This window comes from Suncus etruscus, chromosome 15 (genome assembly GCF_024139225.1).
Source record: "Suncus etruscus isolate mSunEtr1 chromosome 15, mSunEtr1.pri.cur, whole genome shotgun sequence".
Lineage (NCBI taxonomy): Eukaryota > Metazoa > Chordata > Mammalia > Eulipotyphla > Soricidae > Suncus > Suncus etruscus.
In genome coordinates this window covers 1,778,630-1,922,808 of record NC_064862.1, presented here as the reverse complement: position 1 = coordinate 1,922,808, position 144,179 = coordinate 1,778,630, and the positions used below count along the sequence as shown (strand labels likewise).

Genomic DNA, 144,179 nt, shown 5'->3' with positions numbered 1-144,179 from the left:
CAGCTAGCAGGGCGAACACCCCTCCCCCCGCTAGCTCTAGCTCACTGCTGGAGCTCCTCCAGCCCTTCCGGCTGAGGGTGTCGCGGCAGCAGCCCCAAATCCAAAGCTCCCCAGAGCGCCTCATTCATAAATAGCTACCCTTTCAAAATGCTAATGATACCTGCAAATTAGTCTAAGAGGCAACCTCCAAAGAAAAACCTTTTGGTGTTTTAAAAATTTATACATATGGGGCTGGAGAGATAGCACGGAGGTAAGGCATTTGCCTTTCATGCAGGAGGTCATCGGTTCGAATCCCAGCGTCCCATATGGTCCCCCGTGCCTGCCAGGAGCTATTTCTGAGCAAACAGCCAGGAGTAACCCAAAAAAAAAAAAAAAGAAAGAAAGAAAGAAAGAAAGAAAGGAAGAAAGAAAGAAAGAAAAACTTTTTGGTGTATTAAAAATTTAATCATACACACAGGTATTAAAATCTGAGTCTTTTTATATTTCTATTAGAAAATTTATTTTGATTCTTAAGGTATTTAAAAAATAAGGTGAAAATGATGTGTTTAACCTTCTTAATTTGGTATATAATTTTTACAAATTATTCACTTAGTCTTCAAAGTAAAAACAGTTGTTTATCAAAAATTTTAACACTTTATTGCAGCTGCCTTACTGCTTTCCTGTTAAACTAAAGAAAACCTGTTTATTTACAACAAATGATATCATACTTCAGAGTGGAAACTCCTTCTACAGCACTCACTAACCATTTTACTTAAAATTTTTAACTGCTTACATTTTACTTCATGTTTTAAACTTCAAATTAAAATTGTTTTAAAAATGTTTTGTGTTAAATTTAAACCTTTAAATTTATTTTCAGCAAAGTTCCACTCCAGCTACATTAAAAGAATTTTTTTACAAACATGCCGGCTAAATATTTAAAAGCGCTTGTCAATTTTTCTAATGCAAGTTTTGAATGAATCCTCTTGTCTGTTCATGTGTGTGTTATGAATGAAAGTGGCCACAATGTTGTGTTTCGTGTTGTTTGTTCTGTCTGTTTATTTGTTATTTTTGCATTTCATGATAAATACAATTTTTAGAGCCTTATCCATTTTTGAAATTTCAATTAATTTTTTTTAACCTGGCTTAGTCTGGTCATCTAACAAACTGTGAAATCCTGCTAAAAAATCCTGTGCTAAGCTAGCTTTGTCCTATCAGCATGGCAGAAAGAGTAGGGGATGGTAAACCCCAAATTTCTCAAATGGCCATCAGGGATAATTTTTCCCTGGAGAATTTCTGGACTTTACAATCACCCAACTTTCTGCTATGTGTAAGTTAAGGCCAAAAGTATAAGGCCAAATGTGGCTAGAAAAAGAAGCATCTAGCTTTAATATAATAACTAAAAAGTTTAACAAAAATCATCTAGGTTCAGTTTCAAGTTTTTGAAAAATTGGCTATTGTTAATTATAACACTTTTTTTGAATGCTGAAGTCTGACAGAGGTCAGATAACATTCCCATGGTATTCTAAAATAATTTGTGTAATGTCATTTTTATATGAAAAATTAAATTCATAAAAATTTTATTGCCAAAAAAAAAGCCCCCAAGTAACCATTTTGCCTCCTGCCAAGCTGTTTTCTTATAGACAGACTTCCTGCAGCTTCCCACAGTCCTGTCCTCATTCACTTCAAAAGAGCCTGCCACCCCTCCTGCTAGCTGCCATTCCTGTGGACCTGTTTCTGACTTACTCCACCTTTGACAATGCTGAATTTGGTACTCTGCCTGGCTGCCACCAACCACCCCCTTCGAACCAAGGCTTTATTAATTTGTTTGCTCCACTTGACTCTCCCTTGCAAGACGATGACAACACCTCCAGTTCCTTCCCTTCCCCTTTTATGGTGCCAGAGACATAGCCAACTCCCCTGGCGATGTCAGCTCAACCTCTCCCATGCCCTGAGCTCTTCAGAACTCTGCCTGCTTCCTCACCCTTCCAGCCCACGCGGTCCTCCGGACACCCCTCCTCTTCTCAGCTCATCCTTGTCATGATCAACGCCTCCGCCCAGATGCCTTCGGTACCTGCTATTCACCCACCTCACCATCCTAAATTGCTGCCTTGAACTGCCTCACTTCACCAACAACACCAAACTTCTGCGATGCGGTATGAAGCTTCAACATGGCTTAACTTTAAAACTAGTGGTGGAACTTGAACTTTGCCCCTTGGTACCCAATATGATTCCCCCTATTGAAAATTGTAATCAAATTCTTGTCATTGATTACTCCTTTCAGTTCATAATTGTCCCCAATTTAACGTTTTTTGCCTGTTTCACTGGTTTATCTCCCCCATTGTTTTACATTTGTTTCTTTAGTCCTAGGACTACTGTGTTTTGGTTGTTTTAATGCCTAAATTGACTGTTAGATCAAAAATTGCCTTATTACCTCTTAAATATAACCTTGTGTCTCTCCCGCTGCAGTATAAAAACAAACATTGCCTCCACCCCAGCCTTATTGAGAGGCCTGGGTGTTACTGGTGTAAGCACAAAAATTTATTCATTGGTTCATACTCTAGAATCTGTTAATGCCTTATAACTGTTGTTAAAAATGTTTACAAACTTAGAAGAAGTTTACACTACTTAACTGTTGAATCCAGAGCAGTATTAGAGCAGAAAAACTGCCGTGGTTTAAATTTGACTTTTTTTTTTGAGGGAGGGGGAAATTTGTGTCATCCTTAGAGAAAAATGTTGCTTTTTAAAATAAACTTGGCTTAGCTAGAGATAGCATTAAACTTGTGGTAGAAAGTCTAGAGGATAGAAATAGACAGGGATTAAGATGAGTCCTAATAGAAAAATTGGTCCTCTACCTCATCCTGGCTGTCTAAGCTGCTGCCTAATTTGGTCCTTTCATTGGCTTTTTGCTACTTTTTCCTTTGGCCCCTAGGCATTCCGTCGCCTCATAAGTTTGTTAAAAATCCGGTTACTGAGATTGCCCTAATGTTCAGTATAGGTCCAATATCAGTGGCTCTCCTAAATGCAGCCCGAAGGACTTGAAGCCTTGGATATACCTCTGAGCTTTAAGGAGTTTTGAGTATCTGGCTAAACACCCCTGCTTGCTCTGCTCCTGGCTGTGGAGATGCCCATGACGGGGATAGCTTGGTGCCAGTGTCTGGGTGCAAACATGGCATTCCTAATATTTTGCGTGCAAAAACTTTTAATTTGGTCTTTTGTTGCCATGTCCAGTACTGGAAGCCCACCAAACGACCTAAGACAGGCTACTCCACCCATTTTGCTCTTCTTCTTTTATTATTACAGTAAAGGGGGAACTGTGGGGAGCCTAGCTGATAAACCTAGAACATAAAGACACATCAGTAATTCCTAATCTGGTCACCCACGTGACCAAAGGTGCCCATGCCTTGAGGACAAAGGAAATAGACAAATAAAGTAATTCAGAGCAGCCCAATATATCCAGCCAGAAAGAAAGATATAGAGTTTGCCTTTGTGTTAGCAAACATTAAGAACTCTGTTTGAATCTTATGCCTTTTAGTAAAACGTGCTCAGGTCTACCTCTTTGCCCCTCCCTATTACCTGCCCCAGTTTATGCTAATGAATGCTTGTAACTGTGATTGGTGTAAAACTTGTAACACCTCTGACATGTTTCAGCCCTTAAAAGCTGATCCCCCAACAATAAACTTCCCTTTTTGAACAGCATGCGTTGTCTTGAAGGCTTATCTTACTAATCTCTCTAGTTCTTCTTTACAGGTCGATTCTGCTCGAGTGAACCCACTAATAACTAGCAACTTTCATTTCCACACCCCCGCGGGTCGGGGGACTCCCACAAAAGTTACAATGATGAATGAGAAGTTGTGTCCCAAGACAATAACCTGTCTATGAATCGAAAGAGAAATGGAAGATTAAGAGATTCCTCTCTAGAAGAGGGATTCCCCTCCTTTTTCACTTTCTTCTTTCCTTCCGCCTTCCTCCTCCCTTTTTCACTCCCTTTCTCTCTCCCTCCCTTCCTTCCTACCTTCCTTCCTCCCTCTTTTCTTTCCTTCCTTCCTCGTTTTCTTTCTTTCTTACTTCCTTTTTTCCTTTCTTCATTCCTTCTTCCTCCCTCCCTTTTTTCTTTCTTCCTCCCTCCCTCCTTTCCTTCCTTCCTTCTGTCCTTCTTCCTTCTGTTTTCTTTTCTTCCTTTCTCTTCCCTCTCTCACTCCTTCCTCCATCCTACCTATCTTCCTACCTTCCTTCTTTCCTCCTTCCCTCTTTCCTTCCTTCCCTCCCTCCTTCCTTCTCTCCTTCCTTCCCTCCTCCCTTCCCCCCTTCCCTGCCTCCTCCCTTTCCCTCCTCCCTCTTCCCTTTCCCTCCTCCCATTCCCACCTTCCTTTCCCTCCTCCCTCTCCTTCCTCCCTTTTCCTTCTCCCTTTCCCTCCTCCTTTTCCCTTTTCTCTTTCCCTCCTTTCTCCTCCTTTTCCCTTTCTCTTTCCCTCCTCCCTCCTCCTTTTCCCTCCTCCTTTTCCCTCCTCCCTTTCCTTCCTCCCTTTCCTTCCTCCCTTTCCTTCTTCCCTTTCCTTCCCTCCCTCCTTCCTTCCTTGTTTCCTTGTTTTCTTCCTTCCTTGTTTCCTTCCTTTCTTGTTTCCTTGTTTCCTTCTTCCCTCTACCTTCTCCAGAGGAGAAGAAATAAGCATCTAAGGAATATGTTGAAATAAAGATCCACATTATCTTCCACATTATCTCCACTTCCCTTTGTTCAGTTCTATTCTTGATATTCCAAGTTATGCCCAGTAAAGGATTATGATTGCCCAGAGCATTCTTGTGGGGGAGCTCTCAAACCTGGTAGGCAAATCAATTTATCAGGAGGTTAGTTTTAGTAAACCCTTTGCAAGTCTTCTATTATCATCACATTACTAGCATGTAAAGTGGTATTTTCCTCTATTTACACTATTCATGTATCAATCTCACTCTTAGTTGACCCTGAACTCAAATTATGGGCGGAAGTAGAAGCTATTTTTTGACGATTTCCAACACAAATAATTAAGATTCGTGTTGCCTTGGACTTCAAGGTAGCAGGTTCATTCTCCTCTTACCTCTTTTAATCAACATTTAAGCATTTATTCACTCATTCATTCATTCATTCATTCAACAAACATGATTTTAATCTCCACAAAGTGCTTGGGAGAGTTCTTACAGTAAGAATATGAATATAGGTAGCAGTGATAGTGTAAAACTAGAAATATAATGTCTTTTGAAAGCCATGTATGTTTCTATGCGCTTAGTCACACTCCCCTAACTTAGAATAAATGTAGTTTTTGTTTGGTTTTCAGGTCACTTCCATTTATGCTCAAGGGTTACTCCTGGCTCTGCATTTAGAAATTATTACAGGTGATGCTCAGGGGAACTTATGGGATAGACCACAGGTAGACTACATGCACAGCAAGAGCCTTCCTTACCCACCGTACTATTACTCTAGTCCCTAATATAATCTTATTTTCATGTGTAGGTGAAAATAGGACTTACTATAGGTCAGGGTCATACTTCTAGTATTTTTTAAAGTCTATTTCCTAAATTGGTTTTATTAGAGAGAAAGACAGTTCCATAAATAGAGTGATGTTCTCTGCTTGTGATATCGCTGACACCAAAAGGTAGTATCTTTTTTGGGGGGTGGGGCACACCTGGAGACACAGAGGAGTTTCTCCTGGCTCTGCATTTAGAAGTCGCTCCTGGCAGACTCAGGGGACTATATGGGATGCCAGGAATTGAACCAGGGTTTGTCCTGTGTTGGCTACATGCAAGGCAAATGCCTTACCACTGTGCTATCTCTCTGGTCCCCCAAAATGTAGTATCTTAAAAGAGGAGGACCTCTTTTTATTTTGTGAAGCTTCCCAAGAGGTGTTCATAAGATCTGGTGATCCTACCGGTGATTGCATCAAGGGCCAGAGGATTTAATGCTTCTCTGGTCATGTGAAGCTGGGAATACCCAGGCCCATCTCAGCAGTGCTTGGGTCCTCCAGTGATGCATATGGGGATGCGTGGAGTGTGAGATTGGAATCAATCTCAGATTGCCAGCATGCTAGACAAGTCTTCTTACTATTCTTCCTTCTCTCAGGCCTTACATTATTTTTAAAGTTTAGCTAATATTGAAAAAAATTGCAGGAGAAATATCAAACAATAAATAAGATGTCCGATAGAGTTATTTGTTCTTCATATAAAATATTAAGTTATTGAAAATAACTATAATCAAACATGTTTATATCATGGTCAGCATGTTTCATATATAAATAGATGACTATATCTAAATTGATGTCAAAAATACTATATAATTGTGTAATAGACATGCTAATAACCAGGAGCACTATCTACCTTGAGAACTTTGACAAAAGCAGTCACTGTCCTTTGCTCATTTCAGGATCTCCACAAGGAAAATGTTGACAGTCTTAATATGTTAAAGTATATTCTCTTTTAATTGGTCATATCCTGGTCTTTGAATATGGCTAAATGCTAAAAGTATTTTAAAATATTCCGTTTTTTGCTCATTTGTCATATGCTTTGTAGAAGCAAAAGTTGAGTGCAAGAAATAACTTTAGTTACACTTTTCCTTAAGTATGTGGAAAAAGAAAAGGCATATCTCGGTGCCATTTTCTTGGAATGATCATGGAAGCTTTGCCTGCCTCAAAGCTTTCACAAAACATCTTCCTTGGCAAGGTTCTTTGACTCTACTAAAGCTAAAGTGGTCACATATATTTTAATAATTGCTTTATTTAAGTACCTTGGTTAAAAATTTTCATTGTTGGGTTTCAGTCATATAATGTACACTGTCCTTCACCAGTGCACTCATCCTGCCACCAATGTCTTTGGTTTCCCCCACAAACACACCCTCACCCCCCAACTATGCCCTTCTAAAGGGCAGGTAATTTGCCTCTGTCTCTCTCTGTCTCTGTTTCTGTCTGTCTCTATCGCAATAGGCTTCTCTCCCTCCCTATCTATCTCTCTAGAGCAGGCAAAGCAGGCAATTTGCTTCTCTCTCTCCCCCTTTTTTTATATGTATAAAATCTTTTTATTTATTTATTTTTGGGAGATTTTTGGGTCACACCTGGCAGTGATCAGGGGTTATTCAATTACTCCTGGCTCTATGCTCAGAAATCGCTTCTGGCAAGCCCTGCGGGGGACCACATGGGATGCTGGGATTCAAACCAACAATCTTCTGCATGCAAGGCAAACACCCTACCTCCATGCTATCTCTCCGCCCCCTATAAAATCTTTATTTAAGCACCATGATTACAAGCATGAGTGTAGTTGGGTTTCAGGCATAAACAGAACACCCCCTTCACCAGTGTAACATTCCCACCACCAATGCCCCCCTCCCTCCTTCCCAACCCTTGCCTGTATTTGAGACAGACATTCTACTTCTCTCACTCATTAACATTGTCACGATAGTTGTTCCTGTAGTTATTTCCCTAAATACACCACTACTCTTTGTGGTGAGCTTCACACTGTGAGCCAGTCCTTCCAGCCCTCATCTCTATTGTCTCTAAGCATTATTACAATAATGTCCTTAATTTTTCTTAAAACCCATAGATGAATGAGACTATTCTGTGTCTATCTCTCTCCCTCTGACATATTTCACTTAGCATAATAGATTCTATGTACATCCATGTATAGGAAATTTTCATAACTTCATCTCTTGTTGGCTGCTCCATTGTGTATATGTACCACAGTTTCTTTAGCCATTCATCTGTTGAAGGGCATCTTGGTAGTTTCCAGAGTCTGGCTATTGTAAATCGTGCTGCAATGAATATAGGTGTGAGGAAGGGATTTTTGTATTGTATTTTTGTGTTCCTAGGTTATATCCCTAGGAGTCATAGAGCTGGATCATATGGGAGTTCAATTTCCAGTTTTTGGAGGAATCTCCATATAGTTTTCCATAAAGGCTGGAACAGAAGGCATTCCCACCAGCAATGTATGAGAGTTTCTTTCTCTCCATATCTCTGCCAGCAGTGATTGCTCTTGTTCTTTGTGATGTGTGACAATATCTGTCACGTGAGATGGTACTTCATAATTGTTCTGACTTGCATCTCTGATGACTAGGGATGTGGAGCATTTTCATGTGCCTTTGGGCCATTTGTATTTCTTCTTTGAGGAAGTGCCTGTTCATTTCTTTTCCCCAATTTTTGATGGGGATAAATTTTTGTTGTTGTTGTTAAGTTCTGTCGTACACTGTATATCGTTGATATTAGACTGATGAGTATTGGATGAATAGTTTCTCCCATTTTCTGGTGGCTTTTGTATATCCTAGGCACTATTTTATTTGAGGTGCAGAAGATTCTCAGTTTATTATAGTCTCATCTGTCTCTCTCTGTTTCCACTTGTTTGGAGAGTGCTGTTTCCTCCTTGAAGATGCCTTTAGTCTCAAAGTCATGGTGTTTTTTACTTAAGTGTTGTTCTATAAACCTTATGGTTTCAGGCCTGATTTCAAGGTCTTTAATCCATTTGAATTTGACCTTTGTGCATGGTGTTAGATGGGGTCTGAGTTTGCTTTTTTGCAAGTGCTAACCAGTTGTGCCAACATCACTTGTTGAAGAGGCTTTCTTTGCTCCATTTTGGATTTCTTGCCTCTTTATTAAAGATACGTTGATTGTATGACTGGGGATCTCTTCCTTTTTTTATGATGCTTAATACATTTTGGATGTTTTTTCCAAACCAGTGTGATCATGAGTCATGATTCTGACTTCACAATGGTCTTAATGTGGTGAAAAATATTGATAGCAAAATTCTTGCTTCTTAAGTCATATTTCAGGGTTCTGAAGGCAGAAATGTCAATTTAGCCCACGACTGTGACATCATAACTCATGTTGCTGAATTCAGCATGGACATATTTTTTCGAACCTGTGTGATCGTTAAGTCATAATTCTGATATCACAATGGTCTTAATGTGGTGAAAAATTTTGATTTCACATTTTTTGCTTCTCAGATCACATTTCAGGGTTCTGAAGGCAGAAATGTCAATTTTATTTTTTATAGAATTTTAAAAATTATTTTGAAAAATTTACACTCTAGTTTTTATTTCTTTGTAAGCTTGAATACTTCTCACTTTAAAGTATTGTTAATTTTAAGTTTTTTTAAATATAATTTTTATTTTGATCATAGTGGTTTACATATTGTTGACAATAATATTATAGGTACATATTTACATAAAATCAGGGGGGTTTCCATCACTGATTTGTCCTCCCTACAGCTTCGTGTTCATCCTTCCTCCCATATCCTCCACCCTCACCCCCAGGGCTGCGATAATATGTGGTCCCCTCTGTACCTAGCTTACTACTTAGTAGTCTTGGTCTTGGTGCCTCCCTTATTTCCCCCTCTAACTGGGAGGAAGGACTACATTGTTCAAGTTATGTGGTTTTATTTGAAGAAGAGAAAAGTAATAAACTGGGTAAAAGTCTAATACACAAAAAATGGGCGGAATCCTTCTAGAGGCTCTCATCGTCGGTTTGAGAGCTGAAGGAGAAAAAGAAGGTGAAACACCCCAAAGGTACAAAAAGAAGTGTTTTTAAACTTTATTTCTAGGGACAAAGTTCAGTGATAATTTTGATCTTGTCAGAAAAGATGACAATCTTTCATAAAGATGCTTGGTACCTATGGTTACTATATTTTCTTTTTCTTTTTTAATGTTTATTTATTTATTTTTATAAAAGAGATAAAATCTTCACCAGTGCAACATCCCCATCACCAATGTCCCAAGTGTCCCTCCAAGCCACCCTACACTGGTCTGCGCTCTAGACAGGCTTTCTACTTCCCTCATTCAGTCACGTTTTGTTATGATGATTCTCACTGTAATTATTTCTCTAACTGCACCCATCACTCTCTATGGTGAGCTTCATGTTGTGAGCTGAACCTTCCAGTCCTCCTTTTTGTCTCTGAGAATCATTGCACAAATATCTTTTTTTCTCAAAACCCATAGATGACTGAGACCATTCTGTGTCTATCTCTCTCCCTCTGACTTATTTCACTCAGCACAATAGATTCCATATACATTCATGTATAGGAAAATTTCATGAGTTCATCTCTTCTGTCAGTTGCATAATATTCCATTGTATATATGTACCACAGTTTCTTTAGTCATTCGTCTATTGACGGGCATCTAGGCTGTTTCCAGAGTCTGGCTATTGTAAACAGCGCTGCAATGAATATAGGTGTGAGGAAGAGATTTTTGTATTGTATTTTTGTGTTCCTAGGGTATATCCCTAGGAGTGGTATAGCTGGAGAAATCTCCTTTTGGAGGAGTCTCCATATCGCTTTCCATAAAGATTGGACTAGACGGCATTCCCACCAGCAGTGAATAAATGTTCCTTTCTCTCCACATCCCTGCCAGCATTGTTTTTTTTTTGGGGGGGGGCACACCCAGCAGCACTCAGGGGTTACTCCTGGCTCTACACTCAGAAATCACTCCTGGCAGGCCTGGGGGACCATATGGGATGCCAGGACTCGAACCACCATTCTTCTGCATGCAAGGCAAATGCCTTACCTCCATGCTATTTCTCTGGTCCCTTATTCTCATTCTCTCACACCGATCTCTGTGGTGTGAGATGTTACCACATAGTTGTTTTGACACAGTAAAGTGGTGATCACTATTTTGGCGGGGTTTGGGATACACCCAGAAGCACACTCATGGTTACTCCTGACTCTACACTCAGAAATCACTCCTAGGGGGCTGGAGTGATAGCACAGCTATAGGACATTTGCCTTGCATGCGCCTGACCCAGAGTGGACCTGAGTTTTATCCCCTCAACTCTCATATGGTCCCCTGCGCCAGGAGCAATTTCTGAGTACATAGCCAGGAGTAACCCCTAAGTGTCACCAGTTGTCGCCGAAAAACAAAAAAAAAAAAAAAAAAAGGGAAATGAATCACTTCTGACAGGCTGGGGAGCATATGAGATGCTGGGGATGGAACCTGGGTGTGTGCAAGGCAAATGCTCTACCCGCTGTTGCTATCACTCTGACCCCCTAAAATGACCACTTGTTGAGGCCTTTCAGTTCACAAATCAACTTCCCTCACCCCCTTTCATTGTAGTCTCCCTATTTCTCTACTAGACAATTCCAAATTTGAGATTTATGGTTCTCTTCAAGTAAAATTTAATTTTAACTCTATGCAAATAAAATACAAAAAAGTAGAATAAAATATGAAAGGATTTTCTTATAATTCTATCAATGTCTAGAGGACAGAGTGATAGCCTGTACAGATTTCTGAGTAGGAGCACCCCCTGAACATTGCTGGGTGTGGCACTAAAACAAATATATATATATTTAAGGGGCTGGAGAGATAGCACAGTGGTAGGGTATTTGCCTTGCATGCAGCAAACCCAGGATTGACAGTGATTCGAATCCCAGCATCCCATAAGGTCCCTCAAGCCTGCCAGGAGCTATTTCTGAGTGAAGAGCCAGGAGTAACCCCTGAGCATCGCTGACAGATTGATGTTGGGGCATCATTGACTTAACAAAGATGCTAAAGGAACCTTCAAGGAAATTCTTGGAAAACCTGGTCAGCAGTTCATTGACAGCGTCCAAGAACATTGTACTGCATGGGTTCTGAGGAACTGGGAATTCCTGGGGCCAGGCTGTTACTGCACGGAGTTTCCAGGACTCTACCTTGCTGTACTCAAGGCCCCTATAGGAGGAGCTATACCTAATATTTCAGGACCATGTATGTAACGCCAGGGATTAAACAGGGATAGCGGCACACAATGTGTGTAACCTAATCCTTGTCTATGTCTCAGTCCCACATCTCATTCTTAGTTACATTTGTACCCTTTATGCTACTTCTGTTGGTACGGAACTTATTTTAGTCCAATTAATAAAATAATAAATTTTCACATTTAAAAACTTTTTAGCATTTGCACTATATTGATTCATCTCTACCTTTAATCTCAATGTTATTTTCCCTCCAAATGTACATTTGAAAACTAGCTCTCAGTGGAGATGTAAATTTCAAAGAATGACAATAATGTCATTCTTTCTCTCATTTGTCTTTGTTTATTTGGGGGCCACACCCAGCAATACTCAGGGGTTACTCCTAGCTCTGTGCTCAGAAATTGCTCCTGGCATGCTTCTGAGATGATATGGGATGTCAGGAACTGAACCCAGGTCAGCAGCGTGCAAGGCAAATGTCTTGACACTGTGCTATTGCTCCAATACCCTCTCATTGTTTTTCAAGCCTATGTTATAGGAGTATTTCTCCTCTTCTTGTTGGGTAAAATCTAAGGCAGGCTTTTTGAGAATCTAACATTGAATCACAGGGGAAAGAATCCAAATTTTAAATCTGCCAGTTATTTGTAGTCACATTGACAGCTTCATTTCAATAATTATATATGAATGTGATAGGAGAAACCACCAAATACTTAGAAATGAAACTTCCTCCAATGCAGTTCAGCACTTGAAGGAGATTAGAAAGAGCGCAAGGGACAGTCTTTTCTATTCCATGACTTTCCCTCCTCTCTTGTTCATTCTATAACTGAGGCTGAGATATAAAAAAAAAAAAAATAAGTCTTTTCTTTTTTCTGTTATTTTCAAATCATAACACAGAGCATAACCAATTTGTTCATAAATACAATTGTTTTAGGTCCGTGTGACCTTTTCTCCCTAATGGCCCTAGTGTCCCACCCACCACCGAAGACTATCTTCTTAGCAGAAATAAATTGACTTCATATTGTTTGTTACAGCACATAGGTAAATAGAATTATCAAAAATAAATCAACAAGTCAATTTGTGAAAATTGTTATTTCTCATAATGATGCTACTAGAGTCATTGTTGGAGTTGCTAGTTGGACCTTTCCTGTTACTGTTTTCACTTACTGAGGCTTTTTGGTCTTCTATGAAACTTTCCCATCCGATTTGCTGCGGTCCCTCTAGACTAAAAGTATTAAGAACGTTGTTGCACCAATGAGGTCATACCAGGAGCAGAGATTTTTTTTTTTAGTATTTGGCAACTTGATGAGGTTCAGTTGAAGAGCTGAACCATTTCTAGGCCAGAGATGTCAGGTATTGCTGGAGGTTGCTGTGCTTCGAAAGGGGGATCTTCCTGACCCATTCCAAAAAGAGTGTTCACAGGTGAAGAACGTGTACCATCCTGTTCTTTTCAAGTTAGTTGTTTAGCTGAGCTATTTCTATTTCAGAAGATGTCTGGTATGTGCGTGTGGTCTCCCCCAGTGATGTACCATGATGATCATCCAAACGCAGAACCAGGCTCAGTGTATTTCACTTGCTGTGATCGTCTGACTAACTTAACTCGGCCTTCTTGTAAGATGGCTTTCCTTCCTTCCTTCCTTCCTTCCTTCCTTCCTTCCTTCCTTCCTTCCTTCCTTCCTACCTTCTTTCTTTCCTTCCTTCCTTCTTTCTTTCCTTCCTTCCTTCCTTCCTTCCTTCCTTCCTTCCTTCCTTCCTTCCTTCCTTCCTTCTTTCCTTTTTTGTTTCTTCCTTCCTTCCTTTCTTTCTTTCTCTTTCTTTCTTCCTTCCTTCCTTCCTTTCTTCCTCCCTTCCTCCCTCTCTTTCTTTCTTTCTTTTCTTTCTTTTTCTTTCTCTTTCTCTTTCTCTTTCTCTCTTTCTTTTTCTTTCTTCTTTTTTCTATCTCTCTTTCTTCCTTCCTTCCTTTCTCTTTCTTTCTTTCTCTTTCTTTCTTCCTCTTCCTTTATTTCTTCCTTCCTTCCTTCCTCCTTCCCTTCCTTCCTTCCTTTCTTTCTTCCTTTCTTCCTCCCTTCCTCCCTCCCTTTCTTTCTCTTTTTCTTTCTTTCTCTTACTCTTTCTTTTTCTTTCTTTTTTCTATCTCTCTTCCTTCCTTCCTTCCTTCCTTTCTTTCTCTTTCTTTCTTTCTCTTTCTTTCTTTCTTTCTTTTTTCCTTTCTCTCTTTCTCTTTCTTTCTTTCTTTTTCTTTCTTTCTTCCTTCTTTTCTTTCTTTTTTCTTCCTTCCCTCCTTCCTTCCTTCCTTCCCTCCTTCCTTCCTTCCTTCCCTCCTTCCTTCCTTCCTTCCTTCCTTCCTTCCTTCCTTCCTTCCTTCCTTCCTTTCTTTCTTTCTTTCTTTCTTTCTTTCTTTCTTTCTTTCTTTCTTTCTTTCTTTCTTTCTTTCTTTCTTTCTTTCTTTCTTTCTTTCTTTCTTTCTCCCTTTCTCTCTTTCTCCCTTTCTCTCTCTCTTTCTTCCTTCCTTCCTTCCTTTCTTCTTTCTTTTTGTCTTTTTCTTTCTTCTATCTTTCTTCCTTTTTTCTTTCTTTCTCTCTTTCTCTCTTTCTTTCTTCTTTCTTTTTATTTCTTCCTTTCTTCCTTCCTTTCTTCTTTCTTTCTTTCTTTCTCTCTTTCTTTCTCTCTTTTTCTTTCTTTCTTTCTTTCTTTCATTCTTTCTTTCTTATTTCTTCCTTCCTTCCTTTTTTCTTTCTTTCTTTTGTCTTTCATCTTTTTCTTTTCTTTTTTCTTACTCTTTCTTTCTTTGGAGTAGCTGCATCTGGAATTGCTCAAGGGCTACTCATGGCTCTACATTCAGGAATTACTCCTTTCAGGCTTAGGGGATCATATGGGATTCTAGGGATCAAACTCAGGTCAGCCATAAACAAGGCAAGCATCTTACACAACGTACTATTGCTCCAACCCTTATAAGATCCCTTCCATTCAAAAGTTACATCCAGCTCCCATGTTCACTGCCTACGTGTTTATTCTATTCAAACATCTTTAATGCTCTTTTCTACTTTGGCCATGCATTCATCCTTTTCCTGCATTCACAAAGTGCTTCAGCTTGGCTTTTGACTTTGCCTTCATGGGTATAATTCAAGCACATACCCCAGTTTTATTCCTCGGCTCTCCTGATAGTTTTTGAAGTCTTTTCCCCAAGTTCTGAAGCAACAAAAGAGCAGTTCTCTACCTTTTTACAATGAATGAGGATGACAGAGGAAAGGGACACCCCCTCTTCAAGTTCCTTTCTTTCAACCGCCCCTTTAATCTCAGCTCAATCTCCTTATATCCCTTGGTGGGTGTTAGGATAGAGGCTCTGAGAAATAGTTTGGGGCCATATCTTTGTTAGCTGTGCTTGGAAGATGAGGAGCTCCATGTGCAAAATGTGGGAATTTATGACACCCATAATTGCCAACCTTTTGAGGCTGTAGTCAGAAAAAGAACAAATATGTTTTATTTTCAAATTTTAACCAAATCCAAAAGGCCAGATTTGTACATAGTAGCCTATTGTTTGAATCCTGGATGTGTATTTTTAATAAAGGGGTATGTTTCTGCTTCAAAATGCTGGAGGAGTGTTAAAAGTTAAAAATGCAAAGAAAAGATCTAGGGATATGATTCTGCGGTATAGCACATGCTTTGTTCACAAGAGACCCAGGTTTTCATCCTCTGGAACTTAAAAATAAAAGGTAGAGATAGCATGGAGGTAAGGCATTTGCCTTTCATGCAGGAGGTCATCGGTTCGAATCCCGGCGTCCCATATGCCTGCCAGGAGCAATTTCTGAGCCAGGATTAACCCCTGAGCACCGCTGGGTGTGACCCAAAAACCACACAAAAAATAAATAAATAAATAAATAAATAAATAAATAAATAAATAATAAATAAATAAAAGGTAAATAAATGCAGGGAGGAAAGCATAAAAATGTAGAGCACTTGATTCCTAGCTGAGAAAATATAATGGAGGAGTTTGATGATGAGCCATTTGAGGGCCATTAGGAAAATTTTGCATTAGAAGCAGTGGTTTTGCAAGTTTCATGAAAACCTAAAGTATGAAGCAGGGGCCTGAGCAATAGCACAGTGAGTATTGTCTTGCATACAGCTGACCTGGGTTCAAGCCCCAGCAACTCATATGGTCTCCTGAGTCTTTAGAAGGAGGAGAAGGAAGAGGAGGAATAGAAGGAGGAGGAGAAAAAGGAAGGAGGAGCAGGAGGAAGAGGAGGAGGAAGAGAAGAAGAAAAGAAGAAGAAAAAGAAGAAGAAGAAGAAGAAGAAGAAGAAGAAGAAGAAGAAGAAGAAGAAGAAGAAGAAGAAGAAGAAGAAGAAGAAGAAGAAGAAGAAAAGAGCAGGAGGAGGAAGATGAAGAAGAGGAGGTGGAGGAAGATGAAGAAGAGAAGAAGAGGAGGAAGAGGAGGAGGAAGAAGAAGAAGAAGAAGAGGAGGAGGAGGAGAAGGAGGAGTGCCATGGCATACATAAACTTAGGGGAACTCAAGAGACACACCAGATGTAACTCCAATTTTCTTGGTGTGGAGGACTGAAATAACCCCCACGAGGTTCCTCAAAAGGCCCGCTGTAGATGCCTATTCCCTTGTGTGGATAGCTGAGGAATTCCTGAAGAGATCAATCCATGCTTGATATTACATTTTCTGTCATTATTTGGCTATAAAATCTCAGGCAAAATTATGGCCTCAATCAAATAATTGCAGTACCAAAGATTACTAAGAGAAACCCTTTTCTGGATATTTAGCACCTAAAAGCAAAGACAATGTTTTTCCTCTTTTTCAAAGATGTCCTTGCAGCTTCAGTTTCTGGTAATCAAGGGCGTAGCCAGATACAGAGCATGGGCATCGACTCTTCTCAGAAAAAGGGAGCCACACCTTGGGATTTGGCTCCTTCCTTCACTTGACCTCTAAAACAATAGAGCCCAGCTCAGAGAAGACCATGTTTCTAATAATATTTCTAATAATCCCTGATTTTGCTTTTGAAGTAAGCTTGCAAAGAGCTGCCTTGAGTCATAACCTTCTCCTTTGTAACTCAGAATCCTTATGGCTCACACCCGTAGCTTAAGTATTGTTTATGTTAAACTTTGCTTTATGATTGTAAACATTCTTTTTTATACCTATGACCGGCTTTGCCCCATTAAAGCCCCTGCTTAAAGATTAAGCTTGTCTCACTCCTGCCAGAAGATGTGTTGATCCCACATAGTCTGTGTGGTTTCATTATTTCACATCTCATATGAAATATAAACAGACAATTGGCACTTTGAAGTAGCTTACACATACACAAACACACCACCTCCAATGGTACTCTTCAGGGAGTACCATTAACTTGTCTATTCCTTGATATGATCAAGGAAAGGAAAGTCAAAAGTCTCAAATACAGGCAGGGTTGGGGGAGGAGTGGAGGAAATGGTGATGGGAATGTTGCACTGGTGAAGGGGGGGGTGTTCTTTTTATGACTGAAACCCAAGTACAATCATGTTTGTAATTATGGTGCTTAAATAAAGATAGTATATTGAAAAGAAAAACTTACCAAACAATGCTGCAGGATCAGTGAAGAGACTGGTGTCTTCAATCTTTTACTGAGGTTTGTTTGAAAACTTGAACTGGGGATAACTGTGAACTGGGGATAACTGAACACACTGGGAGTTGGGCCCCAGCAGGATACCCTGTTTCCTGCTGCTCTTGCTTTGTTTGAAGTGCATAAGACAATGGTGATAAAATAGAATGTTTTGGTTTGGGGTATTTGCTAAGTCTGAGGAAAATTGCCAGTTACTTAGGAATCTCCTGGAAAACGTGAACATCTGGAGAATGTGAGGGTGCTTGCTATTGGGACAGGATGAATATAAACATCAGTTCTTTGCACTGTACACACACACACACACACACACACACACACACACACACACACACACTCTGCCCCATGGAATCAGGCAGAGCTTTTAACTAGATGGAAATTTTAGACTCTGCTCCAGAAAAGCATGAACCATGGATCTCAGCTAGCTTGTTGCCAGGTAACTAAGAGCGATTTCCCAAAATTAGTCATTAAAGGAGAAGGACCAAAAGAAAACCACAGAATGATTAATTCTAAAAAAAAATAACAGATTTCTTTTACTAAGGGAACTCAAGAAAATTTAAATAAAATATAAAGAGAATAAGAGATAAGGTCTGTGGCCCTCCATTCCAATAATAAAACCTGTCCACCTACCTACTATCAGACTTTAATTGTCAATAAAGATTCACATGAATCATAGATCTGTCCCAGTACACATTCGCCAATCATTCAAGAAATGAGGTACAGATATGGACTGACTTTGGGCAGAAAGCTAGATGTGTCAAACTCAGCTTTTAGAAACTTCCTATTTCTTCCTTATCACCTGAATTTTCTTTTCAGATACCAACCGAATTCTAAACGATATAAATCATGTAGTGTATGCTGACCATTCCCAACCAGTCTCACTGAATATGTATAAATGTTGGGCTATTACAAGCAATCTTGACCTGGCAAAGTTTTCTTTCTGTAATTCATGTTGTGTGCTGCTACTGTGTATTTTTTTGTTTTGTTTTGTTTTTGGGTCACACCAGCAAGTGCTCAGGGGTTACTCCTGGCTCTAAACTCAGAAATCGCTCCTGGGGACCATATGGGATGTCGGGATTCGAACCACTGTTCTTCTGCATGCAAGGCAAATGCCCCCACCTCCATGCTATCTCTCCGGCCCCCACTACTGTGTATTTTAAATTTTTTTTTTCAGAAGAGTAATTGGTAGACGTCTGAGATGCGCAAGTTTGAAGAGCCTTTATTTGCCTTCATGTTGGAGAACTGATCAAGTCGTTATGTAATTCTCTCTAAATGTTTTCTAGCTTTATGCTCAGGCGTGGTCCCTAGTAGTATTCAGGTATACCAGGTGGTGCCGGAATTGAAATAGGGTCAGCCCATGCAAGGTAAGCATCTTACTTCCTGTCTTTTCTGGCCCTTTAATCTTAAATGTTCAATGTATCTTAAAGGAGCACCTTCACTCCTGACAACTGTCTCTCTGAGTTTCTCTGTCTCTGACTCTCTGTCTCTTTGGCTCTACCTCTCTCTGCATCTCTATATCTCTCTCTTTTACACACATATACATACAGAATTGATACAAATAACATAGATACAAGAAGGTCTGATCAAGTTTGTCTACCCCCTGAGAGTGTGTCCTCATGGACCTTTGGCCGCGTTCCTGCTATTACTTTGCCTCTTCCCAAATACTATTGTACCTTCTATCATAAACTCTCTATGCTCCCACCTACATTTACTCCATTCCACTATTACATCAGATTCTAGTCCCACTTTTCTATTAAGGCTTTTTGCTCCATTTATTGTCTCTGCTTTTTGCATCACTTACATTTTCTGTATTACTTACTTTTCTTTCTTGAATCACTAGTGTAAACACAGACATGCAATAACACCTCTTGATCCTTAATCTTTATTCAACTCCTGTTCATGTCCTCTGTTTCTTTGTTTGTTTTTATTTTGTGCCTCACACAGAAGGGCTCAGGGATTACTCCTGGCTCTATGCTCTTGGATTGCTTCTGATGGACTCAGAGGAGGAAATGGTGCTGAATATTGAACACAGGTTAACCACATACAAGGCAAGTTCCCTACCCATTTTTCTATTTCTCCAGTTCCATTCTTTGTTTCTTTTAATTAAAAAATAAAACATCCCAGGCTTGGAGAGATAGCTCAAAGAGCCAGATCATATATCAAGCATATATCATATATCATGTTAGTATATATCATGAACAATCCCAGCACACCATATCTCCCCAAGCACTTGTAGGTCGCAGTTCTAGTGGCCACTAACACCAGTAAAGAGGTACCTATGTGCTCATGCATATACACAAAAAACACCTCAATGTTTTAGTTTCTGCTTCCTTTTTATTTTTCCCCATTCTTTTATATTCCATGGACATTTCTTAGCAAAGTCACATTGATCCCATGTTGCTAAACCAATGGTGAATGCTTAGACTTTATTTTTTTTTTACTCATTAGCAAATAAAGAATGGTTTTTTTGTGGGGGACATACCAGGCAGCACTCAGAGACTACTCCTGGCTCTGCACTCAGAAATCGCTCCTGGCAGACTTGGGATGCTGGGAATCGAACCCAGGTTCATCCTGGACTGGTCATGTGCAAGGCAAACACCCTACTGCTGTGTTTGGTGTGTTTTTTGGATTTTTCCATTTTTGTACTAGGGGTTCAGAGACCATCCTAGGCATCCTCTCCTACAAATACATCCTTCACTTCATTTCCCATGTATCAAGGACTGTTTTTTGTAATTTCATTGAGATGAGAAAATTTGGGGGGAGTCCCACCCCTGAAATGTCCCAATACTAACTTTGGACTCTGTGCTCAAGGATCACTCCTGGTGGTTCACAGGAAGAAATACTTAGTGCTAGAGATTGAACAGTGATAACCAGATGCAAGTCAAGGTCCTTAATCAGTGGACTATTGTTCTGGGCCCTGATAAAGCTTATTCTCAGGAAAAGTAAAAATAAATAATAAAACTTCCAGAGCCCAGATTAGAGGGTTAAAATATTTTTAATAAAAACGGGGTTAGGCAAGAGGTTATTAAAAGATTTATAGTGTCGCAGACATGCTCCATAATGTCAACTCCATAAACCTTACCTCCTGGTTCACATTCCATTCAAATGCCCCTGAATATGGAAGTACCAGTCACTTCTTTCTAGTGTACTATCTAAGGAGAAGATGATGGGATGCCACTTTTGTGATTACATGATGTTATCTAAGGCCCTTTCTTACAAAGAGAGTAGAACCAATGACTATGTCTATTTGGTTTTGAAGAAACAAATATCCATGTTGTGTGATCCATGTAATAGGTATCTGAGAGTGGCCTCTAGAATCTAATGGCAACCACCTCCAAGAGCTGAGTTCCTGACTTTTACATATGAACAGAAATATATTTAACTTGTAAATAAACTCTTTCGTGTCAAGTCCCCAGCTAATTCTCCAGCTCACTCTTATCGTCATTACAATCTTTAGAAAGAGACCCAGGGGCCGGAGAGATAGCGGAGAGATAGCATGGAGGTAAGGCTTTTGCCTTTCATGCAGAAGGTCATCGGTTGGAATCCCGGCATCCCATATGGTCCCCCGTGCTTGCCAGGAGCAATTTCTGAGCATGGAGCCAGGAGTAACCCCTAAGCACTGCTGGGTGAGACCCAAAAACCACAAAAAAAAAAAAAAAAAGAAAAAAAAGAAAAAAAAAGAAAGAAAGAGACCCTGATCAGAAGACACAGTGGAGTTAGTTTAGAATTCTATCCCAAAGAGGCACTGAAATAATAAATATTTTTGTCTTAAGCTATTACTCTTAATTTGTAAAATACCAATATATAACCAACACATGAAAATATTATCTCAATATATGGTCAGTGGGAGTTCTAGATACAGAAAATAAGAATAGTAAAAGAGACACTAGGACAGAGTTAACATAGGGATGCCTGGTATCTGCTGGGATCTCTGGAGTCTTTTTGAAATGTGGCAGATACAGTTCCTGCCCTGCAAGAAGGACCAGCACCCCACTCACACCTGCAGTCCTCTAGCATACAAATATTCTATCTCCACTATTACCTCAGAGAGATGACAAATTGTTGAATCATCCCAGTTCCACCACTCCTGTAGTGTTTGGCTACATATATGGCCATATATCATAGTCAAAGTTCACAATACTGGCAGCCCAGTAAGAGCACATAAAATTAGATGAGAAAGTTATATGGAGCCCCTTCATTTAAAATATGAGAAAAGAAAATAGGGAAGAAAGAAAAGAAATAGCATATAAAATACACAAAACTATTTCTAAAAAATAAAGAAGATTTTAGCAACCCAGATTGAGAAACTAATTGAGAAGAATCACACAAGAGATGACATTTCAGAATATCAGAATTAAATTAAAATTTTAAATATTTTTGAGAGTAAAAGGAAAAGACTTCATTTTAAAAAAGTGAAAATCATAGGTTGATCCTATTCTGGGTCCTTCTAAACTTTTAGGAGTAATTTTAACCTAGATTTAGCTAACAAACCACCCATCACTCCAACATGATGATAAATAAAGGTGTTCTCAGAATGCATAGCTCACAAGATGTTTCATTCTTTACCTTTAAAAAAATATCGAGGACATACTTTAGGAAAAAACATAAAATGAGAGCTGGGGCCATAACTGAAAGGGCAGGAACACAAGTGTTATAAGAGAAAGGTTTGTTTTCCCTCCCTAGCACTACATGGTGCCCCGCCCCGACTGCCAGAAGCAATTCTCAAAGCATGAAGGAGAAGGTAAGGGGACTTCTGGGTATGGCCCCCAAACAATACCAACTGAAACTTAAACCTCAAGGGGAACAAGGAGAAGAACAAGGAAGAGGAGACTAAACCAGGATAAAGATTATTCAATAGTCCTAGAAAGAAATCTGCTCTAATAAATACAAGAAGTGAAAAAAGATCAATAAAATATTTTTCACATTTAAAGGGATTAAGAAATTATATCCCCTTAGTAAAAAGCGTGAAGGCATATGCTTCTTTTAGGAAAACATAAAGGCAATTAGAAACAAAAGAAAAAATAAATACATCTATAAGTAAGCTTGAGAGAGGTGGTAATCTTGGGCCAAGTCATATTAGAGAAGTGAAGGCGATTTCCTTTGTGATAGCCAGCCAGGATTCAATGCCTGGTAACAGATGTGGTTCCTTGAGGACCACCTAGAGTGATTCCTGAACGAAGAGCCTGGAATAAGCCCTGGGCACCTCTGAGTGTGGACCAAAAGCAAACACATATAAGACATTTTAAAATGTGATGTAATTTTGAGCATTTTTGTGTAAAAGCTATTTGACTTTAACCCTTGGTTTATTTTTCCTTGAACTTATTCTTCCATTAGTTCTACAGTGAATCATACTTTCCTAATCTTATTCCAAATGCTGTATGAGGAACAACAGCCTTTTAAGAACAATATATAGCTCAATTACGAATAAGTGCTAATGCTAAATACTAATACATCAGGAGAATGAAAAAATAAGTCGAATTGTAGAAGTGGTGGGTGATTGAGGGAAGCTTGGGAAAATCCAAGAGAAGAATCCACAGCAGAACTGGAACTTCCAGACTGGGTGAAAGCCTTCTGCACTCTGCCCACCAGCCTTCCCTGGAGTGAGGAAGGAGGGGGCTGAGCATCTTTATCATTTCACAAGACTGCTGGGTAGTGGGGCCCTGGTTTCTCTGGGCGGTTCCCTTGAAGCTGCCAGTCCCATTCCCAAAAGCTTAGAAGAGCTTTTGTATGGGATTTGGGGTGGGAGAGTGTTATTTTTCCGGGGGTGGAAATCACAGCTTCGTTCCTGTTTTCTCTTTCGGTGAGGAGGGGGAATGCTAATCTCTCCAGCTCTCCTCCCTCACTGAGGGAGCCTCTCTGAAGCTTGGGTCTTTTCTCCCACTGACCGCCCCTCTTTTGTATCGAATTCTCATCTTTCTTTCCACCCAGGCCTAAGCAAAACAAAAGCCAGGAGGGGTGCCTTCTGGGTGCCTGGCAACTGCCACTTCCTGCAGAGTCACAGAAAAGCGGCTGCTAGGAGGCTGGCAACACAAAGGCCTGGCTCCCTTCTGCGGGAGGACGGGGGAAACCCTGAGAGCCACCGAGGAATGATGGCAAAGGATGATCTGCCACTGGTCCCTCTGTCCTTTCCCAGCCGAGGCTTCTGCAATAGCCCTTGGGTTCCCACCCGTCAATACTCAGGGAGGGACCCTCTGGATTGGTTTCCAGCATAGAAGGCCCAGAGGCAAGGCTCAACTCTAGAACTAGGCCTGGTCTGAGGGAAGGGCATACTGGGCCATGGTTTCCAGCACAGAGTTTAAAATTGTCTTTGCCTCCTAAACTTTAAGTCTAGTGAAATAACATGTTAAAGGGCATCTGTTAAACGTGTTAAACGTGCTTAAAGGGCAGCTGGAGAGGAAGAAGGTTTCTATGCTTGGGATTTTATAAGAACCATCTTTGGAGATGGTTTTCATTCTTGACCATACCAGATGGGATCCCCTGGCAGACCTTGCTTCCTTCTCTGTAAAGGGAGAACCAAGTCGGGTTAAGCTTGGCTTCTCTCCCTTTGCCTTTCTCCCTGCTACCTTCCCAATTTTCTGAGATCACTATCACACACCCAGATGGCTCTGCTGTTCTATATGGCTCATAAACCAGAGTATCATCTCTCATTAGAAGGGAAAACATATTGGGCCAGAGAGAGAGCACAGCGTAGGGCGTTTGGCTTGCACACAGCTAGCAGATCCGGGACTGAGGGAGATTCCAATCCCTGCATCCATATGCTCCCCCCAACCCCAGCCTACCAGGAGCGAATTCTTGAGCGCAGAGCCAGGAATAACCCCTGAGCACCACCAAGTGTGACCCAAAAACCAAAAAAAAGGGGGCTAGGTTGCTGAGCACCCCAAATTTCAAAGTGGCTTCCTCTGAAGGTCGTCGTGGGGCTGAGCAGTTCTCTGGCCTTCACAGTGAAGCTCCCTGCTCACTCACTTCCAACACACACACACACACACACACACACACACACACACACACACACACACACAGCCTTCTCTTTGATTCATCTTCACTTGGGCTCCAGGCAACTCCTTCAGGGAACAAGTAAGAGAAAGCATCTCTTGGATGGGGTACCAAACAAGCATCCTGGAAGGGGGCTAACAGAAGTGAGCAGCGACGACTTCTGCTTTCCTAAGAGCTATGGGGGTAGGAGTACTTAGGATCCTGGAGGAGAGAATCTATTTTGTCCATGACCCGGCACCTTGTAAATGAGCAAGCTGCAAGTGTCTAAATCTCCTTCACCAGCTCTTTCCATTTTCTGTTATAAGGACTTTAATCTTAGTACAAACCCAGATTCCTGTCTTCTTAATAGCCTTCTATAGTGTATGTAGGAAACTTAAGTTTACAGTCGACCTGAAAGTTCACAGATATTCAAATACAATGTATAAAGAAACATTACTCTGAGCAGAATCCTGGAATCACACACACAAACAAACACACACATGTACGCACACTTGCATGCACAAAATACACACACACACCTGCAAAATACTGTGTTAAAATTCTTACACATAGAACCTCAGCCTCATTATTGGAAATTGCTTTTAGAGATTTAATTAACTAAGTTGAGATCATGTTGGGTGTTCAGGGGGACGGCTCAGTGGCTAAACCCCCTGCTTTGTGAGGGTGCAATCTGTGATCTGGCTCACATGCACTACGCATAGCAATAGATCATGCGATCTGTGGAGCAAAGCCAAGTGTACAAAAGCAACTGAGAATATGACTTGGGACAAGACTGTGACTAGATATTGAACAGTTCAACCAAGAGTGTAAGTATCACAAACACGCATGTGCAAGCACCAGTCATTCATTGCCACAAGGGCAACAGGGGAGAAGATAGGGGTAAGGACTTTTCTGAAAGAGGGAGGGCAAGGTCCTATAGAATTAGGGTGATCCCTTATCCAACTGGCTCCTTACAAAAAGGAGACATTATTCACAAGATGAATACTATATGGGGGCTGGAGTGATAGTACAGAGATAGGGCATTTGCCTTGCATGCTGTCAACCAGGACAGACACGGGTTCGATTCCCGGCATCTCGTATGTTTCCTGAAGCCAGCCAGGAGCTATTTCTGAACAAAGAGCCAGAAGTAACCCCAGAGCTGGATGAGGACCCCCTCCCCAAGAAAACAAAAAAGAAATACAACAACACTATATGAAGAATGAAATTGTGCTTTTACATGCCAATAAACTATCAGAAACATTTGGAGCAGAGTCTTCCCTAACAATACAGATAGCAAGACACCTTATGATACCCTCATCTCAACCCTGAAATAATCATTTGCTATTGTTTAAGGCACTCAGAGATACTTTGTTATGGCCATTAAAGTAAACCAATATTTCTAAAATCTTCAGTTAACATATTTCAAAATACTATCAAAATACTATCAAAAAATATGTTTTGATATTTGTCCTTAGGGGCACCATCTACTCCGTCAGTTTCTCCCTCTGAGTTCTTTCCCTTTCATTTCTATCGTAGATGCGCCCCCAATCTATGCTTGTTTCCACATTTTCCAGTTCCAATAGCTTAGCTATTGGTCACACAACCAGGTCAGAACAAACAGTGGCTGTTCTTTCAGTTTGGGAAAAAAATTTCCTTAAAAGAAATTTGGAAATATATTTACATTTATGTATGTATTAGATATGTATATTCCTTAAAGATTCCCATCTGTCCTTTCTACTAGTTCCTATTAGTTAATTCTCTTGGGATGCAAAGGAATAAATCTCTTCAACATATCCAAGCAAGATTATCTCTGTGTTTATATTCTTACATTTCTGTTGAACATTTCATCTAGTTGCTTCCCATGAGCTTTGAAGCTTTTTAAAGGGTTGTCATGTTTTTCAGAATATTATTTTACTGTCCAATAAATTTACCAAATCAACAGTGACTTACGAAAGTCTCTACTCAGTCCTGTTAACTAATTTTCCAGAAGGAACAATGCTTGTAAAAAAAAGTGACATTCGATTTTATGGGTTGTAAACATGTCAGCCATGGATTGTACAAGAAGTTAAATAAATATTAGAACTATTACTCTAATTTAGAAAGTCATTATAAATTTTATTCTGCATCATGAGAGTTAAAAAGTGTCTTTCTTCCCTTGAAGTTAAAATAACAGCAAGCCATCACCTCACATTTGTGAGAATGGCCAACATGTTGGTAAAGAGGTGGTGAGAAAGGAACCCTATTCACTGCTAATGAAACAAAAATTGGTTCAGCTTCTCTGGAAAAAAGTATGAGCTCCTGTCAAAACTTTAAAATAGGACTTCTATATGATCCCGCAATTCTACTCCTTGCATGTGTCCCAAAAAATTAGTTCAAAAAACACAAAAATACAAATTCAAAACATAGTTGTATTCTTATGCCCACGATAGCACTGTTTACAATATCCAAGATCGGGAAAAAATTAAAGTGCTCAAAAATAGATGAGTGGATGAAAATATGTAAAATATATTCACAGTGAATAGTACTCAGCTACAATAAAAGATATAATTGGGCCAGAGTGATAAAACATGGAAGGTAGGGCACTTGCTTTGCACAAGACAGAACCAGGTTCAATAACCAGCATACCTTATGGCCCTGTCAGGAGTAAGCACTGAGCATCACCAAGCTCTTGAACAAAACAAAACAAAAATAAGAAAAGAAAGAGAGAGAAAAAGAGAAAGAAAGGAAGAAAGAAGGGAAGGCAGGTAGGAAGGAATAAAGGGAGGGAGGGAGGGAGGGAGAAAGGAAGAAAGGGAGGGAAGGAAAGAGGGAGGGAGGAACGGAGGGAAGGAGAGGGAGGGAAAAGGGAGGAAGGAAAGAAGGAAGGGAGGGAGAGAGGAAGGAAGGGAGGGAGGAAGGAAGGGAGGGAGGAAGGGAGAAAGGGAAAAAGAGAGGGAGGGAAGAAAAGAGGGTGAGGGAAGAATGAAAGGGAGGGAAGAAAGGAGTGGAAGAGGAAAAAGAGAGAGAAAGGGAGGAATGAAGGAAGAAAGGAAGGGAGGGAGGAAAAGAGAAAGGGAGGAGGAAGGAAAGCTGGAAGGAAGGAAGGAGGGAGGGAAGGAGGGAAGGAGGGAGGGAGGGAGGGAGGGAGGGAGGGAGGGAGGGAGGGAGGGAAAATAAGAAAGTCAAAGATGTGGAGTGTTAAGGAAGCAATGGAAGTTAGCCAAGGAACAAGCAACCTACAGATGCCAGAAGAATAGTGTTCTTCCTGAGGCTTTCAGAGAAATGTTGATCTGCAAACACCATGGTTTGTGTCTTCTAACCTCCAGAACTTTAAAAAACTAAATTCATGTAGCTTCATGCTACTTAGTAAATTTTTTTTTACTTAGTAAATTTTAAGACTTAAACCTTTCCATCTCCAAATGAATTTTGACCCCACCTGGGTGGTAATCATTATCCCCTTCCATCCCACATGAGGGCATAAATTGAGGAATAAAAACTCCAAAAAACAGTTTTTACCACTCAAAAGAGTATCATGCATGAGGGGGCAGAACTATCCATTTCTCAAGTACAGAGACGGTTTAACGTTTTTTTGTTTTATTTAGTTTTTATTTGGGGGCCCTACACATGATGTTCAGGAGTTATTCCTGGCTCTGTGTTGAGGAATTACTACTCCTAGCTGTGCTTGGGGTACTATGTTGGATGTGTGTGTGTGTGTGTGTGTGTGTGTGTGTGTGTGTGTGTGTGTGAGAGAGAGAGAGAGAGAGAGAGAGAGAACATTTTCTTCCCATTCTCATCATCTTCTTTGACTTTGAAGTTTTTATCATTTCCTTTACTAGATCTGCACTTGTTTCAGAATGAATGTGGAAATTTCCACTTGCTAACAAGAGTTGTGTCTCCAGTCCAGAGAAGATGATTCTTAACCCTTCAAGGTCATAATATCCATTTACTATTAGAACAGAGAGCTTAAGTCCTACATTCATAGATCAGTTCAGAATGTGTTTGGTAAAATCTAATCCAGTGGCCTTTTCCTCCTATTTTGTAGTGTCTGTATTTGGCGGCCATAATTAGAAATGCTCAGGGTTTACTCATGGCTCTATATTCAGTGATCACTTCTAGTAATGTTCATGGTATCATATGGGATGCTGGGAATTCAATCTTGGTTGACCAAATGCCTTACCCACTGTACTGTCTCCTCTGACCAGGCTTTATTTTTGTAATAGAATTTATGATTTAAATTAAATTTATGTTCATATCAATATAAATTGCCATAGTATTATCAATATTCCCATACAGAGAAGTCCAGTACATTTGGGCCTATGTTGACACAACATTGTCACACGAAGTCCAAAGTTGGCCTAATAAACCTTTAATGTTGTACATGCTTTGAGTTTGGACAATTGAATAAAGAAATATACCTATATTAGAATGTCTCCCTTACCTTACCCTGAAAATTCTCTCTACCTGTTTATTTCTCTCTCCCCTGAGAGAGACAAGCTTTGTCAACTACTGGTTGACAACCTCTGTCAACCAATAGTCATTTTATTGTCATTAACTTTGCCTCATCCAGATGCCATAGAACTGTAATTCTACAGCATTGGAAAGTTTTATATGAAAGCTCTAGTTGCTTTTGTACAATTTTTCCACTATGAGGAAGATGTTGAGCCTGTATGCTGCTCTTGCAAATCGTAGGTCTCCAAGGCTCTTGTCTTTCTTGCATCAATTGCCCTCCTAAAATACAACGAGAATCCAGAACTGGAAAAGTCCCACAAACTCCCACTCTCAACATGCTCATTCATGTAGTTCTTTGAAATTAAAATGAGATCAAATATTTCCTAATGGAAAATAAATATTAGTAGAGTTTTGATACTGGGACTTATTAAAAATATGACCAACATTATTCACAAATTGCCTCTATAGCTGCTTGCTTATAATGAGTAGAATTAAGGAATATAGATATTATATAGTACCCTGAAAAAATACAAAATTTGATACTATCTAAACTTAACTAGGAGCCAGGATTGTAAGGAGAGCTCAAAGACCTGGAGTGTCATTTGTGGGATATAGGAATAGATAGTATGTTAATAATATCTAAAGAAAATTAAGATGAGAGTCAGGAAGGCCAATCCATGGTGAGAAGCTTGCCAGAAAATGTCGGGGAGTGCAGTGAGGGCAGAGAAGGGATCACAGTAACAATGATAGTTGCAAATGAACACTCTGGACAAGAGCTGGGTGTTGAAAGGACAAGCATGACACCACTTCAGTAACAATATTGCAAGTCACAGTGTCTAAAAGGAAAAAAGAAAGAAGAGAGAAAAAGAAAGAGGGCAGAGAAAAGTCATAGCACAGCTGGAGGGTGTTTGCCTTGCATGCAGCTGACCAGGGACCAACTAAATTTCATCCCCAGTATCCCATATACTCCCCGAGCCTGCCAGGAGCGATTTCTGAATGCAGAGTACCTCTGAACGCCTCTGGGTGTGACCCCAAAACCCAAAAACTACTAAATAAATAAATAATTTTTTTTAAAAAAGAGGGAGAGAAGGAGAGATAGAAGAAATATCTGCAGGGGGAGGATATAAAGGAGGGTGGGAGAGAAAATGGGAAATTGGTAGCAAGAAATGTGCACTGGGGAAAGGTGTTGGATATTGCATGACTGAAATTCAATTATGAACAACTTTGAAACTGTATATATAATAGAGATTCAATTAAAGTATTTATTCATTAAAGAAAAAAAGATGGGTCCGAAGTGATAGCACAGTGGTACGTAGCCTTGCACATTGTCAACCAAGAATGGACCCAAGTTTGATCCCCAGCATTCCATATGATCCCTTGAGCCTGCCAGGAGCAATTTCTGGGCACAGAGCCAGGAGTAACCCCTAAGCTGTAGCCCCAAACCAAACCAAACAAAAATAAATAAAATTAATAAAAATAAAAAATAGAACTGGAGTGTATGCTTTACACTTGAAAAACCTGAGTTAGGGCCTGGAGAGATAGCACAGCAGCGTTTGCCTTGCAAGCAGCCAATCCAGGACCAAAGGTGGTTGGTTCGAATCCCGGTGTCCCATATGGTCCCCCGTGCCTGCCAGGAGCTATTTCTGAGCAGACAGCCAGGAGTAACCCCTGAGCACTGCCGGGTGTGACCCAAAAACCAAAAAAAAAAAAAAAAAGAAAAACCTGAGTTAAATTCCTGGCATTGCATAGTTCCCTAAGAATTGCCAGGAGTGACCCCCAAGCACAGAACCAAAAATAGCCTCTGAGTACCACTGGATGTAACCCAAATCCCAAATAAACTTTCCATATACAAAAATAATATTAAGATGCCTGTTTACTATTTGTGAAGAACCAAGTATTTCTAGAATTTTTCAGATAATTTTCGATGTAATTAAGTATAAATAGTAGGTGCAATTGAACGGGATGGCAACATTTGTTTTGTTGTTTATGCATCAGTTACTCTTCAAGGCATTGCTGTATTACAATTTATTATATTCATTACCCAGAATAATCTCTCAAATAGTACAACTTTAGCCTATGTCAATAAAGACAGGAAAAAGTATAATGCATACTATGATAAGGATTAAATTATTGTTTCACGTGTTCCTCAAAAGATCCATTCATCTGGTTTCCTGACCATAATGAATCTGCTCTGGTCATTATATATAATGGTTTTTGGTCACATCTTACTTCTGGCTCTAAGCTTTGAATTAGGATTTACTACTGGCTCTTTGTTCAGGGATAATTTCTGGTGGGGATTTGGATCATATGTGGTGCCAGGGTTCAAATCTGAGTAGGTAATTTGCATGTCAGGCAAGCTCCTGACTGGATATACTCTCTCTCCAACTTTCTCTATATGCTTTAAGTTGCCTGTAACATTTTTTTTTATAGAGAAGCAAATAGTAAAAAAGTATTGAGCACTTAGGGAAGGATAAATCACATTTACTAGAACTTGATGCTAACATTTATTTATTTATTTTTATTTTTTTTTATTTTTGGGTTTTGGGTCACACCCGGCAGCGCTCAGGGATTACTCCTGGCTCTATGCTCAGAAATAGCTCCTGGCAGGCTCGGGGGACCATGCCAGGATTCGAACCACCAATGTTCTGCATGCAAAGCAAACACCTTACCTCCATGCTATCTCTCCGACCCCATTAGCATTTACTTTTGTTCCTACCTGCCCTTTGACCTTGAATGTCACTTTTCTTTTTAGGCCTTTGAGTGAGATGAGGAAGTGGGATTTGCATTTGGTTACAGTAGTCACAATAGTGCTTGGTAGCACAAGTAATTTGAAGCTATTATTTTTAGGGTACTTTGAAGGTACCTAGGCTACAGAGGGTAATATGAAATTAGTCATTTCACTACATAGAGCAAAAGGTGTTCCTTATAAATAAATGTCACTGAGTAAGTCATTATCTGGTGAACTATTAGACCATTTCAAGTCAAATTTTTTCTACCTGGCAAATGAACACTGAATCTAATAACTTTTAAGGGTCACTTTTAGTCCATACCAATCATGAGTCTTAGTGATTCTATTACAAGATAGCACAGAGGTGTTTGCCTTGCAAGCAGCCGATCCAGGACCAAAGGTGGTTGGTTCGAATCCCGGTGTCCCATAGGGTCCCCCGTGCCTGCCAGGAGCTATTTCTGAGCAGTCAGCCAGGAGTAACCCCTGAGCATCGCCGGGTGTGACCCAAAAACCAAAACCAAAAACAAAAACAAAACAAAACAAAAACAAACAAACAAAAAAAACAAAGTTGAACAGAAAAGAATGATTTCAGGGATATGTTTATTTGCTCAATAATAACTGCATCAAAAAAGGTCTCATGAATATTGAAAAGGGCAATGTGTGAGTAGGAAGCTTTAGAAACATAAAAACCTTTTAGCAAGTCTAGAAACCAATCAAGACATCTAGATGTTGCTCTTCTTCTGAAAGATGCTCACTTTGAAAGAATTTATTTATTTATTTATTTTCTTCTTTCTTTCTTTTTTCTTTCTTCCTTTTTTCTTTCTTTCTTTCTTCTTTTTTTCTTCTTTCTTCCTTTCTTCCTTCCTTCCTTTCTTTCTTTCTTTCTTTCTTTCTTTCTTTCTTTCTTTCTTTCTTTCTTTCTTTCTTTCTTTCTTTCTTTCTTTCTTTCTTTCTTTCTTTCTTTCTTTCTTTCTTTCTTTCTTTCTTTCTTCTTTTTCTTTCTTTTCTTCCTTTTTTTTTTGATTTTTAGGTTACACCCGGCAGTGTTCAGGGGTTCCTCCTGGCTCTACACTCAGAAATCGCTCCTGGCAGGCTCTGGGGACCATATGGGATGCCGGGATTCAAAACACCAACCTTCTGCATGCAAAGCAAACACCTTACCTCCATGCTATCTCTTCGGCCCCTCTTCTTTCTTTCTCTCTTTCTTTCTTTTTTCTTCCTTATTCTTTCTTTCTTTTTTTGGTTTCTTAGATTCAAGCCTTCAAACCTTGGTTTTCTTTTCTTTCATAAAGTGTTTATGAGGCAAAATGAGAGAAAATGGAAGAACAGTTTCCAAATTATTAGCCACTGAAAACTCCAGAGTAGATTGTATAAGTTTGAGATATATATTTATATATATAATATAATATATAGCTATAATCCAAAGCACAGACTAAATAGCACAGAGGACATGAGATCTCATGAGATCTAAGTTACAACCACCAATGTTTTTTTTTTGGGGGGGGTCATACCTGGCAGCGCTCAAGGGTTACTCCTGGCTTTAAGCTCAGAAATCGCTCCTGGCAGGCTCGGGGAAACATATAGGATGCTGGTATTCAAAACACCATCCTTCTGCATGCAAGGCAAAAGCACTACCTCCATGCTATCTCTTCGGCCCCAACCACCAATCTTTGTAATGTGATTTTCAAGGTAGTTGGCAGGAGGTAGAAGGATGAGGAGAGGTGAGAGGATAATGGCATATGAAGGCACTGGTGATGGGAATTTATATTGGTGGTGGGACTGATGTTAAAATATGCTTAAACCTCAACTATCAATAATTTGTAAATCGTGGTTCTTTAAATAAATAAAATTTATTTCAAACAATATTGAATTAAAAAAAAAGAACAGTGGGACCAGAGTGGTGTCACAGTGGTAGACTATTTACCTTGCACGTGGATGATCTGGAAGGACTGCGGTTTGCTCCCCCAGCGTCCAATATGGTTCCCAAGCCAGGAGCAATTCATGACTGCATAGCCAGGAATAACCCCTGAATGTCACCGAGTATGGCCCCAAAACCAAACCAAAACAAACCAAAACGAACAAACACAAAAAACCAGTTGTGATTAAATTTGGGAAAAGATTTAGTTGCCAGTGAGTTGAAAAATAGCATTCTGGGCAGAGTTCAGGAAAGGCCAGCTTCTCTGGTGTTCTAATCACATTAATTGATGAGTCTTAAAATTTTATCCTTTTTATAAGGTTCTTTCATTTTACAGGTATTTTTATGAGGCACTGGCGCCAAGGCTGATCTAGGCGTTCCTTCTTTACTACATTACATTTCCTTTTCTAGTTATTCTGCATACAGATAAGTGAGATCATCTTGTGTTTGCCTTTCATCTTCTTCTATTTTCTTCACTCAACATATTTTTTAGTTCCAACCAGTTTGTAGCAAATTGATAATTTCATCATTCTTGCAGCTTCATAGTATTCTTTTGTGTATATAATACATAATAATATCTTAATAACCCATTCTGTCATTTGACACCTTGATGAATCATATTTAGCTAATATACTAAGTGCAGCAATGAATAATGGTGTGCATATGTCTTTTTGAATGGATATTTTTAAGCCCTGAGTGTAGATACCCCAAACTGAAATATCTGGGTCATATTGCAGCTCAATTCTAAGTGTACTGAGAACTCTCTGCACTGTTTTCCAAAGGAGTTGAAGCAGGCAACATTCCCATAAGTAGTGGATGAGAGTTCCTTTTTTATAACATTCCTGCCAGACAGACCGTTTCTACTCTTTGCTGCTATGCAGTGGGACCAATTCTAGAAAGTTCTTCGTGACCTCTTAGAATTTATTGTGAAGATTAAAGTAGGTAGAAAAAAAAAGGAGAGACTAGAGATATCTCAGAAATGTTATTTTTATCTTAGAGAAATTCTAAATTGTTCCATTTCTTGTGAGGCATGTTCTCAAATCATGATGCCTTTACATTTGTAGAACCCTGTCAGAATTTACCCTGAGTAAAGTTTTTATGTTTCAAGATTATGTCAAGTGGCAAATTCTGTGATATAGATTCAGAAATATTAAGATTCAAAATATTAGGGGCAGGGGAGATGGCAAAGGTGATAAGGCCTTTTTTGCCTTGCACATGCTAACCTAGGACAAACCGCGGTTTGATCCCCTGGCGTCCCATATGGTCCCCCAAGCCAGGGGTGATTTCTGAGCACATAGCCATGAGTAATCCCTGAGTGTCACAGGGTGTGCCCCCCCCAAAAGATTCAAATTATTAATAGAAGACAATGAAATAAGAACTCCGGCTAAAATTACAAGTGCAATGTATGACTAAAATTGTAAAATTGTGTCCTCTTTTATTTCTGAGGCAGGGTTTTGTAGTTTTCTTTGTATAGGTCTTTTGTCATACCTGCGGCTTGTAGATCCAGCACTGACTGCAGTGTTCAGCTCCTTCTCTTGCTAGACACTTGGTCTCGTTGTCTGCCATTTGCCTGCATGGAGAGTCTGGTGATTCACGTAAGTCAGCAGAGAAGAACTTTCCCTAGAGGGGGCCGCTGTCTGGTCACCCCTATTCAGGTCGAAAGCAAGGTGGGGAGAATGAGATGCAACTGGCAAGAACACGCACTAATGCATTCGGGGAAAATGCTGTCGGGCAGCAAAGTCCTTTTATTAGCAGTCTTATCACCCACTATATAGGATTCTAGCTGGAAGCAGTATGCAAAGTCATTTCTTTGAACACCAGATGTTTGCATTAGATATATATCTGTCCGTTAGACTTGGGTATGAGCCAAGGATATATGGAAGAAGAGACTAACCTAAAAGCAAACCTAAAAGGTTCTCTGCAAGGAATAACAGCAGGGTGGGGGTGAGATTACCAGTGGCCCATCTTTGGAAATGTCAGACTGTTAGACCAGAAATATTTGAGTTATAGCAGTTACCCCACAGTCTTTCACCTCTTTAGTTAAATTGACTCCAAGGTATTTGAGTTTGTGTGTCACTGATGTAAATGAGATATTTTTGGGGGGGCACACCAGGTGATGCACAAGGTCAATCCTAGCTATGTGCTCAGAAATTGTTCCTGGCTTGAGGAACCATATGTGAGGCCGGGGGATCCAACAGTGGTCAGTCCTAGGCTAGCTTAGGCAGGGCAGACGCCTTACCATTTACACCACCTCTTTGGCCCCTGGGATTTTTTAATGTCCATTTCTTTTCTATCATTATTTATGCATAAGAAGGCCATTGACTTTTGTGTATTAATTTTGTGGCCTGCCACTTTGCTATATGAATCTATTGTTTCTATAAGCTTTTTGGTAGAGTCTTTAAGGTTTTCTAAATATTGTAGCATGTCATCTGCTAACAGTGAGAGCTTGACTTCTTCCTTTCCTATCTGGATGCCCTTGATATCTTTTTCTTGCCTAATCGCTATAGCAAGGACTTCCAGTACTATGTTGAATAGGAGTGGTGAGAAGCAGCAGCCTTGTCTTGTGACCATTTTAGAGGACAGACTTTTAGTTTATCTCCACTGAGAATAATATTTGCCATTGGCTTGTGGTAGATGGCCTTGACTATATTGAGAAAGGTTCCTTCCATTCCCATCTTGATGAGAATTTTAATCATGAATGGGTGTTGGACCGTATCAACTGCTTCCTCTGTATCTATTGATATGATCATATGGTTTTTATTTTTTCTTTTGGTGATATGGTATATTATGTTGAGTGGAGGCAGCCTACCTTTGCTGGTATGCCCTCAGGAGATCTCTGCTGTGCCCTCAGGATCTCTTCTGAGTGGGGTGACTATGTCTGCCTCATGGAACATAACAGAAGCCTTTTAAAATGTCTCCTGTTTGCAAAGCACAGGGCAGGAATCTGGTCTGTCTCTTATTTCTATGTCTTCCTACAAATTGAGGGAAAAAAAAAACAAAACAGTGGATGGAGGCCCAGGGGACAAAAAAAGAGGTCAGATCTAAATACCCATGCCAAAATCAACGACAATAGAATCAAGAGACCCAAACTACAACAAGCTAAACACAAAATGGACCTGTTCCTCTGGTACTCCCAGAGAAACTAGGAGCTGGGTGGAGGTATGAGATGCATGTGCGGAACTAGGGTGGAGGGAGGTCAACACTGGTGGTGGGAATGGTGCTAATTCATTGTCACTAAATGCCTGAAACACAACTGTGAAAGACTTGTAATTCACAATGGTCTCAATAAAAAAAAAGGAAGAAAAAAGAAAGTCAAAAGGAAGTTTGAGTATCATACAATGAATATAATCAGACAGTCAGGAAGAGCCTTCGATTCTTCCACAAAAATGCCTTATTCATCCTCTATTCCTGTCACCTTACCCTGGACCAGGTGCATAGTGTCTCTATAGATGAATGGATACATTTTTGAAGAAATACCCATATACACTTGACTCCTAAACAAAAGTACACCAGAAATGGAACAAGAGTAGACAAGAAAATCTTCAAGGTGTTCTCCTCCCAGTAGACCTTGACAGAACTTTGCAAATGAAAACCTCATCTTTCTTCCAGCTAACAAAAGATGGCAGCAGAGAAGAGTAAATTTAGGTCTATCCCACCCCCATATTTTTACACGTTTTTACAAACAGTGGCCTAATAATGAACTGTGTGATAATACTGAAACATTTTAAGTTATAAACTGTGTTTTAATATTCCAATAGTTTTATAATTTCTTCTACATCTTGGATACACTAAAAGAATTTCTCTCCTTCCTCCCCAGTTTTTCAATTCTTCAGAATGCCTATTACCATCTTAAGGGCTATCAAAGCTCTGGAAAAGATGAATTAGGGAAGTGCTATCAGCAAATACGTTCCATCTCAAAATAAAAATGTTAGGGCATCAGTTCTATTTGCCAACAGGAAGAGGACTACAGCTTTCACCACTGAAATTTCATGGAATAAACTCTAAAAATGGAACTTGTAAAAATACAGGCATATTTTATATATTTTTATGCTTCATACTTATAATTCTTTATACTTTCTCTCCTTTCTCATGACTTCTGTTAGGGTAAACCTGCTTCCAAGTTTTTATTTAAAAGCTGAAGATCTCACTAGGCACTTACTATGCATGTGGCTGATGCTGGTCTGATCCCCAGTACCCTAACTGTTCCCAAAGCCCACCAGGAGTTACTCTGATTGAATAGTCATGTGGCCTAAGAAGATGCCTTCTTAAAAAAAAAACTCATGTCAACACCACCACTTGAGTGACTAAACTGTGGAGTTGGGATATGTTATTATAAAGACTAGGGATAAATAGACCTTTTCTGTTGTATCATTACCATATTGGTCCCCACTCATATACTCATTCAAGAAGAAGGCATCGCTTACATGGAGAAATAAAGAAGTGATTTTATTTCTTTCTACATTTTTTGTTGCTGATATATGATGAATAAGGCATATTTACATAGAATTATAGCCAAGTTTTGGTTTGTTTTTTTGGGCCACACTTGACAATATTAAGAGGTTACTCTTGGCTATGAACTCAGGAGTTACTCCTATCAGGGTTTGGGGACCATGTGCGTATCAGGGACCAAACCCAAGTCAACCACATGATAAGTGTCCCTACCCACTATATTGTCTTTCCAGTCTCAGCATTAAAGCAATGTACTTTTGACTATTTCTTCTGATTTTAACTAAAATATTCTGAGAGCATTTGTTTTAAGAAAATGTCTTGATTTTGATCAACAGTAGCTAAAAAATTGTTATTTAATTTTGATGCCAAATACAAAAATGAGGGGAAAATAGGAAAAAACAAGTCTTGTAAAGAACAAGGAAAATTCTTAAGACATGAACAATAGGATTTAGCAGTAATCTTTGCTGATTTCTTCCAGTAGAATAACTGTTGCACCCAACTGTATTCCTGTGTCACCCACAAACCTCACATTCCAGGAATAGAACAGTTAACTGTACTAAAAGGAGTTACAACCAACTTTCTGGCTTGTAAGTACAGGGAAGGGAGTGATGTCTTTTTGTTGCTCTGCCCAGGGAAACAGCATGTGATTTTCTCAAGAAAATTGTCAGGAGAGAAGAGTTTGGCTACTCAGCAAAACTTTTATAGCTTTAGTCAGAGCAAGTGTATGTTTCCCTTAGAGATGAGAAAACAGAACCTAAAGGATTATTTGAGTTTCACTAAGTCATGTTGATAATAACCAAAAAAAAAAAAACAAAAAAATAATTCAACTAGGAATTTATAATCCCTTACTCCCAAACACACTTCTTTCTCTACCTCCTCTCCTCTTCTTCCATTTTCATCTTTTCATTTCAAGGTTTTATTGGATTCTTTATTTTTTATATTTTATTTAAACACCTTGATTACATACATGGTTGTGTTTGGGTTTCAGACATGTAAAGAACACCACCCATTACCAGTGCAACATTCCCAATACCAGTGTCCCAAATCTCCCTCCTCCCCACCCCACCCCTGCCTGTACTTTCTATTTCCCTCATACATTCTCATTGTTAGGATAGTTCACAATGTAGTTATTTCTTTAACTAAACTCATCCTTCTTTGTGGTGAGCTTCATGAAGTGAGCTGTAACTTCCAGCCCTCTTCTCTTTTGTCTCGGAAAATTATTATTGCAAGAATGTCTTTTGGAGGGCTGGAAGTTACAGCCACCTCATGAACTTCACCACAGAGGGATGAGTTTAGTTAGATAAATAACTACATTGTGAAATATCCTAACAATGAGAATGTATGAGGGAAATAGAAAGCCTGTCTAGAGTACAGGTTGGGGCTGGGAGAGGAGGAGGGAGATTTGGAACATTGGTGATGGGAATGTTGCACTGGTGATGGGAGGTGTCATCTTATATGACTGAAATCCAACACAATCATGTTTGTAACCAAGGTGCTTAAATAAAAAATATTTTAAAAAAAGAATGTTTTTCATTTTTCTTAAAACCCATAGACGAGTGAGACCATTCTGCAACTTCCTCTCTCTCTGACTTATTTCACTCAGCATAATAGATTCCATGTACATCCATGTATAGGAAAATTTCATAACTTCATCTCTCCTGACAGCTGCATAATATTCCATTGTGTATATGTACCACAGTTTCTTTAGCCATTCGTCTGTTGAAGGGCATCTTGGTTGTTTCCAGAGACTTGCTATGGTAAATAGTGCTGCAATGAATATAGTTGTACAGAAGAGATTTTTGTATTGTATTTTTGTGTTCTTAGGGTATATTTCTAGGAGTAGTATAGCTGGATCTTATGGGAGCTCGATTTCCAGTTTTTGGAGGAATCTCCATATCACTTTCCATAAAGGTTGGACTAGACGGCATTCCCATCAGCAGTGGATAAGAGTTTCTTTCTCTCCACATCCCTGCCAACACTGCTTGTTCTCATTCTTTGTGATGTATGCCAATCTCTGTGGTGTGAGGTGGTACCTCATAGTTGTTTTGATTTCAACTACCTGATGATTAGTGATGTGGAGCATTTCTTATGTGCCTTTTGGCCATTTGTATTTCTTCTTTGTCAAAGTGTCTGTCCATTTCTTTGCCCCATTTTTTTGATGGGATTAGATGTTTTTTTCTTGTAAAGTTCTGTCAGTGCCTTGTATATTTTGGATATTAGCCCCTTATCTGATGGGTATTGGGTGAATAGTTTCTCCCATTCGGTGGGTGGCTCTTGTATCCTGGGCACAATTTCCTTTGAGGTGCAGAAGCTTCTCAGCACCATGATTACAAACATGTTTGTAGTTGGGTTTCAGTCATAAAAAGACACCCCCCCTTCAGTGTGACATTCCCACCACCAATGGCCCCCACTCTCTCTCCTTAGCCACCCTTCTGCCTGTATTCCAGACAGGCATTCTATTTCTTTTACTCACTATTTTTGTCATGATTGTTGTCAGTGTAGTTATTTCTTTAACTTCGCTCCCCACTCTTTGTGGTAATCTTCATATCATGGCCGGTCCTTCCAGCCCTCATCTCTATTATCTCTGGATTTTATTGCAATAATGATTTTATTTTTCTTAAATCCCATAGATGAGTGAGAATATTCTGTGGCTATCTCTCTTCCTCTGACTTATTTTAATCAGCATAATAGTTTCCATGACCATCTTTTTCATCATTGCACCAACAAAAATTACTGTTTTTATTTGACAGCTAAGATGTACCACAGTTTCTTTAGCCAGACACCTTTTGTCAGGCATCTGGGTTGTTTTCAGATTCTGGCACTGTAAATAGTGCTGCAATAAATATAGGTGTGCAGGAGGAATTTTTGTATTTATGTTTTTGTGTTCCTAGGGTATATCCCTAGAAATGGTATAGCTGGATCATATGGGAGCTCAATTTCCAGGTTTTTGAGAAATCTCCATAATGTTTTCCATAAAAGTTGGACTAGACGGAATTCTCACCAGCAGTAAAGGAGAGTTCCTTTCTCTCCACATCTCTGCCAGCACTTATTCTTGTTCTTTGTGATGCTTGCCAGTATCTGTGGCATGGGATGGTACTTTATTGTTGTTTTGATTTGCATCTCCCTGATGATTAGTGCATTTTGGCCATTTGTATTTATTCTTTGAGACATTGTTCATTTCTTCTTTCAATTTTTTGATCGGTTTATTTTTTTCTTGTTCAGTTCTGTCAGTACCTTTTATATCTTAGATATTAGCCCCTTATCTAATGGGGATTAGGTGAATAGTTTCTCCCATTCTATGGGTAGCCATTTTTTAACTTTTCATCCTCCTTCCTTCTTTCTTTTTCTTCTTCTCTTTCTTCTAATCCTTCTACTTGTTCTTTTCCTTCTTCTTTTACTCCTTCTCAATCTTCTCCTCTTCTTCCTCTTTCTCTTCTTCGCCCTCCTCTTCTTTACCCCCTCTTCTTACTTTTCCTATCCTACTTCTCTTCTTCCTCTTTTTCCTTTTCCTTTTCTGACTCTTCTTCTCATCTTCTTTCTATTGTTTTCTCCTCCTTTTACTCCTTCCCATCCTCTGCTCCTGCTCATTTCTTCCTCCTATTCCTTCCTTTCTTCCCCCTCCTCCTCCTCTTATTTCCCCTTTCTCCTCTTCTTATTCTCTCCTTCTTCTACTCTTTTCTTCTTTCTCTCTTCTTCCTTCCTCTCTTTTTCCTCCTCAACCTTTTTTTTCCTCTTCATTTTCTTCCTCCTTTTTCTTCTCCTCTTCTTCTCTTTAACCCCTTCTTCTGTTATCCTTCTCCTCTTCTTTTTCCTTTTCTCCCTTTTTGTCTTCCACCAACTCCGTTTTTTTCTCCTTTCCTCTTTTGTCTTCCTCCTCTTCTCTTTCTTCTTTCTATATTTTATTTAATAATTTCATGAGGTGCTTGAATGCATTTTAACTGAGTTCTTATTTACTATCACCATAAGTATATATACATATCTAAATCTTCCCAAATATTAATTAAATGAATCTTAAAAGGTTAGGATTGAAATGGATGCTATCCTTATTTCACTTTAGAAATGGAAAATGAGTCAGATAGTGGTTTCTGAGTTAGTCAATTGTATAACCAGCAGGAAAACCAAGTATATTCCTAAAATCTACTTTAAAAAGCATGCAGCAGTAGAGCACAAGTTAAAATGTAGTTTTATTATTTATATTCTCCTTATCATATTTTATATGAATTTCATTAATCAAATATCTAGGTATTGACTCAAGATTTTTTTACTATTCAAATCAGACATGATGACTTACAAAGTTACTCATAATTAAGTTTTAGACATGTAGTGTTCCAAACCAGTCCTTCCCCTAGTATCAACTTCTTTTCACCAGCGTCTTCAGAGAGAGTTTTTTTTTTTTAATCAAGAATGAGTGTTGGACCTTATCAGGTGCTTTCTCTGCATCTATTGATACGACCACATGATTTTTCTTTTTCTTTTTTTGATATGGTGTACTATTGATTGATTTATGTATGTTCAACCATCCTTGTATTACTGGAATGAAACCAACTTGGTAGAATTTTGTTGAGGATCTTTGCATCTATGTTCATCAAATAGTTTTTTTCTTTTTCACTTTCTTTCTTTCTTTCTTTCTTTCTTTCTCTCTTTCTTTCTTCTTTCTCTCTTTCTTTTTTTGAGGATCTTTGCATCTGTTTTCATCAGATAGTTTTCTTTTTTCTTTCTTTCTTCTTTTTTTTTTCTTTTTGCATCATCTCTGTCTGGTTTTGGTATCAAGGTGATGTTCGCTTCATTAGAATTATTTGGGAGTGTTCCTGATTTTTCAATTCATAAAAGAGCCTGAAAATGATTGTTAGTTGTTCCTCTTGAAATGTTTAAAGAATTCGTTAGTGAATCCATGTAGGTCTGGGCTTTTGTTTTTGGAAAGACTTTTGATTACCATTTTAATTTCCTCACTAATGAGGGTCTGTTTAGACGTGCTAGATTATCCTGGTTTAACTGTGGAAGATTATAATGTCCAAGAATTTATCTATTTCTTCCAGGTGCTCATGTTCAGCAGCATAGAGTTTCTCAAAGTAGTCTCTATTTACCGCAGAAGCAATCAGTTCCACCCTTTGGGAACGGGATAGCTCACCTCTGAAGAAGTGGCCCTAGGGAATGATGGACAGGGAGAACCAAGGAGCGGCCACAGGAGAATTGAGAAGGTAGCCTAGGCTGCTTGCGATGCTTCAGAGCTAGACTGTTTTTAAAGTGGGGGGGCATCTTCACCCCTGTGTTTCACCAGCTGAGCCTCCCTTTTCCTGTTTTCTTGGCGCTTTACTTTCTTCTTTGGTTATCTCTTCCACACCCTCTACTGTAACTCAGTCTTGCCCAGATTTGGGTATGAGAAGCCTACTCTGGTGTAGATTGTTGGACGAGGTGCTATCAGGACAACCACAGTAAGTAGTGAAAGATATCCATGTCTAAACTGATCAGATCAAGGAGGCGCTGATTGGCTGGACCATCGTAGAGTGTGAGGGGACGGGGTTAAATTTGGGACTCACCTTAGGAAGGAGCAGATGATGAATCTAAAGGGATCAAATAGAATCAGACCATGTAGGATTTCTTCAGAAATGGGGGAAATGGCTTCTAAAGCAACTTTTGTCTCTCTTTCTCTCCTCTCACATTTCCCTAAGCAAATTTACTACAATAAAATAATTTTACTCTATTAAAAACAAATAAAGCTAGAAAAGTGTTTAAATCAACTGGAAGGTATATATGTGTCTGATTTTAGACAAAACCTTCCTGACTGCAGTATTCAGAATGAATTCTAGGGAGCTAGAATGCAGGCACAGAAGCCTAGCAGAGACAGTTGCAGCTGTCCATGGAGAAGAAGTGAGGTGGCCTGAATTTAGAAAATAGTTTTTTTTGGACTGGGAAAAGGAGTGGGGGATTTGATGTAAGCACTATCATTTAAAAACAACTATTTCCCAAACATAGTAGCCAGATTCAAGTTTGTGGAATTTTAAGTTTTGTAAAATTTAATGAAATTGTGGAGCTTCAATTTTCAAAACTAATAATAAAATTTAAGTAAGTGTGAATTTAATAAATTTATATAAAGTTAACATGCTAAAATGATCAAATAATTTTAATAACACATTCACAATCTAGAAATGGCCTACTATAACTCTGCTATTCTTTTTCCGCCTCTCTGTATAACACGTTTTTGTTTGTTTGGGTTTTTTGTTTTGTTTTGTTTTAGGGCCACAACTGCAACATTCAGGGGTTATCCCTGACTTTGTGCTCAGAAATTGCTCCTGGTAGGCTCTGGGGACGATATGGTATCATTGTGCTACAGGAGAAATAGTGTGAATGTGAGTGATCCAGTAGTCAGCAGAAGGATTTCTGTAACTCAGACTTTACCAGAACACTGTAAAGAACAAAATTACACTCTGACATTACTAAAAATCCTCTTAATGAGATCAGTCACTATTTCTTTTAACTTAACTGCCCTTAAACCAGATCCTAAGTGTTCTAGACTTTCTTCAGTGCCATCTAACATAAGGAACATGTGGCAAAGCAGATATCTGTGTCAAGATAAAAGAAATTCTTAAATAAATATTTTAACATTTGCTATTAATTTTTTTCAAAAGTTACAAAGATATATGGTCTTATCAATACATATCTGGCCCACTTCCAGGCCTGAAAGGTGAGTAAATAAATATGAAGTTTAAATTTCATTAGTTTTGTAATGACTCTGCCTCTGAACAAATACCAAAGATTCATCTAGGTGAGTGCAGAACCCAACTCCAGCTTGAAGACTTTGTTGTAAATAACTTCTGATTCTAGTTTTAGGCTGGACACACCCCTCTCAGTGTGTGAGGTTGACTTTGCCCAGAACAAACTCAGAGATGACCACCAGTGCTGAAATTTGACACATTGACCTCAATAATCTCAGTGTTGTAATGAAGGCGACTGAAGAGCCAAATAAACAAGAGAGTGCTTGTTGTTACATAAGATAAAGTAACTGTTTATGATATCATAGTATATAAAAAAAGGAATAATCTAAAAGAAAGCCTGGATTACTGAATGATTTTTGTGGAACACTATCAAAAAGCATGTTAATAGTGCGGAGAAAGAGAAAATAATTAGGAATATTTTATGTTTATATTTTAATTTGAAGCATCATGATTTTATATTACTGTGAAGTTTATGAATATACTATTTACAATACTGTTAATATTTTATAAATTTAATGTTTCATAGCTATACCTCTACCATCTGCTTCCTTCCACCATTGTTTCTGCATCATCTTCTACTCCAGTCCTGCTCCTCAGAAATAATTTATTTTGAAAACTCATAGAGAAGAATAATAAGCATGACAAAAACAGGCAAAGGTCAAAATAGATTCCTGATTTTAAATAAAGATTATTATTTGAATAGCATATACTCAATATACTCTTGTGTAAGTTAGTAAAAGCTGCCCCGAAATGCAAATGGAGCAAGAAAAGCCTCTTCAACAAGTGGAATTGAGATAACTGGTCAGCCACATGCAAAAAAAAAAAAAAAAAAGCAAAACACTTCAGGCCATTGAGATTAAAGGCATTTGAACTTCAAATAGGAAACATCACTCTCCAAAAAAGTGGAAGTGAGACAAGCTCATGGGAGTATTTAAGCTAAGAAGCTTCTGAGAGTCAAAGGAAATAATGCCTATGATAAAAAGGTCACCCACAGAATGGGAACAACTATTCACTCAATAATACCCATCAGACAAGGAGCTAATAGTGAAAATATACCAGGTACTGACAGAATTTAACAAGAAAATGCATCTAACCCCATCAAAAACTGGGGAGAAAAAATGAACAGACATTTCCTCAAAGAAGAAATACAAATGGCTAAAAGGCACATGAAAAATGTTCCACATCACTAATTATTAGGGAGATGCAAATCAAAACAACGAGGTAGCATCTCATGCCACAGAGATTGCGCACTTCACAAAGAACGAGAACAAGCAGTGCTGGCAGGGATGTGGAGAGAAAGGAACTCTTATTCACTGCTGGTGGGAATACTGTCCAGTCCATCTTTTATGGAAAACAATATGGAGATTTCTCAAAAAACTGGAAATTGAGCTCCCAGATGATCCAGCTATACCACTTTTAGGGATATGCTCTAGGAACACAAAATCACAACACATATATGTCATAAAATTTTCCTATAAATGGATGGACATGAAAACTATTATGCTGAATGAAATAAGTCAGAAGGAGATAGGTAGATTCAAAATCATCTCACTCATTTATGGGATTTAAGAAAAATAAAAGACATTCTTGTAATAACACCCAGAGACAATAGAGATGAAGGCTGGAAGGACCATTCTACTACAGAGTGGTGAGTTCAGTTAGAGAAATGCCTACACTGGCAACTATCATGGCATGGTAGTAAGTGAACTAGAATGCCCATCTGGAATACAGGTGGGGGTGGGGAAAGAGGAAGTGGGGGGATTGGTGGTGGAAGGTTGCACTGGTGAAAGGGGGGTGTTCATTTTTAGAACTGAAATCTAACTACAAATATGTTTGTAATCATGATAGCTTAAAATAAAAATATTATTCATAAATAAAAGAAAGAAAAGGCTGCCCCTTCTTAATACTTTCCCTTTAATTCTTTCTTTTTCTTTTTCTTTTTTTTTTGATTTTGGGTCACACCCAGCAGCGCTTAGGGTTACTCCTGGCTCTATGCTCAGAAATCATTCCCGGCAGGCTCGGGGGACCACATGGGATGCCAGGATTCAAACTACCGTCCTTCTGCATGGAAGGCAAACGCACTACCTCCATGCTATCTCTCTGGCCCCTGCCTTTGATTCTTGAAGGCTTTGTCTTTCTATGAGTGAAAAACGTTTTTCTGTCTATGACTCTGCTGTCTATGGGTGAAAATTCCCAGCCTAAAATTATGCAAAATAAATTGCATAACAATATATAGCAGCCTGAATATTAGGAACATTTGTCCATATTGATAAATAATAGTATTACATAATTTAAAAACATTTTAAAAACCCTTTATACATATGAGTTTCTATTCCCAAATATTGTTTATTTTCAAGTTTTGCACATTCCTAAGTCTCCGTATAATGCTATTATAATAGCAATTCTCTTGGGCTGGAGCAATAGCACAGCAGCAGTAAGGCATTTGCCTGGCACGTGACCAACACAGGAAGGACAGTGGTTCGAATTCCAGCATCCCATATGGTCCCCCCTGCCTGTCAGGGGCAATTTTTGAGCATAGAGCCAGGAGTAACTCCTGAGTGCCACTGGGTCTGACCCAAAAACAAAACAAAACAAAAAAAATAGTAATTCTCTTGTAATTTTTCACTCTGATTTTCCTACTTTTTCTATTTGTCTTGGGGCTGGAGTGATAGCATAGTGGTAGGGAGTTTTCCTTGTCTTACACACTTCTGACCCGGGACAGACCTGGGTTTGATCCCAGGCATCCCATATGGTCCCCTGAGCTTGCTTGGAGTGATTTCTGAGCTAGGAGTAACACCTTAGTGGCCCAAAACCTAAAATAAAAAAGAAAGAAAGAAAAGAAAGCATTGTTTTGCATTACTATCATGGCTTTTATATTCTTTCACTGATTATTCCTTTAAATATATTTAATTGGGTGCCAGAGTGATTAAGGAGCTTACCATGCATGTCACTGACTTGAATCAATCCTTGGCTTCCCATATGGTTCTGGAAGAGCATCACCAGTGCAGACTCCTGAGTGCAGAGTCAAGAGCAATCTCTGAGCACCAGGGGGTGTGGCCCCATCATACCCAAGCCAAACTACGGCAATCAGAATTTATTAGAGCACCATGATTTACAAAGCTGCTCAGAGTTGACTTTTGGACATACTATATTCCAGCACCAATCCCCACATCAGGGTTCGCCAGATTCCCTCCCAGTCACCCCCATCCCCGGTCTTTTGCCTCTTATAGGCCACATCTTTAAGTCTGGTTGTTTCTAATGTTCTTAACTCTGTGATGTAGATAATTACCTATACTACTCGTTTATGCTACCTGCCTGTATTCAGATCCCCTTATTATGTAATTTATATTAGAAAAACATATGGTGAATTTAATCATACTCATAATTAGAGGAATGTTAATCAATTGCATGATTAGTAAATATTCTGCACGACAGAAAAACATTAATTTTTGAAAAAAGAATTTTACAGATGGTATAAATTAAAATACACACGTTTCTTTCCTTAAAATAATGCTATCAATGTGTATTTTTCTTAGACTATGGCTATAAAAAGCCTGAATTTGTTCTGAAGATCAGAGTTCTTCATTTGTGTTTACACTGCAAATGCTATTTCAGGACAAAACCTCCAGAAACACATTTCATGGTTAACAAAGAACAATAGATAGTGTACTGACAGAGAAGCAATGGGAATATATGAGAAAATTTGTGGGTTTTTGGATTCAAATGGACTTTGACCAGCTGTGCTTTGAAATGTTTCTGTTCCACAGCAAGACATGTACAAGAATGTTCAAATAGTTTATTTTATTTTATAATCTGCCCAAACTGAAAACAACTCAGGTATCATATCAATAAGATAAAAGGAAACTGTGATAAAGTCATCCCTGGAATACTATTCAGTAATAAAAATAAGCGGGTATTGAATGCATAATGAGTCTCATGATTACTTTCAGTAAAGAAGCCTTATAGGAGTCAGAGAGAGAGAGAGCACTTTGCATGAGCTGCCTTGCATGCAGCTTACAGTTTTCAACTCCTGAAACTCCATATGGTCTCCCAATCCTCAGTAGAAATAATCCCTGAGCACAGAGTTGGGAATAAACCCTGTGCAATGCCTGGTTTTGCCCCAAAACAAAGAAAGAAATAAGAGAGATAAAAAATAAGAAGAGAAAGAAAGAAAGAAGAAAGAAGGAAGGAAGGAAGGAAGGAAGGAAAGGAAGGAAGGAAGGAAGGAAGGAAGGAAGGAGGAAGGAAGGAAGGAAGGAAGGAAGGAAGGAAGGAAGGAAGGAAGGAAGGAAGGAAGGAAGGAGGAAGGAAGGAAGGAAGGAAGGAGGAGGGAGGGAGGGAGGAGGGAGGAGGAAGGAAGGAAGGAAGGAGAAGTAAGAAAGAAAGAAGAAGAAAGAGAAATAGAATGAAAGAATCAAAGAAAGAAGTAAAGAAAGAAAAAGAAAGAAAAAAGAAATAAATAAAGAGGAAAGAAAGAAGAAAGAGAAAGAAAGAATGAAAGAAAGAAAGAAAGAAAGAAAGAAAGAAGGAAGGAAGGAAGGAAGGAAGGAAGAAGGAAGGAAGGAAGGAAGGAAGGAAGGAAGGAAGGAAGGAAGAAGGAGGAAGGAAGGAGGAAGGAAGGAAGGAGGAAGGAAGGAAGGAAGGAGGAAAGAAAGAAAGAAAGAAAGAAAAAGAAAGAAAGAAAGAAAGAAAGAAAGAAAGAAAGAAGAAAGAAAAGAAAGAAAGAAAAAAGAAAGAAGAAAGAAAGAAAGAAAAGAAAGAAAGAAAGAGAAAAAGAAAAGAAAGAAAGAAAGAAGAGAAAGAAAGAAAGAAAAGAGAAGAAGAGAAGAAGAAAGAAGAGAAGAGAAGAAAGAAAAGAAAGAAAGAAGAAAGAAAGAAAAAGAGAAAGAAAGAAAGAAAGAAAGAAAGAAAGAAAGAAAGAAGAAGAAAGAAGAAAAAGAAAGAAAGAAAGAAAGAAAAGAGAAAGAAAAGAAAGAAAGAAAGAAAAGGAGAAAGAAAGAAGAAAGAAAGAAAGAAGCAAAGAAAGAGAAAAAGAAAGAGAGAGAAAGAAGAAAGAAAGAAAGAAAGAAAGAAAGAAAGAAAGAAAGAAAGAAAAAGAAAGAAAGAAAGAAAGAAAAAAGAAAGAAGAAAGAAAGAAAGAAAGAAAGAAAGAAAAGAAAGAAAGAAAGAAGAAAGAAAGAAAGAAAGAGAGAGGAGAGATGAGAGAGAGAGAAAGAAAGAAAGAAAGAAAGAAAGAAAAGAAGAAAGAAAGAAAGAAAGATAGAAATGAAAGGAAAGAAAGAAAGAAAGAAAGAAGAAAGAAAGAAAGAAAGAAATAAGAAAGAAGAGAAAGAAAGAAAGAAAAAAGGAAGGAAGGAAACAAACAAAAAGTGAATGAAAGTAAGAAAGAAAAAGCTTTCTATGAGTACATGGTCTTATTATTTAGTCTGTGCAGAGCTATATAAAATATTGGCTATCAGGGACAGGTTTGAGATGAGAGAATTTAAACAAGAATAGATAAACCCTTTTATGGGACAAACAGTCCATATTCTGTAACGTAATGAGTGTTAGTTTGATTACAAACACATGTTTTACCTAAAATTCATATAATGTCCATTTTAGGATAGGACACATCATCATCATGTGTAAGATTGTCTCAAAAAATAAAAAAAGACCTTACTAGTATAACTCAGGGTCCTTCTCAGAATGGGGCAGGCAGATTCTCCTGACTGGAGACACAGCAGTCCACAGCCACACTGGGTAGCATCCAAAATAGAAACATCTCAGCTCCACAAATAAACCTCATCAAACTGCCAACCCTCAAAATTACTCCAGATCTATAGCTCCTGGACCATGCAACACTTTCAAATTTTGTAGTACTTTCAGTCCAGTAGGATCACAGTAAAACTGATGGGAATGTTGCATAGAAGATCGTCCAACTCAATAAAAACATATATAGAAGACTCGACTGGCAAATAGCAGCTCAGTAAATACTCAGACAATTCCTTTATCATTGTGAAATATAACAATGATCACGAATGGAATCTTATTGATCTTAGTTTTGATAATTTCATTTGCCTTTATAGCAAATGATAAGAAGTAAATTTGTTTGTGCTTTCAAGGGGCAGGGTGGGGTGGGAAACTGGGGTCACTGGTACAGGGAAGGTTACACTGGTGGCAGAACTGGTGTTGGAAAATGTTAATGTCTGGAGCAACTTGTTGAATTACAGTGCTGTAATAAATTTTTAATTAAATAATTTTTATTTTGACCAAACTGGATTACAAATCTTTCACAGTAATATTTTAGGTACATATAGATCACGTGAATCAGAGGCATTCCCACCACCAGTGTTGTCTCCCCTTCACCCCTGTTCCCAGCATGCATTCCCATATCCCTCTCCTTTGACCCGCAGGCTGCTAGTATAAGTAGTCCCCTCTGTGTCTAGCTGTGTTGTAGATTGGGTTTTCGATTCTGTTGTCGTTGGCTTTGGATTGATGTTTAAATCTGATCATTTTTTATTTCTATTCAATTTTCATACAACTTCTTGTCTTGGTACCCTCCATTATTTCCCCCCTCAATTTGTAAGGTGAAACAAGACTGTTCAAGTTATGTGGTTCTGTTTGGAGGAAAGAAAAATAAATAAATAAAAAGGCAGGAGGGCATCCTCGGAGCAGCACAATGACCATGACCACCAACTACAGAAGGTGGATTAAAACGACACAGAAGGAAGAGAACTCCTAGAACCACAAAGAAAGTCTTCATCATAAGCTCCATTTCTTTGTTTGTTTGTTTGTTTCGTTTTGTTTTGTTTTTTTGGGCCACACCCGGTGATGTTCAGGGGTTACTCCTGGCTGTCTGCTCAGAAATAGCTCCTGGCAGGCACGGGGGACCATATGGGACACCGGGATTTGAACCAACCACCTTTGGTCCTGGATTGGCTGCTTGCAAGGCAAACGCCGCTGTGCTATCTCTCCGGGCCCAAGCTCCATTTCTTGACCTGTGCAGCTATCGAGATCTCTAGATATAGAAGTCTGATTTATCACCCATGACGAAACAGAAGTCATCCATACACCACAAAAGCAAAAGTAAATGAACAGACAAGGATTCTACAGTCAATCCCATGACAGTATACTTCAAGGGTGGGGAAACCCCGTATATCCTAGGCCAAGGGAATTCCCTCTCTAATGCCCCCAATATTTACTATGCCTATGCAGGTAAAAAAAAAAGACACAAAATAATCTGTTTTATCTATCTATCTATCTATCTATCTATTTATTTATTTTTGACTTCTTTGCTTTGTTGTCAATATTGAAGTTGATGTCTCCAATTTTATTTTATGTTATTTTATCTTCCTCTTTCTTTTTGTGCCAGAGCATGGTTTTATTTCAGGACCGAGACTATTATGTGGTGCTTGCCTTTAGTGCTGTAGCCCAGGTGATGGAGTCTGAATCAGAGTCGCACAATAAATAATCCAGACCAGGCTGAGGGTGAAACACGTGTAGTCTGGCAGTCTTCTACCTAGCATCTAGCTTGCTGCCTGCCAGAACTCCCGTTTTTATTGAGTACAGAGATCACGATTCCTGGGTGGGGCAGTAAACCCACTCAGGTTTACAAGTAAGACAATCTTTGTTTTGGGTGAAACCAAGTTGTAAACAAACATACAAAGAAACAGGGGTGAACTTTGTTTTAGGTAAAATAAAGTGTAACCCAACAAATGTCTATGAGCAAGATGTCTAAAATGGCATATTATTTATAACCTAAAATTATTTAAGTTATGGAGAAAGCATCTGCTTATTGTGCATTTATTCTATATTCCTTGAACATAATAACTTTTAAGTCTAATAGTGGATCAAAGCATGGAGGAGGAATAACCCCTAGTAATGTTTATTCTAAAGAGATTAACAAGAATGAGATAGTACCAGAGAGTTAGTACAGTCGATCAGGTGTTTGCCTTGCAAGCAGCCCACCTAGGTTTACACCCTGAGTGCACAGCTGGGAGTAAATGACTCAAAAGCAAGCAAACAGGAGCCTGAGAGATAGCATGGAGGTAAGGCGTTTGCCTCTCATGCAGAGGGTCAGTGGTTCGAAACCCCGTGTCCCATGTGGTCCCCTGAGCTTGCCAGGAGCAATTTCTGAGCCTAGAGCCAGGAGGAACCCCTCAGCGCTGCCAGGTGTGACCCCCCAAAAAAAAACAAAAAAACAAAAAAAGAGAGAGAGGGAGAGAGGATGAGAGAAATAAAGAATAAAGAAAGAAGAATGAAAAGAGGGCTGAGGAAACACACATTTTCATGCATATTTTTCTAATGTTAAACAGTATAAAAATTGGGAAGTATTTTGATACATTAAAGTGAAAGTTCATTTTATTCACTGAAGACTAGTGGGATTTCTCATTTATTTAACAACTATTTACATAGAATCTGCTACATGTGGGTACACAGAAGTGGAACAAATACATGAAACAGACACAGAACCCTCCGGAAGCTTGTAGCATAGTTTTTTGGGTGTACAGGGATCAGGCTATCCTCATGCAATAGCAGTGAATGCATTTAAAATGTGCAAAATGCTATAGAGGACAAGCACAGGAGGTTTTAAGAAAATATTTCCTTCTAGTCTGACTGGAAAGAAATTCTCTATAGATTAAGAGGAAACAAATGCCTCTGATTCATTGTCACTATGTACCCTAAATATTACTGTGAAAGACTCGAAATACAAATATTTAAATATTTAAATATAAATTTATAAAAAGAATAAAAAGATTAAACAGGGGCATTGGCCTATGCCACATCAACACTAGAAGAAGGAACAGAAGAAAGGGTACCAAGTGGCAATAAAAATCAATTGTATTTGGTTATTTATTTCATTTTCTTTGGGGGAGAGGACAGTTGGACCAACACTTGGCATAGCTCAGGTCCTTATATGGTACTAGGATAGAGCGAGGGTTGACTATGTAAGGAGAAAGTGACTTAACTTCTGTTAACTCATATGGCCCTGTCCTTTTGTTTTCTTATTGAGTATGACTTAGGAGTCCTTAGAGATAAGCTACAGAAAGTTAAGTGATTCTTACTAAAATGCTTTTAATCTACTTAGAGACTATAGCAGATATACCTGCAGTTTGGGGTCCCAGAAGTACAGGGACACAAGGCTTGGCTCATTAAACAGAGCAATTATGTAACTAACCAAGCCATTACAAGAAAATATCCTCTAACTGGGGTCATTGGTCATGAGAAGATAGATGGACAGCCGATGAGAAATATCAGATAGATAAAATCTGCAGCTTGTACAATCTTAACTCATCCCAGGAACAAGTAAAATAAAAGCCTCATTTGCACTCTGTCTTTTTCCTAGGAACAAGTTGACCTGTATGATTCTGAACTCAGCTCAACTGTTAATCACGAGCAGGCTAGGCCATGCTTGGAGAGATTCCATTTTCTAGCACTATAAACAGATACAAAAAGTGTGCTTAAAGATACCGGTGGAATAAGTTCAAGTTTATTTTCGTTTGCTACCTGATTCCCCGAAGAACTTGGAAAATAGATATATACCTAGTGAAATTCAAAGAAAATGTCCAACAGATGACTGATGACCCAGCCAGAAAGTGAGTCCTACATGATTCAGCTTCTGTGTACACAAGCACAGATTCACTGTCTAGAGAGATGGCTGGGACCGAAATCCATACTCCCGGCCATCTTCATAAACTAGGTAAGGGCTGAGGTAAAAGAAGCCAAGAAAATCAGAGAAGGGCAATGAACTGATTGCAACATGTCGCGACTTTAAGGTTTTCTTAATATAGCGAAGACCTTCACAAATGAGAAGCGTTTTCCTTTTCTTGCATTAGGAACTGTTTCCGATGGTAAAATCACTGTAGCCACAGTGGGGGCCACGTAAGTCTGACCTTTCTAAATAGAAAATACCTCCTAGTAAAAACGAGCAGGGAGCTTGTTAAATCTGAGGACAATTCAGGGTTGGGTCCAGATGCACAAAATAATGGGATGCACGTCTGTGCTATAAAATGTCATGATATTGGGGCCGGAGACATAGCATGGGGGTAGGGCGTTTGCCTTGTATGCAGAAGGACGTTGGTTCGAATCCCGGCATCCCATATGGTCCCCTGAGCCTGCCAGGAGCAGGAGCGAGTATAGAACCAATATCATTAGAGAGAGAGAGAGAGAGAGAGAGAGAGAGAGAGAGAGAGAGAGAGCGAGAGAGAGAGAGAGAGTGAAGAGAGAGAGAGGGGAGAGAGAGAGAGAGGGGGGGAGAGAGAGAGAGAGAGAGAGAGAGAGAGAGAGAGAGAGAGAGAGAGAGAGAGAGAGAGAGAGAGAGAGAGAGGAGAGAGAGAGGGCCCGGAGAGATAGCAGAGCGGCGTTTGCCTTGCAAGCAGCCAATCCAGGACCAAAGGTGGTTGGTTCGAATCCCGGTGTCCCATATGGTCCCCCGTGCCTGCCAGGAGCTATTTCTGAGCAGACAGCCAGGAGTAACCCCTGAGCAACGCTGGGTGTGGCCCAACCCCCCCCCCAAAAAAAAGAGAGGAGAGAGGGAGGAGAGAGAGAGGAGAGAGAGAGAAGAGAGAGAGAGAGGAGAGGGGGTGTGTGGCCCAACCCCCCCCCCCAAAAGAGAGGAGAGAGGGAGGAGAGAGAGAGAGAGGAGGGGGGGGAGTGTTCCAAATTCCAGGTAGAAACCAGAAGGATCCTCCTGCTAGTAAGTGTCATGAGCCTTGGCTAACAGTGGAGCAGAAAAACGGACACACTTTTCCTTCTGGTATGCATGCATAACTTGTTCCTCTCTGCAAGATTAACCGATACCATCTGGGCCCTGACTTTCAGCCGGCCTGAGAATCCGAGGGCGCCTTTCCTGCCTCGCTTGGCCAAGGGCAGACCCCTCGCGCGCCAGGAGCCAAGACCCGCTCGGGTCCGAGCCCCCTCCCTGCCTCTCAGCCCTCCCTGCAGCGCAGCATCGGGGGACACGGCCCTCCTCGGACACTGGCCCTCCCACCGCTCCTGATAGGCTGCTGGGAATAGCAACAGCCCGTGCCCCGTAAAGGGCAAAGCCTTCGGAAATAGAAACAAAGTTGGGCACAAATCGCGGTGGCTTTCCCCGAAGTTGGCGCTGGCGCCTTCCCTCGTCCCGAGCGCGTCCCTGGACACGGGGGAGCGCTGCTGGACTAGCAAGTCGGGGCGCTGCGGAGCCTGCCAAGCGGACGCTGCCACTTCGACGTGACCATGGTACCTGTTGAAAACACGGAGGGCCCCAGCCTGCTGAGCCAGACTGGGGGGGCCGCAGAGACTGGTGATGGCAGCAGGACAGCCCGCAGGAGCCCGCATCTGCCCTGGACAAGAGGTAAAGAAAGGGAGGCCTCTAGGGCTCAGGGTACCTGTTGGACTTGGGTGTCATTCATGGAGAGAAAGGACAGAGGGGTGGCAAGGAGAGGAGAGAGAGGAGAGAGAGACAGAGAGAGAGGGGACAGAGAGAGACAGAGACAGAGAGAGAGACAGAGAGAGACAGAGACAGAGAGAGAGAGACAGAGACAGAGACAGAGAGAGAGAGACAGAGAGAGACAGAGAGAGAGAGACAGAGAGAGAGAGAGAGAGAGAGAGAGAGAGAGAGAGAACAGGGAAGATTTCTAAGTACAAGAAGGATGGAGAAGGGGGCCTCAGACTGGTGGGGAGAAATACGAAATACCCAAGTATTATAATGTGACAATGGTGAGGTCAACAGTAGGATGGGCGCCACTGGTTATGTTGATCTACTCCAGTGGCGAAATCTCTTCCATTTGGTCCAACTTGTGCCATGAATGTCACAATTGAACCATCCATGACAAGTGAATAGCAGAACCGACATTTTTCAATCAACAATTTAAGTTGGCTTCCTAAAATTAGTAGTTATGTGATCAATTAACACTGTTTCTTTCTAAGTCCCTACCATGTTTGTGGGAAACTTGAGCATTATTTGGAGCCTGAAAACACCTGCTATGTCTTCAACTTGAGGTTGGTGCCACACCTTTTCCTTCTAGAAGTGAGACTGAGAAGCTTTAACTCATTTTATGTTTCTGTTTGTCTGTTCGGGCGGCCACACTAGCAACCCCGGGGTGGAAGACCTTCTCTCTACTAAGTGCTTAAGGGTTGCTCCCTGAGGCACTCAAGAAAACTTGGGGTTGCCAGAGACAGAATCTGGGGCTCTTTCATTCAAAGCAAGCAGCCTTTTAACAATCTCTCCAAACCCTCTTTCTGCTCCTTTTACTATATTAAATGTTTTTCTTCAACATGTGAAGTCCTCACAAATGCAGTTCACACCTTTGATTTCTAACCCAGTTCATTCTATTTATTCTCTCAGGCACAGAATGGTAATATAAAGTGAGACCAATTGCCAATAATTTTCTTACCTCATTATATTATTCTGCACCATTCCAATCAAAACTACATTTCTAGGACATATGTGTGTTGTAAATTCATGAAAAATATTGAAGACTCATTTACCTCTCATCATGAACGTCCTATATAGGCTTATCTTAGCACTGCAGCTTTCTTCAGATCGAAGAATTGTACCGAGGGCCACTGAAACTTGAAGTGCCCCCCCCCCCGTAGAATGAATAAGTTGTCCCTATTTCTCACTCTGCTCCCTATTCATTTCTACCTTTCCCTATCTAGTCAAAAATAAAAATCTACGGGCCAGAGAGACATCACAGTGGTAGGGCGTTTGCCTTGCAGGCAGCCGACCCAGAACAGGTGGCGGTTCAAATCCCGGCATCCCATATGGTCCCCGAGCTAGCTGGGAGCGATTTCTGAGAGTAGAGTCAGGAGGAACCCCCTGAGACCACTGGGTGTGACCCCCCCCCAATGAAAATCTAGATTGCCTTACGTGTTGGCCAGCCCTTTCTTCTGCAAGTTGTCCCTTTCTACAGATTTTTGCTCTGGCTTCTAAGAGTGTAAGAGTAGAAAAGAAAAAATAAAAGCAAAGATGAAGACATTCTCAATCAATTCTTAAAACATTGAGCTATACAGGAAGCTTGAGGTGGAGATGTCAACAAAGGCTAAGCAGAATCTGTCATTATCACAAAGAAAAAATATTATTTTTGGTTTTTGGGTCACACCTGGCAGCGCTCAGGGGTCACTCCAGGTTCTATGCTCAGAAATCACTCCTGGCAGGCTCCGGGAACCATATGGGATGCCGGGATTCAAATTACCGTCTACCTCCATGCTATCTCTCCAGCCCTATTATCACAAAGAAATTTTAAAAAGACTGTCCAGAGGGGATCTCTCCAGTAAACCACTGGGTGATTATTTCATTTTGATATAGTTTGGACAGTGCAGTGGACTTTCAATGAGTGACATTGAAAAATTCATAATTAACAAAGAGGCCACAGATCTATGTGTTTGAAAAAGTTGAATATAATCACCAACTTTAACTAAAATTGCAACTGATTTTTAATATTATAAAATATGATAAAATGACTAAGCCATAAATTTCATTTAAGTGAATTTAAATTTAATTTAAATGAAGTTTTAGCATATTTAAGATGAGGTCTAGATGTCTCCCTGAAATTGTAACTCAATATAGCTTTGATTTATATATAGATTATAGTAAATTGAATACATGTATAGTAAGATGAATATAATAAACTGTAGTAAGAGGTATGTAGCCATTTATTATGACTCAAATTTTCCTAAATTGTCTTAAATTTCTTAAAGAGGGGCAGGAGAGATGGCATGGAGGTAAGGCGTTTGCCTTGCATGCAGGACAGTGGTTCGAATCCTGGCATCCCATATGGTCCCCCGAGCCTGCCAGGAGCAATTTCTGAGCATAAAGCTTAGGAGTAATCCATGAGGGCTGCTGGGTGTGACCCAAAACCACACACACACACACACACACACACACACACACACACACACACACAGTTTTTTAAAGAAATTATACTTCTATATTTGTATTAAGAAATGCATAGGAATTGGGGCCGGGAAGGTGGCGCTAGAGGTAAGGTATGTGCCTTGCAAGCGCTAGCAAAGGACGAACCGCAGTTTAATCCCCCGGCGTCCCATAGGTCCCCCCAAGCCAGGAACGATTTTTGAGTGCATAGCCAGGAGTAACCCCTGAGCGTCAAGTGGGTGTGGCCCAAAAACCAAAAAGAAAAAAAAAAGAAAAGAAAAGAAAGAAATGCATAGGAAAAACTTACTGTAGATTTTGGATAAAAATTTAACCTCTTCTGTTAGAATTACAGTTTAAGAAAATGCTGGGGCCGGCGAGGTGGCGCTAGAGGTAAGGTGTCTGCCTTGCAAGCGCCAGCCAAGGAAGGACCGTGGTTCGATCCCCCCGCATCCTATATGGTCCCTCCAAGCCAGGGGCAATTTCTGAGCACTTAGCCAGGAGTAACCCCTGAGCATCAAACGGGTGTGGCCCAAAAAACCAAAAAAAAAAAAAATGAAAAAAAGAAAAATGTTGAGGCTTAATGCAATATTTGCCAAATACTCCTTCTGACTTGTTTTTATTTTATTTTATTATTTTGTTTTTTGAGATGCACCTGTCTATGCTCAGGAATTACTCCCAGAGATGCTCAGGAGACCATATGGGATGGTGGATTGACTGTATGCAAGGCAAATGCTCTACTGGACTACCACTCTAGCTCCAAGACTTGTTTATATTTTATACTTTATAGTTTGATCTTGATACTTTGGAGTAATTATATTATGCTCAATAATTAGCAAAGTACTTTTATATTCAAAGGTAGCAATTTTTCAATGCATAAAATTTTTATACATAAAATTAAAACACAATAAAAAATTGAAACACAAAGATTGTCTATAGTCCAAGACAAATTAATTAAATCATTAAGAAAGAAAGCAAAACAAAAGAAAAATCTTAATATCTATGATTGGCACCACACATTCTATTGTGTGCTGTGAAGAGTGTTGGCAGCTTGGCATAAATACTTTGTTCTAATGAGTAGAAAAGAATGAACTAGAATTTTTTTTCAAGAAGCTGTGTCTGGAACTCTGACTGCAATTATTTTAGTCTTTAAAGATATTTGTAATTGACGCCCTTAGGACAAGGCTGAATTCAATGACTATTTCATATCTGGTTCTTGGGCCAGAGAGAGAGCATAAGGGTTAAAGTACTTGTCCTGCATGTGGCCTCCCATGGTTTTATCACTGGTACCTCATTACCAGGCCCCAATCCAGGCCAGGAATGACCTTTGAGCAGTCAAAAGTAAGCCCTGAGCATCACCAACTGTGGCCCCACCCCCGATAATAAGTAAATAAACCCTGTTACCTAGAGCCAACAATAATTACATGTGAAAATAGAATTGCAGACTGTAGGAGCACCTCATACAAAGGGAAGCAAACAGGAGACAAGACTTGTGGGTGGGCCCAGCTTTCCTGTGACCCCTGCAAGCTGTGGCCTGGGAGCCTGATACCAGCTCCGTCCACCTTCTGATTTCATCACTCAAACAAAAGGTACAGACACAAGAACATTATTTACCATGCTAAAATATGTTTTCCAGCCCTGCAAGCCCCACTGGAGAATGTTCTGGAATACAAGCTGCAAAGGATTCCATTGACTTAATTGAAAAATTGTCCCCTAGGAAAACTTAAATTCCGCCACTGGTCTAGAAGTAACACTTCTACCAATTAAAAAAAAAAAAGGAATAAAAATGTGAGGTTTTTAGTGACAATGAGGCCTGTCAAAAATATTTCCCATGATCTCAGAAATAAATGGTTTGCTGTTTTACCAAGACCTCTGCACAGACACTGTTTGCCTGACACAATGGGACTTTATTTGTTCTTCTTTACAATCATGTCACCTAGAGGACAAGAGGTTGCCACTTGTCTTTGGCTACAGACTGGCACTCATGGTAGCTTGCTGTGAAGGGATCTGACAAACTTGGGGAATAAACAAGAATTCAGGAGTCACTGAGCGTTGCTGACCTTAGAGGACTAAAGTGAGCCACAGCCAGGACAACTGTGTGCCTGAACTGGTTTTACAGTGTGTATTTGATAGACAATGCCCCAGGCATAGTGGTTAAATCTTTTAAACATCACCCTCTGTGAGGGAGAGGGTTGGAAGGAGCTGAGGTGTTTGAACCTAAAGTGTCAGGTGTCAGGTGTCAGAGAAGACTCAAAAGAGCATGAATTTGCAAAAGAGAATCATCCTATTTCAAAAGGCAATTTTTTTTTGTTTTTTTGTTTTTTGTTTTTGGGCCACACCCGGCGGTGCTCAAGGGTTCCTCCTGGCTGTCTGCTCAGAAATAGCTCCTGGCAGGCACTGGGGACCATATGGGACACCGGGATTCGAACCAACCACCTTTGGTCCTGGATCGGCTGCTTACAAGGCAAACACCACTGTGCTATTTCTCCAGGACCTCAAAAGGCAATTCTTAATGTGTGAAATTTTATTTTCATTCAAATTTAGTTCTCAAATCTGGTTTTTTAATTAGAATTTTTACGAGTAGGAAATCAACCACTATTAGCTTTGGGATTAAAAAGAATTCTTCCAATTCCCAATTCCCCATTAGCACTTAATTAGCCTTGTAGTCTAATAGTTGAAATAGCTATTTACTCAGATTATATGGACAAGTGCTGGTTTTAAGAGATGCACCAGTAGAGGGGAGTTGGATTCCCTAGATCAATTACTCCCTTAGGAGCAGACTCCCCAAGAGGACAAAATTGACAGTAATGCAATGAAAACCATGTAAAAGGGTATTACATGCTCCGAATTAGGAGCACAGGAAAGGGGGAGTTCCAATGAGCTTCCTCCCAAGGGGTCATTGAACCAAACACCAAATAAGGATAATTCCTTAAATTTATTTGTCTCCAAATGGACTTAATCTCAGTCTGGGGTACAGAATCCTAAAGCCTTTCATCCCACCCAACAGCCTACCAGTTACAACATTTAGTCAAATACATTGCATTTATTTTAGATCACAAATTTCATATTCTTTTCTGTTTTATTTGACTGTTTGATATCATTTTTCTTTCTGCATTATAGGAGGCCATGCATGTCTTTGCTAGGAAGTTATATCCCAATTATATACTAATTTTTCTATATCATTTAGGCAGAAATAAACATAAAATAGAAATAATTGATTATATAATTCTAATTTTAGGATCTTTTGTTATTGCAACGATTTTCTTTCTACTTTTCTACCAATAGACAAGGGAGATAAAAATTAGTTCTTGGGTTGATTTATGGCATTTTTGCCCTAAATACTTAATTGAAGAATAAGTTTGAACTCTTAAATAAATACTGTTTACCTTGGAAATAATTATTCTGAGAAACTCACATGACAGGCCTGTCCAGCACAGTTGGGTTCTGGGCCTGTGACTTTCGTTGGTTCTATTTATGTCATAACAAGTTGGACATACTGTTTGGATATTTTATGGAAGTTGGAGTTGAATGCTATATGCTATCTCAATTTAGACATGGAAGACTTTTTAAGTATAAGGGGAAAGGGTTATAATTAGAATAAATTTGTATCATGAGAAAGCAGCCTCAATAATGAAATATTTCACTTTCCTTGGGAAACTAACATGTAAAAATCCCAAGACATAGTCACAAGAAGAACTTTTATAATATAAATTCCAAGCTGTAGGTTGTGCCCAGAATAAGCGAATTCAAAAATATTTATAAAGTCATCATTGTTATTCTGAAAACAGTATCATTTTGATTCCTTTGCTAGCAAAAAGAATATTCAAAGTTTTATCCAATGTAGTAAGATTGTACTTCACTGGTATAGACATAGGTATCTCTGGAGAATAATTGTGGGCCAAATGATTCTATTACTAACTATAACTGCAAACAATTAGTTTCACCAGCAAAATGGTTTTATGAAGATGGAAAGCAATTTGGAACCTGTGGTATTTTGACTAAACACATGCTTGCTTCCCTAGAATAAAAGAAATAAATGTTCTTATAGATATTAGAGATATTAGAGTGACTCTAAGAAGAGTCCATTGGGGGAACTGGAGATTTAAAGTACAATGGCATATCACTGACTGAACTCCTGCAGAACAAGGAGGCAAATGCATCACTTTCATTGCTAGATTGTAGGCCTGTTTCTTCTGGATTGAGTCTGTGATTGACCCTGGATAAGAACTTTTTTAATTAATGACTTCAATTAATGAGATTTCTGTACATTAACTTCTACACTGTACCAGAGAACTAGTATAATGGATACACTCAGCCAATCATATTTGATCCTTGACATTCTATATATAATGATTCCATAGTGCAGAGACAGAAGTAATCCCTGAGCATCATATGGTGTGACCAATCAAATATTTAAATTTCACACTTTTATGCTTTAAGATCATTCCATTGAGGTGCTATAAGAGTTCACAGTCAGAGAAACAGGTGGAGAGAGCAATAGTTAACATTTTCCAAGTGTATGCTAAGCTCTTTTTTTTGGGGGGTGGGTTACACCCAGTGGTGCTCAAGGGTTATTCCTGGCTCTGCGCTCAGAAATCATTCCTGGCAAGCTCAGGGGGACCCTATAGGATCCCGGGAATTAAGCTGGGATCTGTCCTGGATTGGCCACGCGCAAGGCAAATGCCTTACCGTTGTGCTATTGCTCCACCACCACCCCTTTTTATTTAAGTTTTTTTTTAATCTCCTTTATTATCACAACAACTTTGTAAGGCAGGTGATGTTATTATCTTTCTCTCAGGAATGATGATGCAGGTAGAGAAAGTAGAGAGACATGCCAAAGCCTAGCTGGTCTCTAATTAGATACTCTGACTCCAGACTGTGCTTTCTTTAAGCCCAGGTACCTCCTGGAGAGAGCAGTGACTTTGTGCAGTTAGCATTGATAATAAATAGGAACATGGAAATTTTTTAATATATATATTTTATTTAAACAACTTGATTACATACATGATTGTGTTTAGGTTTCAGCCATGTAAAGAACACCACCCATCACAAGTGCAACATTCCCAATGTCCCAAATCTCCCTCCTCCCCACCCAACCCCCACCTGTGCTCTAGACAGGCTTTCCATTTCCCTCATACATTCTCATTGTTAGGATAATTCACAATGTAGTTATTTCTCTAACTAAACTCATCCCTGTTTGGGAACACAAAAATTTTAATCTAATGAAACTTTATCTCATCTAAATCTCTTCCCATTTGACCAAAATTATCAGGCAGTACTGATTTCTACTTCTGGCTCATCCTGTGAGCTGATCTATGGATTTGATTATTTGTTACATACATTGGTTGCCTTCTAATTTGCCCAGTTCCTTAATTCTTCATGTGACTTGTTTTTATCTATAATATTCTAAATTCACAGATGAAAAATATATTCTCATTATACCTAAATTCTGTGCTGCCACATCTGTTTGGAAATTGACATTTAATTTATAAGAGGTCAGAACTATGCTCTCTCTCTCTCTCTCTTTCTCTCTCTCTCTTTTTCTCTCTCTGTTTTCCTCAGGGATGACATACTTTTCTACATATACCCCCAGCTTGTGTAAGCAAATTCACATGTCACCTAGGAAATGTTTCAACAGCATGAGAACAAATGTCACCCTAGATCAGTGGTCGACAACCTTTTTTTTCAACTGAGCCAAATCTCGCCAAAACCACGATTGAAATTTTGAAATTTATTTTGAGAGCCACACAGGGTGTGCACTGACAGAGGTTAGGAGCAGAGTCTTGACTCCTGGAGCGGCCGCCAGGCACACAGAAGAGCCAAATTAAAAGTATAAAGAGCCACATGTGGCTTGCGAGCCGCAGGTTGCCGACCACTGCCCTAGATGATGGCTCTGTCCATTCAGATAAACCAGTCTTTCATCTGTGCTCAAGCCAGAGTTGGCACTGAATATGTTCTTAATTCTTAGATCAATAAGTAGTGAAATATCCAGAATAATGCTCTATATATCAGAGTTAAAATAATAAATTTATCGGAAAGCCAAGGACTTAAATAGTCCCTTACAGATTTCTTAAAGAAAATTATAGTGCAATGAAATATTAGATAGGCATATCTCTTTTTGGGGGAAGGGGTTTTGGGTCACACCCAGCTATGCTCATGGGTCACTCCTGGCTCTGTGCTCAGAACTCACTCCTGGACAGGCTCGGGGGACCATACAAGATGCTGAGATTCAAACCAGGGTCCTTCCTGTGTTGACCACATACAAGACAAATGCCCTACCGCAGTGCTATCATTCCAGCCCTAGATGGGTATATCTTAAAATTGTCTTGTCAAGCACAGCATGGAGTGTTTCTTATAAATGAACGTTTCTTTCATGTCATCCCCAAATGGCAAGGACTTGATTTTTCCTTTTCTCTCTGGATGCCCTTGCTATCTTTTGCTTATCTAATTGCTTTGGCAAATATGTCCAGTATTATACTGAATAGAGCGATTAGAGTAGGCAATCTTGTCTTGTGATATATTTTAGAGGAATGGATTTAATTTTCCCCCATTGAGTATAATGTTTGCCATACACTTGTGGTAAATAGCTTTGACTGTGTTGAGGAAAGTACCTTATTGTGGATTTTTATCTTGAATGGGTGTTAAATTTTGTCAAATGCTTTCACTGCATCTATTGATATATGACTTTTCTTTTATTGATATTGTCTGCACTGTTATGTTCATTGTAGCATCATTCACAATAGCCAGAACCTAGAAACAACCAAAGTAACAGAGAACAGATGAATGCATAAAGAAACTAAGTTACATATACACAATGGACTACTATGCACCTATTAGGAAAAAATGAAGTCATGAAATTTGCTTATACATGATGGATATGGAGAGTTTTAAGTTGAACAAAATGAGTCAGGGGGAGAGGGATAAATATTGAATGGATCACATAATTGTGGAATATAAAAAACATAATATAGTAATAATACCCAAAGACAATAGAGACAAAGCCCAGGAGGACCACTCCCATAGCTTGCCACAAAGAGTGGGATATTGCAATAAGGGCAAAGAATGTACCACTATGATAATGATAGTTGGAAAAAATCACTCTGGACAAGAACTGAGTGCTGAAAGGAGGCAAATTGATATACGTGATATCTCTTCAGTAACAATATTGTAAACCATAAAACCATAATGTCTAAAAGTAATAAAGGAAGAGAAAGCAAAAGGGAGAAGAAGAATGTCTGCCACAGAAGCAGGTGGGGATGGGGGAAGGGCAGGATGGCAGGGAATGGGGCAAGGGGAGAGACGGGAAGGAAATTAGTAGAAAATGTGCACTGAAAATTATGACTGAAAGTTAATTATGAACAACTTTGTAACTGTATATCTCATGGTGATTCAATTTTAAACATTATTTTGTTTATTGGTTTGGTTTAGTTTTGGGGCCACACCCGGTGATGCTCAGGGGTTACTCCTGGCTATACACTCCGAAATCGCTCCTGGCTTGGGGGACCATATGCAATGCCTGGGGATAGAACCGAGGTCCGTCCTGGTCAGAGCGCGAAAGGCAAATGCCGTACCGCTGTGCCACTGCTCCAGCCCCTAAACATTATTTTTTTTAATGGAATCTTTATCAGTATCAAGACTCCAATGCCTTTTCTCTTGACAGCAGCCAGATTAACTTTTAGGTGTGAAGAGAATTGCAGATTAAGGCGCTATGAAAGAAGCCCTACTATAATTTATTAATTTTTATATGCATGCTAAGGGAGAAAAGTAAGTGGTAGGTGGTAGGGAACCTGGGGACACTGGAAGGAGGAGAGGTCACAGTGGTTGTGATATTGGTGTTCAAACATTGTATGCCTGAAATAATTCTATTATGAATAACTTGGTAAATTAGGTTATCTTAACAAAAATATTTTTTAAAAAGAAAAAAATTAAATGAAATAAAAGCATGTGGGGCTCATCTTGACCTGAAATATACTTTCAGCTTTTTCTCCCTGGACATGCCTGTGTCTCTTTTGAACATGGATGCAGCTCATCTCTTTCTCTTTCCTTACATTATTTCTAAGTAAATTTCTTTAAATAAACTTATCTTACTTAAAAAAAAAAAAAAAAAAAGGAGGAGCCGGTGAGTTGGCTCTAGAGGTAAGGTGTCTGCCTTGCAAGCGCTAGCCAAGGAAAGGACCACGGTTCGATCCCTTGGCGTCCCATATGGTCACCCCAAGCCAGGGGCAATTTCTGAGTGCATAGCCAGGAATAACCCCTGAGCATCAAACGAGTGTGGCCCGAAAAAATAAAAGGAACTTTTCTAAATTCTACATGCTGGGGCCTCAGGGAGAGTGTACAGGCATGAAGTCCTGCGTTTGCTCTCCGGCACTACCCCAAATTTCCAGGCAATATCTTGGCAATATTTTTTTTTTTTATTAATTATTTTTTTTATTATTTTAATTATGACAACAAAGATGCAAAGAAAGAGGACAGGGTAAAGTTACAGTGGAAGCCCAATCACCCATAAACAGGATTCTCAGTAGTTCCATCGATGATATCCCAGCCTTGAACTTTCAGCCAAAGAACATTAAGAAAAACAAAACTGAACCCATGTACAATACAATTACTTTGTCCCTCAAATCCCCAGTTGTAGTACATATTGTTTCTTAGCAGCACACCATATAATCTAAAGATATTAGACTTATGTAACTCTTTAAACATTGAGGGCAAAGTACATTTATCTAGTTCCATGCACATGCTTACTAGTTTAAGTTAACCTCAAAAGTTTTAATGGGTTGTTTTTCTTAAGGATTGGAGTCAAGAGAACATAGTAAAAAACGATATTAAAGTGGCATTTGTTTGCATAGGCCCACCAAAACATAAGGGACATGGAAAGACAAATTATGGTCTAAATACATGGAGACCCTACCCCTGAAGTTTCCTGGCACAGGACTGACTCTAGGCTCCAGGCAAACTAGTTTGTCCAATTCAAGTCATAGTCTGTAGTGGCAATACACCTCCATTCCTCACATAGTCTCTGTTGTTGGTATCATTCTTCTGTATTAAAGATCCTGGAGTCTGCATATCCCATATTGCAGTCAGGATGGTGCAGAGCATCCTCTCGTTTCACCTCACACTTAAGGGGCAATAGAGAGAACCATGTCCTGTAGAGCAGGTCATCGTTGTTGTCATGTCTTCTCGCAGGTCATTGTTGTTGTCTCGTCTTCTCAGTGTAAACGGAAGTGTCTTATTAGGAGGTCGATGTCACACCCTTGGTAGTGTCTTTCCTGGTAGAGGACTGCTTCCAACTGTTGCTATAAAAGACCTTGGATGTTTCGTAGATAGCTTGCCTGGTTCCAGCGTGAATGGAGAATGCCCATTCAACTGAGGCCTATGCCAGGTCATTATATCAATATTCAGGGTGTAAGGTACATTGTAATGAGATTTATTAGATAATAACTAATCTGTATGTATAGTGTTTTCCGATTTTAATGTGTCTATGCAAACAAGGATCAATGCCACGAAGCGTTATTGGTGCATCTGGAGGCAATAGGAACAAGACCAGCAATTTCCATGACATAGTTCAATCATAGGCATCAAACTGAGGGATAGTTCCACCACAATCCTTACTGAACAGCTTACAAAGAAAAGACAAGATGAAAAGTGGATAGAAACATCATGGTAGAAGAATATATAGAGAGTTACAGCAGTTAAAGAAAATAACCATAAAATATTCAAAAAATATATGTGTTCAATATGTGTTCGATTTGTGTCCTTCTAAATAGTTCTGGGAATTGTAAGATCTACTGTATGTCTTTGGTCAGAGATTGAAGCTGTGTGTTACTGAAGTTAGAGAAGGGTAAATCTGGGGTACTGATGGTTGGGAGGAGCATATGATCGCGCGGGGGCGAGCGCCCCCGCGCGGTTTCAAAATGTAGACTGGTATGAAATTGCCAGTGACAGCCTGAGTATAGCTGAGAAATTATTTGCCTCCCCCAGATCAAACTACACCCCCTGATCCACCCCCCACCCTAGGCCAGGCCAAAAGGCCGCTCCAGGAAGGGAGAGAGACCCTCCCAAGCCCGAAGGACAGGGATTTAAGCCCAACCTAGGCCGGTCCCCAGACCCGGCCTGGGAGTGGGGAAAACCCAGGGTGCCCCATGAGCTCCTCCCAGAAACCCACCTGGAGATCCGGAGGAAAGGGGGAGAGGGGGTTCGGGTGACCCAGGTCCGGGCCCCCCACCCTAGGCCAGGCCAAAAGGCCGCTGGCACATACGGAGGTCTGCCAGCTGCCCGCCCGTGCTGCTAAAAATCCAGCTCCAGGAAGGGAGAGAGACCCTCCCAAGCCCGAAGGACAGGGATTTAAGCCCAACCTAGGCCGGTCCCCAGACCCGGCCTGGGAGTGGGGAAAACCCAGGGTGCCCCATGAGCTCCTCCCAGAAACCCACCTGGAGATCCGGAGGAAAGGGGGAGAGGGGGTTCGGGTGACCCAGGTCCGGGCCCCCCACCCTAGGCCAGGCCAAAAGGCCGCTGGCACATACGGAGGTCTGCCAGCTGCCCGCCCGTGCTGCTAAAAATCCAGCTCCAGGAAGGGAGAGAGACCCTCCCAAGCCCGAAGGACAGGGATTTAAGCCCAACCTAGGCCGGTCCCCAGACCCGGCCTGGGAGTGGGGAAAACCCAGGGTGCCCCATCAGCTCCTCCCAGAAACCCACCTGGAGATCCGGAGGAAAGGGGGAGAGGGGGTTCGGGTGACCCAGGTCCGGGCCCCCCACCCTAGGCCAGGCCAAAAGGCCGCTGGCACATATGGAGGTCTGCCAGCTGCCCGCCCGTGCTGCTAAAAATCCAGCTCCAGGAAGGGAGAGAGACCCTCCCAAGCCCGAAGGATAGGGATTTAAGCCCAACCTAGGCCGGTCCCCAGACCCGGCCTGGGAGTGGGGAAAACCCAGGGTGCCCCATGAGCTCCTCCCAGAAACCCACCTGGAGATCCGGAGGAAAGGGGTAGAGGGGGTTCGGGTGACCCAGGTCCGGGCCCCCCACCCTAGGCCAGGCCAAAAGGCCGCTGGCACATATGGAGGTCTGCCAGCTGCCCGCCCGTGCTGCTAAAAATCCAGCTCCAGGAAGGGAGAGAGACCCTCCCAAGCCCGAAGGACAGGGATTTAAGCCCAACCTAGGCCTGTCCCCAGACCCGGCCTGGGAGTGGGGAGAACCCAGGGTGCCCCATCAGCTCCTCCCAGAAACCCACTGGAGATCCGGAGGAAAGGGGGAGAGGGGGTTCGGGTGACCCAGGTCCGGGCCCCCCACCCTAGGCCAAGCCAAAAGGCCGCTGGCACATATGGAGGTCTGCCAGCTGCCCGCCCGTGCTGCTAAAAATCCAGCTCCAGGAAGGGAGAGAGACCCTCCCAAGCCCGAAGGACAGGGATTTAAGCCCAACCTAGGCCGGTCCCCAGACCCGGCCTGGGAGTGGGGAAAACCCAGGGTGCCCCATGAGCTCCTCCCAGAAACCCACCTGGAGATCCGGAGGAAAGGGGGAGAGGGGGTTCGGGTGACCCAGGTCCGGGCCCCCCACCCTAGGCCAGGCCAAAAGGCCGCTGGCACATACGGAGGTCTGCCAGCTGCCCGCCCGTGCTGCTAAAAATCCAGCTCCAGGAAGGGAGAGAGACCCTCCCAAGCCCGAAGGACAGGGATTTAAGCCCAACCTAGGCCGGTCCCCAGACCCGGCCTGGGAGTGGGGAAAACCCAGGGTGCCCCATGAGCTCCTCCCAGAAACCCACCTGGAGATACGGAGGAAAGGGGGAGAGGGGGTTCGGGTGACCCAGGTCCGGGCCCCCCACCCTAGGCCAGGCCAAAAGGCCGCTGGCACATACGGAGGTCTGCCAGCTGCCCGCCCGTGCTGCTAAAAATCCAGCTCCAGGAAGGGAGAGAGACCCTCCCAAGCCCGAAGGACAGGGATTTAAGCCCAACCTAGGCCGGTCCCCAGACCCGGCCTGGGAGTGGGGAAAACCCAGGGTGCCCCATGAGCTCCTCCCAGAAACCCACCTGGAGATCCGGAGGAAAGGGGGAGAGGGGGTTCGGGTGACCCAGGTCCGGGCCCCCCACCCTAGGCCAGGCCAAAAGGCCGCTGGCACATACGGAGGTCTGCCAGCTGCCCGCCCGTGCTGCTAAAAATCCAGCTCCAGGAAGGGAGAGAGACCCTCCCAAGCCCGAAGGACAGGGATTTAAGCCCAACCTAGGCCGGTCCCCAGACCCGGCCTGGGAGTGGGGAAAACCCAGGGTGCCCCATGAGCTCCTCCCAGAAACCCACCTGGAGATCCGGAGGAAAGGGGGAGAGGGGGTTCGGGTGACCCAGGTCCGGGCCCCCCACCCTAGGCCAGGCCAAAAGGCCGCTGGCACATACGGAGGTCTGCCAGCTGCCCGCCCGTGCTGCTAAAAATCCAGCTCCAGGAAGGGAGAGAGACCCTCCCAAGCCCGAAGGACAGGGATTTAAGCCCAACCTAGGCCGGTCCCCAGACCCGGCCTGGGAGTGGGGAAAACCCAGGGTGCCCCAAGAGCTCCTCCCAGAAACCCACCTGGAGATCCGGAGGAAAGGGGGAGAGGGGGTTCGGGTGACCCAGGTCCGGGCCCCCCACCCTAGGCCAGGCCAAAAGGCTGCTGGCACATACGGAGGTCTGCCAGCTGCCCGCCCGTGCTGCTAAAAATCCAGCTCCAGGAAGGGAGAGAGACCCTCCCAAGCCCGAAGGACAGGGATTTAAGCCCAACCTAGGCCGGTCCCCAGACCCGGCCTGGGAGTGGGGAAAACCCAGGGTGCCCCATGAGCTCCTCCCAGAAACCCACCTGGAGATCCGGAGGAAAGGGGGAGAGGGGGTTCGGGTGACCCAGGTCCGGGCCCCCCACCCTAGGCCAGGCCAAAAGGCCGCTGGCACATACGGAGGTCTGCCAGCTGCCCGCCCGTGCTGCTAAAAATCCAGCTCCAGGAAGGGAGAGAGACCCTCCCAAGCCCGAAGGACAGGGATTTAAGCCCAACCTAGGCCGGTCCCCAGACCCGGCCTGGGAGTGGGGAAAACCCAGGGTGCCCCATGAGCTCCTCCCAGAAACCCACCTGGAGATCCGGAGGAAAGGGGGAGGGGGTTCGGGTGACCCAGGTCCGGGCCCCCCACCCTAGGCCAGGCCAAAAGGCCGCTGGCACATACGGAGGTCTGCCAGCTGCCCGCCCGTGCTGCTAAAAATCCAGCTCCAGGAAGGGAGAGAGACCCTCCCAAGCCTGAAGGACAGGGATTTAAGCCCAACCTAGGCCGGTCCCCAGACCCGGCCTGGGAGTGGGGAAAACCCAGGGTGCCCCATGAGCTCCTCCCAGAAACCCACCTGGAGATCCGGAGGAAAGGGGGAGAGGGGGTTCGGGTGACCCAGGTCCGGGCCCCCCACCCTAGGCCAGGCCAAAAGGCCGCTGGCACATATGGAGGTCTGCCAGCTGCCTGCCCGTGCTGCTAAAAATCCAGCTCCAGGAAGGGAGAGAGACCCTCCCAAGCCCGAAGGACAGGGATTTAAGCCCAACCTAGGCCGGTCCCCAGACCCGGCCTGGGAGTGGGGAAAACCCAGGGTGCCCCATCAGCTCCTCCCAGAAACCCACCTGGAGATCCGGAGGAAAGGGGGAGAGGGGGTTCGGGTGACCCAGGTCCGGGCCCCCCACCCTAGGCCAGGCCAAAAGGCCGCTGGCACATACAGAGGTCTGCCAGCTGCCCGCCCGTGCTGCTAAAAATCCAGCTCCAGGAAGGGAGAGAGACCCTCCCAAGCCCGAAGGACAGGGATTTAAGCCCAACCTAGGCCGGTCACCAGACCCGGCCTGGGAGTGGGGAAAACCCAGGGTGCCCCATGAGCTCCTCCCAGAAACCCACCTGGAGATCCGGAGGAAAGGGGGAGAGGGGGTTCGGGTGACCCAGGTCCGGGCCCCCCACCCTAGGCCAGGCCAAAAGGCCGCTGGCACATACGGAGGTCTGCCAGCTGCCCGCCCGTGCTGCTAAAAATCCAGCTCCAGGAAGGGAGAGAGACCCTCCCAAGCCCGAAGGACAGGGATTTAAGCCCAACCTAGGCCGGTCCCCAGACCCGGCCTGGGAGTGGGGAAAACCCAGGGTGCCCCATGAGCTCCTCCCAGAAACCCACCTGGAGATCCGGAGGAAAGGGGGAGAGGGGGTTCGGGTGACCCAGGTCCGGGCCCCCCACCCTAGGCCAGGCCAAAAGGCCGCTGGCACATACAGAGGTCTGCCAGCTGCCCGCCCGTGCTGCTAAAAATCCAGCTCCAGGAAGGGAGAGAGACCCTCCCAAGCCCGAAGGACAGGGATTTAAGCCCAACCTAGGCCGGTCCCCAGACCCGGCCTGGGAGTGGGGAAAACCCAGGGTGCCCCATGAGCTCCTCCCAGAAACCCACCTGGAGATCCGGAGGAAAGGGGGAGAGGGGGTTCGGGTGACCCAGGTCCGGGCCCCCCACCCTAGGCCAGGCCAAAAGGCCGCTGGCACATATGGAGGTCTGCCAGCTGCCCGCCCGTGCTGCTAAAAATCCAGCTCCAGGAAGGGAGAGAGACCCTCCCAAGCCCGAAGGACAGGGATTTAAGCCCAACCTAGGCCGGTCCCCAGACCCGGCCTGGGAGTGGGGAAAACCCAGGGTGCCCCATCAGCTCCTCCCAGAAACCCACCTGGAGATCCGGAGGAAAGGGGAGAGGGGGTTCGGGTGACCCAGGTCCGGGCCCCCCACCCTAGGCCAGGCCAAAAGGCCGCTGGCACATACAGAGGTCTGCCAGCTGCCCGCCCGTGCTGCTAAAAATCCAGCTCCAGGAAGGGAGAGAGACCCTCCCAAGCCCGAAGGACAGGGATTTAAGCCCAACCTAGGCCGGTCCCCAGACCCGGCCTGGGAGTGGGGAAAACCCAGGGTGCCCCATGAGCTCCTCCCAGAAACCCACCTGGAGATCCGGAGGAAAGGGGGAGAGGGGGTTCGGGTGACCCAGGTCCGGGCCCCCCACCCTAGGCCAGGCCAAAAGGCCGCTGGCACATACGGAGGTCTGCCAGCTGCCCGCCCGTGCTGCTAAAAATCCAGCTCCAGGAAGGGAGAGAGACCCTCCCACGCCCGAAGGACAGGGATTTAAGCCCAACCTAGGCCGGTCCCCAGACCCGGCCTGGGAGTGGGGAAAACCCAGGGTGCCCCATGAGCTCCTCCCAGAAACCCACCTGGAGATCCGGAGGAAAGGGGGAGAGGGGGTTCGGGTGACCCAGGTCCGGGCCCCCCACCCTAGGCCAGGCCAAAAGGCCGCTGGCACATACGGAGGTCTGCCAGCTGCCCTCCCGTGCTGCTAAAAATCCATATATCTTGGCAATATTACCAAGTATCTCCTATGCCATAACATGGTGTGGTTTTAGGCGGCACCACAAGTAAAGTGTACCAGCACCATGGCCAGGTGTTGTCGCTTGTGAGTGCTTGTACAAGACCAGTGCCAAGAGTGTGACCACTCCCTGGCAATCACAGCAGGCCAAAGGGAAGGAGAGGATATTAAAGAATAATAAAACTCAAAATAAAATCATATACAGGCTTCTTGTCCTATTGTTTTCATGTTCTCTCCCCATACCCTGACCCTGACCCAGCAATTTGACAACCTGCCATGCACTTTTCTTTTACTTTTCTTTGTTCAGGGCAACCTGAGCAATTCTTGAAATGTCTATATCTCTCTTTCCCTCTACACTCTACACTGTCTCTCTTTTTCACTTATTCTCACTCTCCCTTTATCTCTGTCTCTCTCTCTCATACACACATTATAATTCTTCTTACATGGCCTTTTTCATCTAGTCTAGTGTCTATTATCAACACACCCTGTGGGCTTCTTCCTTAATGCTTAGGTGGAGTCCTAAGAAAGTGCTCATCATATGAGTTTTACATTGACATGCTTTATGATAATTTTCTGTACTATTTCATATCCCTAATTAAAAAACTTAATCATACTGAGTGATTATCCCCATTTTAAGTACACCCTGGCTTCTTTTTGAAATATAAAATCTGTGATATCTGGGATTGCCATGGGGATATCCGAGGGTAATTTTTGAGGGTTATATGTGAGATCCTATGGGAAAGCATGTTGGGACATTGAGGGTTCTTGGCACTCTGGTGTTGGACATATATATTTACATGTATATATATATGAAATAGTAATTGGCACTATTGTTAAAATAAATAAATAAATAAAATAAAAAGAAATAGAAAAATAATTTCAAATTCTTATTAACATTCCATCTTTTCATTTATTTATTAGGAAAAACAGAATGGCAAAAAACTACCATACATTCACTTTAACTTTGGGGCGAGAGGTCTTAGGTACACATAGGTTTCTTTTTGGTCTGAACTTAGAGGTCACTCCTGAGAGTGTTTGGCAGGACCATGGTGGTTCTGGGAAACAATCCAGAGTCAGCTGCATGTAGTGAAAGTGCTTCACCTCCTGTGCCATATCTCTGGTCTATAACCCTTTAACTTTCTAAAACATTCTCTTTCATATCTGCCCATTTTTAAATTTTTAAAGTGAAAAATAAATCTTTCCTATCTCTTTTCCATGTTCAAGAACCATGGCTAGACAGAGGTCCTTTCGAAAGACTCAATTTCCAAAGCCCAATGCTTCGCACAGCTCACACGTGATGATAATCTCTAGAAATATTAGATATCCTGAGCTTAAACTGATGGTTAGTTCTCTCTTTCCTATTGAAACACCCCCATGTGAAATACAGAAAGAGCATGAAGCAAACATGGGGCAAGACATAACATCACAATAGTGTTTAAACTTGTTATATTAGTCAGTGAATTAGGACTTAGCCTTAAAGAAATTACAACTATGAGCCTAATTCATACATATAGGTAAGATTTCCACAGTCAGGCCAGAGTGTTACCACAGTGGGTAGGCCATTTGCCTTGCACCCCGCTGACTTATGGATGGACCCAGGTTCAATCTTCAGCATGGTCCCCCTGAGACTGCCAGGAGCAAATTCTGAGCAAAGATCCAGGAGTAACCCCTGAGCATAATCTCGTGTGGTCCCAAAACAAAACAAACAAAACAACAACAAAAAGATTTCCATGTCTGTCAACTATAGCTGCCCTTTCAGAGAGTTTGAAGTTTTGAACTCAACAGACCAATTTTTCTTTCCTATCTTGTCCTATCTTCACTTCTTCTGTATATCGACAAAAAATCTAATTTATGGAATTTCAATTCAGGATTAATGAGGTAAGACAATAGGAGTTAAGTCTAAGTGAGACATCGAAATAATGCAGTCTAGAAATGGTCGTGTTGACTGACATGCAAAAAAAAAATCTTAGACTGAGTTAAATAATGTGGGGATGATACATCTTGTTCATGGTCATGCAATCAAATAATGAAAACAAAATATTTCTTTTTGAATCCACTGTAACCATGCCAGAAAAATAACTTCCAGACATGAGTAATGTGCCTTGCAGTGTTAAATTTCAACTGTTCTTCCTGGTCTTTCCTCCAAAAAAGAGTTTCTACTGCACCCAGTAGCAGAGAAGGAAGGTCAGACGCTAAAAATCCAATAGCTATCCCATCTCTTGACAATTTCCCATCTCCAGAAAAATCTTTTGATCTTCTGCCCTTGTTCTCAGAGGCAAAAAGACTCGCATGCTCATTTCTCAGTCTTTCTTGCTGTAGAATCAGACTATGGAACCCACAAGTCCTAATCACTGAACGAGAGAGTAGGGTAAGTCTTTTATAGGAGAGAAAAGGTTTTCTCAGCTCTCAAGACTGTCAAACTAGGTCTGAAAATCAAACTGACAATGACAGGATCAAGCATATAAACATACGGTAGTTAGTATAAGTTTTATATGGCATAGGAGTCTATCTGAAGAAATGAACACTTACAGAAGTTTTTACCTGAGTACCTTTTTTTAATGGTTTTTTGGGTCACAGCCAGCGGTGCTCAGGGGTTCCTCCTGGCTCTATGCTCAGAAATCGCTCCTGGCAGGCTCAGGGGACCATATGGGATGCCGGGACTCAAACCACTGACCTTCTGCATAAAAGGCAAACGCCTTACCTCCATGCTATCTCTCCGGCCCCTACCTGAGTATTTTTAAGTTAAGGAAGAGTGTATAGTTGGAGATAATATGCAAAGTGACAGAGTCTGAGTTATGTGTGGTAAACAGGGAATGATTTAACAAGTCTTGTTTGGCTCCTTCAGAAATCCCTGTGTGTTTGGGGATGAGGAGACCAGTGCACTTCTTTTCCCCAGTGGTGAGGAAACATTGATGATTTGCTTGAGAAGTGGAGGCAAGAGGTGTTCTTGTTCAGGTGCTCTTCTTGCTTCTGCTGTCTTGGTTTCCTTCTCTTGCTTTTACTGGAACAAAATATTTTTATACAGGAAAAATAAAAAAATAGAGAACAATAGAACCCCATAAAGTAAGAGAGGAATTCCGTACCCCAAGATGGCATGTGGGCAAAGAACCGCCCATAAGTAAAGAAGTATAGGCAACTCCAAGGAGTGCCTGCTGTTTTTTCAGACTCCTTCAGAATTCCTTTAGCCTAAAATAACCACTCTGTCAATTTATGTTTGGAGTTGAGTCCTGGCTACCTTTATCTTGCAGGGTGTTTCTGGAAAATTCCCACCTTGAAAAAAAGAAAATGGGGCCCGGAGAGATAGCACAGCAGCGTTTGCCTTGCAAGCAGCTGATTCAGGACCAAAGGTGGTTGGTTCGAATCCCGGTGTCCCATATGGTCCCCTGTGCCTGCCATGAGCTATTTCTGAGCAGACAGCCAGGAGTAACCCCTGAGCATCGCCGGGTATGGCCCAAAAACCAAAAAAAAAAAAAAAAAAAAAAAAAAAGAAAAAGAAAAGAAAAGAAAATGAGCAGAAGACTGGTTTTATGAATTTTGCTTGTTTTTTTTTGTTTTTGTTGTTTTGTTTTTGTTTTTGTTTTTGTTTTTTTTTTTGGTTTTTGGGCCACACCCAGTGACACTCGAGGGGTTACTCCTGCCTTTGCGCCCAGTAATCGCTCCTGGCAGGCTCAAGGGGTCTACCATATGGGATGCTAGGAGTTAAACCTTGTTGGTTCTGAGTCAGCCACCTGCAAGGCAAATGCCCTACGCTCTGCTATCACTCCAGCTCAGAAGACTGGTTTTGGCCTGACGCCTTTCTCTATTGTTAACAAGCTTGGGGAGTAAAAAATGGCTGACCGTGGGGACTGCCAGGTGAAGTGCTGATTGACTCACTTGCGGAGTCCTCGCCGGGCTGTGCTTCTTCTGAGGAAACTGAGGACCTGAAGGGAGCCCTGCCCTGTGCTTCTCTGTCTTTTCTGAATCCTGAGACTCTCCTCAGAGCCCTGGGAAGCGAACCCCCAAAAACTGCATTCTGAAGCTACCCAGCGAGCGGGTGAGTGAGTAAGAGGTGGCTGACCTTGGGGACTGCCAGGTGAATTGCTGATTGCTCCACCTGCAGAGTCTCCGCCCTGCTGTGCTTCTTCTGAGGAACCTGAGAAAACTTAGGACCTGAAAGAGACCCTGTCCTGTCCTTCTCTGTCTTTTATGAATCTTTGAAGCTCTCCTCAGAGCCCTGGGAAGTGAACCCCCAAAAACTACATTCTGAAGCTACCCAGCGAGCGAGCCAGTGAGTAAGAAATTGCTGACTGAGTGGGGCCCGATGGTGAAAAACTGTGAGTGCTGCCTGAGTGTGTCTGTCTACTGTCCTCTTGCATGAACCTCTTGGGAGTGGGCAGAAAAGAAGCTCCAGCAGAGCACTTAGCTCCGCTTTGCTACGCAGCCTTGCACTCTTTCTAAGAAAAGAACACCATCGCAACAAGAAGAAAAAATCACACTAAGAACCATGCTGGATCACAGAAGCAAGCATTTCTCTCCGGACTGTCTTCTCTGCTGCGTGCTCGGACCTAAGATTTGATCCTGTGTGAGGCTTCATCCACGGAGGACTCCCCTCCCTTAGAGGCAAGTCGGCCCATCCATAAAGGGCGGAGCCAGAGGAGAGTGGTGCCTGCATCATATAGCCAATGAATTCCACCACAACACGTAGAAAAACCCACAATACAAGTGTGACAATGGGGAAACAACACAGGCCAGCATCAGACATAGAGAATGAAGATGACAATTCTGAGGACCAGATAATGACCAACCAACAAATCAACCTCTCAGATAAGGACTTTAGACTAGCAATATGGAAGATTCTCAAAGAACTCAAAGAAACAATGGATCAAGTTGAACAAAACACTAATAAGAACCAAGAAAATATGAAGACAGAAATCACGAAACTCCAAACTAAAATAACATGTCAACTAACAGGTCTGAAAAAGTCAGTAAACGAAGTGAATGGCAAAATGGATAAGCTCTGGGACAGGGTATCAGAAGCTGAGAATAGACTTGGTGCTATGGAAGATGAGATACATAACAATTCCATACAGCAGGAGAGATTGGGAAAAAAAACTTAAAGCAAATGAACAGACAATGGAAAAATTAGTCAAAGAATGGAAACATATGAAGATAGAAGTCTATGATAAGATCAACAGAAACAACTTAAGAATCATTGGAGTCCCAGAGACCCAGGAAGAAAATTTCCAGGAAGAATAAACAGTCAAGAACATCATTAAAGAGAAACTTCCAGAGCTAAAGAATATATGTGATCAAATCCTGCATGCTCGAAGAGTACCAACCAAAAGAGACCCCAGAAAAACCACCCCAGACACATCCTAGTCACAATGACAAATCCCACAGATAGAGACAGAATTCTGAAAACAGCAAGATCAAAAGGGGAAATTACATTCAAGCAAGCATCCTTGAGATTTACAGCAGACCTGTCACCAGAAACACTCAATGCCAGAAAGCAGTGGTGGGACATTGTGACAAGACTGAATGAAATGAATGCTTCACCTAGAATACTGTACCCAGCAAAACTCACTTTCCGGTTTGACGGAAGAATACATGGTTTCACAGACAAAAAACAGCTCAGAAACTTTACAGACTCAAAACCAGTCTTAAGAGAAAAAAATGAAAGACCTAATTTAAGACAAGACTAACCAAAAGACACACCAAATTTTGATATAAAGATGGCATTAAATCCCAGGACAATTCTTTCTCTCAACGTCAATGGACTAAATGCACCAGTCAAGAGACACAGAGTGGCTAAATGGATCAAAAAACTCAATCCAACCTTCTGCTGCCTACAAGAAATGCACCTGAATAGTCAGAACAAACATAGACTCAAAATAAAAGGCTGGAGAAAAATTATCCAAGCAAACAACACCCATAAAAAACCTGGAGTGGCCATACTAATATCAGATAATGCAAACTTTATACTCAGGAAGGTTGTAAGGGACAAAGATGGACATTTTATATTAATCAAGGGGTATGTAGAGCAGGAAGAAATAACTCTCCTAAACATATATGTACCAAATGAGGGGCCAGCAACATATTTAATACAACTGTTGACAAATCTGAAAAATAATATCAATAACAACACAATAATTGTGGGGGACCTCAACACGGCTTTGTCAACACTGGATAGGTCAACCAGACTGAAACCCACAAGAATATACTAGACCTGAGGAGAGAAATGGAAGAGAGAGGCCTAGTGGATACATATAGGACACTCCATCCCCAGAAACCTGGGTACACATTCTTCTCCAATGTACATGGGACATTTCCAGAATAGACTACATGCTGGCACATAAAACATACCGCCATAATATCAAGAGGATAGAAATTTTGCAGACTACCTTCGCTGACCACAAGGCTCTGAAATTATTTGTGAATTCCAAAGGGACTCAGAAGAAAAACTTTAACACCTGGAAGTTAAATAGCCTCATACTGAATAACCAGTGGGTCCGAGATGAAATTAAGGAGGAAATCAAAAGGTTCCTGGAAACAAATGACAATAAAGACACAAACTATCAGAACTTATGGGACACAACAAAAGCAGTACTGAGAGGGGAATTTATAGCTTTGCAAGCAAACATCAGGAAGGAAGAAGAAGCTTACCTGAGTAGCTTAATGACACAGCTAATAGAATTACAAAGTGCTCAACAAAAGGACCCAAAAAATAGGGAGACAGAAGGAAATAACAAAGCTGAGAGCAGAAATCAACGAAGTGGAAACCCAAAAAACAATCGAAAGATCAACAAAAGCAGAAGTTGGCTCTTTGAAAAAATAAACAAGATTGATAGACCACTGGCAAACCTAACAAAGAAAGAGAGAGAGAGAAACTTGATAACTTGTATTAGGAATGAAAAAGGAGAGATCACTACTGATATGACAGAGATTCAAAGGGTAATCAGAAACTACTTTGAAAAACTCTACGCCACTAAACATGAGAACGTGGAAGAAATGGATAAATTCTTGGACTCTTATAATCTTCCACTGTTGAAGGAAGAGGATGTAGTATATCTAAACACCCCCATCTCCATCGATGAAATTAAAACGGTAATCAAATGTCTGCCCAAAAACAAAAGCCCAGGCCCAGATGGATTCACTAATGAATTCTTTCAAACTTTCCAAGAGGAACTACTACCAATCCTGGCAAGACTCTTTCATGAAATTGAACAAACAGAAACACTTCCAAATAGCTTTTATGAAGCCAACATCACCTTGATACCTAAACCAGACAGAGATGCTACGAAAAAAGAAAATTACAGACCAATATCGTTGATGAATGCAGATGCAAAGATCCTCAACAAAATCCTGGCAAATAGGATTCAATGTCTCATTAAGAAGATCATCCACTATGATCAAGTAGGTTTCATCCCAAGAATGCAAGGATGGTTTAACATCCATAAATCTATCAATGTAATACACAACATAAAAAAACAAGAAAAATAAAAACCACATGATTATATCAATAGATGCAGAGAAAGCATTTGATAAGGTCCAACACCCATTCTTGATCAAAACTCTCAGCAAGATGGGAATGGAAGGAACCTTTCTCAATATAGTTAAGGCCATCTACCATAAGCCAGTGGCAAACATTATCCTCAATGGAGAAAAACTAAAAGCCTTCCCTCTAAATTCTGGCACAAGACAAGGCTGTCCTCTCTCACCACTCCTATTCAACATAGCACTCGATGTACTTGCTATAGCGATTAGGCAAGAAAAAGATATCAAGGGAATCCAGATAGGAAAAGAAGAAGTCAAGCTCTCACTGTTTGCAGATGACATGATACTCTACTTAGAAAACCCTAAAGACTCTACCAAAAAGCTTCTAGAAACAATAGACTCATATAGCAAGGTGGCAGGCTATAAAATTAACACACAAAAATCAATGGCCTTTCTATACACCAATAGTAATAAGGAAGAAATGGACATTAAGAAAACAATTCCATTCACAATAGTGCCACACAAACTCAAATATCTTGGAATCAACTTGACTAAAAATGTGAAGGACCTATACAAAGAAAACTATAAAACTCTGCTCCAAGAAATAAGAGAGGACACACGGAAATGGAAACGCATACCCTGCTCATGGATTGGCAGGATTAACATCATCAAAATGGCAATGCTCCCCAAGGCATTATACAGATTTAATGCTATCCCTCTAAAGATACCCATGACATTCTTCAAAGAAGTGGATCAGGCACTTTTGAAATTCGTTTGGAACAATAAACACCCTAGAATAGCTAAAGCAATCACTGGGAAAAAGAATATGGGAGGAATAACTTTCCCCAACTTTAAACTTTACTACAAAGCCATAGTTATCAAAACAGCATGGTATTTGAATAAGGACAGGCCCTCAGATCAGTGGAATAGGCTTGAATATTCAGAAAATGTTCCCCAGACATACAATGACCTAATTTTTGATAAAGGAGCAGGAAATCCTAAATGGAGCAGGGAAAGCCTCTTCAACAAGTTGTGTTGGCACAACTGGATAGCCACTTGCAAAAAATTGAATTTAGACTCCCCAGCTAACATCATGTACGAAGGTAAAATCCAAATGGATTAAAGACCTCGATATCAGACCCAAAACCATAAGATATATTGAACAACACATAGGCAAAACAATCCAGGACAATGAGACTACAGGCATCTTTAAGGAGGAAACTGCACTCTCCAAGCAAGTGAAAGCAGAGATTAACAGATGGGAATATATTAAACTGAGAAGCTTCTGCACCTCAAAGGAAATAGTGCCCAGGATACAAGAGCCCCCCACTGAGTGGGAGAAACTATTCACCCAATACCCATCAAATAAGGGGCTAATCTCCAAAATATACAAGACACTGACAGAACTTTACAAGAAAAAAACATCTAATCCCATCAAAAATTGAGGAGAAGAAATGAACAGACACTTTGACAAAGAAGAAATACAAATGGCCAAAAGACACATGAAAAAATGCTCCACATCACTAATCATCAGGGAGATGCAAATCAAAACAACGATGAGATACCACCTCACACCCCAGAGAATGGCACACATCACAAAGAATGAGAATAAACAGTGTTGGCGGGGATGTGGAGAGAAAGGAACTGTTATCCACTGCTGGTGGGAATGCCGTCTAGTTCAACCTTTATGGAAAGCAATATAGAGATTTCTCCAAAAACTGGAAATCGAGCTCCCATATGATCCAGCTATACCACTCCTAGGAATATACCCTAGGAACATAAAAATATAATACAAAAACCCCTTCCTTACACCTATATTTATTGCAGCACTATTTACCATAGCAAGACTCTGGAAACAACCAAGATGCCCTTCAACAGACGAATGGCTAAAGAAACTGTGGTACACAAAGGAATATTATGCAGCTGTCAGGAGAGATGAAGTCATGAAATTTTCCTATACATGGATGTACACAGAACCTATTATGCTGAGTGAAATAAGTCAGAGAGAGAGAGAAAAACACAGAATGGTCTCATTCATCTATGGGTTTTAAGAAAAATGAAAGACATCTTGCAATAATAATTTTCAGACACAAAAGAGAAAAGAGCTGGAAGTTCCAACTCACCTCAGGAAGCTCACCACAAATAGTGATGAGTTTAGTTAGAGAAATAACTACATTTTGAACTGTCCTAATAATGAGAATGTATGAGGGAAATGGAGAGCCTGTTTAGAGTACAGGCGGGGGTCGGGTGGGGAGGAGGGAGATTTGCGACATTGGTGATGGGAATGTTGCACTGGTGATGGGGGGTGTTCTTTACATGACTGAAACCCAAACACAATCATGTATGTAATCAAGGTGTTTAAATAAAAAATAAAAAAAAACAAGCTTGGAGTCTTCTGTGTGTATACCCCAGACTGTGGCTTGCACAGATGGTGTAAAACAGAAGACAAAAGCCAGTTTTCTGAGGGAAGAACAAGAGTAATAGAGTTTATGAATCCATTGAGACACAAAACTTATTTGTTTTTCTTGTTAATTTAACATTTATGTCATGGTGTTTTCAAGTCTTATTTTTCTGTTTTGGGTTCTTACAGCCCCAAATATCCTATATTCCCAATCTGTTCTTATAGCCAATTAGGAAACTGAGGAAAGAGAAATATGGTCCTTGGCTTGTACATTTATAATGCAAAGAAAGGCAAGGGTGGGGGAAATGAAAAGGCAAAGGGTACATGTTAAAGGTTGTTTGTTGTTGTTGTTGTTTTTACTAGAAGGCATCTGATTCTGTTCTCTGTCATTTCTACAAACAGGACTTTGAGAAAAGAGATGTAGGATGCTGCTGATAAGATAAGGGGTTGAGAAGAGAGATGTAAATAAATCCAATAAGTCATTTAAAAATTGAGAGGGCCAAGGGATGTGGTGAGTCAAGAGTACCTGCCTTGCATACTTGAAGTTCTAAATTCGATCCCTTTCTCTGCTCATGTATAGTCTTGGCACAATCATGCATGATCTTAGCATGGTCCCCAGTCTCACCACAACCACAAAGCAATAAGAAACTGAAGAGGCGAGAGTAGCAAAAGCAAAATTGTTATCTTAAATCTGGGGGTATAGGAAAAATAAGAGAAGCTCTTTTAGGACATTCAGTAAAAAGATAAGAAAAAAAAGATAAGAGAGGAAAATGAATAGGTGTATAAATAATGAATAATTATTTCTGAATAAATAGGAAAACAGCCGATACTAGAAAAAAATTCTTTCTGAGTAGAAATGGCAACAAAATGCTTGAGAAACAACAGTATGACTTATCCTACTGAATGTTTCAGGTTGAGAAAGGAAGGGACTAAGGAAGAAAAGAAAGAGCAAAAATGAGAGCCATGGAGATAGCTCAAAGAACTGGAGTGCACACTATGCACGTCATGCCGGAGGTCTCGTTTCTATACCCAGAACTCTATAGTCCCCTGAGCACCACAGAGTGTAGCCTCAAAACAAAATAATGAGAGTATGTGTAACTAGACAGGAGAACATTTAGCAGAAAAGCAGTAGGTAGAAAGGGGCTCAAACACATATTTGAACAATAAGCCAATGCGCTTCTCCCATTCTAGTCAAATTCTGCCCATAGAATTAGGAGAAGATTCTTGATAGGAACATGTCTGTGAAAATATTACTGCCTCAAACCTGGGTTTAGAAAAAGGAACTAAAGGTGGCGCTAGAGGTAAAGTGCCTTCCTTGCAAGCGCTAGCCAAGGAAGGACCGTGGTTCGATCCCCGGCATCCCATATGGTCCCCCCAAGCCAGGGGCAATTTCTGAGCGCTTAGCCAGGAGTATCCCCTGAGCATCAAACAGGTGTGGCCAAAACAAAAAATAAAAAGCTAATGCCCATATTTACAGGACAACATGCACTCTAGAGAATGTATAAAGGAGCTTTCTTTTCTTTTCTTTTTTATTTTTTGTTTGTCTGTTTTGGGGCCACACCCAGTGATGCTCAGGGGTTACTCCTGGCTATGCACTCAGAAATCGCTCTTGGCTTGAGGAACCGTATGGGACGCTGGGGGATCAAACCGCAGTCCATCCTAGGTTAGAGCATGTAAGACAGATGCCCTACCACTTGCACCACCGCTCCAGCCCTTGAAGGAGCTTTCTTATTGAGTGCTCCTCCTCCATTCTGCATCCAGTTGCCTATACAAACTCAGACCTTTCTTCAAAACTTGTGTGCCCTTTCCCAATCCTGTTACTGATAATATCTACTGGATATTCCTAGTCTAAAACATAATCAAATGTTGTGTTCTATGAGACCATGGATGCAAAAATAAGAGAAAGTAGAGACTGATGTTCACAAAAGGGAGGAGTCAAAAAAGGTTTTGTACGGAGGGGATATTCAAGGTGAATCTTTAAAGATTAATCTAGTTTTCCTAAGATAGAAAGGAAATACAGGGCATACAGAAAAAAAAACAGCATACAGAGAAGCACAAGTCTGAGTATGGGCCAAATATTTTTTCTAAAATAGCAAGTGATCAGGTGGCCTGAATAAACAATTTCTGGAGATCATCATGGAGCTACCAACTAAGTCCTTGAGAAGGAAACTGTTACAACTAGAATGGGAATGACCACAGAACAATTGCATGCCTGGACAGCATTGAATAGAGTATGCTTTATTATGAACTAGCTATCTAACAATAAACCACCGAGTTTCCTGCAACAGGACTGTATTAACAAGCTAATCATTGTGTTTAAACCTTCACAGCATTTTCTAGAACTTTTCTATCCAAGCCTACTCTACTCTTTCTATCTATACCAAGAAGTCGATATCTATCTCATTCATGCTGTTTCTCCACATTTATCTTTTGCTACCTAACTAACTAACTTTCTATCCATACCTATCTCTCCCTCTACTGCTAAAATGTAGTGTCCATTGCAGACCTGAAGCTCTATAGTCATTAGCCTTTGCTGACTACTATATGCTAACCTTAACAGGTTGACAAAGGTGTGGGGAGAAGAGGATTTGATATGATACTAATGCCTCTGTTTGTTAGCATTTACCTATATATTCATTCACTCAGCAAACAATCACTGACTTAGCTACCATGTTCCAAAGACTAGAGATGAGAATAGATGGAGCTTCAGTATTTGCAGGTTTTTCATTCCTGGATTCAACCTTAGCCAGAGAATGGAAAATGATTACCCTGAAGTTAGGCCTGCAGTGATGGCATTTGTTATAAATCAGTCTAGATTTTCTGTCTTGTCATAAATCCATAAACAGTTACAGGGCAATAATAAAATAACTGTGTATTTACATTGCATAATCATTACTTAATTATAATTACATATATTAATACCTATTTAATGTTTCCTATTTAATAATCTATTATTGCACATTTAATTTGATTAGAGATTGTAAGTATGCTAGAGATTACTTAAAATCTTTAGGAAGCTGTGCATAGGTTATGTGCAAAATTATGCTCTTTTCTATTTGAAGCTTAAGCAACCAGGCATCGGTATCCCTAGGTACAATATCAATTCCTCACCCTTGTACCCTCAAGCACAAAGGGTAGGAATGACTGTCCTAAAGCCAGAATTTTGCATTCTAGAACTTTCTGTTCAATAGGGGAAGGCAAACAGGTAAGTTTCTTATCATGTGTCAGGAGCTCTAAAGACATACCTTCTGTGCTTAAGAAAGTTGAAAAATGCAGAATACATTATAGGTATGCTGAGTGAAGTAAGTCAGAAGTAGAGAGACAGACACAGAATAGTATCACTCATCTATGAGTTTTAAGAAAAATAAAAGACATTATTGTAGTAATACCCAGAGACAATAGAGATGAGGGCTGGAAGGACCGGCCCATGATACAAAGCTTACCACAAAGGGTGGTGAGTTCAGTTAGAGAAATAATACACTAACAACTATCATGACAATGGTAATGAGTGAGAGAAATAGAATTCCTGTCTCAAATACAGACGGGGGGTGGAGGAGGGTGATGGAAGCATTGGTGGTAGGAATGTTGCCGTGGTAAATGGGGGTGTCCTTTTTTTATAACTGAAACCCAACTACAAATATGTTTGTAATTATGGTGCTTAAATATAGATCTTTATTTTAAAAAAAGAAAACGTTAAAAAATAAAGAAGACATTATAGGGTCATTTTCAAAGGGGCCTGCCCCCTGACATGACTTTTAAAAGATGGGCTGGGATTTAAGAGCTGCAATAAGAGGGACAGGCCCAGGCTGGTGGTAGGATTGGTGTTCGAAGATTTAATACCTAAAATTATTGTATTATTAACAACAGTAAATAATTGCATTATAATAAAAATTAGAAAAAAACATTTGTATTCTAGAATTTTCTGTTCAATATGGGAAGGCAAAGAGGTAAGATCATCATTACGGGATTTTCTCCAACAAGATCAATTCAAGGGCCATTTACAATTGTGATGTGTTCAGAGTTGATCAAGCTGAATAATATCTGCCTGTCTGCCTCTCCCCTCCCTGAAAAATTATTCAAGATAAAAAAAAAACTGTGAGTGCCACTGATCAATCTGTTGGCAAGTAAAGTTGGCAAGTAAAATTTACAGGGAAGAAAGAAAGAAGCAGGCAGAAACTCAAGCACTGTGGAAAGGTGTGTGTGACCTGTGTGCTCATTCCAAAGTGGCTTCATCTGTCTCACCAGCACAGACAATGTAGTTATTGTGTTCACAGCTAAGGCTGAGCGTGTGAGGGCTGCCTAGCTTTTGTGCTCTGCCATGGATTTCACTTGCATGCAGCCCCTGTGTTGTGATCACATCTGGGATAAGCCAGTTTGCTTTACATCTCAATAAAGAACTATTTAAGAAACCCTGCTGGTTGGTCCGGCAAAATTGCAGAACTAGGAGAAGGTCAAGGCAGGTGGTGCTACAGCCAAAGAAGCAAGTTGCCACTGCTACTTTTGTTAGGTGCAGAGTCCGGGGGACGAGAATCTCAGGGAAAGGTGCCTGATGAAGCAAGACCATGAGCAAATGCCAGGAATAGTAAACTTCATCATGAACATTATGGGCTGACTCTTTAGAGAGCTTTCCAAGCTATGACCAGGGGCCCAAGGATCTCTCCTGGTGATACTTTGACCACTGGATCCTGTCATTTAATTTCAGGACTTGACTAAATGGTGTTGTGCTGGCCCAGCAGCCATAAGTTCTGGGGTCTGGTGAATGACCCTGACTGCTTCATTACTGACTTGCTTCTCAATTCACATCGAGTTGTACCATCCATGTTTATTAGGCAAAGAACCTCACTTCCTATCAGATCCTTTCTCTTTTCTCCTCTTGCTTGCCAGATCTCTGAGCTTTTTTTCTCATTTCTGGCATTCACAAAATTACAAGATATTATTATGAGTAACCAATGTCATCAGGAAACCAAATAAGCAGACCCTGGGAAGAAAAGCCTACTCTCTGTTGCATATCACCAGGAGCATTTCTTGTGGTAGAAATCTTTTTCTTTCTTTTTCCTTTTTTTACCAAATAAGCAGACCCTGGGAAGAAAAGCCTACTCTCTGTTGCATATCACCAGGAGCATTTCTTGTGGTAGAAATCTTTTTCTTTCTTTTTCCTTTTTTTACCATTTGTAAAAAACACCAGAAACCCGAATGTAGACTTCCAGACATTTTCATTCAAGCCTCATGGTGACTCCAGAAGACAAATTCTTTCAGTTTCTTTCTCTTTAGACAGATGGGAAAATTGAGCACCAGAATCCCTGGTAGTTTAAATATTTTGGAGAGTCAATCACTTGCCCTGCCCACTCTCTCCTGTGGTGCTCATCAATCCCGAGAACAGCCTTACTCTTGTGGTAGAAATCTTAAGGTGTCAGCAGGCTGTAATTCTTGAAGCATTAGTTACTAATCTTACACTTTGCTTTAGAATATAAAGTCAGCTTGAAGATTGCACTGGAACATTTGCAGTAACTATAGGGAAGCTAGCTTGGGGGTGGGGGGAGTAATCCTGAAAGCTGATAACGAGTAAGATATGCTCTGTAAATAAAATTCAGACATTTAAGACCTTAGATCGAATCTGTAGCACAAAACCCAAGCTGGTTCATCCCCATGTGGGGAATATGGGATTTAGAATGTCTTTGTTCAGTTCTCTAAGCTTTTAAAGACAATTCACTCAGAGGACCCAAAGGAATAGAGCACTGGTTTAGCAGGTCTGCCTTGCAAGCAGAAGGTCACAAGCTCCAGTTCCCAGTGTCGCCACATGTGGCAAACACAATCCTGGCTGCTGGGCAGTTTGAGACTGTCAACTCTGCAGTCTAGAACCTCCGGTGGCACAAGCAATTTCTGGCGACACAGCAGCCTTAGTGTTAAAGTGTGCATACATTATAAAAAGGTGCCTGGCACTTGTATAAAGCACTCCAAAGGAATAAAATCCCTAGTGAGTCCAATCAAAAAGAGGTGCAAGTACCTCGTGCAGAAAGTGTAACGTGTGCAAACCTCAACTAAAAGAGTGCCAGCCTCAGTGAGCACCACAGTCAAGGATCTGAGCTAGTTCTGCAACTTGATGTATGAGCCCCAACAAGTTCCGCCGTAAAATGTGACAGCACTCTTGCTGTTGCATGTGCTATTCCAGGTCACTCAACCACATCAAAATCTAGGAAGAGTGGAAACAGTGCAGGTAAGATAAAATATTTTTTCCTAGATAGAAAAAAGCTGCTAGACCATATGATATCTGCTTTTTAAATTATGGTTCTGTAAGCAAATTTTATACTAGCTCCTCTAGCAATAATTTCTTTCCTTCTGTGTTAGTTTGTTTGTTTGGGGGCCGCACCCAGCAGTGCTCAGGGTTTACTCCTGGCTCTGCGCTCAGAAATCTCTTCTGGCAGGCATGGGGGACCATATGAGATGCTGTGGATAGAACCGAGTTCATTCTGTGTCGGCCACATGCAAGGCAATCCTACCGCTGAACTATTGCTCCAGCCCTAAGAAATAATTTTCAGGGGCCGGAGAGATAGCATGGAGGTAAGGTGTTTGCCTTTTCATGCAGAAGGTCCGTGGTTCAAATCCCGGCGTCCCATATGGTCCCCCGTGCCTGCCAGGAGCGATTTCTGAGCATAGAGCCAGGAGTAACCCCTGAGCACTGCCGGGTGTGACCCAAAAAAAAAAACCAAAAAAAAAAAAAAAAAGAAATACTTTTCATATATATTATATCTAAAGAATTAAATCAGTGCTTGCTAGTAGGTCTCCAGAGGGAAAATAAGTCACAGTATGATTGCCAGACCTTTTGCACATATCCCAATAGGTAAGTGTCCTCTGGAACCCAAGTCAGAGAAGCTGAGTGTGGAAAACAAGCCAGATCTCCCTTCTGCCAGGAACGTCTTGCCATAGACTTTCAGGAGTTGCTTTGGGCCCCTGCTCCTTCCCTTACGCACCCATTACCTTTTACTTTCTGACACAACTATAACTTTACCAAGGCACTCACTCACCCTCCACTCCCTCACACTTTTATGAACTTCCAAAATGCAAAGAATTTTTCTTTTCTATGAAATCACTTTTAGGCTGAAGGAGCATTGGAGAAAGTCTTGGGTTTTATGGGGTAGTGAGGTGAGGTAAGTATACATCAAAACCACATTGAAGACCATGGTAAACATGATCTAATAATAAGTATTATATTTACATATATTTGTTTGAAAAGCAATACTTGTAGTTTGTTAGTATGTTATACAGTATTTCGCTGTGTGTGTGTTTGTATGTGTGTGTGTGTGTGTGTGTGTGTGTGTGTGTGTGTGTGTGTGAATGTGAATGTACTGTGTGCTATCAAAGCCTGTCTTATCTAGGCTAAGTCTAAATAGAAAATGGTAAAATTAGCTGCAGGACTGACACCTTATTTCTCCTCTTTGTTCATAGGTTTCAACATGTTGACTCTCCTGTCCTCTGTTACTGCAGCTGTCAGTGGCCTCCTCATGGGTTATGAACTTGGGCTTATCTCTGGAGCTCTCCTTCAGATCAGAACCATATTAGCTTTGTCCTGTCATGAGCAGGAGATGGTCGTGAGTGCCCTTCTCATTGGGGCCTTGCTGGCCTCTCTCACAGGAGGAATTCTGATTGACAGGTATGGAAGAAGGGCCGCCATCATCCTGTCTTCGTGCCTCCTTGGGCTCGGAAGTCTGGTCTTGATTTTCAGCTTATCTTACACACTTTTGATCCTGGGACGCATTGCTATAGGCATCTCCATTTCCTTGTCTTCCATTGCCACCTGTGTCTACATCGCAGAGATTGCCCCCCAGCACCAGCGGGGCCTACTTGTGTCCCTCAATGAGCTGATGATAGTCATTGGCATTCTTTGTGCCTACATTTCGAATTATGCATTTGCCAATGTGTCCCATGGTTGGAAGTACATGTTTGGCTTGGTCATTCCCTTTGGGGTTTTGCAAGCAATTGCCATGTACTTTCTTCCTCCAAGTCCACGGTTCTTGGTGATAAAAGGCGATGAAGAAGCAGCTAGCAAGATTCTGGGAAAGTTACGAGGCATTTCAACTATAACAGAAGAACTCACAGCGATAAAATCTTCCCTGAAGGACGAATATCAATATAGTTTTGGGGATCTGTTTCGTTCAAAGGATAACATGAGGACTCGCATAATGATCGGCCTAGTGTTGGTCTTCTTTGTACAAATCACTGGCCAGCCAAACATTCTATTCTATGCATCAACTGTTTTGAAGTCTGTTGGCTTCCACAGCAATGAAGCAGCCAGCCTTGCTTCCACGGGGGTGGGTGTTGTCAAGGTTGTCAGCACCATTCCAGCCACCCTTCTGGTTGACCAAATTGGGAGCAAAACCTTCCTCTGTGTTGGGTCCTCAGTGATGGCAGCCTCTTTGGTGAGCATGGGCATCGTGAATCTCCACATCCACATGAATTTCACTGATATCTGCAGAATCAATAATGTTGCCAACCAGTCCTGGAATGACTTTACACCTTATGGCCTAGGAAACCTGTCAACCAGCAATGACACCATTAGAGAGTCTTTTAAAGAGATCACTTCCCATAACGGAAGCCGAATCATACCCACAAGAAATAATGTGGGTACCAGAAAGGAGATGAGCTTGACAGCTTTACCAAGTGCTGACTTAAGCCAAACTGAACACCAGGTAGCCACTGAATCTGGTCAAGTCCCAGCTTTTTTGAAATGGCTCTCTTTAACCAGCCTGCTTGTTTATGTTGCTGCGTTTTCGATTGGTCTAGGACCAAGTAAGTATTTTGTTCATTTCTCCTTTCTTCTTTCTCCATAATGAAGGCTAATGTATCACACTTGACCCAATAGCTTTCTACTGCAATAGAAGCTCCTACAAATAATTATTAGAAGCAAGATGGGAAGAATAATGGTTCCCCAATGTTTCTGCTAATGTGCAAAGTGTGCTTGACTTCTATCTGCTTTGTAAAACGTATAGTGAAAGTATTTAATAAAAGTACTAGTATCCCATTATCTATTAGATGAAAGTACATTAACATAAACTGACTGAAGATATCTCAAACCAGAAAGATATTTATTGCCTACATGAAATATAGCTTTATGAAAGTAAAGTATATATGAGGATAACATTTCCTCCTAATGTTAAATGTCCCTATAGATGGAAGAAAAACCATCATGTTTAGATTTTCTTGAAAACACCTGGTTGGTGTATTCCAAAAATAACAGGAATTATAAATTGGGAAGGATTCATTATTTATGCAAGTATATGTTATAAATAAGAGTAAACTTTCAGGGTACTTACCTTTCTTCTGTTAAACTGGAGAATGGGAATCCAATTGTTCTTAATGAGGAGACATTTTTGTAGGGACATAGCTACAAGTTGATTTTGTTTTTATCTTGTCAGTATATTCCAATGGCAAAGTTTGAGCACTTCTCTTGAGCAAACTCTCTTGAAATTATTATTAAAATTTGTCACTGTTTGTGACATTATATAGTCTTTTAATCTCATTCCAAAAAGCCAAACCTTTTTGTAGGAAAAGAAAGAATATTGATCACATTTTTTTAAGCTGAACAAAACTTTAATCCACCTACCAACAGCTCTGAACTGACTGGGTCAAGGTTGTGTTAAGAGTAGAATTCTGCTCAAGGTCATTAATCGGATCATATAGGGAGGGGAGATAAGAAGGCCCTAGCTTTTTGATGATTTTTAAAATGATTGGCTGGACATTATGATATGACACAACTATGTTGTCATAGTTCACTATCGTGACTTCACAGTGGCTATTAATATGAACACCACTATGATATCGTAATTCACCATTGTGACTTCACAATGGACATTGTGATACACAACACTATAGGACATATGCCATGGTAGTGAGGTCAAAATGGACATTATGATGTGCACGACCATGAAATCATAGTTCACAGTTGTAACATTAACATGAGCATTATGAAACACACCACTATGAGGTCACAATTTGTGATTGTGATTTCACAATGCTCATGATCAGAACAGACATTATGATGCACCATGACTGATGTCACAGTTTACAATTATGAAGTCACAGTGAATATTCTGATGGCCACCCTAATGAGGTCACAATTCGAAATTGTAGCATCACAATGGACATTAAGGGTTGCAACACTATGATGTCATAATTCACAGTTCTAATGTCACAAGGGACATATGATGCACCAGACTATGACATCATAGTTCACCATTGTGACTTCACAATGGACATTATTACAGACACTTCTGTGATGTCCTAATTCACCATTGTAATGTCCCAATAGACATTTTGATATACAATACTATTGGTCATAACTCATGGTTGTGATGACAAATGGACATTATAACACACAAAAAATTGATGTCATAATTCAAGGTTGTGACAACAAAATATTATGTGATGACAAATGGACATTATAACGCACAAAATTTTGATGTCATAATTCAAGGTTGTGACAACAAAATATGTGACAACAAAAATTGTGACAACAAAACATTATGATGCATACCACTATGAGTCCATAATTAGTGGTGTCATTAATTGTGATGTTACAATGGACATTATGATGTAAAACACAATAATGCCATAATTCATGGTTCTGACATCACAATGGACTATATATATATACCACTACTGATGTCATAGTTCATAATTGTGAACTATGGACATTATGCTGTCCATCACTATGAGGTCATAATTCATGATTGTGATATCACAAAATACATTATGATGCCTACCGCTATGAGGTCACAATTCGTGACTATCCTTCCCCAATAAACTACCTGATATGGCCAGGTAGCTTGGGTGGTGTTAATGGAAATAAACTTAGCACATTTCAATTTAAGATTAAAAATTAAGAATAGGTGCCATAATAAAATACAGTAAATAAGGTGCTTGCTTGCACAGAGCTGACCTTCCCAGCATCTTATATGACATCCTTCCCAAAACCTATCCAGGAAAGAAGAGCTAGGAGTAAGCTTTGAGCACAGCTGCCCCCTCAACATGCCCCACCCACAGACACAAAATTAGTCATCTCTCTTGAAGCCAGAGATACAGTATATTGATAAGGCACTTGCCTTGCTCACAATTGATCCAGCTTATATTATAGATACCACAGACCCATTCAAAATCACCGAGCACAGCCAGGAGAAAGCCCTGAATACAGTTGAGTTCAACCCCAAGACCATATCAAACCTCAAACCAAAAGATTAATCTCTCTATCTTCTTCAAATATCACCTCTCTTTATTCTCCATAAACATCCAGGGTCTTTCTTTAAGACAAAATACTGTATGAGAAAAAAACTTAAGAATGGCCATTCAGATATTATAGTAATACATCAACATTAACTTCAGGTAGCAGGTATTTCTCTTTTATTGGCCTCAGTGTGTAAAGTTAATGCTAGTTGGAAATAAGCAAGAAAGAAATGAAATGTCACTCTGTAAAAATAAAAGAACAATTTGAAAAGTATCTTATTATTACTGAAGGACATGTTAAGTGTTGAGAAAATAGTAGTAAACAGGACACATACTATATTTTCAAGAGAATTGTAGTTTAACAGAACACACTACAGTCTATTTCTTCTTTCTGCTTGGCCACTAGCAAGCTTAGATTCAGTTAATTAATAACTGGACTTGCACACAGTTGACATGCTCTCTTCTCCAACTCAACTTTCTCATCTATGAGTCTATTCCTTTTTCTAATTCAGATGACTCTCTCGGTAATGATTCATGCACATTCCTGAGAAAGAGGGAATGAATCTGCTGGAGTCCCTTATTGCTGTTCCAAGTTCTATGTGGGTATTTTAGGTCTATCTTTAGTCCTATCATCTCAGGAAACAATGGACCATTTGGTGCAAAACACTGATACCACATACTTCCCTTTGCTTTGACAATGTGAGCAGACAGACATCCCCATAAGGAACTGTGCATGTGCAGACAGAGTAAACACACTGCTCTTGGCCTCTGATCTCTGCTTGTTTCTGAACTCTGACCCTTCTCTTTAGGATGTACTTATGAGAAATATTAATGGTCAATTTCCTTTAGCAGATTTGTGATATTATCTTAAAATTCAGTTCTATGGAGTGTGTACCTGTGAGACATTATTTTAGTGAGTTTTGGCTACTGTAACCAAACAAAAATTGAGTGCCTTAAATAACATTTATTTCTCAGTTTAGAGGTTAAAATATTCCACTTCTTTTCTTTTTGTTTTGTTGAAACCATTGTGATTTACAAAGTCCTGCATAGTTGGGTTTTAGACATCCAATGAATCAGGGCCAATCCCACCACTACTGTCCACTTCCCTCTGCCAGTGTTCTCCAAGTGCATCCCATAGCACCCTCCCTGCCCCACCCAGCCTTCCAATATCTAAGGCCCATTTTAAGTTGAGATTGTTCAATTTTGGATCTCTTGATTCTATTGGTGTTACTTTTGGTTGGCATATTTGGTACTGTTTTTTTGTGTTCATTTTTGTTTGTTTGTTTGTTTTTCAATGCTACCAATGCATCTGCGGCCATCCTTTCATAGTTGTGTTTCTCCTCTTCCACTCAGTTTCTTTCCTTCTTCTTGCTACACTGTAGGGCCAACAGTATTTGAGGCAACAACCATTTTGCTTTTCTTTATGTAATTATTCTAAATACTACATATAAGTGATATAATTCTATATTATACCTTCTTATTCTGGCTTACTTCATTTAACATATCTTCCATTTTCGCCCATGTTGCTGCAAATTGCATAATTGCGTCATTCCTTATGGCTATGTAGGATTCCATTGTATATCTGTGTCACATCTTCATGATCTCCTCATGATCCACTTCGTGATCCACTTGGCTGTTGCCGGACATCTAGGTGAATTACAAGTCTTAGCTCTTATACTGAGTGCTGCAATGAATAGTGGTGTGCATACTTCCTTTCGGATGAATGTTTTACTGTCCTGGGGATAGATACCTGAGAGGGGGATTGCTGGGTCATGTAGTAGCTCAATTTTGAGTTTACTGAGAACCCTCCATGCTGTTTTCCCTAGGGGTTGGACCAGGCAGCATAGAATATTCAAGTTCTAAGTGCCTACAGTTTCTGTTTTTCTAATTTGTGTGTGACCATTTATTTCTTTGGCATTGTGTTGTAGGAAAGGACAGAGAGTTATTTTATGATTTTCCTACAAGTGTTGGAAACATAAGGATCTTTTGCATGAATCACTAATTTCGCACTAATTCCAGTTTAGGGGTGTCAACTTTATTACCTGTGTACCTCACAAAGCCTTCTACATATACCATGAGAAGAGGAATTAGTGTTTAGTAACCACTGTGTTCATATGTTTCAGCATATGAATAATTGTATTGATTTGGTTTGGTTTGCGGACACACTAGGTGGTGCTGAAGGTTTACTTCCTGCCTCTGTTCTCAGGGATAACTCCCCGAAGAATGCATGGAACCTTCTCTGGTATAGGAGGCCAAAACTAGGTTCAGCTGTATGCAAGGCAAGTGCTTTTGCTGTTGGACTTTCCCTCCAGAGAGAGCACACAAGAATGCACTCTCCACCCATCCATGTACAGTTACTCAGCTACAGAAAGCTAATAACATTTGTACCAGCATTGCTTTTTTATTTTATTTTTTCATTTTAAAAACATTCTTTGAAGTTCATCAGAAGAGCAAGATATGTGGTATGCTATAACAAGGAGCAACTTTTCCTTGTGAAATTTTACATACTAATGAAAATAAGTTTTCTCTCTTGATACACTTAAGCTGGTAGTTACTGTTCTAATTAGTTATTAAATATCTCTTTTTTCTAGTCATTATAAAACTAAAACTATTTTATTACATCACCTTCTATGCTTCAGGTCTTTTGAAATATCATGAATTAATCAAGAATCTAAGAAATGTTTAGCACAATGTAGAAGATGCCTTATTTTATCTCTGAGAAACAGTTTGGCAGAGATTATCAAATGATACATATTTTGTAGGTTCCTTTGTTTGTTTGTTTGGGGGCAACATACAGTGGTGTTCCAGACTTATTCCTGGCTCTGTGCTTAGGAAACACTCCTGACAGGACTCAAGGGACCATATGGGGCGCTGGGAATTAAATCCAGGTTAGCAATATGTGAGGTAAACACCTTACCATTTGTTCTCTTTTCCTTCCTTCCTTCCTTCCTTCCTTCCTTCCTTCCTTCCTTCCTTCCTTCCTTCCTTCCTTCCTTCCTTCCTTGCTTCCTTCCTACCATCCTCCCTCCCTGTGTCCCTCCCTCCTTTTCTTCTTTCCTCCTGCCTTCCTCACTCCCTCTCTCCCTCCCTTCCTCCCTTCTTTTCGCCCTCCCTCCCTTCCTTCCTCCCTTTCTTCCTCCCACCCTTCCTTCCTCCCTCCCTTCCTTCTTCCCTTCCTTCCACCATCCCTTCCTTCCTCCCTCCTTCCCTTCCTTCCTCCCTTCCTTCTTCCATCCTCCCTTCCTTCCTCTCTCCCTTCCTTCCTCCCTTCCTTCTTCCTTCCTCCCTCCCTTTCTCCCTTCCTTCCTCCCTTTCTTTTCTCCCTTCCTTCCCCCTCCCTTTTCTCCCTTCCTTCCTTCCTTCCTTCCTTCCTTCCTTCCTTACCCTCCCTCCCTTCCTCCCTCCCTCTCTTCCTTTTTCCCTTCCTCCCTCCCTTTCTCCCTTCCTTCCTCCTTATTCTCACAAATAATAACACTAAATTTTGGTAAAGTTAAATTGCTTTACCAAATAAGTGAACCAATTCTTTTGTCTTCTGAAATCCAATGTTAGTCCTTACTCTAAAACAAGGATCGACAGTCCTGTGTCTTGTCTACTAATCTTGTCCCTTTCAGGAAAACACACTGGAAGTAGGAGTGAATGGGATAGAGTGTGTCCTTGGTCCATCACATGCTTTAATTAAATAAGATATTTGTATTTGAGACAAGCTCAACATGACAGTTGAGCAAGTCACTTTTTCTAAGGCTGCTCTATAGAATAAAAAGAGGAGGATAGAATACAGAGGTTTTTGTTGTAGATTCACTTAAGTAACAGAACTTGATTCATATTATGTTTAATGTCTGTGGTGATTGTAATTCAAGTTTAGCTACAACAAAGACCGAAATAAGATGTTGGAGTAAGAATATTTCCTTCTCATAGACTTAACATGTGGAGCTAGGTGGAACTGGATATTGTGGGCGCTCACAGTGTCAGGCACCAGGAGCCCACAGATACTATCCTAAGACTTCATATTAGTCAGTACTTCCTGTTCTCGGTTTCGCCATCTATTTAAAACATTAAGATGCATTTTAAAATTTCATCACCCATTACTGAGAGCTAACCCCTTGAGAATGAGTGTAATGCACAGTGTTGTCAATTAAAGGAGTGTGGTTCTAGAAAGGTCTGGATGATAATGTAATGGGAGCAATTCTCCCAGGAAGGGAGAATGCGAGTGATATCAAGTCAGACGTTTCTTAACAGGGATTGGATCTCACATATTGTGGGAGAAACTGAGAAAGCAAAGATCCAGACAGAGCAAAGACAAAGGCCTTTGCCATCGATTGCACTGGAAGTCAGTGCCTGGCTGTACATAAGAATGCAAGTTAACACAAGTTTATGGCTCTGCTAGGACAGATTGATCAGTGAAGAGAAACAGTAACTGAACTGACTGGCAATACAGATTACTTGCAGAAAAACCTTCTACAGAGAGAGAGGCCTGTGCACATTCCTTGCTTAGTTATAAAGGATCTGGGTAAACTCGACCTTCCCACAGCAAAACAATAGTTTGCAACACCAGTGTACAAACTGCAAGGATACTTCGGTCTTCCAAGGTAGGAACCCTTTCAAGGATAGGGCTTGAGGGGTCAGTTAGGCCTCATAGTCTCTGGTTTTAATTTCTGCTAACGATAGCCCAGAGCTACACAAGGATGGCCAATCTGGGAAATACAGTTTCAACTCTTCTATGCTGACAGAACACATACATAACCCCCTGGACAAAGAGGGAATTGATATAATATGTGTATATATATACATATATATATTTCAGAAGGTTAAAGGCCCTGAATTCTCTCCTCAATTTCACTACTAATTATTAAAATACCAGCTCTATTTCCTTTACTTCTAAAAAAGAGATGAGGTCATTTTGTTCATATCTCATAGCCTTTGTTTTGTATCCATAAAACTGGAAACACTCCTTCACTAATGCGTTATAAAAGCATTCTTTTTCCTCATCATGATGAATTATTTCCTTGGACTTGATGATTCTCATTTATCTCCACTTCTGTCATTCCACATGATGTTAGTCACTTTTTCTCAGTGAGGACTGGACCTTTCCACCTGAATGCTTTGTGATATATATATATATATATATATATATATATATATATATATATATATATATATATATATATATCAAGCACAAGAAGCCTACTCAATTATCTTTCCTTTTATACCAGAGCACTTCCCTTTATTTTTCGTGGGGCATTCTTCCAGTCATTCAGGTCTGATGCTGTGGGAGTTTTCCCCATGAATTCAATGACTAAATGCTCTTACATTTCCCTTCACAAATAGCTTCTGTATTTATTTCCCTTCCCATATCTTCTGCCTTAGTCTACCCTTTAAATGATTTGAAACCCTTCTTGTAGTTCTTTTACGTTCTAGGGTCTTTCTCATGGCCATTCATTTTTATACCAATAAACTTTAAATATCATTTGTCTATGTCACAGAAGCTCACAAATATTTCATGGCTTTCTACTCTCTTTCATATCAAAGAGGTCAAATACCTTGCAAGGTAAAAAGATTAAAAATCTTTATGGTCCAACAATTCTCTTTCATAAAAAAGAAACAAGAAAGTCTCAAGAGATCATACTGATTTATGGCTAGAATTCTAGGCCTAATTTTATTTCTTTTCCTATTATATTGTCATCTTTAAGCAGATAGTTGCATATTTTGGGGAGTCATTTACATTGTAGTCTATGAAGCTGTGTAGGCTTCTCAAAGAATGCAAAGCTCTTTGATATTGAGTACAGCAAGGTATTATTTTATTTTTCTGGGATTCTTTATCCACCAAGAGACACAAAAGCTTTATAATCATTTTTCCTTTTCCATTATTCTAATCCTTTACATTTTTTAAATCAATCCCCTCATGAATTCACTCTATGCTTAGAAATGCAATGAAATGAATGACATGAAATGAATATGCATAAAATGCTAGAGTATTTCTAGTAGAGTAAATTCAGAAAACCTGGGTGTGACAAATGGGATCCTGGCCCATGTATCAGTGTTGTGCACATTTATGTTACCAGTTCTATATAGATGGTACCTGTCCATGTACATGAGATACCAGTTCATATACATGATACCTGAACATGCATGTCACCTATGTCTCCTCTTGAGATGTGTAATTTTATACTTTGCTCCTTTTGTGCTAGGATAAGTATTGGGGAGCTCTCCTCTTTTGTAAAGGCACATACTCTCTCTTGATCAAGATTCTCTCTCTTTATCTCTCTCTCTCCCCCACCCCTCCTTTCCCTCAGATTTTTGAATATAACCTGATTTTACTTCAGAAAAGAAAAGAAAAAAAAAAACTTGGGTGCTAGTTCCAAGTCTTCTGCTCATGTGATCTTTGTCATTTATCTTAAATTATAATAATGGCTGATCTACATAATAATAATGACTGATCTACTTTAATAGTATAGGTGGGGTCAAGTGCAAATGCTTGGCATATGCAAGTATTTAGAACAAAGAATATAAAATATTCAACAAATACTATTACATGAGGACAAGTTAAGTTCTTAATATATAGTGCATCCTATATGCTTTGGTTTATTTATATTTTGGGGGGGGGGCACTCCCATTGACGCTCAGGGTTACTCCTGGCTATGTACTCAAGAATTGCTCCTGGCTTGGGGGACCATATGGGACGCCAGGGGATTAAGCCGAGGTCCGTCCTAAGCTAGCGCTTGCAAGGCAGACGCCTTACCTCCATCGTGCCAGCCCCTATGCTTTGGTTTATTAACAGAATGCAGCTATTCACTTAAAAACAGTGAGAGAAAATTCCCTTCTTCTCTTTAAGTTAACACTGAATATGCCCACTTGAAAATCTTTCAAAGATACACTAATATTTCTAAGGTGTATGGGGAGTGGGAAGAAGGGCTGTAAGACAGAGATACTAATATAGAAATGATTTGTAAGTTTTGTACTTATTGCATACTCTCCAAGAAGCAAACTAAAAATCAAGTCAGATTGAAATGCTAGATTGACGAAGAGATTGTTGTTCCTACCAGGTATTGTCATGGGAATTTTTCGAAGAACAGTCTATCATTGCTTTATAATTCTAAAAATCATTTTTTGGATGTCTCCTATTAGAAAAGATGTAAGAACGTTAACAGTTATCAAAAATAAGTAGAGGTAAATATTTGGAAATTTTATTTTTATGCCAAAACATTTATTTAGGAATTTCAAGAAGAGTATCTAAAGTTGTCTCAAAGTGAGGGGAGGTAAAAGTGGAAATCACTGCTTATTGCTAAAGCAATAAGACCTTTTGCTATTTCTTAGGCCAAAAAAAGCTAGTGGGATAGACAGAGAAGCTCGGGTTGAAAAACTTTGGATATAAGAAAGAGCTAGAATACTTCATCTGGTAGTTTCTCCAACTTGCAATTGCAGTGCCAAAGAACAAGCTGAGTATTTGTGCAAGATGTTGAGAACATGCTGTTTGAAACTGACTGCATCCCAAATCAATCTCTAACCAGCAGCCATTCCTTCCACATGTGTAGTTTAAGCAATCATTGTTCCTGAGGTTTTTAAAGAAATCATTTGATTATTTGCAACTTGTTCTTGCTAATTTTGTACTTAGGCTGTCTTTTGTTCTTTTCATTAAAAAAACTCATAGAAAATCAAATTCAATCACTGCAATCATTGTCTAGAACTTCAGAATAAGCTGCCTGTACCCAGTGGGACTTAAAATTTTTTTATTAGGAGCAGGAATTTCATAACAAATCCTAAATATATTATGAAGCATATTAGTCCAATGTGATTATTGCTCAGGTATTTCATTTAGAACGTTAATTGCCCATAAGAGAAGCAAATTCTTTGTGTAGAGGTATAAAGGGGAAAGTACTTGCTGTTCTAAATAAAATTGAAAGCAAGATTAACCCAGCTTTATTAAACCTTCTTAAATATGAGTTGGCTAAGAACAACATGACTTGATTGCATTAGGTCACACAATAGTTTTCTTCTGCCAAAAAATTCTATTTTTAAGTTAAAATGCATGCCCAATTTTATTTCACTTTCTGGTTGCAAAATAATATGGTTGTTCTAACAGAGGATTCAAGGAGAAGATGTGCATTTGATACCAAATTATTTTATTATATGCAGTTGACATACCAGTATTTTAAGAATATCATACTATATCATAGTTTCACTAGCATGCTGAAGGGGTTTATAACCAAAAAAGTTCAGAAAAAAAAGAAACCAGATGATGCCCATAATCACCTGTATTCTATACAAACAAATGAACACAATAGAGAGTGCTGAACATTGACATCCCTTGGCATTGAAATACCAAACAAATGGCCAACAATGGGTCAAGAGGAGTGGAGAAAACAAGACCAGATGAGAAGAGACATAGGGACAGTGGTAGAGGGACAAAACCACTTTGGTGGTTGAGGGTATAGTCATTTTATTTTTTGATACCTTAAACTTTATTTTTAGGGGGAGCACACTTGGCTGCTCTCAAGTTTTGCTCCTAGATCTATGCTCAGAGATCACTTCTGGTAGTACTCGGGGATGCATTTGTGGTACTTGCATTGAATTTAAGTCGACTATATGCAAGGCTAGCACTTTATTCACTGTATTGTCAAACTAACCTTGATATCATAACATTAATATAGTTGCTTAAATTACATTAAAAACAAGTTAATAAAAGAAATTGTATATTAAAAGGTAGATTAATTTCTTGTAATTCTAAAATGCTTACATTAAAGAATCAGACTCTATGTCCTTCTTTTATAGAAAATTTAGTAAACACCTTGTTTTCCATATCCCTTTATTTTTTCTCAATATGTTTAAGTTCTCAACCTTATTAACTCCTCTTTCTGGAGGCAGACCTGGTGGTCATTTACATTCTTTTTATAATAACAAAATGTTCCCATCTTGATTCAGCTGTTAAGATAGTACCGAAGTTTCTTGACGTAGTAAGAACAGAGTTAACAAGATTTTTCATTTAGTCACTGTTCAAGCCTAAAGCAGAAATGAGCCAAAACCAAGGCATAAAGTTATCTCATGACCATCTAAGAGGCTATATGCATAGAATGTCAGTTCTCCCTCAAGCACTTTCTGTAAGAGAGAAGACTACCCGTGGCTGTCTTTTTCCAAATAATTATTAGTACTTTTTTGTTTGTTTGTTTTGTTTTGTGGCCATATCCAGGACGCTCAGGGGTAATCCTGGCTATGCCTTCAGAAATCCCTCCTGGCTTGGGGGCCATATGGGATGCCCGGAATAGAACTGCAGTTAGTCCTAGGTTAGCGCTTGCAAGGCAGCCGCCTTACTGCTAGCAATACCTCTCAGGCTCCAATTATTAGGACTTTTTAAATACACAAATTTCTGTGCAAAGCTGGAAGGATAATGCAGCAAGTAAGGTACTTGCCTTCCATTCAGTTGACTTGGGTTTGATCCCCAGGCTCTGTGTGATCTCCCAAGTGCCATCAGAAGTGATTACTGAGTATAGAGGCATCCCAACATTGCTTGTGTGATCCTAGAGAAAACAAAAACGTCTGTGAACATAAGAATTCCTCTTCTTTCTCACAATTATTTTTATTCTGAGTAAATAGAAATAATTTGAATTAAGTCATATAATAAGTCTTAAAGCAAGGTTCTGTCACCCCTTAGCAAACTTGGCATTCACAGAACAAAACCTTACACTGAATACAGAGTGGATAGGAACAACAAATCATTTTCCCCCAAAGATGCTTGGCTTTAGTAAGAAGGTGTCTTGGCATGACCAAGAGGAGAAAACTAGTTATTTATCAGTCCTGTCACCTCATCCAATACCCACAATATCGTATATGGTGCAATATGTGGAATTCAAGATAGATGGGTGAAATCTACACCATTTGGGGCTTCAGGGGTGCCATTTCAAGAGGAGAAAAGATGCACTGCAATTTAGATGGAAATAGGAATGCTAAAAAATATAGAAAAGCACAAATAAAGTGAAGTGAGAATGTTAGAAGAAGGTTGTTTCAGATTAGATATTACAGAAGGCGTTTCTGTATTATGAACTGTGCATAACAAAGATAATATTTAGATCCAGGGACATGAGTTCAGCAGTAATAATGTCAGGCCAAAGTCCTTGAGAGGGATGCAAACTTGAAGATTTAGAAGACAAGCAAGAGTGCCTGTGGAAGCTATACAACACAGTGCTTTATTTTGGTCTGCCCAAGTTTTAATATCAGATTACCTGATCATGAGTCTCAGTTCCATAGTGTGAAATTTTGGGGTAAATCAATTAATCTCTAGGCTTTACTTCTGGGGCAGTGGCTTCTATTTTATGGAGTAATCACAGGGTGTCATCTTTACCTTCTTTAGAGCTTGGTGTGCAGCATAGACTCAATATACTTGGTTATTAGTGCTAATAATGTCTGGCTTTGGTCTAGACATGAGATAAATAGTTCTGATAGTGCCAATTCTAACCTCAGCATTTTGCTTAAGCCATGTCAGAACACACACACAGAAAGTGCTCCACAGCCTTATGTGGAAATACAATGCCATGATCTTCCCTCCTAATTACCATTCTTGTTGGGTCAAGTCTAAAGGAAGTAGTTTGTGGCTTGAAATAGGTTCCAATTTTGGATTACCTGCAGTCAACAACATTCCTAAAAACCCAGATAAATTTTAGAGAAAATCCCAAGATTTTGAAAAAAGGTTAAAATACATTATTTAGGTTGAGAAACAGCTAAGTTGATCACATGTCCTAGTGCACAAAAATTGTTTTGTTTGTTGTTTTCTTGAGCCTAACCTAAGATTTAATGCATATTAGTTAGGGGCCTGAGAAGTGTTTCTAGAATTTTCAGCTTCTGTGATTAAAGGGAATTTCTCTCTCTGTGTCTGGGCTTTGCATACCCTAAACTCCTCAGGGAATCTAAGCCAGTATTTAAGAAATGAACTAGAATTATGGTTTGTGTGGAAAACCACACACTTTCAACCAAAAATTATATATGATTTCAGTTTGAGTATGCAGGGAAATCTTCAACATTTGATGAATAAAAGGGCTTCATGTTTGAAATTTACAAAAATTCTGGGTATTAAAAAATCATAGTGTTATACAGTGTTTATTTCCAAGTTTTATCCGTTTTCTCCAATTATAAGACTCATTCCTCCTTACACTAGGAAAATAAAAACATGTAAGCCTCACTTGAACATGAGATAATTGATTTTGTAATTAAATCACTTAAACTCCTTTACAGAAAAGATGTGAGGCAATTCCTTTAGAGGTTTGAAAGAAACAGATGAAAATATCATCTGAAATATTCAGATGGTATTTAGTTATTGGCTGTAGGGCTGACTAAAATGTTTTCATGGATTATTTTCGACTTAAACATCAAATCATATTAAATCCTTCCCATTTGAAGGAGAAGCCCGAAGTTAATACTAATACTTCTAATAATGAATATATTTATAGAAAAATAATATAGCTACAAGTTATCAAATTTTCGAGAATGTAAGCAGGTTGAGTCTTTTAGCTCACTTGTAAGCTGACATATTAATCTATTACAGCTTCAAGGATTTTAGCAAAATACAAGTCTCCTTGGTCAGAGACAAAGGACCAATAACTAACTATTCATAGCAATAGGAATAGTCAGAAAAATTATTGTTTAAATCAGATCTCTAATCACCAGTACTACAGATACACCAGGTTATTTTAAAAAGGAGGAACTCCAAGCTTAGGCAACCCAAGTGGTTTTTGATACAGTAAACCCACCAATTGTTCCCTTGGAGATGACATTTTTGCTAATGTACTAAGCAGTAACTAATACTGTACTAGTAAATTAATTGTGAATAATCTTCAACCCCAGAGCAGACACTAGTTCTATTTTCTAAGCCTTGGAAAAAAGCATGGAACAAATATAGTGAATGCTTTGTTGATAAGCTACTCAGAATTTTTTGAGATCGTGGAGAATTGTCTCTCAATTCCAGTACTCTAAGTAGGCCCATTTTACAATAAATGAAGTTGTTTTTTTTTTTTAAGATCAAAGACTGCCAGAGCTATCAGAGCTTGGCCTATTATTTTAGTTTTACATAATGAGCTGTGCTTTCGAAAGATGGGTAATAAGTAGGAAGCAGGATACTCATTTACCATACATTTAAATTTAGATTTTTATATCCAAATAATTCTAGTTCTTCTGAAAGAATTTGTTCATGTGATATTTGCACAGTTAGAGATTATGAAAATTCCAGAGATGTGGAACAGCAGGTTCTAATTTGAAAGTTTACTTAAGGGCTTTGTTCCAAGACATCCTGGGTTTTAAAAGGAGAGGTTTACAGTCCAGATGTATTTCAAATGTTTCTGAGGGTTCTTCTTTTTTGTCCTCTCTCTACTCCATGTCCCTTGTATAGAACCACCACAGTGAAAGACTTTCTCAATAAACATAATCTATCAACCTTAAAGGAAACTGATGTTTTAAGAGAAAACGCACATTAAAATATTTTTAATTTTTAAATTATTATTATTATTATTATTAGGAGATTTGGGGACACTCTTTGCAGTGCTCAGGGAATATTCCTGGATTTGTGAAAAGAAAGACGATTGCTCGTGCTCAGGGACCATGCGCAGTGCCAGATTGGAGCCAAGATCTAACCCCTGTATCATCATCTCCTAGCCTCAAGTGATTTTATTTGGATTTTGGTTTTTGATGGATCTCACTGAGTAATATTTGAAGTGCTCTCAAAAATCAGTTTTGGTAGGCTTCGGGAAACCAAATGGTATTTCAAAGATTTAACCTAATTTGGCCACATGCAAAGCAAGTCCCCTACTTGCTGTGCTATCTCTCTGGACACCCCAAACGATTATTTTTAAGTGGGAGAATTTTATTTTAAAATATAACTTTTAAAAATCACTAGTCCAACAAATTCAAGTGTAATGTTTACTTTTAATCTATTTCAGTGCATTTTCTTTTAAGTATTAAAATCTTTTGTCACCAACATTATCCACTCAAATTATTTTTCCAATAATTGATTAAATGTCATTTTCATTGGTTAAAGCAGTGATTTATGTGGTACTTTGGTATTAGTCATGCAATAATGCAAAATAAATGAAAAAACAGCACATGAATCATTCTACAGCAAGAACATTTGCATTGAACAGAAGAGGAAAAACTTAAATAGAAATTTTTAGCTAGTTACATCCATTCCTTGGAGTTATGCAGCAGGAGCACCCACCAAAACCAGAATCTAAAACTGCTTTTGTTTTTTCCAGAAAGGCATAACTAAGAACACAGTTAAATGTTACATCCAACTCTGTTACCTAGCAACCATCCTCATAGCATACCATTGTCAAATTTTCCCTCAATGAAGCACTTCAGTTATAGTCCTGTACCCTTGAAAATTATGAATATTGGGCAGTAAAAACATTAAAGAAAGAGGCTAGGTTTTAACATTTCTTTCTTTTTTTCTTTTTTCTTTTTTTTTTTTTTTTTTTTTTTGGTTTTTGAGCCACACCCGGCAGTGCTCAGGGGTCACTCCTGGCTGTCTGCTCAGAAATAGCTCCTGGCAGGCACGGGGGACCAAATGGGACACCGGGATTCGAACCAACCACCTTTGGTCCTGGATTGGCTGCTTCCAAGGCAAACGCTGCTGTGCTATCTCTCCAGGCCCAGGTTTTAACATTTCTTAAGAAGCATAAGCATTCATTTGTTTCTGTATTGTTTTCTAGAACACAATATTAAGAATCTCTTGCAGAAAAAATTTGCAACATTGAGAACTATAATATCTTTAAAGTCAAAAGCATCAGTCATAAAAAGGAAACAATATCTGAAGCATGGCATTGAAATTATAGTCTAAAGCAGAAAATAATCATTGCTTATCGTTTCTTTGTTTTGTTTTTGTTTTTTTATTTTACATTTTGAATTCCATTTCAGTGTAGCTGGTCCAAAAATTGAGAAAAGCATACTTCAGGGGGTTGTCTGTAGTACTTCTTCAAATGAAAAACACTTTTCTTCAATTCTTTTCACCATCCCATCTCCCTAGTGAAAGCACACCTATGTGAAATCTTTATTTTTGCTTTTGAGCCACACTCAACAGCACTGGTGGTGAATAGAGGAGATTACTCCTGGTTCAAAGCTCAAGGCTTGCTCCCAGATGAAAGAAGGAGATCATTAGGTGCTGGGAATAGATTCTCGGGTTCTATGCAAGCATGACCTCCATTCAATTAAGCTATCTCACTGGTATTTAGTAGAAATATTATGATGCATGTTTCAAAATATTAAGACTTCAGGAATATTTATCAAAGATTACAGAAATTTTGATGCAGGTTTGATATGGAAAAGGTTAGAATGATTACTTTTCATAACCTGGATAGGAAAGATGTTGTAACTTATCAGCCAATATATCACCACACATTCATTTTGTTATTAATTAAAAGATTGGGGTTGGAAAGTTAGTACACCAGATAGGGCACTTGATTTGCATGGGTTCCATCCCTGGTACCTCATTTGTTCAACACAAGTTTGATCCTCAGCACCACATTCAGTTGCCCAAACACTGCCACAAATAAATCCCAAGACTGCCAATGTGTCCTTCAAACCAAAATTAATAAAAAATTCTAAGTCATTAATTTCCCATCAATTTTATAGCTTTAAGAATAAATTTTATCTAGTGATAAAAAGTTTAAGGTTTTCAGATAATACTACAATAAGTGGCATTCACTGAAGTACATAATTAACAGACTTTCTATTTAATTAAGGAAGACATTAGTCAAAAGTATTTATTTATTTTTTTTCCAATTTAGGGAATATTTTTTTTGTTTTGTTTTGTTTTGTTTTTTTTTCTTTTTTTTATTTTTTTATTTTTAATTATGAGAACAAGGGTGCAAAGAAAGAGGACAAGGTAAAGTTACAGTGGAAGGACCATCACCCATAACATAATTCTCAGAAGTCCCCTTGCTGATATCTTAACTTTGAAATTTCAGCCAAAGAACATTAAGATAAATAAGACAGAATTCATGTACAATTACTTTGTCCCTCAAGTCCCCAGATTGTAACACATTATAATATTTCTTAACAGTACACAAAGCAATCTGAAGCCATAAAACTTACGTAACTCCTTAAACATTACAGGCATAGTATTTTCTTACATTTCCATATACATGCATATTAGCTTACATTAACCTCAAATTTTAAGTGAGTTCTTTTAAGGATTAGAGTCAAAGGAGCACAGTAAAAATGGTGTTAGAGTGGCAATTGTTGTTTGCATAGGCCCACCAAAATATGAGGGACATGGAAAGAAATAACCTTGGCCTAAGTACAAAGAGACCCGACCCCTGAAGTTTCCTGGCACAAGACCAAGTCTAGGCTTCAGGCAAGCTAGATCGTCCAATCCAATACATTGTCTGTAGTGCCAACACACTTTTATTTTTCACACAGTCTCTGTTGTTGGTATCATGTTTCTGTATTAAAGATCCTGGAATCTGCATATCTTACATTGAAGTCAGGATGTGGAGCATCCTCTCCTTTCACCTCACAATCAAAGGGCAATGCAGGGAGCCCTGTCCTGTAAGCAGGTCGTTGTCGTTGTTAAGTCTTCTCAGTGTTAAGGGAAGTCTCTTTTGAGCAGGTCAAAGTCTGAGCAGTGTAGGTCTTCCGTGGTAGAGGACTGCTTCCAGGTGATGTTATAGACCAGCCTGGATGTTTCGTGGATGGCTTCCCTGGTTCAGGGGAGAATGGATTATGCCCTTTCTTCTGAGGTCTGTGCCAGGTCGTTATGTCAATGTTCAGGGTGTAAGGTCCCTCTGCACTACAAGATTTGTGTGTTACAATCTCTATTAAATAGGATCTTATTTGTATGTATAGTATTTTCCCATTTTAATGTGCCTATGCAAATAAGAAGCAATGCCACGTGGTGTTATTGACGCATATGGGGGCCATAAGAACAATTCCAATGATTCCCATGACATGGTTCAATCATAAGCATTAAACTGGGGGACTCTTCCACCAAAATTCCTTGTTAAACAACTCAAAAAGAGAAGATAAAAAGTGGTAAAAAGTGGTTAGAATCATCACTGTATAAGACAAAATTTAGTAAGAATTATAGCTGTCCGAAAAAAACCACAAAATATTCTAAAGAAATACGTGTCCATTTTATGTATCTTGAAACAGTTTGGGGTTGTCACACACAATGCACAGCTTTGGACTGTGATTAGGATTGTACACTACTGAAGTTAAAAAGAGTAATGTAGGTTCGTGATGTTTGAGAGGGGGTTAGAGAGTTAAGGAGTAAAAAAAGAGCTTTGTATGGGTATGGGAAAGGGCAGAATACAAAATGAACATTCTGTATATGCAAAACATAACATAAGAATAAGGAATATTCTGAATACATGAAGTACGCGCCCCCGCGCGGTTCTGTAGTTTTTGGATGCCTAGGGAGGAATTTCTCCCTCCCTCCCCCCAGGGCCCAATTAACCAGGCGTGGCCTTGAAGACCCACCAGGTTTGGGGGGACCTTGGTCCCCTGGACTACGTGGTCAGCCCAGGGGGCCTGTGGCCAGCTGTTCTGCCCAGAGCCCCCAACATACCAGTCAAAGACCCAGAAATCCTGGCATGCAGAGTGCTCTGAGCCCAGCTGTGCCTCTGTAGTTTTTGGATGCCTAGGGAGGAATTTCTCCCCCCCTCCCCCCAGGGCCCAATTAACCAGGCGTGGCCTTGAAGTATTTATTTTAATACTTAATCATTATTTCTAAGCATGTTATATATTTATAACATGATCCACTTAATGTTGTTGTGTTAATAACAACTTGGAACAGTTTTCAAAAATCTCTTATAGGAAATAAAAGAAATCTAAAGTTTAAATTTTTTTTTTTTTTTTTTTTTGGTTTTTGGGTCACACCCGGTGACGCTCAGGGGTTACTTCTGGCTATGTGCTCAGAAGTCGCTCCTGGCTTGGGGGACCATATGGGACACCGGGGGATCGAACCGTGGTACATCCAAGGTTAGCGCAGGCAAGGCAGGCACCTTACCTCTAGCACCACCGCCCGGCCCCCTAAAATTTAATTTAAGGTCATTCCTTAGAGAAGTAAATGATGAGTGAGCACTGAAAATCTTTTGAGTTTGAAAAGCATTATAATAATAAAAATATAAGTTCAAGGTGAAAAAGAAAAAAATCACGTTATATACATTATTCCTGAATATTTATAAAATTTAAGTATCAAATACTTGTTAAATTCCATTGCAAATATTTAAATGCATGATGTGTTGTACTTTATTTGTTTACCTTTTAAAATTTCTTTTTTGGGGCCCAGAGCAATGTAGGGTTCTGGTGCCAGGGTCCCCGACGAGGCCAATGCAAGGGTGGGAACGGGTCTCTTCCAGCCCATGGCCTCCAGGTCAGACTTGGGAAAGAGAGGGAAGGCTGCGAGCCACAGACCACTCACAGGGAAGCGTTGTCAGAGAAATGGACTTCGTTTATTGAAGGGAGGGACAAGGCTTTTAAGGGTAAACTTTAGGTGGGAAACAGTAATACAGGGTAATACAGTTTAGACATTACAGCCACAAGATGGTATGCAGAGACAACAGTGACAAGGTACATGGCATCATTGATTTGGACGGTATGCAGAGATAGCAGTTTACAATGCCCATGGCATCATTCAATCAGAAGTATATAAAGATAGTGGTTGCAATGCTTATGGCACTATTAACCTAGACAGATTGTTTGACTTGGATGATTTTCTCCTGCACTCAAAATCAGGGACACAAGTCTCTAAACAGACTTTCTTTTATATTCACGGCCAGCTTGCAGGAATCTCCTTATTCTCGGCCTCTCTCCCCACAGAACAATAGCACAACGGTAGAGCATTTGCCTTGCAAGCATCTGAGTCCAGAATGGATCCAGATTTATTCCCTTGCATCCCATATAGTCCCTAGAGCCTGCCAGAAACAATATTTGAGCACAGAATCAGGAGTGACACCTGAGTGCTGCTGGGTGTGGCCCAAAAACCAAAAGCAAAGAAACAAACAAATTAAAATTTATTTTTATGTGTACCATTTTAAAATTTAAAGTTTATAATTTAGAAGTTGATTTTTCATGTCATTTAAATTTGTAGCAAAAATGTTAGATTTTGACTTCGACAAGAAAGAAATTGCCTTTTCTGACAAAATTATTTTATTTTCAGCTTTTGGACCACATCTGGTGGCGCTCAGAACATATTCCTGGCTCTGTCGCTCAGGGATCTTTTCTGGTGGTGTTTGGGGTATCTAGATGAAGTGCAAGGATTTGAATCCTGATAACTACATGCAAGGCAAATGCCCTACTCTTGTCCTATCTCTCTGGTCTTGAACTCCAACATATGTTAAAGGCTATATGGACAATAACGTTTAAAGACTGCTACCATGATTCTTTCTTATTTACAACTTGCACTTGCTCATTTCTAAGTTCCATTTTCTCTAGGATTCTTTTTTGCTTAGATTCTTTTTGCTTAGATTTGCCATATCTGTTTATTCCAAAGTATTTATTTACAAAAATTTTTATCAACAGCTGAGTATTATTATTGTGACTATTATAAATAAATACAAACAAGGATAGTTTATATATTAATTCAAAATGGAAAAAATTCTTACCACTATTATTTCTTCTATACTGTTAAATTCACTCTTAAATAATGACGTGAACCTGCTCAGGCAATAAATCGAAACATCAGTACAATATTACATACAAATATGGATTGTTCTGATACAATATAAATTTTTAGAAAGCAGCAAAAACTCTCTTGATTGATCTTTATTATAATTCAGTTATTTATGTTTAGGAAAAACAGTATTTAGTATCTAGCAACTTTTGTGGGGCACAGCTGCTGATACTCAGGAGTTACTCCTGACTCCACACTTAGGAATCATTTCTTGTAGTGCTTGGTGGTGCTTAAGGGATCATATGAAATACACTCTAGCATTTATAATTGAGAATTAGTCCATTTAGTCCCATTTCTCTTAAAATAATACAGATGTGGGAAGTTGGAGCTATGTGGGGTTTTCCTAGTGATGTTTGAGGAACTATGCAGTGCCGGGGACTAAACCAGTGTCAGTTGTATGCAGGACGAGTGCCTTAATCTCCCAGCTATCGTTTTAGCCCCCGCATGGAGGCAAGGCATTTGCCTTGCATGCAGAAGGTCATTGGTTCGAATCCCGGCATCCCATATGGTCTCCCGAGCCTGCCAGGAGCAACCCCTGAGCCCTGCTAGGTGTAACCCAAAATCCAAAACAAAAAAAGATATTCTTAAAATATAGTTTCAAGGGAACAAAGATATAGTTCAGGGGTAAGGCACTTAAGTTGTATGCGGCTGTTCAAAACTTCAGCTCTGCATATAATGCCCCAAGCACTGCCCAAACAAGGGCCAGTATCACTCCTCCCCCAACTTCCTTCTAGCTCACTGGGAGAGGGAGACCCTTCCATAGCTGGGAGGGGTCTGTGGCTGTTAATAAAGATGTTTCCTCTGGGGTGTTGGGGGCATTCAGGGAGAGAGTCAGCAAAAGATTCAGGAAGAAGCGGCTGGAGGAGTTGGCAACATGGAGGGAGAGAAACAAGCTTAGGTTCAGGGTGGCTTATAGAATCTGCTTAAAAAGCTGAAGCTTAGAAGCCAGGCATGTTGGCCAGGGCCTTGAATAAAGTTGATGTCTCCTGAAACTTCATGCTGTGGATCATTTTCTCGTCACTACTCTGAACAGCAGACCCTCTGGCTGGAAGGGGTTGCAGGCAAGTGGACTGGGCTGGCAGAGAAAGGCCTCCACTCCATCTCATCATCATCATCCACAATCATCCAGGCCTCCGTAATTAATATTTAATTCTACAAGCCAGCACTAGTCCCTGAGCACTACACTATGTCACCAAATAGAAAAACCCAAGCTTGGGAGATAGTGACATAGGTGCATAGAGATAGAAGGATAACAAGTAGAGTGAAAATAGAAAGAGCTAGGCAGAAAAAATTCTGAGAATGGGCCCAGGGTCGGGGCTCAGGATATGCACCCAATATTTACAAAACATAATCTTTTCAAACATTCTTTCCAGCTCCCTTATCTAAATATATTGCATGTCTTCAGCTCAATGCAAAGTGCTTAGTAACGCTTTTAATTTTTTATAATATCTTTATTTATACTTTGCTTTTGGTTTTTGGGTCACACCTGGCAAGACTCAGGGCTTTATCCTGGCTCTATGCTTAGAACTCGCTCCTAGCAGGCTCAGGGACCATATGATATGCTGGGATTCAAACTACTATCCTTCTGCATGCAAGGCAAATGCCTTACCTCCATGCTACCTCTTAGGCCCCAATAATAACTTTATTTAAACACCATGATTACAAACATGATTGTTGGGTTTCAGTCATAAAACAAATAATCCCCTTCACCAGTGCAACATTCCCATCACCAATATCCCCATCTCCCTCCTCTCCATCCCCTGCCTGTATTCGAGACAGGTATTTTACTTCTCTCACTCACCAACATTGTCATGGTGCTTGTTAGTGTAGTTTTTTTCTCTAACTGCAGTCACCACTCTTTGTGTGAGTTTCATGTTGTGAGCCAGTCCTTTTAGCCCTCATCTCTGAGCATTATTACAATAATGTCTTTTATTCTTCTTAGAACCCATAGATAAATGAGACTATTCTGTGTGTCTCTCTCCCTCTGACTTATTTCACTCAGCATAATAGTTTCCATGTCCATGTCCATGTCCATTTCATGACTTCATCTCCCCTGACGGCTCCATAATATTCCATTGTGTATATGTACCGTAGTTTCTTTAGCCATTCATCTGTTGAAGGGCATCTTGGTTGTTTCCAGGTTCTGGCTATTGTAAATAGCACTGCAATTAATATAAAAAATAAAACCTTTGGAGCCGGCAAGGTGGCGCTAGAGGCAAGGCAGGCGCCTTGCAAGCGCTAACCAAGGAAGGACCATGGTTCCATCCCCCGGCGTCCCATATGGTCCCCCCAAGCCAGGGGCAATTTCTGAGCGCTTAGCAGGAGTAATCCCTGAGCATCAAACGGGTGTGGCCTGAAAAACAAAAAATAAAATAAAAAATAAAAAATAAATAAATAAAAACTTTGATGTATAGAAAAATGTTCACCTATTATTATAAATTTCAATGTACTAACTTTTCATAGCTAATACTTCTGTGCACTTTTTTTTGTTTGATCTGTGGTCCATAGCAGGTGTTGTTCTGGAGTTTTTGACTCTGCACTCAGGAATTCCTACTGGTGGTGCTTGTGAGGACCATATGGGATGCAAGGGATGGGGTTTGGGTTGACCACATGCAAGGCAAATGGGACCTGCTGTACTATTTCTCCAGACCCTGAACTTTTGAATTGACCAGCGCATTGCCATTCCTTTTGTTTTGGGAAGCTGTCCCTTTTCAGAGAATGTGAAGATCTATGAATTTTGCCATTGTTTTTCTCCTAGGTCTGTCTTTTTTCTTTTACTTTCTGGTTTTGGAAACCTGTGATTTTTAAAATCACTGTGACAGCAAGTTTGCCAGTATTTGCTAAACCAACAGTTGTCAAACTATTTACATCAGATCAAAACAGAAACTTGTATCAAAGCTACGATACATATTGAAATAACAGGTGCGTTGTTTGCCTAAAAAGTTGCTATCAGAGACTAACTGAGGGAAGGTTCTTTTCTTTTAGATTTCGCTGAGGGACAGCCACAACTATTGTTGCTCGGGGATTATTCCTGGGTCTTCACTCAGGGGTCACTCCCACTCAGGTCAGTTTCAGAGAACTGCATGGGGTGCCAGCTATTGAACTTGAATTGGCTGCACAAAGCAAGTGCCATACCCAGTACACTATCTCTCTCACCACAGGGAAGTTGTTTTTCAATATTCAGTTCATTGCTTATTGACTGGTTCGACTTCTCAAGAATTGGCTCAGCTGCTGAGTTGGATGCATGCCTCAGGAAGGCTTCTGCTGTGGATATTGGGTTATTTCATGCCCAGGACAGTTATGCAAAGCACTAGTTATAAGTGTCCCATCTGAAGTGACTTGTGATTAGTTCCATCACAAATGCTAGCACTTTCTGTAACTACAAGATCAACGCATTGTCATCTCAGGTCAAGATAGCTCATATTTTGTGACATCATGATCCCCAGCAATGATTTTTTAAACCCCTAAAAAATAATTCCAAGAGAAGAAAGTCAGGGAGGGGAAGAAGGTTTTAAAGATGAGGTGACAAGGAAAGTAAATCAGAAAAACGTGTGCTAACTTTTCTATTTAAAGAAAGCAAAAGTGTATTTTTCCCCTCACTACATTTTTATTATTGCAAGAGCATTTTTCATTCTGTTGTAATCTGTGTCAAATTCTCATAGTAGAAAGGGGCTGTTCTTTGGCATGGGTTCTTTAGCTCTTGAACTATGATTTAGTTACTTGATTTTACCTTTTCTTTTCCTTTTATTTTAAATTTAAACAACATGATTTCTAAGGTTCTTCATAATACTGTTGTTTGTGGTATTCATGGTTCCAACACCAGTCCCACCACCAGTGAGATTTTCCTACCATCAATGTCCTCAGTTTCCCACCCACTACCTAACCTTGCCTCCTTAGCAGGCACAATTTATTTTTACCTCATATTGCTTGTTACGACACAATGGTAAATGGAATATTACAAACTATATCAATAAAATCCAATTTTAAAATTTAAAATTTTTAGATTTTAAATTATTATAGCTCACGAAACTATTACTAAAGCCATTGAGTATATAAACTCCCCAAAATAACTCCAAGAAAAGAAAGCAAGAAGGGGAAGAAAAGGATTTTAAAGATGATCAGGAGATGTTAGTGCCAAATGAGACTTCTGTGCTAATGTTTTTAGTAGTCTTCTCTGCAACTGTACCATCAAATTGTCTGTGACCTGCTGACCTGTTATTGCTATGAAATTTGGAAGTTCACCCAGAAGCTGTCGAGTTGGAACTATTTGGTGGCTTGGTAGTCAATGAAATTCAATTGTGGAGCAGGGCTGTTTATATGCCAGAGGATGATGAGCCAGGTTGGGAGCTTCTGGGTCTTCTAAAAGAGAGGGGAACTTACTTTGCCCCATTTTGAGAGTTCTCAACACTGAGACCTGGTCTATCTGGGAAGATTCAGTGGTTCTGTATCTATTTCCTTCCCTCCCTCCCACCCTCTCTTTTCACTCCCTCCCCCTCCTTCCTTCCTTCCTTCCTTCCTTCCTTCCTTCCTTCCTTCCTTCCTTCCTTCCTTCCTTCCTTCCTTCCTTCCTTCCTTCCTTCCTTCCTTCCTTCCTCTTTCCTTTCTTTCTTTCTTTCTTTCTTTTTTTTTTTTTTTTCTTTTTTTTTCTTTCTTTCTTTCTTTCTTTCTTTTCTCTTTCTTTCTTTCTTTCTTTCTCTCTTTTCTTTCTTTCTTTCTTTCTTCTTTTCTTTCTTTCTTTTTCTTTCTTTCTTCTTTCTTTCTTTCTTTCTTTCTTTCTTTCTTTCTTTCTCTTTCTTTCTTTTTTCTTTTCTTTCTTTCTTTCCTTATTTTTTCTTTCTTCTTTCTTCCTTTCTCACTTTTTGTTTTTCTTTTTTCTCTCTTTCCCCCTCTCTTTTCAATCTCTTTCTGTCTTTCTTGCTCTTTTCTTTCATTCTTTTTCTTTCTCCCTTTCTTTTTCTCTTTCATTCATTCTTTTTCTTTCTTTCTCCCTTCTCTTTTTTCTTTCTTTTCTTTTTCTCCCTTTCTTTTTCTTTTTTCTACCTCTTTTTCTTTCGTTCTCCCTTTCATTCTTTTTCTTTCTCTTTTCCCCTTTCTTCCTTTCTCTCTCCTCTTTTTTCTTTCTCTTTTCCCTTTCTTCCTTTCTCTTTCTTTCTCCTCTTTTTCCTTCTCTTTCCCCCTTTCTTTCTTTCTCCTTTTTCTTTCTTTCCCACTCTTCATTCTTTTGTTCTTTCTTTCTCCCTTTCTTTTTTCTTTCATTCATTCTTTCTTCTTTCTTTTTTCTTTCTCCTTTCCTTCTTTTTCTTTTCTCTTTTAACTTTCTTTTTCCTTCCTTCCTTTCTTTCCTTTTTTCCTTCCTTTTTCTTTCTTTCTTTCTTTCTTTCTTTCTTTCTTTCTTTCTTTATTTATTTATTTCTTCTCTCTCTTTCTCTCTCTCTCTTGTTTGTTTTGGGGCCACATCTGATAGTGCTCAGGGATTAGTTCTGGTGCTGCCTTCAGGATCTACTCCTGGCAGTGCTCAGGGGACTCATATAGAATGTTGAGGATCACCCCAGGTCAGCCACATGCAAGGTAAAAGCCCTACCCACTATACTATCATTCCAGACCTTTTCCTTTTCTTTCCTTTTTTTCCCTTTTGTGGTGCTAGAAATTGAACCAATATTATCACACATATAATGCAGTTACTATAGTAGTTAGCTACATCCCTAACCCTGACTTTTGCATAATTTAATTTTATTGTTGTCCAAGGACATGCCATTCAAAGTTTTTACCAAGAAGATAAGCTGTAATTAATTCCTCCAGGTTTCTAAGCCTGCAAGTTCCCAGATCATAGCATTATTTTCACTAAATACAAAATAATTTTATCAAAGATATTATTTAGAAGAATTGTGGGGGTCTTTTGGAATAGAGTGGAGAGGACAAAGGAAATAATCCTAATTTTTAAATTTTCTGTTAAACAGAAAAATAATAATCATATTTGTTCATTACAATTATCTTATCATTCCTTAAAGGTAGCCTTATTAGTCTCACTTGGATAAGATAATCAATGGAGAAATGGTTCTTTTCCTACCTTTTTTTGATAAATAACATTTATCTTTCCTTTTTTAAAACAGCAAATTTACGCTAAGTAGGTGTTTTCTCTACAGATTGTAGTCTTGTCCTGTGAGGCAAATTGTAAACGACTTAGAGACAAACAGCTGACTAGCTTGAGAGCTGCCAATGGAGTATTTTCTTGGCATTCTTTTTTTCTTCCTCCTACTACTTCCTGTTGGCTAGAATGATACCAGCTGGTACTTTTATAAATGCTAGTTTTCCAACACAGGTTGATTTGGGTAAGCAGTGAGTCAGAGTTGGGTGCAGCTCCTAAGACTTTTTCTTGGGAATCAAATGTACTTATATGCCATGTTTATTTGTTCATTGACAACACTTATTGAATCACTAGTTCACTCAAAGGCAGCACCATGATTAAAAGAACCGGGTTCCAGATATTCTCTTCATGGAATCAGAATTACTTCTGACATTATGAGCATTGGTGGTGACCTTAAATCAATTATTATGGTAAACCTTAGTTTTCATCTGAGAATTCCTGACAAAGTTTTAATTGCTAAGTCTCTTCTCTATAAGAAGGATAGTAACAGTTCCCCCTTTTTTAAATTTTGGCACACTGTCTTGCAGTGTTTTAGGGTTTTACTTCTAGCTCTGCACTGAAGAGATCACTCCTAGCAGACTTGAGGGACCATATATGATACTCAGAATAGAATCCTAGTCGACTGCTTACAAGGCAATCACTCTATTCACTGTACTATTTCTCCAGTCCTTTTAATAGTTTCTTATAGGAATTTTGTGTGGAAAAAGTGAGAGGAGGTAAGCAAAGTAAACATTGTATTAGTAACTCATAGTTATTTTATTTATTTTATTTTTAATTATTTATTTATTTAAGCACCATGGTACTCATAGTAATATTATTGGGAAAACTGGGCTATGATCAGAAGGCCAGTTAATTTGCCCTTGGACTTCCCTTTCTAATCATACCAGGCGGGTCCTATAATGTTCCTGGAATGTTCCCTATTATTTTTAGATCATAAAAAGTCCTTTGATCAATGTTAGTACCAAAGAGAGTCTCTTTTTGACATGGAAATTTAGTCTGGTGTAATAATAAGATCTTGGAGAGCTATTTAATTTAATTTTGTTTGCTTATTTGTTTGTTGGCCACACACTCCTGGCTCTGCACTCAGGAATCACACCTTGTATATGGGCTCAGGGTCACCATATGAACTTGCTGGGAGATAAAACCATATTCTGTAAGCCACTATTTAATTTAGAAAGTCTCTTTTTCCCATAACTAAGACTTTATGCCCAGGCTCTATCCTAGGAGCAAACATAATGACCAAGACTCACCAACTACAGAAGATGGGTTAAACAATACTGAAGAAGCAGAACTGCTGAGAACCACAAAGAAGTACTTCACCATAAGCTCCATTCCTTGAGCTGCACAGTCACCAAGATCTCTAGATACAGAGGTCTGATTTTACCATCCAAGACAAAGCAGAAGTCTTCCATACACCATGAAAACACCGAGGGGAGAGCAAAATGAGTTATGCAAGGAGTCTATAGTTAATCCCATGGCAGTATACTTCAGGGGTGGAGAAACCTGTATCTCCTAGGTCAAGAGAATTTCCTCTACAATATCCCCAAATAGTTACTGTTGCCTATGCAGGGGAAAAAAGAAAAGGAAAAAAAAAAGCACAAAACAATCATTTTCCCACTATTTATTTATTGGTTGATTGATTTTTTTGACGTCCTTATTTTGGTGTAGAGATTGAAGTTTGATGTCTCCAATATTATTTTATTTACTTTACTTTATCTTATCTTCTCTTTCTTTTTGCACTCCGGCATGATTTGACTTCAGAACCAAGACTATTGTGTGTTGCCTGTCTTTATTGCTGTAGTGCTCACTGGATATTAATTTAATATTTCTTTCTGTATTGTTGTGGTGTTTTCAATTACCTTTTTCACATCCTCTCTCAAACTGAGGTTGAAAGCCTCTAAAAGGACTCCGCCCATTTTCAGCATATTTGACTTCTTTTTTTTATTTTATTTTATTTTTTTCTTATTTTGTTTCCCAATCTATTGCTTTTCTTTCCTTCTAACAAAAACCACATAACTCGATTTATCTAGGTTCTGCCTCTTAAATAGAGGGGAGAAACAAAGGAGGGTACCAGGACCAAATAGATATATAATCACTAATAGTAAGCTAGACAAAGCGGGGACCACCTACTCTAGCAGCACAGGGGGGGCGGGGAGATGGTGGGGTATATTGGTTGCAGAAAGGGAACTGAGATGGGGAGGACAAATTTGGTGCTGGGTATTCCACTGATTCAATGTTAATATGTACCTAAAATACTACTGTGAAAGATAGGTAAGCCATTATGATCAAAATAATAATTAAAAAAAATAAAGTCTCTTTTCCTTTTGCCCAAACCAGTAGGACCAAGTAGAAATAGCTGTGCTTCCAACTCTTTCAGACCTATAATATGGGACTTCTCAAAGATAAGGGGCAAAGGAGATTACAGAAAGAGACCCAGCTATCTAGTAGGTGAGAACTGACCAAGGAGGTTCCTATTCTTGGCCCCTGTTATTTCTCAGACCCAGCACAGATCAGCACTTCATAAGCCTTTTCATTCACCTGGGACCATTACTAACCTTTAACAGTGTTTCTCCAAAACCCTTCTCAGTTGCCTAAAGGTAAAGAGAAAACGTTTTCCTTATTTATGATAATGGGCATGGCCTTGCCTACCACCAATTGGTACAATTGAAACATAGATCTGCAAGATGACCTTCATCTTTAATGGTGTTCACTCAATTTACTGTCCTATTTTTTCCCTAGTGCCTTGGCTGGTGCTCAGTGAGATTTTTCCTGGTGGAATTAGAGGAAGAGCCATGGCTTTGACTTCTAGCATGAACTGGGGCATCAATCTTCTCGTCTCTCTGACATTTTTGACTGTGACTGGTAAGAACTCTTGTTTGTGCTCTTTGGACAAATGTTAGAAAAGCATACTCATTTGGGTTTTTTTTTGGGGGGGGGGGAGAACACCCGGTGATGCTCAGGGATTACTCCTGACTATGTGCTCAGAAATCGCTCTTGACTTGGGGGACCATATGGGATGCTGGGGGATCGAGTTGTGGTTTGTCCTAGGATAGCGCCAGCAAGACAGACACCTTTACCGCTCCGTGCCTCCACTCCAGCCCCAACAGAAGCATAGTCTTTTGATGAACATTTTATTGTAAGCATTTTCAAATGCATTTAAGAGTAAAGACTACAGCAATGAACCCAATATACATACAATCAAAATAATTTACCAATTTAATTTACTTGTAATCCACCTTCTCTTCTGCCAACCAGATATTTTGAGTCATATGCCAGACATGATGTCACTTTATATATAAAATTTCAATATGGATCTCTGGAAGATAATTTTAAATATATGATCACAATATCTTAGTACACATAAAAGTATCAAAAACAATTTGATAAGCTGGGGTGGGGGCTAAAAAAGAAAACAATTTGACATTACAAATCTAATCTTGGTCATAATCTACTGATTTTATACTTGGTTAAAAAATGACCCAAATACATACTTTACAACATTTGTTTTTTATAGCCTATAATTTGTATACATTATAAATTTAAAAGGCCTTTTAATAATTTGTAGTTTCATGTCATTTCTCCATGTCTTTTTTTAATTTGATTTTTTTGAATACTAAGATTCCACCCAACCTGTAGCATCACAAATTCTGAGGAAGGGAATTACCATTATCTATCTATCATCTATCTATCTATCTATCTATCTATCTATCTATCTATCTATCTATCTATCTATCTATCATCTATCTATCTATCTATCTATCTATCTATCTATCTATTGATTGCCTTTTTGGGCCACAGCAGCATTGCTCAAGAATTACTCCTGGTTTTGTGTTCAGAAATCACTCCTGGCAGGCTCAGAAAACCACGTAGTATGCCAGAGATAGAACCCAAGATGGCCACATGCAAGGCAAATGCCCTCCACACTGTAATATCACTCAGGTCCCAGGAATTACAATTTTTTATAGGTTGTCAGGAATATAGCCCAGGTTGGTCACATGCAAGGCAAGCACATTACCTTGTTATATAAGTAAAGCCCTTTTCTCCTTTTATTTTTTATGAAGAATTGGGGACTTTTTTTAATAGAGATTTCCCCAGGTTCAATTTTGCTGATTGTGATAGGATTAACGACCTTCAGGTCTCTGTTTTCTGCTATTTTAAAATCTAGAAACTTGAGAAATTGATAGGGCTTCATGATTGATTTACAACTTGTGTACAGGTGGAACATGAGTGATTTCCAACTTGGGAAAAGTGGAAACTTCCGAATTCCAACAAAAAACTTTCAGACTGGGCCTTGAGCGATAGGAAAGGGTTGAGACACTTGCAGTCAATAGACCTTGGTTTAATTCCCTGCACTGCAGATCGTTCCCCTTTTCCCCTCAAGAGTGACCCCTGAGCACAGACCCAGGAGTCAACCCTTAGTACTGCCTCACCACACCCTCTAATAAAAAGTAATTCTCAGATAGTAGCAGGACATCTGGGAATTTGACTCAGTTCTGCCACTGTTTGCCTGGAGAGAGCAACATGTCCCTCAGTTTTTACCATTCATTGCCTAATATCTCCTACCACTTAAAGACCATAAGTTGCCAACCCGGGGGTTTTAACCATGCTTCTGAGGAATCAAGTACAAATCTGGTGCTCCCACAACTCCAGCTCAGACTTCAGGTACTTCTTGAAAGCCCAAATTCTTTGACTATGCTTATTTAATATCAGTATAATTAGTTACACTTATAAAAAAAATCGCTCATAAATTAGAGATCCCCAGAACTGCCTCCTCAGATTCAATTCATTTGCAAAAGCAGCTTCCCAAACTTAGAAAACCCATTCACTCACCAAGGTTACTGATACGTTACAACAGATACTAAGGGCTATAAATCAACAATCAGACAAAGAAATACTTAGGACCAAGGATTGAGGCAAAGAAAAAAAAGGTGACTGTGCTATGCCTAGTCTCATGCAAGCATTCTGGTTCCCCAACCAAAAGCTCTCAGGAACTTCCTGGGGGGTTATAAAGAGCCTACTTAATGGCATTGATAATTGTTTTACAATAGAACAAAACCTGCAGCTCCCTCCCACTCCCAGGAGGTCCTGGTAGGAGACTAGAAGGCCCTACCCGCTAACTGTAGGATCACCAGTCTCCCACTATGAGCACTCTTCCCTGCCAAATCAGCCAGATAAACAACAGAAGAGACCTATATCATTGTCCACACGTTGGAAATTGCAAGACTTTGGGGACCTGTGGATGAAAAGACTTTGGAGACCAAAGATACACGGAGAAATAATGTATCTTGGCATCGAATGACAAAATACTGATTCCAATAAATTATAGTAGCACAGAGAAGAATATAAACAGAACCAGTTCCCATGTAGTGAGAATCTTTGTGAAAGTGATGAGCTTCCGATAGAATGTGATGAAGTTTGAGAAGACATTTTGTTTTTCTTTAATTTCTATGATTTAATGTGATGCCTCAGAGAGGGAAGGAAACAATTCCACTAACATTTTATTAAGTACTCACTTGAGCAAAAAGCCCTGTGCCAGCAGCAAGCAAAGTAGAGAGCCCCAGATTTGAATTAAAACTGCCAGAACTGCAATACTATTCTTCAGCACAACTGATTGACACATGGTGAACATGCTGTCCTCTTTACACATCAAATTGACCAAAGAAAAAAAACAAACAAAAAACAACCCACTCTCAGAATTTTATTAAAAGACCACTGTTTCATTTTTCCCAATTGACAAGTCAGCTGTGACTGGATGTTAAGGAGCATCTGCACTTTTCCATCTATGGTTGGTGTAAACCTCTAAACAAACCAGCTACAAAAAAAAAAAAAAAAAAAAAAGCCCCCCAAACAGAAAGCACACAAAAACTCCATCTTCCCCCTCAGGACTCCATGTCATGCTGGACTTTCTGCTGCCGTGCCCGGAGTGCCTGCACAATTCTGACAGTTGACTCAACCATTCATAACCAGGAGTTACGAATGGATTGGTTATACCTCTAACTGGATGTGGTCAGAAGAAAATAGAGTCTAACAGGAGGTATTACCTGGATACCTTACAAATTCCTGTCTTTCATTAAGACAATTTTTGTCTGAATCAAGAGAAAGTGAAAAAGGATGCCTGCAACTTACAAGGTTGAGTATTGCCAACATGGAATGATTTTTTTAAAGTCAACATAAAGAAGAGTATGCTCATTTGTAGAAATGTCCACCTATAAAATATGTGTTTTAAAGGTCCACCATATAAAAATCAAACTGCTACAGTAGAGGTCTCAAAGAGTAACTTTGAAGGGGCCTGAGTGATAGCACAGTAGGTAGGGTTTTGGCCTTGCATACGGCTGACCTGGTTTCAATCCCCGGCATCCCACATGGTTCCCTGAGCCTGCCAGAAATAATTTCTGAGCACAGAGCCAGGAGTAAGTCCCGAGAGCCACAGGGTGTGGTCAAAAAAAGAAAAAAAAAGTAATTGTGAAGAATGTCTTCCCTGAATGAAAGGAACCTGAAAACCCAATGAAAGGAAGCAATACCTTACCTTATTTTAATTTTTGTCATTTTATTAGAATTACAGCCCAGTGGGGAAACTGCACAAGATAATTGTGCAGATATTGTCTTGTTACCAGATCAGGAGCATTTATATACACAAAAAGGCAGATTGCTTGACAGCTAAGAGAGCCTTTATACAAATCAGATTGGCTGTCAGCACAATTTTAATTGGTGGAAAGTTAATCAAAAACAGTGATTGGTTGAACTTCGGTCCTGGCTGGCGAATGTCAGGCAGGCTCTTTCCGGAATTGCCTGCACATGCTTGGATAAACTTGGTAATGCCTGCAGAAAAAATTTTTTTTAATTTTTTATTGATTGATTAATTGATTGATTGTGCTCAGGGGTTACTCTTGGCTCTGCACTCGGAAATCGTCCCTGGCAGGCTGGGGGACCATATGAGATGCTGCATGCAAGGCAAATGCCCTACTGCTGTGCTATCTCTCCGGCCCCTGCAGGAACATTCTTAATAGCCTCTCAATTCTGTTTTAGTTATCAGTGCTCAAATGACTACAAAAAATTTTCTTGTCAAGGTGAGCAGATTGTGTAGATACTTAATCATGTGCTTTCAATGTTTCTGAGTGGTTTGGAGTTTTCTCTTGCAGCAAGCGCATATGCTGCCCTTTTGATAATGAAGATCCTGCCTGCAGGGCAAGAAGATGGTTTTGGGCTGACACTGAGATAGTTTCAGGAGTACAATTTACCAGAAAGAGTCGGGATGCTTCTTTTTTTTTCTTCCTTTTTATGGAGGGGGGCTTTGGGTCATACTTGGTGGCATACTTGCTCCTGGCTTTGTGCTCAAAAATCACTCCTGGCAATTTCAGGGGTACTCTATGGGATGCTGGGGATCAAACATGGGTGGGTTGGCAATATGCAAGGCAAATACCCTACCCACCTACTGTGTTATGGCTCTGGCCCCAGAGCTAGGGTACTTCTAAAAATTAAACTTTCAGTGGTAAGCGGTATTTTAAATTTGTGTTTGCTATTTCCTTGGACACTACAAGTTTTTTTTTTAAAAATTCCATGTGCTCCAAGAATTATCTATTATTCACAAATACAACATAAAATATAATTTCTACCTCTTTTCTTCTGTCATTTATAGATCTCATTGGCTTACCATGGGTGTGTTTTATATATACAATTATGAGCCTGGCATCCTTGGGTTTTGTTGTTCTGTTTATACCTGAAACAAAGGGACGCTCTTTGGAACAAATATCAGCGGAACTCTCCAAAGAGTAAGTATCCTGTGCATTGTCTCTGAACCTCCTGGGCCAAATGTACAACTTTTAATTTAAAATTAGAAAGCGATAGTATATGACATTTTCCTGTACTTTCCATTTGGTGTAAAATCTTATCTTAAAACTGAATTTCTTGGCCACATGTTAATTTAATTTGAATGACTCAGCTAAAGAATTAAAAAAACCAGTGTTCTGGCAAGTCAGCCTTTTAAAGATTCTTTCAGTTATGATAAAGAAAAAGGCAAAACAGCAAAATAACTTCCACCATCTCCTTCTTATCCTAAGGGAAGGTAAGTTCTTCATTGGAGTTCTGAGGTAGTTCTAGGGCTATTCATCATGTGGATTCCTGCCCTGCACCTCAGTTGCAGGTTTCAAAACCTTTGGTGAAACTGAAATTCTCAGGAAAACGCGAGTTAAAGGCCTAGAGATGAGGGCTGGAAGGACCAGCCCACCATATGAAGCATGCCACAAAGAGTGGTGAGCTCAGATAGAGAAATAGAACTACATCAACAACTAACATGACAATGGTAGTGAGAGAAATAGAATGCCTGCTTGGAATACCGGCAGAAGGTGGGGGAGGAGCAAGATGGGGGCCATTGTGGTGGATATGTTGTACTGGTGAATGAGTGTGTTCTTTTTTATGACTGAAACCCAATTACAAACATGCTTGCAGTCATGGTGCTTAAATAAAGATGGGATTTTTTGATTGTGCCCAATTTAAAATGACTATAGGTTTTACTATTTTGTAGGGGGTTTGGGCCACACCTGGTTACGCCCAGGGGTTACTCCTGGCTATGCACTCAGAAATCACTCAGAATTTTAGAAACATTTCACTTTAGCAGCAAAAGCATTCTCTGAATTCAACATATATTAAATCATTGCGACCATTTTTGTGTGTGTTTTGTGCTCAGAGCACATTCCTGGCTCTGTGTTAAGTACCACTCCTGGCAGTCTTGAGATACCATATGGGGTGCTGGGGATAAACCCTGAGCATCCAAATGCAAACCTCCCTTCTTTACTATCTCTCTGGTTCCTGTACTAATTTTTGAGTTTTATAGCTGTTTATTTGTTTTTAATGCCACCTCATATTTATTTTACCTAATCTTTGGCTATAATGGAAAACTATGACAGTGAATAACCATGATTTACAGACTTATTCTTAGTAGTTTTAGTCATACTATATTCCAGTACTAGTCCACCACCAGTTTCAAATTTTCTCCATCAGTGACCCCAGTTTCTCAGCGCCTCCAACCTCCTTTTTTACAGGCACATTTTTAAAAGTCTTTTTTAATTACTCTAGTTACTATAACAGCTATAGTTATTTAGTTTGGCTCTAACCACAAAGTCTTAATAAAAACAAAGCAAATCATACTTTAATTGTGCTGCTCAGCAGACACATGAACTTCAAATCAGTCTTCCTCAATATGAAAAGAAGTTGGAAATTACTAAAACCGCAAGAAGTTGTAGTTTGAGACCTTTAAAGGAAGATGGGGTATGCTAGATTATTGCCATAAAATATTGTATGCTAAATATTTAGCAAATTGATATTTTGATAAGATAACCAAGAACTTTTGGGGGGGAATCATAGCATTTATTGGAGGTCTCCAGGGTAGGGTAGAAAGCCAATATTCTTGGCTGGCCAGTATCTCTGCAGCTGTACAAATACAGAGAAATCGCTTTTTAAAAAAAATATTATAATTTACAGACTTATTCTTAGGAGAGTTTTAGTCATACTATGTTCCAGTACTAGTCCACCACCAGTTTCAAATTTTCTCCATCAGTGACCCCTATTTCTCAGTGGCCCCAACCTCCTCGGCTGCCTTTTATTTTACAGGCACATTTTTTAAATGTCTTTTTAAATTACTTTATTTAAACACCATAGATACAAGATTTTCATAATACAGTTGCTTTCTTTTTCACAGTTACAAAATTGTTCATGATTGGGTTTCAGTCATAAGACCCATCACTAGTGCAAAGAGCCCACCACCAATATCCTTTCCATCCTTCCCCCTCCCTGCCTTCTCCCCTGCCTGCCTCTGGGACATTCTCTCTCTCTCTCTCTCTCTCTCTCTCTCTCTCTCTCTCTCTCTCTCTCTGTCTCTCTCTGTCTCTCTGTCTCTCTCTGTCTCTCTCTCACTCTCTCTCACTCTCTCTCCCCCTCCCTCCCCCCCCCCCCTCTCTCTCTCTCTCTCTCTGTCTCTCTCTGTCTCTCTGTCTCTCTGTCTCTCTCTGTCTCTCTCTCACTCTCTCTCACTCTCTCTCCCCCTCCCTCCCCCCCCTCTCTCTCTCTCTCTCTCTCTCTCCCCCCTCTCTCTCTCTGTCTTGTTCCTTTTAGATACAGTGATTTGCAATATTGTTACTGAAGGGTATCATGCATATCACTCTATCTCGTTTCAGCACCCAATTCTTATCCAGAATGATACTTTCCAGCTATCATTGTCATAATTCCTTCTCTACCCTAGTGGATCCTTCTTTGCCCTAACTGCACTCCCCTGCTATTTATGGGAAGCTTTCTACCATGAAATGGTCTTCCTGGCTCTTGTCTCTATTATCTCTGGATTATAATATATATTACTATTTTTAACTGTCCCATAAATGTGTGTGATCAGTCTACGTCTATTTCTCTCTCTAACTCATTTTACTCATCATAATAGTCTCCATCATCATCCATGTATAAGCAAATTTCATGACTTCATGTTTTACCTAACAGCTGCATAGTATACTGCTGTGTATATTACCATGGTTTCTTTATCCACTCATTTATTCTCAGGCACTTGACTGTTTACAGATTCTGGCTATTGTGAATAGCGCTGCAATGAACATAGGGATATTTAGGGCTATCCTGCCTAGTATTTTTTCTACATTGGCCTCCTGGGGTATATTCCTAGGAGTGGAATTGCAGGATCACAAGGAAGCTCAATTTCTAGTTTTTTGAGAAATATCCATATTGTTTTCCAAAAAGGCTGGAACAATTGACATATGAGTGAGGATCCCTTTCTCCCTGCATCCATGCCAGCTGTGGTTGTTCTTGTTCTTTGTGATATGTGCCAGTTTCTGTGCTGTGAGAAGACACTTTGCTGTTGATTTGCATCGCCCTGATGATTAAAGATGTGGACCATTTTTTCATGTACCTTTTGGTCATTTGTTTTTCTTTCTATTTTCTTTCCTTTTCTTTGTTTTTGATTTTTGGGTCACACTCAGCGTTCAGAGGTTACTCCTGGCTCTGTGCTAAGAAATCACTCCTGACAGGCTCAAGGGGACATCTGGGATACCGGGATTCAAACCTAGGCCATTCAAATGCAAGACAAATGCCCAACCTGCTCTGCCATTGCTCTACACCTATATTTCTTCTTTGAGGATATTTCTGTTAATTTCTTCTCCCCATTTTTGGATGGGGTTAATTTTTTTCTTGCTAAGATCTACTGGTACTTGATATATGTTACATATTAACACCTTATCAGCTGGGTATTCAGTAAACAGTTTTTCCCATTCAATGGTGAGGCTTTTTCATCATTTTCTTTGAGATGCAGAAGTTTCTTAGTTTAATGTAGTCTCATTTGTTTTTCTTTGATTCCACGTGCTTGACCAATGTGTTTTATTCTTGAATACCTTTAGTCTGAATATTATAGAATGTTTTGCCTACGTTTTATTTTATATACCTAAAAGTTTCAGGTCTGATATCAAGGTCTTTAATCCATTTTGATTTGACCTTTGTGTATGGTGTGAGATTAAGGTCTGAGTTTGCTTTTTTTGTTTGTTTTGTTTTTGTTTTTGGGGCCACACCTGTTTGATGCTCAGGGGTTACTCCTAGCTAAGCACTCAGAAATTGCCCCTGGCTTGGGGGGACCATATGGAATGCCGGGGGATCAAACTGCGGACCTTCCTTGGCTAGCACTTGCAAGGCAGGCACCTTACCTCTAGCGCCACCTCACCAGTCCCTGGATTTGCTTTTTTAAATGTGGTTGTCCAGTTGCCCCAATGCCACTTGTTGGAGAGGCTTTCCTTGTTCCATTTTGCATTTCTTGCCCATTGACTTGCATATGTTAAACTTCCTTGCATCTCTGAGATCAGTCATATTTGGTCATAGTGTATGACCTTCCTGATGACACACTAGATCCTGTTTGCTAGGATTTTGTTCAGTATCTTTGCATTTGTGTTCATCAAGGATATTCATCTTTTTGTTGTTGTTGTTATTTGTTTTTGTTTTGTTTTGGGCCACACCTAGAGGCGCTCAGGGATTACTCCTGGCTCTGTGCTCAGAAATTGCTCAAAAATTCTCAAGGGACCTTATGGTATGCCAGGAATAGAGCCCACATCTGTCCTGGGTCAGCCAGGTGCAAGGCAAATGCCCTACCACTGTGCTACTACTCCAACCCCAAGGATATTGGTCTGTATTCTGTGTATCTCTATCTTCTTTTAGTATCATAAATGTTTTTAGCTTTTAGCTTCATAAAAATTATTTGGGAATATTTCTGTTTCTTCAATTTCCTGGAGGGGCTTAAAAAGGATTGGCAGTCCTCTTGAATGTTTTGAAGGAATTTTCTAGTGAATCTATCAGGGCCTGGGATTTTGTTTTGGGAAAGACTATGAATATAATTGTGATTTCTTCAATAGTGATGCGTCTGTTCAGATATGCCAGATCATCTTGCTTTAATCTTCAGACATTATAGGAGTCCAAGAATTTATCCATTTTTTCCAGGTTCTCATGTTTTGTGGCATAGAGTTTCTCAAAGTAATCTCTGATTACCCTTTGACTTTCTCTAGTGTCTAAAGTAATCTCCCCTGTTTATTTCTAATTTGTTTGATCAAGTCTCACTCTCCATTTCTTTATGAGTTTGTGGATCCTCTGCTTTTGTATCTCTGGACAGGAGAAGCCTATGTTTGCTCAGTGGAGGAGGGGTTTCTCCTCTCAAGTTAAATATGTCCTTTGGGCTGACACTCACCCTATTCTACACCTGTTTCTATTCTACCCATTTCTATTCTACCTTCTGTTTCTCACTGCTTCTGCCAGTCTAAGACCGAGCTGAGGTTCCTGCTGCTTTTTTGAGAGTGACTAATATTTTGTCATCAGTCAGGCTCCCCAAAGCTAGTTTCCAGGTCCAGTTGTAGTCCCCTCAAGTCTCCACCACATCACGAAACCAGAATTCATGCTCTAAATTCTGTCTGCAGCAACTGCAGCCTCACCACAACTTATTGTCCGCTACTTGCTGGCCCAAGACCTGGCTTCCTCTAGCTCCCAGGAATGCAATAGGTAGGCCTCCATGCCTTTGCAATGGGCTCACCCCCTTTGGAGTTGTTTTTTAGGTGTCCAGTTTATTCATTTCTGTTTTATTATTTTCTTCTTGCCTGCCTGCTTTGGCTTTTTTGTTAGTCACTTTCCAATTTATTAAGCTGTGTGATAGACACATTTTCAAGCGAGGTTGCTGTGGTTTGGATCTTCTGCTTTCTTTACTGTTGACTCTGAGATTTGGGTATTCCGCTTCACTCTCTTCTACACCACAGATGCACTTGAGGCCCTTGATCCTTGGCCCTGTTACTTCACATCTTCAATTTATTTCCTTCTCTGTCCTTCTTCTTATACCCTGAAGTCAGGTGTGATTTATGCATCCCATCTTTACCTCATCTACTCATCTGCTTTCCCTCATCTACTTACTCTATATACAACAGACATGCAAGATCATACTGTGTTTTTATTTTTTATACTGGGTTATTTTACTAACATGATATATTACAGTTGTTTCCAAGTTGCAGCAAATTGCATGATTTTGCCATCCTTATAGTTTCATAGTGTTTCATGATCCAATTAATCTGTCACTGGACACTAGATTGATTCCATATCTTAGCTATTGTATTAAATGTTGCAATGAGGGGCCGGCGAGGTGGCGCTAGAGGTAAGGTGTTTGCCTTGCAAGCGCTAGCCAAGAAAGGACCACAGTTCAATCCCCTGGCGTCCCATATGGTCCCCCCAAGTCAGGGGCAATTTCTGAGTGCTTAGCCAGGAGTAAACCCTGAGCATCAAACGGGTGTGGCCCGAAAAACCAAACCAAACCAAACCAAACCAAACCAAACAAAATGTTGCAATGAATAATGGCATGCAAAGCTCTATCAGTATTCTATTCTGGAAGTCATACTTATATCACTTCTACTTTTTCTATCTCTACTACAAATCTCAAGGCCATCTGGACTCAAAAAATATGAAATTGACATAATCTAATGATAGTATACTTCCTTCCTTCCTTCCTTTTTTTTTTTTTTTTTTTTTTTTTTGATTGTACTCAGGCACTTACTCTTGGTTGCTTTGTTTGGAAAATTATTCCTCAAGTGCTCAGGGAACCATATGGGGGATCAAACCTGGGTCTGATGTTCAAGCAAAGATAAAGAGGACAAGAATCCATAAATTCTAGGAGGAAGATGAGGAAAGATATTGTTGAAGTACACTAAGCTAAAAAAATGCACAAGGACAGGAGAGATAGTACAGCCTAAGGTTCTTGCCTTGTATGTGGCTGACCCTAGTGTATATCTTTAAGCATTCCATAGCATCTCCTGAGCTTGCTAGGAGTGACCCTTGAACGCAGAGAGCCAATAATAACCCATGAGTACAACTGGGTGTGGCCCTCCAAACCAAGGAAATAAAGTAGGAAGGAAAGAAGAAAAAGAGAAAGAAAGAAAAAGAGGGAAGGAGAGATGTAGGTAGAAGGAAAGGAGGAATAAAAGATAAGGAGGAGAGAAAAGGAAAAGGAAGAAAAGGAATCTAAATTAAAATTTTAAGCAACACTGATAATAAATTAAGACAGGGAGAAAATTAACAATAGTTAAAAAAAAAACCTCATTACTGTTGTTTTCCAAAGTCCAATTTGAAAGGGGAATGCTAAGATTTAGATACTTTAAAGTCTAAATTTTTCATATGAAGTTATCTGAATGTATCAGATTACAAACTAAATTAAACATTGAATTGAAGAAACCTCAGGAACCCTTGAGTAGATCTTTCCATGTACTATATTTTCCAGCGTATAAGACGACCAGGCATATAAGACGACCCCCTAATTTTCTTTTTTTTTTTTTTTTTTTTGGTTTTTGGGCCACACCCGGTAACGCTCAGGGGTTACTCCTGGCTATGCGCTCAGTAGTCGCTCCTGGCTTGGGGGACCATATGGGACGCCGGGGGATCGAACCGCGGTCCGTCCAAGGCTAGCGCAGGCAAGGCAGGCACCTTACCTCTTTGCGCCACCGCCCGGCCCCACGACCCCCTAATTTTACAGTTAAAACATAGGGTTAGCTGTATAAGACAAAATGTTTCTGTGCTGCAACTGTATGTACCACAGTGAGCCAATCACAACAAGCAAAGGTCCAAAGGTTCTACTGTAATAGACTTCCTCTCTGACTCTGGCCAATCTGAGCAGGCTTTTGACAATGTAGATTCAGGTCCAGAACATTGTCTAATTTGCACGCATAAACAGCCTGCATGGATTGGCTGAGATAGAGAGGCGGTCCGAGCAGCCTTGCCGTGATTGGTGCAGGATCAAATTGGAAAATTCATTTTGTGGCAATATCCAGATGATTTTTGTTTAGTGGCATATCAAAACGTTTTTCGGGATATACTTGGTATATAAGACGACCCCCAATTTTCGGTTGACTTTTTTTCATTTCAAAAGTCATCTTATACGCCGGAAAATAGGCCTTTCAAAAGAGACATTCCATAAGAATGTGATGATTGAAGTATCTTAAACTCAACCCATTCTATTCATTTAAAGTTTGTGGTGAGGAGATAGAATCTAAATAAGTAAAACTCTGATTAAGGAAAGTGTGAAAGAACTACATTTCTGTTCTTTGGGAATCATGTAACTATACATAGTCCTTCAATAAATTTATAAATTTCAGATTACTGATTCAAAACCAAAGCTGAACCCACTCCCTATTTTTATACACATCCCCAACAACCTACAACAGCTCTTGAGTATTGAACAAAAACGTAGGGGCAAAGGCAGTACCTTTAAGTGGGGTATAACCTGGTGAGATACCCAGTACCTAGAATAGAAGAGACAAAGTTGTTTTCAGAAAATTTGGCTGATCCTTAGCTGAACATTTATTAAAGAACCAAGGACTTAGCTTGAAAAAACAGCCTGAGGGGCTGGAACGGTGGGGCAAGCAGTAGGGCGTTATTGCAGGAGCTAACCTAGGATGGATCGTGGTTCAATCCCCCTGCATCCCATATGGTCCCCCACTCTAGGAGTGATTTCTGAGTACATAGCCAGGAGTAACCCTGAGTGACACTGGGTTGCCCCCCCCCCAAAAAAAAAGCCTGAGAAGGACTTTTTTAAATAAAAGTATGTCAGCTGATTAAATATGTATGAAGTCTATATATGTACCAGTTTCTCTGGAAAAATAAGGTCAGAGAAAAAATGACAAAAATTAAGATAAGTAACTGTCAGGCCACAGAAAGGTAAGGGAACATGCTGGAACATTAGAAGCTGAAGTGAACTTAAGGGTTTTGAAAACACGAATAAACCACCACAAAGAAGTGAAATACAGGGGAGTTTTAGAAAAGTAGGAATTAAACACACACACACACATATACACGCAAGCACACACACACACACACACGATACACACAGCATCATGCAGTAGACTTGAAGAGATGCTCCTAAAGAGTAAGAAAAGAAACAATCTGACAACTTCAAATTTTATATTATACATTGTTTAACATTGGTCTTCCCCAGGGAGGTACTCGAAACCACAGATATTACTTAACCCTAGAGTAACTACCTTTTCTATGCTTGCATACTTAGTGCAATTTTGAAATTTGGCGCAATAATAGTAATACAAATAATTGTAACAGTAATTCTGTACTAAAAATTGTTACGTTCCTCTCCCTCTCATGAAGTATCTTACGCATAATGTTGAACTTAGGCCGCAATTAACTGGAATCACGAGAAGCAAAAAACACAGATAAGGCAGGACCTTTCCCGTACTATTTCTACAAGGCTGAGATAACAACTGTTACTCAAACAATGTTAATTTTCTTCTCTTTTTTTAAATCTATTTTTGGGGGTTGGCCCACACCTAGCAGTATTTAGCGGTTACTCCTGACTCCGCACTCAGTAATTACTTCTGGTAGATCCAGGGGGGCAGATGAGATGCCAGAGCTTGAACCTAGCTTGGCCAAATGCAAGGCAAGCACACTACTCACTAAACTGTTGCTCTGGCCCTGCTAATTTTCTTATGTCTGTATCTCTGTATAAAAGTAACTCAGCCGAGAGGTCAGAAGAGCTTTTAGTAATCATGTTACTTGAAAGGATTTTATTTTAAACTTCTCCCCTGACAGCCACAAACTCAAAATGGGATGTTTGGCATTTCAGCTGTGACTTTCACTCTTTTCTGTAGTTTAGTTTAAGTGGAAACAGAAACCCAAGTGCATGTCTGTAAATACTTTAGTTTTGAACCTTAAATCATCTTCCACTCTGAGTAATGTGTATCATCTCTTTATTGATTCACCCAAATCCACTTAGTACACTTTTATTTAGCATCTGCATGGGGTGCCATGCTATTCTAGGTGCTACATTAAACAAGACTGGCTCAAGAGTAAAAAACGTGCTGATCGAATGGTAATTAGAGACACCTTTTGTCCTTTCGGTGATTCAAAAAGTTGTTCCAGAGAGATGATCTTTAAGATAAGATCTGGAAATAATAAAGAGCCAGTCCTGTAAGGATGAAGGTAAAGAGAATTCAGGCAGAGAGAACAGCCAGTACAAAGGCTAAATTAGCCCAGCATAGAAACATTCTAGCTTTGGTCCAGACGCTGAAATGAATACAGGAGGCTGCAATCTTCAAGATGAAGTTACAAAGTCAGGAGAAGGGCTAGAGCAATGAATCTATGGTGCTGGCCTTGCTCAGGGCTGACTGCGGTTCAATCCCTGTCACTTAATATGGTGTCTTAAGCCTGCCAGGAGTGACCCCTGAGTATGTAGAAGGTCAAGAGAAAGCCCTGCTCACTATCTGGTGTGCCCCAAAAGCCAGAATACAAAATAAAAACCAGTAGAGACTGGTGCAGACCGAGTTACTGGGGGTTTTATTCAAAGTACTTAGGGTGGGGTGGGCTTTTTAATATGGGTTACATTTTATTTATTCTAACTCATTTTTTGTTGTTATTGTTTTGTTTTGTTTTTTTTTGTTTTTGGGCCACACCCAGTGGAGCTCAGGGTTCCTCTAGGCTTTGCGCTCAGAAATGGGCTCCTGGTAGGCTTGGGGGAACATATGGGATGCCAAGGATTGAACCTAGGTCCGTCCTATGTCCCATGCAAGGCAAATGCCCTACTACTGTTCTATTACTCCAGCCCTGCATTGTTACTATTTTTTTAAAAAAAGTAATGCAAGGCAAGCATCCTCTAGGTTCCCTCCCTGCCCCTATTATTTATTTCAAGGTGGTATGGTTTGTTGTTTTTTCTTTTTTGGGGGGGGGGAACACACCAGGTGGCACTCGGGTTATTCCTGGCTATGCACTCAGAAATCACTCCTGGCTTGGGGGACCCTATGGGACACTAGGGATCAAACCTAGGTCTGTCCTGGGTCAGCCGCATGCAAAGCAAATGCCCTACCTTCTATATCTCACGGTGGTATGTTAAGTAGCATCTGTGATGCTGATGATGTAGTTGAACATGGCTGAGACAACAGAACCATTAGCCACAAGTGACCTCAAAGTTGCTGTCAATCCTGGGTGTCCCTGGTCCATTAGCCTCTTCTCTTCACAACTGCCTGAAAACATCTTGACTTTCTGGAAACCTCCCTACCTCCTTAGCTCCCCTCACTCCTGCTAATGGCCTTGCTCCCGATTTAGCTGAGGAAATAGATGGCTAAAGGCCTTTCACCACTTTCCATAACACCTACACATCACTATTGGATGGAAAGTGATGTCCTACTGAGTTCTATTAACTCCACATTCCATTGTGAGGCCTAGAACTTTGGGTCTTTAAACTTTCCCTTCTCCAGGACAAGTTCCAACAGGTCTTTTATCTCTATTGGATGTTTCACCTCAGCCTAGAAACCTGTTGGGTTTCTCCATTTTAAAGATGGGGTCTTTTGATTGTTTCTTCCCCTCCAGCATTTGCTATTTCTTGGCTACCAGACTGCAATTACTTTTTCCCTCTCTCTCATGGACCAGTTCCAACAAAACTTTGATGGCCACCAAATTGAACTTGCTTCAACACCCATTTCTTGCTAAAACCACTGGCCAGCTCCCATTCCTCATCTTTTTTTTTTGGGTTTTTTGTTTTTCGGGCCACACCCATTTGATGCTTAGGGGTTACTCTGCTAAGCGCTCAGAAATCGCTCCTGGCTTGGGGGAACCATATGGGACACCGGGGGATTGAACCGTGGTCCTTCCTTGGGTAGCGCTTACCTCTAGCGCCACCTCGCCGCCCCCCCCCCCCTATTCCTCATCTTAAAGGCTATTTGAGTTACCATACTCACATTTCACTGAGCAAGCACCCAAGTTACCTCCTTATTTTGGGGGGGCACACTCGGCAGCACTCAGGGGTTCCTCCTGGCTCTACGCTCAGAAATCCCTCCTGGCAGGCTCAGGGGACCATATGGGGTGCCGGGATTCAAACCACGGTCCTTTTGCATGCAAGGTAAACGCCTAACCTCCATGCTATCTTTCGCTCCCAGGTTACCTCTTATCAGTCACACCTCAAAGTTCTGACTCTTACACCATCAATATTGTCAGGACTCTGAATACACATCTCTAGCCTTGAGGTATCATTCGAAGCTCAAGGCTTGGCTATTTCACCACTAGTTCTAACATGCCTCAAACCTACTCCATTTGTACCACCCACCACCAGGCAATTGTACATTTTATTTTTCTCCTTGTTTTAGTCTTGGATTCCATCCCCTGATTTTTAATGTGAGAAAATGCTGTTGGTTTTAAGAATAAATTTGTTATGAGGCTGAAGTGATAGAGCTCCTGCCTTTGCAGGTAGCTGACCCAGGGTCTATTCCTTGCACCCTGTATGGTCCCTCAATCCCACGAAGAGTACAGGAGTACAGGAGTAACTGTAAGCCCTGAGTATTGTTGAGTATGCACCACCCCCTTAAAAAAAAAAAAAGAATGTATCTAGGGCATAACTACTTACACTGTGACCCTGATTGAGTCACCATAATTTCTTTCCTGTTTTCTGCAATAGCCACTTGTTTGGTCCCAAACTTCACTTACCCTGAATCCTATTGAATACTACTGTTTTTAGTTGGCAGCAGCCAGTGATTCTTTCATGTGGTCAGGTCCACTTCCATTGGCTCACTGCCTCTAAAGACTTAGAAAACCCTGAGCATCTTACTGTTACAGCTTTTCTAAAGCCTCTCATGAAGGAGTGGAGATAGAGGACAGTATTAGGAGCTCATCTCGCATATGGACTACAACTGGACCTTGGCAACACACAAGATTCTTTGAGTAACATCAGGAGTGATCCTTGAGCATAAAACGAGGAGTAAGCCCTGAACTCTGCCGGTGTAGGGCCAAAACTCCCAAGAAAAAACAAAAAACAAAACCTCTTCAGCCACACTGGCTGTTTTGTCATAACCCAAATACACCAGGCATGTGGGAGACCGAGAGCCTTTGAACATGTTTCCTATCTCGAGTTCTTTTTACCTGTAACCTTCTGTTAGTCAATTAAACATCACAAAGGTCTCCAACTCTGCATCCACTTTCTGTTCTTTTAAAGTTCTTGGTACTCTCTACCAGACCTAGCTTGCCTCACATCTCAAGTCTTTAAGGCCATGCAAAGCAGGAAGTCTTATAAAGTCTGTTCCTGGTTTGGTAGCTCCTGAAACGCTTATCACGATTCAAGCTCAGTACTGAATAAAAAGAAACAAAACACAATGAAGTATTCAGGATGATGCCACATTTTTACCTTGAAAAGTGATAGTAACAGAAAAACGGGAGATGACTAGATCTCAGGGCTGGGAAGACTGGGCAATGTTTTTAACTTAATAATTTTGAGATATCCTTTAGACATTAAATAGCTTTGTCAGGAGCTGTTGAGACAGTACAAGGTTAAGGTGCTTTCCCTAAATGTGACTGAATCCCAGTTTAATCCAGGCACCTCCCTGAATGTCCAGGGGCCATTCCTGAGCTCAGAGCCTGGGACAGTTCCCTTAGCACCACTAGGTGGACCCTACCTCATCCCCAAAGTAGCCAAGTCTGAAGTTCTGGAGACATCTGGTATTGGGCTCAGATACGGGACGCCAATTCTTGGGAGTATTTAAATCCCAGCCCAGGTGGAATCATCTGTCTAGACAAGTGCAGAGAGAATGGAATAAGGTCCAAGACTGAGCTCTAGATTCTGCCAGTATTTGGGAATCAGAGCCAAAGGAGTATCAAAAGGAACTGCAGAGGAGCCAGCTGGAAGCACGCCAAGTGATTAAGGTGTCACTGAAACCCAAAGAAGTGTTCCATAGAGACAGTTAAACAGCGCTGAGTGAAGCGGGGAGGCAGTGTTCAAAAACAGCGCAACCATGCCGAGCACATTCTCAGGAGAGTTAAGAATTAGAAGCTGAGCCCGGAGAGACAGCAGAGCGGCGTTTGCCTTGCAAGCAGCCCATCCAGGACCTAAGGTGGTTGGTTTGAATCCCGGCGTCCCATATGGTCCCCCGTGCCTGCCAGGAGCTATTTCTGAGCAGATAGCCAGGAGTAACCCCTGAGCACCGCCGGGTGTGGCCCAAAAACCAAAAAAAAAAAAAAAAAAAAAGTTAGAAGACTGAGGAGGACCAAGAAGGGAGCAGAAAATCATGAAGACACCAGTTTCAGTCTCCTTGGATTTTGTTGTGATGAGAAAACTAACAGATTCTCCCTTCTCATTACAAGTATCTGATCCATTCCCAAAGAACTCTCCTTGAGACCGCTGCGTTCCTACTCTCAAGTAACTGCACTTTAGCAAACCGTGGTTTTCCTCAAGACCTGGAGTCTGGAATCCCATTTCCAAGTTCTCTCCTTTCCTGTCCTATTTAGACTCCAGGGACCAGCATCTCCACCTCCCTGTACAGCCCCCCACCTCACCCCAATTGCTTATCCTCCTCACCAACACCCTTCCAGCATGCAAAGCTTAGCTGAATAAACTACACTTAGCTTTGACACTGTACCTGAGGAGTCAAGAAGAGAGTGAAGAAAAAGCAACTGTGCTAGGTCCAATCTTAGATTTATGACTCAAGTAGGTCTTCGGATGCTCTGCAATCTACTTTTCCCTGATGAGGTGGTTTCCTGTTCTCCACCATTCGTATCTTAAATACTCTCCTCAAGTCTTCAGCAGCTCTTGCTATTTCTTCAAGTTTGACCGGCAGTGAATTTAAAAAATAAATAAAAAGGCTAAGCAGAGACCAGCTCATACATCAAATTGTCTTTCAACTACTTCGATGTCCACATCTCTACCTTTTGGCAAAGAGCATTATCTTCCATTGTGTCACACAACTCGTATCTATTTCCTCCTTCCATAGCATCCTAAGTTGTTTCCAGACTTAAAAGATTCCTCTCAGATACCAACTTATTTTCCTGTCCCCACTTTTCAATTCTGAGGGTGCTATTTGTTGCTTCTATCTTCTTCCCCTTCCATTACTTCTCTAACTTTACTCAGGATTCCTCTTTATTGCTGCCAACACTAATCATGACTTCCAAGAGCCTTTCAGTTTTCATCTCACTTTCAGATCAAATCTCACCTCTTCAGTAATGCTGAAGACACCCACTCCACATACTCACAAACATACTACTAGGTAAATAATTCCTTTCCCTGTTTACTCTCAGCAATTTTACTTAATTTTACAAATATGTGTGTGATCACCACCTTAAAAGCAGCTAGCTATCACTTGCACAATCGGGTATATTACCATAGATGTTATTTTATAGGCAAAATATTTGAAAGGAAGACTGTAAAAGCAGTCTTCTCTTTACAAAATTAATTTAATAAGACATTTTATACTGATATTAGATAATAAACCTATAGACAATACTTTGTTATCATAGGAACAATGGGGGGATGCATAAGGCATAATATGTAGACATAAAGGCAAGTTAGTAGAGAAATAGGATGGAGCATTTTCATCTCTTCTATGTAGCACTGCTCTGATTCCTTTGGTAGAAATGCTGTGATTATGGTCTGAGAAGACTTTGCGACCTCCTGGGTTAGCTTGACCGAAGCTCTGATCCAGCCAGCTTTGAAAAAAAAAAAGGTTTTTTTTTGTACAGCTAATACATTAAAGCCCTAGAGTAATTTTAAAAGTAACAGTCTGCACATTTTTTCCAAGTGCTGTAAATTATGAATGACATTTTCATTAGTGCCTCTTTCTCTTTCAGGAACTATGTGAAAAACAACATTTGTTTTATGAATCATCACCAAGAAGAATTAGTACTAACACAGTTTCAAAAAAGAGAACCCCAAGATCAGCTTTTAGAGAGTAAAAATCTGTGTGGTAGGGGACAACCACAGCAGCTTTCTCCAGAAAGCTAAAGGCTTAAAAATGTTAATACAGGATAAAAACTCAGAAAAGGGTGGTGCCTTTGATACGTACTGTGTATATGCAGTGTCACTCTAAAAGAATAGACAACCTTTACACTCCGACCCTCAAGAGGAACATTAAAGTCAAATAAGGCCCAGATTCCCACGTCATCCCTTTTCTAAGTACGGTATTGAGTTTAAAAAGATTCAGGCTCCCCTTTTTCTGCAGAACAACCTTTGAAAACCTATGAGCTAGTAATGTAAGCAACTGTTTGCCTCAAGTATATATACCAGGGGCCAGTCACAGCCTTTATTTAGGCACAACCCATGGTCTAAAGCCAAGCTTTCAGTTTTTTTTTTTTTTTTTGGGGGGGGGGGTCACACCCGGCAGCGCTCAGGGGACCATATAGGATGCTGGGATTTGAACCACCGTCCTTCTGCATGCAAGGCAAACAAAAGCATTACCTCCATGCTCTCTCCGGCCCCAAGCTTTCAGTTTTTTCCCTAAGACTATACTTGCACAGAATCTAGCCTATAAAGTAACCAGGATGCATTATACATATTCAAGGATAGGAGAAAATTCCTTGCTTAGATTTTAGTGATAATTCTCAATTACAGGTCAACGAACATAAAAACTACACCACTAAAGAAATAAATCATGAACTACAAGAAGTTTGTCAATTTCATGTAATAGTATAGTCAATTTTGCAATAGCTGAAAACATAATTATATTCTATTTAGAAATAAATAAAAAATTTCGAAAACCTTAGAAATCAAGCTAGGCCATTAGGTTATTTATCTAAACTTCCAAGCATTAAGTTTGAGTTATAAAGTCATGCTTGAGGAATTCCCTCCTTGTGAGGCATTTACTACCACTCAGCAGCATTTCTTCACTCCTCAGGAATATCACTACCTCAGATTATGACATGCAGGCTAGATATTCATTTTAAGATTTAACAATTATTAACAGTTATTAACGAGGAGAGTTGCCTCACTGAGCTCTCCATGATGAAATAGTCAGCTGTACCCAGATCATGAGCTTGGACCCACGCAACAGAGTGTTCTTTTCCTGTATCGCCCTACTTGAATTTTAAGGCTTGACAATATTGTTACCAATAGAATTTGGATATGCTTGCACACTTACAATAAATTATCTGACCACTTATCTAGCAGTATATTATTAATTTCACAATCCCCGATGACATGCCTACAATTTCATGTCAAGAACTTAACATGAAAAATGACTATGATTATAATCAACTATGATTTATTTGAAGAAAAATAATTCCTAAGAGGCAACTCACCTTTTTATTTAGCTGGAAATTTTCCCATTGGCCTGTAACAAACTTTTTAAGGCCTATAGCAAAGTACAAAAGTAATAAGAGAGACAAAAAACAATGTGCGCGATTCTAATTCTGATTCCAAAATGTCCCTACT

General features: G+C 40.3%; 1 protein-coding gene across 1 annotated transcript; it reads left to right on the top strand.

Moving 5' to 3' along the window:
- Positions 1 to 55,624: 55,624 nt before the first annotated feature.
- On the top strand, positions 55,625 to 143,061 carry SLC2A12 (solute carrier family 2 member 12). The gene is made up of 5 exons (XM_049788021.1): positions 55,625 to 55,756; positions 90,939 to 92,279; positions 122,237 to 122,359; positions 127,134 to 127,266; positions 142,601 to 143,061. The coding sequence occupies exons 1-5, from the start codon at positions 55,639 to 55,641 to the stop codon at positions 142,752 to 142,754; spliced, it is 1,869 nt and encodes a 622-aa protein (XP_049643978.1). The 5' UTR covers positions 55,625 to 55,638; the 3' UTR covers positions 142,755 to 143,061.
- The last annotated feature ends 1,118 nt before the right edge of the window (positions 143,062 to 144,179 follow it).

Excerpts from the sequence above, each read along its gene's own strand:
- SLC2A12 (XM_049788021.1), top strand. The coding sequence starts at position 55,639 with ATGGTACCTGTTGAAAACACGGAGGGCCCCAGCCTGCTGAGCCAGACT. Across the intron at positions 55,757-90,938 it reads GCATCTGCCCTGGACAAGAG|GTTTCAACATGTTGACTCTC; the intron begins GTAAAGAAAGGG and ends CTTTGTTCATAG. Across the intron at positions 127,267-142,600 it reads TCAGCGGAACTCTCCAAAGA|GAACTATGTGAAAAACAACA; the intron begins GTAAGTATCCTG and ends TTTCTCTTTCAG.